Source organism: Triturus cristatus, chromosome 6, assembly GCF_964204655.1.
Source record: "Triturus cristatus chromosome 6, aTriCri1.1, whole genome shotgun sequence".
Taxonomy (NCBI): domain Eukaryota; kingdom Metazoa; phylum Chordata; class Amphibia; order Caudata; family Salamandridae; genus Triturus; species Triturus cristatus.
The window spans coordinates 568,011,324-568,155,502 of record NC_140589.1 but is presented as its reverse complement, the minus strand read 5'-3'; positions in this window follow the sequence as shown (position 1 = coordinate 568,155,502).

The following is a 144,179-nucleotide window of genomic DNA, read 5'->3' as shown; positions in this document are numbered from 1 at the left end:
TTAACAAAAAAGCAGGGATTTATAAAGTGTTCCAAGTGCAAAGCATGTAAGCACGGTGTAAACACAGAAAAGTATGTACCAGGCCTAAACAAACAAATGCAAACAATAAGAGGAAAATTCTCATGCAAAACTGAGTATGCTGTCTACGTGCTTCAATGCCCTTGTGGCTTGAGGTACGTTGGCAGCACCATTCTAGAAGTACACAAGAGAGTGCTGCAACACCTAAGAGCAATCAAAAATGACGACAGATCATATCCTGTCGCACGACACTTTGAGAAATTCCACAACAAGCGACCAGAGGGTCTCACATATTTTGTGATAGATGCTGTAGAAAAGAATCCCAGGGGAGGTAACAGGGAAAAACAGTTAAGGAGATTGGAGTCACGATATATTATCAAACTGAACTCTAAGCAACCAGATGGTTTAAATGTCGAAGAGGATATGTACACTCATCTTAATTAACTTTGAATTAACGTTCCTAGCCAGAAATTTCAGTTATGTAAAGTTTTCCATGTGCAATATCCACGAAAGTTGTATCAAGGCATCACATAGGCATAATAGCTCGTGCGAGCGAAAGCCTTTTAACAGGCTACTTGAAAATACTATCTAATAGAGATATGGTTATAGGCCCACTGGGGCACTATAGATGTGGTTAAGTTAAATTGATTTGATCTATTGATTTGATTGATTGACTAATGCAATGGATTTTGGAGAAATTGATTTCCAACATTATTATCGTCGATACTATTTTAGTTTAACATCAATGAAATTAAATTGTGATGAATTGGCCAGCCTCGTGGGAAATATATGTAACAACTAAACAAAGCCCACTTGGGCAACAAATGATATCTTTAAAGGTATTATTAATTATTCATCGTTATTTGAAATGGATGACAGAGTATTTATTTGTTTTTCAGTACCAATTGCTGCTGATTTTCTATTTAAGTGTAATAGTAGTAATCCGTAGTAAAAACTACGAGTCTGTCTTCCAATACACTTGCATTGTAGTTGTATAGACACGTGGAAAGCACTCAGTTAAAATGGCTGTAAAAACTTTACTCAGCGTCAGTGAACAAGGGTGCTGCGCACTCGAAACGCGTTTGACGGATGGCTGACTGAGGAATAAAGTAATTTTCAACCACACACGGCTTCGTTTTTCTTCCGTATCCAGAGGAGAAAAATGTCTTCAATATATATATATATATATATATATATATATATATATATATATATATATATATATATATATACATTAATATATATGTTTTTTAATGTTGGAAAATAATCATAATTTTTATGTATTTTTTACAAATGTATTGAATATATTTAATTTTTGTTATAATAGTAATAATATTTAATTTAATTAATGTTTATTATTTAAATGTATATATATTTAAATATCAATATTTTGGACAACTTTATTAGTGCAATCGATATATTTTTCTCAATACTTTTTTACTTTTAATTATAAGGACATGGAGTCGATATTTTTAACATCCATATTTTTCACTTTATATTCTTGTAACTCGATATTTAGCACTCATAATATTTTGTCAGTGAACCCAGCACCTGCACTGTTCCATCTTTGAGTCCTACCCAGCCATCCTAGTCCTAGTCCTTTGCAAGTGGACCTACAAACCACAGCACCTTCACAATGCCAGTTCTCTTTCCGACTGCCTCCTTGATGATGACATAGGACCTTGCATTGCAACCTCGCCGATCCTCGGAACCGATGCTGCTTGATACATCTCCGAACAGGACCTCACCTTGCCTCAGCTGCACAAGGAATGTTTGAATTGGGAAGCTATCCTGCGCTGCATTTTGGTCGGCCGAAAATTATGACTTTGTCCCAGTCTAGCACGACTAGATATCCACAGTTGGTTCTTTGTGGTTTTGGTGCTATTTTCACTTACATCTTTCAAACTGCACATCTCCGGTTCTGTTGATGGGATTTATATCATGTTGGTCTTAGATTATTTTTTTAATGTACCTATTTTTCTAAACTGGTATTGGGTTATTCATGTGTGATGTGCTGCATAAATATTTTATACATTGCCTCCAAGTTAAACATGACTGCTATGTGCCAAGCTACCAGAGGGCTGAGTACAGGTTAATTTGGTGGTTTGCTTGTGACTTCATCCGGACAATGATTGTGGTTGCTACCTTAGTAGGATTTCACACCCCTCAACTAGTCACCCAACTTTGTATACCGGCTGTTAGAACTGGGGGTCTCTAGTTGGCAAAGGTAGGTACCTTTGGCCAAATAGGGGCCCTTGCTTCTAAGTCATGGAAAGGGGATTACACTACTGGGTAACCCCTTTTCACACACCCTTGGTAGCTTGGCACGAGCAGACAGGCTTATCTCAGAGGCAGTGTGTTAAGCATTTGAGAACACATACAGTAATACAGTGAAAACACTACAGATGGACACCACACAGGTTTTATAAAAATAGGTATTCTTTATATAGACCACAAATGACAAAAATCCACAATACTGTACTCAAAATTGACTTAAAGATGGTAGAGTTAACTTAGTTCAAGTGGTTGGTAAATGCGACACAGTTCTCACAAAAGTACCTGGATGCGAAACGCAAAATAAACAAAAGGCTTGCAGCGTTGGAGATGCATTGGTTCCTTGCTTCGGGGGAGACGATGCCTTGTGCCTCAATGCTTGCGCAGAGTAGGGGATGCGTCTTGATCCTTACCGGAGAGGAGGTGATGCGTAGATTCTCAGGCTGCAGCCCAGTTGCAATGCGGCAAGATGGCACCTCACTGCGATGCGACAATCTGTTGCAATGCGATAAGATGGTGCCCTTGATGCGACGATGATGAGATAATGCGGGCACGCCCTGGCAGCCTTGTGGCGACTCTGTACTTTGGAGCCACGACAGGCCCTGCAACATTCTTCTCCGATGATGCGACGGCGACCCTCGCGGTTGTGATATGCTTCTCCAGTGAAGCGACAGCAGACAGCTGCGACGAAGGCGTGCTTCTGGGAGATGCGGCGGCGGCACCCTTCTCCGGCGATGCGATGACTACAGCTGCGGTGGCGACACGCTTCTTCTTGTTGGGTCACGCTTCCAGCTCCCAGTGACACGCAGACTTCTGCAGATATAATTCCCAGCAAGGAAATTCAGAGGGGAGCTGGTGGTGAAGTATGTTGTCCCTGAGACTTCAGCAGGAGGCAAGCACAAGTTCAAGCCCTTGGAGAAATATTCTGCAAGATGATGAAGTGCACACAAAAGTTCCTTCTTCTCTCCTTGGCACTGAAGACACCACTGTAGGCCAACCCAGCAACACAGCACACTGGCAGGGGGGCAGTCAACTCCTACAGCTTCCTCTGGTTCTTCTCCTTGGCAGAGGTTTCTTCTTGTTTTTCTAGAAGTGATCTAAAGTCTTGGGGTCTGGGTCCCCATATTTATACTACTTTTCTCTTTGTTCTATGAAGGCAGAGAGGCCTTTGCCTAGTCCAAACCAGTTCTGGTCAGTCCTGGAGCACTTTGTTGACAACACTCCTTCAGAGTGCAGGGCAGAGACATCAGACGCACCACAGGAGGTGGAGCCAGCATTGTGGAGGGAAGGCACAGCCCTATTCAGGTTCCAGGTGCAACTCCTCCCACCCATCTACATGCAGATCTTCCTATTCAGCCCTGTGCCGGCTCACCCTCTCTCCTGGAATCCCCCAGCCCCTATCACTCACAGAACCAGACACACAATACACAACCTAGCAGAGGCAGGCTTGGACAGTTAAGCAAGAAAATACCTACTTTCTAAAAGTGGTATTTTCAAACACAGAATGTTAAAAACAACTTCACTAAAAGATGTGTTTTATCATTCTGAGTTCAGGTATACTAAACTCGAAGTTCTACCTAGTTCCCTGAGTAAGTTAGGATTATAAAATGTAATAATCCAACTGCCCATTCTGGCCTATGGGGAATAGGTAGCCTTGCAATAGTGAAAAACGAAAATTGCTGTAATTCACTATTAGGACATGCCACACATACCAGGGCGTGTTAATCAATCAATCAATCAATCAATCAGAGCATTTGTAAAGTGCACTACTTACCCGTGAGGGTCTCAAGGTGCTGGAGGGGGGAATGCTGCTACTGCTCGAATAGCCAGGTCTTGAGGAGTCTTCTGAAAGGTAAGAAGGTCCTGGGTCTGCCGTAGGAGGATAGGGAGGGTGTTCCAGGTCTTGGCGGCGAGGCAGGAGAACGATCTGCCGCCGGAGGTCACTCTTCGGATGCAGGGGACTGTGGCGAGGGCAGTGGAGTGGAGCTGGCGGTTGGGGTATAGAAACTGAGTTGTCTGTTGAGGTATGCTGGTCCGGTGTTGTGGAGTGCCTTGTGTGCGTGGGTGAGGAGCTTGAAGGTGATCCCCTTGTTGACAGGAAGCCAGTGCAGGTCTCTCAGGTGGTGTGTGGTGTGGCTGCGGCTAGGGATGCCGAGGATCAGGCGTGCAGAGGTGTTTTGGAGGCGTTGAAGTCGTTTCAGGAGTTTGGCCGAGGCACCTGCGTAGAGGGCATGTCCGTAGTCCAACCTGCTGCTGACGAGGGCCTCGGTGACCGTTCTTCTTGTTTCGGTTGGGATCCACCTGTAGATCTTGCGGAGGGTGTTGAAGCAGGAGGACGAGACAGCGTTGACCTGCTTTGTCATGGAGAGAGTAGAGTCGAGGATGAACCCTAGGTTGCGTGCGTGGTCGTGGGAGTTGGAGCTGTTCCCAATGCAGTCGGCCACCAGAAGTCGACCCAGGTAGAGGGGGTGGAGCCGAGGATGAGGACTTCCGTCTTGTCTGAGTTTAGCTTCAGTCAAATAAACCAATCATGGAGTCTCTAATCAATAAATCAATTTAACATAGGGGGCACTTGCACTGTGTCACTGAATGGAAGTGGCACAGTGCCCAAATCATCTAAACCAGCAAAACATATCAAAAACAGAAGAGGCAATCAGAAAAAATGGAAGAGAGACTCACTCCAATGGTACCAGGTCTAACACCGGCAAATCACAAAAACAGTGGGGACAGGTAGCTAACAAACTGTGCTTACAGTGAATGGTATCACTAGACCAGCACTGCCAAAGGGCACTTTCTTCGCGCATCCATCTGTCTCACTGCTGAATGGGGAAAAATTCCTCTCAATACACCACTTACTCCTGAATCATCCATTTTTATCATGCATTTCAAGCCTGCTGGAAATACATTGGGTGTAATTAATGAAATGAGCCTACTTTGAAATATGATTGACCTCACGTGCCGCTGTTGAAAGCCTGGATTGGCAGCAGGAGGCATTTGAAAATGTGGAATAAAGAATTACTGTGCAATCATGCAGTCTCAGCCATGATCTAATAAGCAGGAAGACTCAATACACAATGATTGGCATAATTATTGAAAAATAATGATAAAAATGGATGATTCAGGAGTAAGTGGCGTATTGGGAGGAATGTATCCCTATTCAGCAGTGCGACAGATGGGTGCGCGAGGAAAGTGCCGTTTGGCAGTATTTGTTAATCGCTGTGATATGGGACATTTCACAGTATCTGTCTGCACGCATTATAAACACATAGCTTTTCATTGGTTAAAAGGATGAAATTATCTAAGGGAAGGAGTGCATTCTCACACATACCTGATTCTGATCACTAGACCAGTACCAACTATTTGTTTGGTGACTGGCCTTCTAATTCAGTATAGATCTCTTCTTGGAAGTCCCATCCATTTTAGGGAGGGGAGAATTCACAAGGGGTCAGCACCAGCAGACTGGAGCAGGCTGGCCTTTGCATCAAGGGTATTGCTTGAGAGCCCAGTTAAAATGTTTTGGGTTAGTAGAGGGTAGAGCTTTAAGAAGGGAAGAGGCAAGGAGACTAAGACACCTCCCCATGGCCGAACAATGGAAGTAACTGTTAATTGTTAGGGTGTCTACTTTGGGGAGAGGCTGGAGGAACGGCCCCAGTGCAGGGAGAAAGAACAGGAATGCCCATTTGTTTTGGGGTAGGACAGTGCAGCAAGATGCCTAGCTGTTCCGGCCTAGAGCAAAATCCCATAAATGAGGGCCCTAGAACATTTTGATTCTCCCTGCTCCATACTTTTTCACTGCCTCACTTTTTACAACTTACTTCCTACAAACACCAAACCGTCCTTCTTTCCCATGGCACACTCAGCTGGCTGCTCTTTCCTCTTCTTAGCCATTGCCTCTATGTTGTTCATGCTAAAATTCCTGCCCTCTCCTTCACCCCCTGCTGACCCTATAGGAACTGAAATTCCTGCCACTGTATATCATCCTTATCATCATCTAACATCCCATTCTTCACTTCTAGCTTGCAATGCCACCTTGGCTGCTATCAATAACCTATCATCTAGCACAGTGTCCTCATGCATTAGACTATTGGCTGGTAGATTCACACATGTATTTTACCAGCTTCTAGTTCAAATGAGAATTTGATTAGGCTGCACATGCAGAGACTGGCTCAGGTCTTATATTCCTAGATATAATTTCTAAAACATGTTCTACTTTAGTTTCAATAAAGGACTGGCATTCACCTATAAATGAAATTGTCCTTCGTATTCCTGATTCAATTGCAGTTAGAAATGGTAAATTGGAGATAGGAGATGGGTAGTTCTATCAGATATTCTCTGTTAGTTGGTAAATGAAATAAAGACTCCTTCAATTTGTGGTACCTGTTAGAACTGGGGGTCTCTAGTTGGCAATGATATACACCTTTGTCCAAATAGGGACCCTTGCTTCTAAGTCAGGATAAGGGGATTACACTCCTAGATAACCCCTGCTCACCCCCTTGGTTGCTTGGCACGAGCAGACAGGCTTATCTCAGAGGCGGTGTGTTAAGCATTTGTGAACACATACAGTTATACAGTGTAAACACTACAGATGGACACCACACAGGTTTTATAAAAATAAGTATTCTTTATATAGACATAACACAAGACCACAAACGACAAAAATCCACAATACTGTACTTTAAATTGGTTTCAAGATGGTAAAAGTTACTTAGTTCAAGTTGATGATAAATGCAACACAGTGCTCACAAAAGTACCTGGATGCGTAACGCAAAATAAACAAAAGGCTCGCAGAGGGAGATGCGTTGGTTCCATGCTCCGTGGGGAGATGATGCATCGCGCCTCAATGCTTGCGCAGAGTAGGGGATGCGTCGTGATCCTTACTGGTGCGGGGGTGATGCGTAGGTTCTCGGTCTACAGCCCTGTTGCAATGCGCAAGTTGGCGCCTCGATGCGATGCAACAATCCTGGTGCGATGCGAGAAGATGGCGCTCTTGATGCGACGATATGACGGTGATGTGTTCATGCCCTGGCAGCCTTGCGACGACTCCGGTGATGCGATGGCGACCCTCTCGATGGCGTCACGCTTCTCCGGTGATGTGACAGCAGGCAGCTTCGACGAAGACACGCTTCCTGGGAGTTGCGGCGGCGGCACGCTTCTCCGACGATGCGACGACTACAGCTGCGGCGGCGACACGCTTCTTCTCGTTGCGTCCCGCTTCCAGCTCCCAGTGACACGCATGCTTCTGCAGATATAATTCCCAGCAAGGAAATTCAGAGGGGAGCTGGTGGTGAAGTCTTTTGTCCCTGAGACTTCAGCAGGAGGCAAGCACAAGTTCAAGCCCTCTGAGAAATATCCTGTAAGATGATGAAAGTCCTTTGAAAAGTTTCTTCTCTTTTCCTTGGCAATGAAGACACCACTGCAGGCCAACCCAGCAGACAGCACACTGGTAGAGGGGCAGTCCAAACTCCTGCAGCTTCCTTGGTTCTTCTCCTTGGCAAAAGGTTTGTCTTGTTCCCAGAAGTGATCTAAAGTTCTTGGGTCTGGGTCCCAATATTTATACCCTAAAATCCTTTGTTCTCTGAAGGCAGAGAGGCCTCTGCCTAGTCCAAACCAGTTCTTGAGCACTTTGTTTACAGGACTCCTTCTTTCCTTTCACAGTGCAGGGCAGAAACATCAGACGCCCCACAGGAGGTGGAGCCAGCATTGTGGAGGGAAAGCACAGCCCTGGAGCACTTTGTTGACATGATTCCCTCTCTTCTTTCACAGTGCAGGGCAGAGACATCAGCCGCACCACAGGAGGTGGAGCCAGCATTGTGGAGGGAAGGCCCAGCCCTATTCAGGTCCCAGGTGCAACTCCTCCCTCCCATCTAGATGCAGAATTCCCCAGCCCTGTCACTCAAACTCCAGACAAGGAATACACAACCTAGCAGAGGCAGGCTTTGGATAGTTAGACAAGAAAATGCCTACTTTCTAAAAGTGGTATTTTCAAGCACAGAATGTTAAAACCAACTTTACTAAAAGATGTATTTTATCATTCTGAGTTCAGGCATACTAAATTCGAATTTCTACCATGTTCTCTGAGTCAGTTAGGATTATAAGATGTAATAATCTTACTGCCCATTCTGGCCTATGCAGAACAGGTAGCCTTGCAATAGTGAAAAACGAAAATGGCTGTAATTCACTATTAGGACATGCTACACACACCAGGGCATGTCCTACCTTATACTTACAATGCACCCTGCCCTTGGGTCTACCATAGGGGTGTCTGATATGAAGAAAAGGGAAGGTTTAGGGACTGGTAAGTGGGTTCACTTGGTCAGTCAGCATGGCAGTACCAGACTGCACATAGGTTCTGCAATGGCAGACCTGAGAAACACTTTATAAGCTGCTTCTTTGGGTGGCACAACCAGTGCTGCAAGCCCACCAGCATCATTTGATTTACAAGCCCTGGGCACACATGGTGCACTGTACTAGAGTCTGACAAGTAAATCAAATAACCCAATCATGGAGTCACTAATCAATACATCAATTTAACATAGGGAGCACTTGCACTGTGGCACTGAATAGCAGTGGCACAGTGCCCAAAGCATATAACCAGCAAAAACATTTCAAAAACAGAGGAGGCAATCCGACAGAATGGAATGGAGACTCACGCCAATGATGCGAGGTCTAACAGTACCCTAACAGAATATTGGAACTGATAGTAAGTCTTTGGCCCTGGAGCACCGAGAAAGACAAATCCTTGATTTTGTAGTGCATACAGAAAGTAAACAGGCAAGTATCGCCCTCGTCTCCCCACCCCGGGCATCATCTTTCTCTTCTAAACATGCCCTAGAATACCAACCAATGAAAACAGTAAATGAAGCTAAACCACACCTTAGTTGTGGTTTCAGACAAAAAGAAAAACACATTTTAAATGTTCCGGAGGATAAAATGTGATGCCTAAATTGTCCTTACAAGTTCATCTACTTGAGGGACCTCAGAGATTGGCAAACATATAACATTTACTTTGTTGAAATGACCTCATATCTGTTGAAGTAAAAACATTTTGAACTTGAGGATTTGAAGGATATTGTTCTTGACATGCAAATCCCAATAGTCAAATAATTTCTACAGCAGGATTGGTGATAGAGTAGTCTCCTCTACTTGGTTGTATAAAATCATAGTGGTATCCATTTCCAAATTTAACATGTGAGGAGAGCCAAAGAGTGATGTGAGTTTAAGTAGGTATAACTAATTCATAGATGTATTCCCCACTGGAGAACATATTTTATCCTTCAAAAAACTGGTTCTTACTGACATCTATGTTTCTCAGTCTTCTTGTTAGCTTTGATACGTGGGGTCCACAACCCAATTACAGTCATTTTTACTAACTCAAGTTCCATGGATGATTCACATAGGAGTTTCATTATAACCACTGTTCAGGGCTTTTACTTATTTAGGTTACTTATTTAGGTTTAACAAAGCTAAATGATTTCGGACCAGACGTACTATTACTCCATTCTTAAAATGTGGTTGCAAATTGCACCTTAACGTTTTGCTAATGGAATTGTATGTTGTGAACCAACCTATGTACTAATGGATCAATTTACGAAATCACAGTGGGTCACAGAACAACCTGCCCAATTAATATTCATTAGTCAGGACTGCAATTTGCGACCCTCTGTGATTGGCTGAATTCACATGGATGATGCCCTTAAAAGGGCAGCATCACACCAGTAATTGCATTCCAAACTTTAAAATGTTTTAAAAAGCATCCTATGTTCTTGAGGGAAACAGTGCTGCTTTAAAAAAACAATTTTGGAAAACTGCAGAGGAAAAGTCACTATTCTCCTGGACCACTGCCTTCTCCCGCTGCATATGCCACCCTGGTTCCCGAATGGAAGGCATCCAACAGGACTCCTTCCCCTTTGGATATTAGTTATTACCCCCTTTGAGGAGTCAGCGATTGGTTGATGGTTTGCAGATAGAAATGTGGTTGGCCACCACTGATACATGCAACACCAAATCGCAGTTTCCAATGGACGTCCTTCTCATGTACGTTGCAAATTTCAATTTGGTATGAGTCACAGAACCCATCTTAGAGTCCGAAAACATTTCTGAAAAATGAAAGGGTTAGAAATGCAATGTTGTGATCGCAAAAACAGAGCTTGTGTCCATATTAGGGCTTAGTACATCTGGCCCATGTTTATTTTATTCAGATGTTTACTTTTCGGATTCTCATATAGATGCAGTTTAGTACGATGTGTATTTCTGTTTGTGGGTGGTAGTAAACCTTTCCAACATTGCTTCATCCTCTATCCTTATAATGTATATTTTTGGGGATAGTTAGGAATCATTTCTATCTTCTTAGTATAGTAGATATGGAATGTAAGACTATTACTGTTTTTACTCTCCAGTGTTTAAGCACCAATAGCAGATTTCATATATGTAAAGTCAATTATGGCTATAATCATTCCAGAGTAATGACTGGATGATAAATTGCACTACTGACTCTATCCTATCTTCCATTCAATTCTTAAAATGTAACCCTTTGTAATATTTGCTTCAGTTTGTGTATCTTCAAGCTAATGTGTTACCACAGCAAATGCAATGTTTTAATACATTTTCCACCCACTACTTAGGTTTAAAATGGTCACCGTTTCACACAGGTATCCCGATGCGCATAAAAGCTAAGAAAAAAACTGAAGAAAATCATGTGACAACCATTGAAAGATATCTGAACTTTATTCGAAGAACTTAGACATATTAGTACAGTGATAAGCAGTCAACAAGTTAATAAAGATCATGCTTGCTACTTCAATCTTGTAACGCCAACCACCATCAATATGCGGGTGTCCTCAAAGATATCCTTTAAACTGAAAAACTCTTGTTTTAGGGCTGTGACAAACCAAGTCAATATTTGCCATGAACTTTCACAAAAGTGCTGTGAAAATTGTCATGAGATTTGATGTTATCTTGTCTGAAATTATCATGCAAGGACATACCTTACATAAAAATGTATGCGAGATATTGGCACATGACTGGTTCGAGCAGAGCATTGCCCAGCCTCCTTAATGTGAAATATTATGAATTTCATAAAACGTGAATAAAGCAAATTTCAGAAGCCTAACAAAAAGTTCTCCTGAACCTGGATTATTCTCAAATGAGTTTACCACTAGAGAGACCAAGAAGGAGTGCTATGAAAAGTATGAGTTTGTCAGTACCATGGTGACAATGGCACGAGAGGCGAAACTGCTGACTAAACCTGTATGGCTGACTTCTAGTATCAAATGCAGCATTTAAAGATGATTTCTTTACAAAGGCCATACATCACCTACCATGCCTGAGGCATGCTATTGGAACATGGTAACAATGTTCAATTTCACAAAGAAATACAGTATTTGAAAAACAAATTCTTACAGGAATCAAATTATTCAAATGCAAAGTAGTCTGTCAAGCACAGACCTCTTTGCTAATGACACAGATCTTGAGAGAGCAATATGCAACCATTCCCAGGAAACAAACAATATGAAAAGAATAACTTTGCTGTAGATTTTCAATGCGTTCCTTTTGACTCTCAATTTCACAGCCACTACCAGTGAAGGAGCTCCCAGGAGTTTCACTCACAAATCTGTGGTAGGCACCAGCCTGTGTAAGGTAAGCTCATATGACTTTCGACATCCTCATGTAATCAGCATACATAGAGGAGGCAATGAGCAACATGGTATAGTCTAGGTTGTAGAGGGCAATGGCACATTGTGTCTTGGCTCTTCAATGTCTAAGTAACAACTCCCATTTTCTTTACCTTCAGTTGACTCAGGTGTTTGAATGTCAAGAAATTATTAACAAAAAATAAATCACACTATTCCTCCCAAACCCATGGTTTCTATGGGCGTGATCAAACTTTTTCCTAGAACATTCAGGGGCAAATTGAGCTCTAGTGCCAAACATACCACTAATACATAAAAGAGCAGTATTTCCGGAAGTGAGCATCACCAATAGGCTTCTGTACAGCAAATCCCCAGTAAAGAAGAGGAAAACACCACATGAGAAAGTATACCTGTCTCCCACGGGAGAAAGGCTAAATTGGAGGTTTAGGAAATCATGGTGGTTCTAATTCTGAACAAACCCAGAAATTAAAAAAGTTTGAATAAGAAAAATAGCAGTAGAAGAATAAATGAAGACCTACACATTAAGGATTATAGAGTTCAGATAAAAAGTGTACTGTGCTTCTTACAAACTCCCATTTGCTGCTGTTGGTGTATGGAGCTGTGAAGCCTCAATCACAAGTTATGGTATTGCATAGTATGAGATTTCTAGCATCACAGCTTCATTTAGTTAGTCACAAAGGATATGTTAGAAATTCGGTCATTAGCTGGCAGAGGTTTGTACCCTGCCCAAGTAGGGGCCATAATCCTAGTCAAGGTCCAGGGAGGTACACACTTAAAATTAACCTGTGCTCACCCTCTGGTAGTTTGGCACAGAGCAGGCAGGCTTAACTTAGGATGCAATGTGTAAAGTATTTGTGCAATGCAAACACACAGTAATACAATGAAAACAAGACACAAATGACAAAAAATCCAATCAGTAGAAGACAAGATATACATTTTGAAAGAATAAACCAAAAATAGTACTTAGAATTCACTAGCAGTCAAAAGGTTAATTGAGGTCGGAGGGACTGGTACAAATCCAAAGCTCAAGCCAACCTTGATGGAGGGCATGCTGGCTACAGGACCCAGACAGATCCCACTGAAGAATTACTTTGGCTGGAGCAGTCGTCGACGTTGATAGCCTACTATGTCATCACCGACCCATGCAAAGGGGGATCCCGCATCGTCATTGAACTCCATTGAAGTGGATGTAGTGCGTCGTCATCGAACCATGCAGTGTCAACATTGAGCCGCACAGGCAGTGGATCCGCTGTCGTTGAGAAGCCTCTGCCTTGGCGTTGAAGGGCGATGCAGTTGAATTTCTCACACAGTCAGGCTGATGCATAGGTTTTTGCAGAAATCAGCTGCAGAACCCAATTCTGAGGCCCAGGAATGGAGAGGGCACCTCTGGCAAGGGTAGGACTCATTGGTGGCAGAGCCAGGCAGCACCAGCAGGATTGCAGGGAATATTTTGTGGCCCTGAGACTTCAGAAAGCAGGAGGAAAGCCAGCAAGATCTTGGAGTCACTCTAGGGTCAAGTGAGATGGGTCCAGTCCTTGTCCTCAGAATGGTAGAGATTAGCAAACAGCAGGGCAGCTCAGCATAACAGGGAAGCAATTCCTTAGAACAGTCAGTCAAGGGAAAGTGATAATCCTTACAGCACAGCAGTCTTTACTACAGCAGAATTATTTCCAGGTCCAGAAGTATACAGATTTGGGTAGGGTCAAAGCCCCAGTACCTATACCCAAATGTGCCTTTGATGTAGGAGGTGACTTCAAAGGAGCTCTCTGAAGTGCACACAGATCCCTTTCAACCCAGTCCGGTCTGCCAGGCTATCTGTGGGGGTTAAATCAGCGATTTTTGTGTGGACAGGACACTACCTATTGAAGTGTAGGTATCAGCCCCTCCCATTTTTCCCTGCCCAGGAAGACCCATCAGAATGCATATGAATGCAGATGAGTGCTCAGAATGCAGATGAACCTCACCATCCTGCGTTTGTGGCTATCTAGAGAGAATGTACAAAGTGTAGCTGTCACCCAGCCCAGACGTGTATTGGAGACAGGCTGCAAGCACACAGAGCATAGGTAAGAGCATAGGGGTCCACTTTCTAAAAGTGACATTTCTAAAATAGTGATTAATTCCAACTTTAAAACTAAAGAGGATGTATCAGTACCATTCCAAAATTATGAAACAGATTTAGCTACACCTTTCTAATAAGAAATTATAGTTGAAAAGTGTTTTAAGGAATTCCAAATGCTAGCCTATGAGAGAAGTAGGCCTCACAGTAGTGAAAAACGAATGTAGTTGTTTGTCACTACCAGGACATGTAAAACTTAAAAGTACATGTCCTACTTTTAGTTAAACATCACCCTGTCCTGTCCTTATGGCTACATAGGGCCTACCTTAGGGGTGACCTATCGGTAATAAAAGGGAAGTGTAAGGCTTGGCAAGTGGTATTAAATGCCAAGTCAATGTAGCAGTAAACTGCATGCACAAGCCTTGCAAAGGCAGGCCTTAGACATGTTTAAAAGGCTACTTGTGTGGGTGGCACAACCAGTGCGAAAGACCCAGTAGTAGCATTTAATTCACAGGCTCTGGGTATATGGTATACCCCTTGACAAGGGTCTTACAAGTAAATCAAATATGCCAAACAGGTTTAAACCAATTATACCATGTTTAGAGGCGGGAGCACATGCACTTTAGCACTGGTCGGCGGTGGTAAAGTGCTCAGAGTCCCAAAGCCAACAAAAAGGGTAAAACAAAGAGGAAGAGGAAGGCAAAAAGTTAAGGGGAACTCTGCAAAAAGGGCTATTTCCAACAGGACCCATATTTTTTTTTAGATTAATGTTATAAAATATGGATAAGTACCACTGGTAGTTTTTTTTCAGCTGCCACAATATAGCTTTAAAAATATTGATTACTTAATTACAGATTATGTTACTGCAGTGACAAGCAACTGCCTGCCTAAGGGTGATATCCGGGTTCACAGAAGCATTCAATTGAAAAAGTATTTGAAAGAACACATTTTACATATTTAAAGATGTCTTCAATATTTCCCCTTTTATGTCATTGTGAATTAGCTTTCAGTATACTACTGCAATATTCCAGGAAATACGACCCAAGACACATGTATGTGCTTGCATCAAGTTAAGTCAACTCACTATATTTTCAATGGTGAATTGGTTCTTCTTTCAAAGAGGTGGGTAAGTAAAGACCAGAAATTAAGCACTAAGGGCAATGGGTTCAGAACCTACCCATGTTAAATTATACCTAAATATATTTTCTTGATAAATCTGTACACTTAAAGACATTTGATATAAACCTGCTTTACAATAAGTGGATAAATATGAACTTCTTCATTTTGGTGGATCTTTATATATTTATTTTGTGAGTAACTATAGCACTTCACTTTTTTTTAACTTGGCTCAGCCTGAATGCAAATGTGCATGGGTTAATGGATAGAAAATAAGATGCTAAGCACACATATAGGAGTTCAAGATAGTGAAATACATTTCTTAATCAGCATTCCAGAAAAATCTAAGGGGCTCATTTAGAATCTTTTGATGTTGGTCAGCACCCCAAGCCTACCTGCTGCACTGCCCTATGTCAAAAGAAAAGGGTAGGAATATACTGTATCCATCAGATACAGCGCATTCCTGTCCTTTCCCTCTGTGCTGGTGCACAAACGGCTACCATGTGCAAGCGCAGGCATCTTTGTGCCATGGTGAAAGGGTGTCTGCATTTTTGGGGTGATTGTTTTTGTGCAGGTAGGGGCAGCTTCCTGCACAAAAACAATCAATGGGTGTGATTTCTTCTTTCTATGTGTGCTGCAAAATGCAGCACACATAGAAAGAGGAAAAAACTAGCAGAAACAATGTCATTTCTCTTTTTTGCACGTCCCCTATTATTCCATCTCTGGGGAGGCATAGGCTTTTGACACATTCCCAGGTTACGAAATCTCGTAAATCTGGGAATGTGTCAAATACCATGGGTGTCACACGGGAACAGGATAACGTCCATGTCACGCCTTCTTATCTCAGCATGAGGCAACGCAGCAACTTGCGCTGCATTGCCTCTGTCCATATCCACAAGGCCATAAAAAGACATGCAGGTTGACTTTATGTGGCCTTGGAGATATGGCCCTGCAGTGTGAGCCACCAAATCATCACTAAAAGTGACATTCAGGCAGCACAGGGGCCTTGTATATGAGGCCCTAAAGGACCCGATGCATTGACTCTCTTAATCTATATCTGTTTTTTTCCATATATATAGTTAATATCAATAGGGGAAATACTCTAGCAAAGATTTTTACAAAACAGAAATTTCAGATGCACGTCCATGACAACACTAACCACTTTCCCAAAGTAATTCAAATTTCAAAACATATCAATTAAAAAATAAACAAAGCAGTGATGTCCACAGGACCATCTTGAGAGCTTGCTACAAACCACATAGCCTGTCTCATAAACCAACACATTAATACACTAGCTACTGCCACATCAGCCTTTTAAGTTCATTGCTTGCAGTTAAAGCAGTATTCTGTTTCCCAGAACCACAAAAGCAAATGCTAACATAAAGGAACATGATTTCCACCCAATTTATCTAAAGTGATTTACACCTTCTTCAATTCTAATACCTTTAAGGGGTACTTAATATGTAATATTTTGCCAGGAGAGGACACCAAAACTCCAAATGGGAGAGTGTAATGCAAGAAAAACCTTTGTCTCTAAATCTCCCTGCCTCCAAACTAACATCCCTGCTTTCTCAAGCTCCTGGGTGCCATCTGTAAGACGCAATAATTCTAAGGCCCTGATTCTGAATTGATCAGAGTTATCTAACCCCTGCACATGGCCCTGTTTATGCAGGGGTCAGAATTCCGTGTTTGGTGGTATGTACCACACTTAATAGTAACTAGGTATGATAAATACCTCACCATTTGTTAAATTTCAGCAGGTCAAACCTGCCAAATTTAACAGGGGAGAACGTTAGTGTGTTAAGCACTAAAATCCATGTCTTTCCTCAAAAGAATTATTGGAATAGATGCTATTTATCAGACCCAATAAACTGCAAACACCAGTTTTGGTTTTATTAGTGTGTGATAAATAACACCTACACTTCTGACTTACTCATAATCAGGGCATAAGTAGTGCAAAATTATAAATATGCAGTTGCTACCCTGCTCCACCTCTAAATAGAAAATGATAATCATTCTGCTTGTACAGCCACTTAGACATTTAGCAACAGATTCCTTGACTTGGAATTCTCCCCAGGCATCAGACTGGATGTGAAAAATGTATTCAGCAGTGCCTCTGCACATCGGTAGAGGGCGTTGTGCGATTCTGTTGTTACGTCGACCACCATTTGTGCCATCGACAGAGTACATATATGCCCCTTCCCGACATGCTGACGTCAGTTTCTTCTGTGACTACATTCTATACCAAAAATGCCGACCCGCTTACAGAAACTGGCCAAGGAAACAGTGTGCCAATAAATCTCTGTCTCTTTCAATACAGATACATCTGCTGCATGGAGTATCCCAACACCAAGCTGTAGGACTATTGCAGTATCAAACAGGATATGAAAGATAGGAATAAATAAGTTCGCAGAGCATGGACGATGGGAGGTTTGGTAAGGAATCTGGGGCTAGATCTTGTCTCTACCAGATAAGACGTTGCCAAAGTCAAGTAACTTGTTCATCACTTCCAGCACCTTAATAAACACTAATTCTGCTTACGTGTTCCATCTACCTTGGCCAGGGGTCCTCATCAGTAACAAAGGTCTGTCACTTTATGATAATATTCGACTCACCTTAACTTACTGAAACTTGTCAACATTGATCAAGATAATTTTTTACATACCACTTCCAATCTTACTCTTCGTCTCTCAACTTCTTGCTTTGACATATATTTGGATCCTGTTGAATAACATGGCAAGTGAGAATGCACAACATGAATCCATTCTCCTGGCAAGTTTGTTTGTGTGGAAACCACTAAATATTATTTTCAAATTCTTGAGCCAATTCTATTCACAGCACTGGTCCCAGAAACGTACACCCATCAGCAATCAATGAGCAAAATGAGTCACCGCAGAAATGTAATCTAGTGCCGCCCTTGACTGGTTAAGAAGAGCCTAGGAAGGGCAGGAGTACTTAGCAAATAATATAATGAAAAACAGACTTGTAGAGTGCAGCAAATTAGAAATGGAATTCTAAACTGAGAGCTCCTAGTTATTTATATATGACCAATATTAGGCACTGATATTCAAACAATATATCTTAGCAAACAATACATTATGGCATGCATTTTACATTTCATTCAACAAGCCTTTAATGCCAAAAATGCATAGCTAAAAGCAGACAACCCGTTTGGCAATGAGACAAGAATTAGTGTCCCAGAAAATGAAACAGGACACTGCTTTAAAAACATAGGGGCATATCAACAAGAAGGCGATAAAAAATTATCGCCGCTTTTGCGGCCTTTTTCGGCCGAAAAGCGGCGATAATTTTATCGCCTAATCAGCAAGGTCACGCTAACACGTGAAACCTTGCTTTAGCGTCAGGTTTCCTAACGCCCAGCTTTGCATCTCTAATGAGATGCAAAGTGGGCGTTCCTGACCTGGCATGACAGGAGAAATGTCGCTAAGCGACATTTCTCCTATCAGCAAGCCTAACGCTATGAAGCATAGCGTCAGGAAAAGTAGCGATAACCCCTGTTATCGCTACTTTCCTTACGCCTGCTTCAGGACTGACTTAGCCATGATATCCTATGGAAGGTGGATATCATGGCTAAGTTTGTGAGTCCCTTTCAACTAGCTAACGTGAGATTATCGCTGGGTTTCCAGCGATAATCTCATGTTAGCCAGTTAGCACCAGGATTTTTATCGCTGATGAGATAAGCGTTGCTAATAGCACGCTATCTCAGCAATAAAAATCGGCGCTAGCCGGCGATAATTATCCTGGCGCTAAGTGCGCCCAGCGATAATTATCGCCGGTTGTTGTTGATATGCCCCATAGTACGCACGCGCTACCATTGATCATGGACACGTTTTAAACCTATTTTGAGATGCCTTTGATGGCTATAACCGAGGAAATATATCAGCATAGCAAATAGTTTTTGTCGTGTGCAAGGACTTGGGGTTGCAAGCATGTTTATGAGAGATTGGCATTGTGAGATTTGAAGGCAAATCTGGTGAAAATTAATTTCCACAGAACAGTTTTGTCTTCCCAGATTTGTAAAACTCTTTTTTATTGCTTTCTAAAGATTTTTCGATTTTGGACCATTAATGTCTAATTGAGTGCACAACTTGTGTTGTTACTTTGGTATCCAACAGGTTAGTTTACTCTGTGCCGCTTGGGTGGTTTGAGTGAGAGCTTGATGTGATTCTTCCCAGGTTTTACAACAGCTCTTGTAAAGAGTTCCATCACCATACACAGGTTCTTCATTGATAACCATCAGTTTAGTTGCCTTGTGTGCTGTTGGAGTGGTTTTGAGTAAAGGATTAACATTATAATTGTTCTTCTGTGGTGTGCGTTCCATCGATCTACCGTTTATTGTGTGACTATTTTTATTGTATTCTTTTCTTGCCTGCTAAAGTTTCTTAGTAAAGTGACGCTGTGTCGCAGTCAGTGATACAATTTGCAATCAAAGAAGGCGAAATGAAGGCAGGGTGGTATTCTTGGACGCGTGCTAAAGGGGCCTTTTCAGGAAGGACAGAAGGTATCTCACTAACATAACAAATGTTTTTAGCTGTTGCATTTTGGTGCCACCACCTTCCATGCAGGTCATTAACGACACTTCTTCTAGTACTGTATTTTTGTGTTATAGTCTTATACGTCTGGGTGTGGTAGTCTTGTTTTGCTACTATGTAGGCAATTAGGCTAAAAAAACTGCAATCCATGATTTGTAGGTCATAAGGTCAGGCCTGGAGTCATCGCCCTTTATAATTTAAATGGAGAAGGTCACCCTAGTGCTTTGATGTCTTTGGTAACAGCCACAGAGTGGTAAATTATACTGCTCTGAATAGCTGGTCACCTTAGAGGTTTGAAAATCAATTATTGGAAGCAATGTTGGCCATGGCATTTTTATCAGACTCAGTTCTTTCCTACTTCAAGCACAGATCAGCCTTAAAGATAACGGGAACTAGAAGCAGTATCAGGAAAACCCTTGCTTCAGTAGGCAATGGTGAATCTGATTCTAGGAACTATGCCCTGACAAAGACTACTACCCTTCCAACAAAATGAAATTATGCACCATTAGATGGCAACACATATAGAATTGTTAGAGATTGAGGAAGATGCTGCAGAAAACTCAGCACAAGTAGGCAATGAAAATGGCAGGGGAAAACAGTGTTACTTGTATACTGTGATGATATTACCATCATCAGCACACTTACCATTGTTAAACTAATAGCAGCATGATTATGATGGGTTGATTCTCATGTAGCAACTATGAATGACACCTTAACTCACCCCATTAAAGCTACATGAACTGTAAGTGTGTCATATCATTGGATGCCACCTCCGACTTCAATCATGGTTATTGTGGCACAGTTCCAGTTCGATCCCCAGGTGTAAACATTAGCCTCTCTTCTTCACTTGTACATTTTAGAACTCACTAATATACACGAGTGCAATTAAATCTCACATTATGTGCATTAACCGCACATGGACTGGGTGGACATTGCCCCCACAGGACTGATTGATTCGAGGCGCAAAGGAAAGTGGCAAAAACACAGTTTTTTTCCTAAGGAGTAATTTGTGCTTGATGATGATGCACATACACAGTCACCGAATAATTCTGTTTCATGGATTCACGAAGGCAGTCACTGGAGTGCGCATGTCTGTAACAGAGTGACAAACAAAAAGAGGAATCCACAACTGCTAAATTTGGGGACAAAAGCAGATTTAGCCCACACCTATGCGCGATTCGACACAGACTTATTTGGCATAGATCCCCACAGATCAAAATGCTACCAACAAAATAAAACTCACACAAAACTGCTCAATGAGACAGCCACATTCTAGAGAAAGTGCACCAACACTCTCTTTAAGAGTTACACAGTATGCTTGTGTGATAATTCCGCACCTAAAGATACTATTACTCCATGGTAAATCTGACCACAGACGTCATGATTACAAGTTTATTCTGTGTCCCACAGTATGGATCTAACCTGTATGACACTGCATGCAAACTAATTGCATGTAAATATGAGGATTTACATGCATGTAAAACTGCAGCGTGTGACAGCAGGAAGTGGCTTAGAAAGACAGTAAATACATAATTTACTTGAGGCATCTGCATTGGCAGTGCATTGTTGAAGCTTTGTTGTATTTTGGGAATCCGTCTACATATTATATTTCAGCAGCAAGAATCAACCTCCTCAAAAAGAACCAGCAGCCATTTTGGTTTTTACAATCCATCTCAATACTTCATCATCATGTGCCATCTGGACTTAAATTTACTACAAATCAGCAACATGGCCTCCATCCATATAAGAAAAACTAAATTTAGCGAAAGGGACTTCATAGTTCTTTATCTTTGCATAAAGCAAGTGGCCAAAAAAAGGGCAAAGATTTGTCAGCACATTGCAAATATGGTCAGTGTGGTTTCTTGTTACCCAAGAATAGTGGACTGTAAAAGGCATCCTCAAGACCATAGGCATCATGGTAGGGACCAAATATATAAGCATATATAAGCATACACAAGACTCATGAGCTATTGGTGCTTGAACAACTTCAGAGTTGCAGCAGCAACCCTGTGAGGAAATATTATGACCGGTCCTCCAACCAGAACGTGTTGTTGGCACTGAAGGAGTCCCTGAGGTGGAAGAAGTGAAAGAATACGGTGAGCCACATTTTTCAAATTGTTTTATCAAACCTATAATGTAATGCACCATTTTTGTTTTATATATAGAAACTAAATATAAGTATATTTGTATCTACCATACTTACATATTACTATTAGAAAAGTACAAGGAGAACCAATGTATTAGAAATCTCTGTAACACAATATTGATGTGGCATCTATAACACCTCATACTTATTAAAGAGATTACTCATGGTAGACCTTTAAGTTAGTGATGAGGACATATTTAAGTGTGCTGTGCTTAACTTTGCTCCTTATTAGAGACACATGGGAATGTTGTATTATTATGAAACATTGCCATTATTGTGACACTTTAAAACAAATAATAATGGCAAGTAAACAATTCAGTTTCCTGAACTGACTGTGTGCCAACTTTACATGGCCAAATAATATTGATGTTATGTGTAAGAAAGTGGTTTATTAGTTGATGTGGATTGAGATCTCCCATAAGTAATAAAGGCATTATTTTGCTAGGTCCTGTTAAAGGTTTCACTTATTTAAACTTGATCTCAACCCATGATAGCTATAGTATAGAGCAGATACACTGTTTACGTATACCATCTTGAGACAACACTTTTTCATACCATTATGTCTCAATCAAACATGCTATTATACATTTCATATTACACATGCACTTCCCTTTCACTCATAATCTATCTCTTGTATCTCTAAACACTGAAGTAAAATCAATAAAATAGTATTCACAAGCCTGTATTAATACAGATCAACACCTTAAAATGTCCGTACATCATGTCACAATCCACTCCCAGTAACATTTATCCTCATCCCCTACTGTTTTTAGCATTCTCCTTTTATGGAGTGGTAACCTCCACGTGCAAAACCTCCACCCTGCATGCGGATGTTTCTTCCGGGCAGAGACTTCCATACCCAAGATGGAGACCATCATTTTCAGGGTGGAGATCATCTCCTACAGCCACAAAAAGGTATTTACATACAATAACAGGAAGTCAAATCATTTCTGATCATTCAAAGCCATCCTCTCACCACAGCAGCATCCTCCTCCACCATGCTGATTTTTTAAGTAATCTTAACCTCAACATGGCCGAAGGACAAGATGAGACAGTCCCCAGCTACACTGATGAAGAATTAGCTATTAATTGGAAGGAGTGCTCCAAAACTACTGTAAATGCTATGGGATTACAAAGACCAAACTGAGCATTGCAGCACAGGTCCTGACTTGAAGAGACATTTTTACACATTGCAGTGCAGTAGGTGCCCACACCTAAATGGGAAAAGAGTGTCCAAGGGGTGGGAGGACCTTTGGATATGGGACCAGATCAAGGTCCCATACATGCTCAGCCTGATCTCCCAATCACATTTGCAGCCCTCAGGATGAAACTGCTTCAGGAAGGGTCCTGAGATCCATCTGGCAGACACTACATGCTTAGCTCTAAGCTTTTGAGCAGCAGAGTAGCAGTAAGTGTAATATGTGTTTTATAATATAACAATGAACATGTTTTAAAAGTGTTGTGCTGTCATGTCTCTAGAGTAATATTTTCTTATAATGTCCTTGGGCCTGATTCATAAAGGGCCTCGGCACTTGTGTCGGAGGCCCCGCATTGATAGTGGGAGTCTCTGCACTCTGGGTGGAATAATGGTAATCATTGCGGAGATTCTAACACGACTACGGGGCCTCGGTCACTGTTGTGAAGCTCCTTTGTTAATCAGGCCCCTTGTGTGTAAAAAGTCTTGTTATATAAAATTGCATTGAATATTGGTTCCTTTTGTATATGCTTTCACAAGTTTAAAACCTTTATGGTAAAATAATCAAATTAAGTTGGCATAACATCATTCACCACAGTTTAAAGCATGACTTATGTTATATTTCTTTTTTCCAATGTATTTGTAGGCAAGGCTGATGCTGTTTAACTTCAACTCATAATCTGGCATGCAATGGCATATTTTTTCAAAGTCCTTCCACCTTATCTGTAGGTAAATTCCTTTTTAAACAATGCCATGAAGACAACAGAAAAATATGACCCCTGTCTCATGATATGGCTGCACTCATCCCATCCTCATCCACACTCTAGAGTCTTTAATGGTATTCACTAGCAGTGTCCTTCACAGGTTCTCCTCCTACCTTTCAACCAACACCAATTTGTTCACATGGGCACCTTCGGGTCCCAAAAGGTCTCTATCACCTGGGGAGCTGCTCAGGGTTCCACACTGGCATGCCCGAGCTCTACGTGGAGTCCCTTGAAGAGGTACTGACAGACAGCAGCATCAAAACTCACCTATATATGATATACAAACACCACTTAAAAGTCATATCTGCTCCAGACACCCACTGCCTTAAACACAGCCTGCATTTCATCCATACCTGGATGTTGAGCACCTACATGAATCACAGCCCCACTAAGACAGAAGTCTCAATATTTGCCAAGAACAATAAGCAACAAACAGTTAAATTCTGGCTCAATGACATGAACATTGGCAAATTTAGACACTGACTTTCACTGAATGCCAAGCCATTTGGGTTCCCCCTGGACACCACCCTCACCCTCAAGGAACCCATTGTCCAAAAACACAAAGACATCCTGGTACAAGCTTACTCTTCTAAGGAAAGTGAAACTGTTTTTTCTAGAAAGCTATTTCGGAACTACTGATCCAAGCACCTGGGATCTGAAACAACAGCTCTGTATGAATTAGGACCAACCAATGCTGCTCCAATGTAGGAAAGAGGGTAGATGCACCTCTTTAAAGGACTTAACATCACAGTTCAGTAACAGTACACCTCTGCTCCTCTAACCCAGCTACCTCTATGGGGATGCTAGATTAGCTACATGGCTAGCAGAATTATATACTTGTGGGTGTTGTATTTAGAGACAGGCCCTGTGTGTTGTTCTGCAAGAGGTACTCCTGCCCCAACTGCAGCAGTCAATATACTTGTAATTGTGTCTATAGGAGATGAAAGAAAGGTAAAAATGTGAGTGTTTTAGAGTCTGCGTTGAGGGATATGAAAACTCTTCAATGCAGTGTAGGCTTCATTGAAGCACAAAGGTGCAAGAGTGATTGTAGAATAACATTTAGGAACAGAGAGGGGTTTAGGTACTATCTGCCATTACATTCAGGTTTATCTGCTTGTGTTCCAGTTCAGAGAAGGCCTGTCTTGACAGTTTGAATGGGACTGTGACTATTGGAGCAGAACAAAGGCTGATTTGCATATGGGTCGGTCTAATATGAGGTGGCAAAGTGGGCAAAATAGTGATGGGTTGGAAGGCTACTGGTAGTGATTGCCAGTGGTTAGACTAGTTGCAAGCATTCCACCCATTGCTGTTTGTGTGTTTTATGTAACACCCTAAGTGTGCAAGGAAATGCCCATGCAAGGATCCTGTGGGTAGTCTGCCACTGGAATCAAGCTGCACCAGACTGAAGAGACCAATCAAGCCAAAACCAGTCTTGGGTTGATTCTGTTCCGGTTCAGAGAGGACTTGATCTAGCAGTTTGGGTTGGACTCTTCCTGTTGGATCTAATTTTCATATGTCTGGGTCTAATCTGAGGTGGCATAGTGGGCAAAACAATGATGAGTTGGAATGCTATCCTGAGTGATTGCCAGTGGTTAGACTATTTGCAAGTATTCCTCCCACCTCCTTTTCTGCGTTTGAACTTCTCTTTCCCCTTCATCCTTTTCTCATCCTGAAAGTTCTTCTTAATGTCTCCCATGGTGTGTGCTTTGGCAAAGTCTGTGAACACCTGCCAGAAATTGGGCAAATCCTCAGTAAAGTTCCATATCCTCTTTGGTGTCTGCATTCCAGATGCTGAATGTAGTTCCTTGTGTCTTCATGGTCACATCATCCAAACGCAAAAAAGGCAGAACCTCTGATGTGGGCTGTATTTATGTTTCATTGTGAATGGGTGTCTATCTCCGTGGCGGAGGTCTCCACTCCAGTGGCGGACATGTAGGTAGTGCATAAAATATTGTTTAAAGTTACTTGTATTAAATGTATTGGTGTAAATTCATTCACCATCTGAGGCTTGTCCGCCTCATTGGAGGCTTTCCAGACATCTAAGTCTGCACCTGTTATGTTATGGTATGTATATTTGTATAGCATTTTAATCACCTGTGGGGGTATCTAGATGCTTTACAGGTGGGTAGGAGGTGGGCTCCCAAGGAGAATTTATTCTGAATGATTACACTACATGCAATTAAGTGAGTTACGCCAAAGTTAACTCTGATGTGCTACAGGAGGTCATTCCATGCTTTGGGGGAGACGAATAAGAAGTACCAATCTTCTACTCTTTTTGTGTATGCAGGGTGCATGTGCTAGTGAGAGACTGGCTAGGTGGAGGTGCCTCGAAAGCTGGTGGAAGTGTATGCGGCTGTTGAGTTAGGCTTGGCCTATGCTGTGTAGTGTTTTATATGTGTCTGTGAGGTATTTCAACTGAGCGTGTTTGTGTATGTAGAGCCAGTGAAGCTTCTTGAGGTGTGGATTCATGTGATTGGTTGAGGACGAGCCTTGCTTTAGCATTTTAGATAGTTTGTAGCCTGTTCAGGGGCTGTTTGGCAATTTACGCGTAGTGTGTTGACATAAACAAGTCTGCTGGTTATAAGGACCTGTGTGACGGTTTTCCTGGTGTCTCTGGTTGCCACTTGAAAATTATTTGTATCATCCTCAGGATGTGGAAACAGTTGGAGGTCAGCACGTTGACGTGGGCTGTTATGTCAGGCTTGACGTGTAGGATGATTCCATTGTTGATGTGGGCAGTAGGGGTTGGTGTAGAACCGAGGTCTTCCGGCCACCAGGTGGACTCCCAAAGTGGAGGTCTTCCTTCCAAAAATCACAACTTCGAGTTATCTGAGTTGCGCTTGAGGCAGTTGGATCTCATTCAGGTAGCTACCATGGTAATACAGGTGGCAAAGTTGTTTTTTGTCACTGGAGTCTTGTCTGTCAAGGAGAGTATAAGTTGGGTGTTCTCTGCATAGGCAAGCATGCTGATGCCATACAATCTGATGATGTTGGCCAGTGAGGTCATGTAGATGTTAAATAAAGTCGGGCTGAGAGATGATGCTTGGGGGACGCTATTGATTAGGTTCCTGGCTTCGGAGGTGCGGCATGCTGACTTCTTGTATTTTCCCGTTGGGAAGGAGCAGATCCAGTTAAGAGTTGTTCCTTAAATGCCTGTTTTATGTAATCTTCTGATAAGGGTGGAGTGGGAGATTGTGTTGATGGAGCGGGTAGTAAAAAATGTTGTATACCCCCCCTATGCTGCATGAATATACTAATTAAATAATCTATTAATTGTAATATTATTAAATACGTTTGCTTGTTTCTAATCAACATTACTAATATATGAAATATACATGGGATTTGCATTTCGCATGGCTAATTAACTTTTATGACTAAAATATGTACGCATACTAACAATAGTATATGTAGTAAATATAATACTGCATGATATATGTTGCTTTTGTAACGTTTTCGTTATGTTGCTCCAGACGACATCATATGGGTGAATATGAACGCTTTAAATGTCGCTATACGCTAGATAATTACAAGCACATAGAGGGATTAGTAAGGGGTTAACATTTTATTCATTATTTCTATGTATTAATTACTTCTTTGTGTTTGCTTCGCTTAAGTTGTCCTTTGGGCCTAAAAAACAAAATGGCCTCCAACGTGACACGACGTGATGGCCACCATTCCACGAGGTTTCGGGCGAAGTACGACTGCGCAACAGTTCGTTCCTGTGGCCTCGTCATGACTCTTGTCATACTGTGCCCGGACAAGGCCACGGTGGAAAGTCAGCCAAGTACCAACACAATGAACATTTACAAGAAACCGGAAAAAAAAAAACCATGACATAACCCCTTGAACTGTGCTAAAGCCGGACGATCCCAACCGACCAATCAGAAAAGCCCAAACTTTGAAAATTGTTACATTTTGACTTTACTTTTATTATTAAAAAGGTGGCAGAATAGAGAGAGATTGCGCGCATACTTTCCCTTTTTCCTTTGCTGACGCAGATGATGGTGACTGTACGCAACGCTACTATCTAGGGCAGGGGTCTTCAAACTGTGGGGCGCGACCCCCAGGGGGGCCGTGGAGTGATGCAAAGGGGGTCGCGCCTTCCCAGTCAGCCCGGGCTGCTGCAGTGAAACTTGAGCTGCTGGGGGCTCAGCTGGGCAGTGTCTGGATTCCTATCTCCGGCACCCCCGTGTTTTTTCACAGGTCTTTAAAGACCATTTAACATGCCTTTGTAAACTGCTTACAGAGGCTTAGGTTTTTTTGCTGGTTCCAGTACCCCCTGGGTCCCCACTGTGCCTATTCCTTACATTTGGATTTTACATTCACTGCCGTAGTGTGAGAATGCATTTCATGGAAAAGAATTCAAAGTTGGCTTCCTGGGGGCGCTGTGAGTGAAAGTTTATTGTGCCTTTGAAGCACCTGCTGCAGCCTTTCTTTCCCCGGCAATTACCAGGCCTCACATAAATGTCAAGATAACTTGTGTGATTAATTATCTTCCTGGAGAGAGATCAGAATGTTGTATAGTTGAGGTTTTGACTTAGGTGAAGTTAGTGCAGAGGGTTAATATGCCTGCTGCAAAGAACGTGTACCAAGTAGATTACAGAGTGCGTATGATGTGAAGAGATCAGCAGGTTACTGCTTTCAAAAGAGACATCCTTTTGTTACTTGCAATTTATAACTTAAAGTCCTAATAGAGAATAGTGAGCTATTAACTTTCATCCTAGAACAGCATGCACACTACAAAGAATACATTATTAGACCATTGATTAATGTTGCAAAAAGGGTTAATTTGGCTAGAAATCAATTCTTATTATTAAAGGAAACTCCCAACTATGCTGTTTCTTTTTCGACTCTGAGTTTGTGCTTCTCCACACCAAGCACTCTTGAACTATACTGCCTACCAGTATGGATGACATGTGACTCCTATACTTTTAGTCCTTTGGCTTATGTAACATTTCCTATACACTGATTTACACACTTATGATTGATTGTCTCTGTGTAATGTGTGTGTGATGCAAAGTGCTCGGACACCCTACACTGGTATGAGTGGCACTATATAACTAATTCAATGCATCTGAGAGTGTGGGGTTATGGAGACTTGGTCACTGTTAAAGGGTGCTAGTGAGAGAATCCATGGTGGGGGTGGTCATTGTGGGGGGCACCAACAAACATTGTCGCACAGGGCACCACCAGCACTAAAGCCGGCCCTGGGAAGTATGCACAGATAAGCGCTGAAAATACCGCTTTAGGTGACTGCTTTTTTTTGTACCGACTGGGCCACCAAAATAATCTGCTGGCAACCCTAACCATAGGACTGGAAGTTTGTTGCAGGATCAGCACATTATTTATTTCCTTCACCCTCGATCCCCGATTAATGCCGCAATAGTTTAACTTAGATATTAAAGTCTACGCCCCCGTCAATAACATGCTGAGTTACTTCATGGGTCTGGGAATGCACCCTGCATTCAGACAACTCATTCCTCATTCTCGCCCTTCATTGTCACGCTCACCCTGCACTCACAGTGATCACAATGCACTCACACTGATCACCATGCACTTGCACCATTCACCCGCTCACCCTGCACTCACAGCGATCACAATGCACTCACACTGATCACCATGCACTTGCACCATTCACCCGCTCACCTTGCACTCACAGTGATCACAATGCACTCACACTGATCACCATGCACTTGCACCATTCACCCGCTCACCTTGCACTCACAGTGATCACTCTGCACTCACAATGCACTTGTCCTGCTCACACTATACCTCAACCTGCAGTCACACGAGTACACTACTCATCCTGCACTCATGTGACACTTCACTCACCTGTCCCCCTCACTACTCAAAATGCAACTCACTCAAACAAGCCCATCAGTAATCATACATTCATTCATCCCATTCTTAACTTGCATCCGCACCCAAAATGAGAGAGGACAGCAAGGGAGTGAGAGAATTTGATTGAAGAGGTCAGGGATGAGGAGAAATGTGAATTGCCGAAGAGAAGTGTGGACACGCAAGAAGTGAGTGTGATCCAAAGGTGAGGGCTTCTGTTAGAACAAAGGGGAGATGTGAAAGAGGAATGGGGGGACTGGAGAGGTGTAAGATACAAATAGACAAAAATTTGAATGAAGAGACGAGGTGAATGAGAAGTGCTGAGGGGCACGGGAGGTGACAGGGCCAGAGAGGCCATGAGATAAATGTGAGAGACTGTTAGAGATGAGGGCAGTGAAAGGACAGAATGGCAAGAGGTGATTAAAGGTGAAGTGAGAGGTTGAATGGGGAGAGTTCAGAAGTTGTAAAAAGGGGTGAAAGAAAATGACCTGCAAAGTGAGAGAGGGATCCGGGGTTAGGAGAGGAGAGAGGGATGGAAGGGAGGGGGTGAGAGGAAAGCTGCATGGGTAAAAGGCTTAACTCTACACAAAACCGCCAGGGTTTTAAGGGACCCCTGCTTCTTCCGGTCAGGGCCAGGTGAGCTTCTAATGTGGCAGCACGTATTGCTGCAGAGTGGAAGGCCCTTCACAAAGGTTGACTTGAAATCTTTCTGATGATAATTGCTGTATTTTGGTTATAAATGGGTACTGATTGGGTGAAATCTTTCCTCAGCGTTACTGTGTGTAACAAATATCAAAATAATGAAGCAATGCTATCCCAAAATACGCGGCATCACATAACCTTATTTACATTTTCATCCCACGCAATTTAGTCAACAGGTTTAGACATTTTGTCAAGAGGGGGTCCTTACGCCTCAAAATGTTGACAGGGGGGTCTCGGCATCCAAAAGTTTGAAGACCTCTGATCTAGGGTGAATGCTGCGTTCCTGAATCTTTGACAGTCTGAATGCTGCCCATTTTCCTGATGAACTGCAAACTGTATAAAATGTATGGGTACTGATAGATGCTTGCACGTCTCTGGTCCTTGCCCATTCTTGGGACTGTAGCGTGCTGCATGAAGAACTTTTGAATAAGGACTGATTGACAGCTAATTTGATGACTTAGAGGACGCCCAATAGCCAGATTAGGTAAATATGGTGTTCTGTGGTTTACATAAAAATTAAGAAACTTACTAGATGTAAACTTAACTTTTTGTGATAAATAGATAAACAAATATTGATTAACAAGCAAATGCTTAAAATGTGTTTTAGCTGGTTCTAAATCACCATCAACTAATCCAACTAAATGATCCATTGATCACGTGGGAGGAGTACCTTGATGTTTAGGATTGAGATCTGTAGGTGTAAGGATATTAATGTATAGATATGTAATATAACTTTTCTTCCTATAGGTTGTAAGGTATTCCTTTCATGTCAGCGCTTGAACCACTCATCTCTCCTGTAAGTGCAGACCAGTGTAAAGTGACGTGTGAATGTTGGTGTTATGGGCCCCACTAATGACTGCATGTGTGAAAGTGTTAATGTGATATCTGGTCTGTGATGAAGGGAAGACATTTGGTACGGGTCTTGTCCTTTTCCCCGTTACCCAGGTTTCCGCGCTGCAACAGTGTCAAATGACGCTGAGAGGTCAGACAGGATGAAGGCATCTGTTTTTCCTCAATTAAAGATCTTCCTGATGTTGTTGGTTGCTGTGATTAGGGCAGTCTTGGTGCTGTGATTGTTTGCAAAGGCTGATCGAGTGGCGTCCAGGAGTTGGTCTACGTCAAGGTTGTGGGTGAGTTGATTGTTGGGTAAAGTAGTAGGGAGATCAGGTGATAGTTACCTTACTGGATGGGGTCTGCTGATGGCTTCTTTAGTAGCATGTTTCTGGGCCTTTAGGAAGCTTGCATAGTGATGGAGCTGTTTAGGTTGTGGGTGAGTACTTCACTGATGGGGAGGCACTCATTATGTAGATGTGGTGGGGGAAAGGATCTGTTGGGTTCCAGAGTGGATGGTTTCCATGATGTTGATTGTCTCTTCCATGATGATTGTTTTCCATGCAGGTAGGCTGCTCTAGGATTTGTTTTGGGTAGGCTGATGTGAGGCTGGTGCGGTTTAGTTAAAGGGTTGAGGAAGGTACAAATAGTATCGATTTTGTTGCTGAAGAATTACGATAGGTTGTGGCATAGCTTTTGGGAGAGGGGGATGTGTTGGTGGTGGAAGCTAGTGTGATAAAGTTTCTGATGATTGCAAAGATCTCGTTATAGCTATTGTAGCAGTTACCTAAATGCTCGGCTAGGGCTTTCTTCTTGGTTACTCTAAATTGCTGGAGTAGCATTTTGATGCCCTTTGATGGTGTCCTTGTCCGCCTACTTGTGATTCATTTTACATCTTCTTTCCAGTTGTATGTAGTACTGTTCAGTTAAATGGCGTTTATTTGTGTCCCAACTTGCCTGCTGGTGTTAGCGTGGTCCCAGGGAGTCAGTGCAGTCTGTGATTCATTTTTGATGCCACTGTTTAGGTTGCCGGTGGGGTGGGGTGGTTGGTTCATGCACAGGGTGTGGGACCAGTATAACTCTCAGAAGCTGTTCTTGCTGTAGCTAGTCAGGGTAGTGGTGGCGGATTTCGTTTGGTGAGGAATATTGACCTGGAAGTAGATGATGGTATGATCGGTCCAGGAGAGAGGTGTTGTTTCAGTGACTTTGATGCCATTGAAAATAGCGAAGACAGGGTCAAGAGTGTGTCCGGTGGAGTGTGTGGATCTGGTGATGTGTTGTATCAGTCTGTAGTTTCTTGGGCTGTCAAGGAGTGTGGTTGAGCTGGGGTCGCTCTGGTCTTTCAGGTGGAAGTTGAGATCTCATAGAGAATGTAGGCTTTGGAGTAGCTTGTGAGAGGGGTGAGGAAATCTGCATTGTTGCCAGTGAAACCTGCTTGTGTTCCAGACAGATGGGAGATGAGGGTTCATTTCAGGGTGAGACTCACAGTATAAATTGTAGGTACTCCATTAAGGTGGTCGCATTCTCTGTGGTTGTGGTGTAGCTGACGGGTTTACCAAAGAGCAATCTAGGGGCCAAATTATCTACACTTGACTAACCTTAATTGGCATTCTTAATACAGAGGCTCCACTGGAGAGACTGTTGATGGCTTATGTTGTAGAGGGCAAGTGCGAATGTGACAAAGGATTCTGAACAGAACTAAAGAAATGTGGATGTAAGAAAACCAGGCAACAGTGAATGTACCGCTCTGAGGGCCGCAAAGCATTAGCCACTGAACTGAAAAATAGATCACTATTGTGAACTTTCGGATACTGAGGCTGAAACGTCACTAAAGTCTAAAACAGATGTCCTATTAAAAGGCCCAGTTAGTGAAATACACCACACCTTATAACTTCCTGCACGAAATGTGGACATCGGAGAAGCTTTTGACCAAGAAAAACGTTTCTGAATTATTGGACAAAATTCATAAATTCTCATCAATATCCACATTCAAAACATAATGTAGTTTGTCAGTTCTGGGGCCGTCTCGCGAGTCCAATGGAAGAATCATTGTTCACAGAAGTCAATAAACATGTTCTCTACTACAGAACTATAGCAAGTTTCAAGTTAAATAAGGGGCAGTATTTTAAAAATATTGCCGGGATGTCTAATTTCTGAAAAATGTATCCGCTCTCTTTCCTCCTTTACAGGGAGTGCATGTTACAACAGAACTGTGCTGATGAAAACCATGCCAAATAGATATCAGCATACTAAATAAATTAACTTAAATACTTGGAAGACGCAGGCTGAATATACCCTGCGCTCTGCTTGGAAAAAAAGCAAAATTACGAAAAGGTATGCACAGCTAGATACTTGACAGACTGAACTGAAGAGAAACAGATCTCACCGCACTGAATATTCCCAGTTCCTATTTCTTTTTATTGAAAAACTGCCACGACATGAATATATTCTCTACCTCTTCTGCTTCGAGGATCTCGAGCTGTCAAACCTTAATATGCTTATCTTTCCATGGAAGGCACACCTTAGCTTTCATCTTGATATTTCATATTGCTCCGTTATTATCTTAAATATATTCATCAAATTATTTTAAAAGCTTAGTATTAAAAAATGCAGCTCAACAATTTAGTTCCTGACACGTCTTTAAACCGACGAAGAAAGTAATAAGAAGGTAACTGGCGGCTCGACACAGTGAGCTAACTGCACAGTTACTTGAAGACAGCACTGCCTGTTGAATGCAACACGGCAGGTCTTTAAGATATCGCCTTCGCTCCCTGCATATCTGCGATTGAATTGGGGCGTGCTGAGCCGACGTCCTGAGTAGCGATCAATTTGATAAATATGAAGTGCTGGTGTCTAATGTCTTTTTCAGAATCCGCAGCTGGTGCTGAACAATGTCAGTGTGCCGAAAAACAAGGCTATCCAGTCTTGATTCCACCTCATGCCTCTTTCTTATCTACAACGCCCTCCTTAACCTTCTATTTCAATTTCACTCCCACAGGTCTTTGCATGCCTACTTTCTCACTTTGCCACTACTTTTCTGTCTTGCTCTTCCTCCTCCTTTCCTTTATTTGTGTTTTTCTTTCATTTTCCGGGTCAGTGTCCGATGAGGAACATTAGGTGCCGGTCCCCAAAAATGAGTGAAAGCAGGTGCCACCTGCAACCACTGGCTCAAATTAAGCACTGATTCTAAGTCCTTAGCAAGGTGGGCAATTGCCCAGGGAACCTAGCCTTCCAGGGGGGCACATTGACAAAGTTCTTACTGTGCACATAAAAACTGATTTTATTTTAATTGGACAGCTGGGTATGCTGGGCCTGCCCAAACATTAAATTAAAAAAATACTATTTCTCCACCACTTCTGCCTGAGGCCTCTTGTTACCTCTCTCACTCCTTTCTTCTTCCTGTTGATATACTACACCCTGTCTTTCTCTTGCTCTCAGTTCTCTCTATTGTGCCTCTCTTCATGCACCGCTCTCTATCTCTCTATCATGTCAACATTCTTGCCTCTCTATGCGTACCTGTATTGACTCTCTTCACTTCAGATTCTCCCCATCTCGTGCCCTTACTGTACCACACTGTTCTGTTTCCATCTCACTTCTTTATAACGTTCCTCCATCTACTTTCCCTCTCTCAAACTCAGCTCTTTATACTTCACCTCTTCTCTTGCTTCTTGCTTAAATGCCTTACCTCTCTCCAACTCTCTTTCACCCCTTTTCTACATCACCACTGTCTGCCTTAGCTCTTTCTTTGCCTTACATCTCTCACTGCCTCATCTCCCTCCACCCCACCTCTCTCTTTCTCTGGTTCACTGACAAATATCGACCCTCAAAATATCCCCTTTCCAAAATGTCGATATCGAAAATATCATCATCCTATACTTATAAAGGTAAGTGCAAAAATCTTGAAAAGAAAATATGGATGTAATAAATATTCTTATATTAAATATCGTTTATTAACTATGTATACATTACAATCGTAAATATTAAATATATTAAATAGTAATATTAATTTCAAAAATAAAATAGACTGTATATATATTTTAACCAATATACCAAATAAACTTTATTAAAAAAGTTAAACACACATATATAATAATTGATATATATATATATGTACATAAATCTACTTAAAAACAATTATTAAACTAATAAGTTCAATTTATTTTATGATTTCTAAATGTTTAACTAATAGAAAAATATAACAAATATATATATATATACATGTATACCAATAACATAAAGGGCCCAATTCCGATCTTGGTTGGAAGGGCTCCGAATCGGATTTGGAATGACCTAAACCGATCCGGAGACCTTGTTTCCGACCGAATCGTTCACAGTTCCGAACGACCAAGTACGATGCCTGGAAAGCCTTACAGCCGAATCGGTTCTGGAAGGAATCCAGAGCGATAGAGAGCCTTCCGGAGCCGATTCGTACAGCTCTATGGATTAGGTCTTCCAAGCGAACAAGTTTGATGTACAATTCAGACAGCCTTTCCAATTCGGCTTGCCCAGATCAAAAAGGCTTCCAGAATCTGTCTTTGAGGGCCCGCAGCTGCCCCCCCCCCCTTTACCCGGGTCCCTCCGAATCGGGTCCATGGAGGTACCCATGGGTCCCCTTTTCCCAACCATGCACAGTGTGGCAGGCATCAAGGGGTGTCGGCCACAGGGTGCACGATTATCCCCCACCCTTTTTGTCAATGCGAGCCTGTGTTTGCGTTCGGAAAACAGGCTACTATGCAAGTCAATGGGAGCCCGACCAAATCGTACCTAAATACTTTCAAATGCATCGTACTCTCCCTATTCGATTAGTCTGGAAAGCATTCCGGACAGAGTCGTTCCGTATGCTTTCCGAACGAGATCAGAATCAGGCGCAAAATCTTTGAAAAACAAACTTATCCGAATTTAATTAATAAAAAAGTACACAACTTAAAATGTAGTTAAAATATTTTACATATGAAAAATATTAATAATTATAAATATTCTAATTTAAAATAAACAAACCATATTTTTATAAATTACAATATATAATATAAAATGTAATATATATACTATTGTCATAACACAAGACTTCTCGGGTCTGTCATGAAGTGTGACTTATGTTTTAATAAGAAAAGAGGTTGCAATTGTGTCTCTCAGTAAAGTCTCAAAGGGGAGCAATCCCTTTCAGGACGAATGCCCTCACCCACTATAGGTGGCATGCTTCATCATATGGGCGTCTCCTCCCAGTGGGAAAGCCTAGTCCCACTGAGGGCCACAATTCCCTTACTGTGAGGTGGGAACTCTGGGATGTTTTTAGAATGTCCTAAGCTGTTGAGGATGCTAAAATCCCATATGTGAGTGCAAGGTGTTGTGAGGGTGCAGCGCTGGATGTGAGTGGAAAGATAAATGTGATTCTAAAACTACCTAGTAGGGCCAAAAAACTTTGTATTGGCTTGTCCAAACTGGCAGGGTTAAAAAGCAGTGCAAAGCAGTGTAGATTAGACTGCTAAGATGTAAAGGTCGGTCGACATGTTTCAGCCTATCTAGTCTTTAAGAGTGTCCAGGCTTTCATCAGGACCATAGGAAATGAACAAAGCTGCTGCTTGTGTGAAAGAATTCGAAAAAAAATAATAATAAATATAGTGATACAAGACCAGTAATCCAATAATATGTTCGGTATTACTGGAACTTATCTATGAACGAGAGACACAAAAACAAAGTGCAACAAGTCAAAAACATTGCAATGCATTTTTCTCTTATTGTCAACATTAATGGACACGGATTGCTATCATGTCTAGTGAGTACAAATGTGGTACCCAATTCAACTCTACTCATCCAAATCAATGGATAAGTAGACCCACTCTACCTGGTGACAACTCAGGGAAGGGGGCCCCGCTCTGCAAGAAACAAGATCATGTTTCAAGTAATAACCATTTGTAGTGTGAACACTTGTCTATAAAAAAGAAGGGAGTGTTGGTGGTGAACCTTTCTGGTACAGACACTGTGACAGAAGGACTCTTACTATAAAGGAGTATGCCTCACCGTGTTTATTAGCGGCCAGGAATACATTAAAGGGCATGGTAGTATTACATTGGCATTATTATACTACCTGACTCATACTGGGGCTCTGGTAAAACCAGAGCAGTTAAAAAGTGGCATATAAATGGATTTTTACGGTAAGGTTCGTGTTAGTTAAACGCACTGTTGAGAAAGGTAATGAACTAAGATGAACTGAGTACGCTGGTGTCTCATTCTCGGGTATGGAAGTTTATCTGAGACAGAAGATTATCTTAGGTAAACTAGGATTAGCCGTGCAACAAAAACTGGGCACGCCAGCGCAGTGTTAGTTAATAAGACATAGCGGTTTGTTACGTGCTATAAAAAGACCATAGAACTCATGCCACAGACATTGAAATGTGGGGTGCTTTGTCATTCATATAGTCTAGAGTGAAATGCTCTTTTATCGTGTACTAACGCATGATACCGATAATCAGGACGTAGTGGTATTTTCGTGCTCTCTTAAATAAGCTCAGGTCAGTGAACTGTTATGGGCATTTGTCATATATGTGCGATCTTTCCTAGGCTATAAAAGCGCGCCTTAGAATTGTTAACTTCTCGAGTGTAATATTACAGCGGGGTATATTTTAAAATAACTCCCCTTGTAAGTGAAATACTTTACAAATGTGGACTGGTTTGTTGTACACACATTTGGTAAAAACGAGAGTAACTAAACGAGTTGTTAGTTAAGTTGCTGATATTAGTATACCTCAATAAATCCCAGCCACCATAAAACTGTCAGTTTTATGCCCAACTCACCTCTCTGTCGGTACCCCGTTGTGGTACATGAGCTGCAACAGGAGGCACCGACGGGAGGATTTTGTGGTACTTAAATACAAGCGAAAAAACTGTGTCATGCTGTACTAGGTCCCAAAACGTGTCTTAAACAATCGCCCGATGTCAGGCGCTGTCCTGAGCGCGCATGTGCGAGAGCTAGTGTCTCTATCCCACGCATGTGCAGATGTATTTGTCTTCTATTCACTGTGTCTAAAGCACAGAGCATGTGCAAAACTATGGGCCATATGTAGGTAAATATAATTTACCGATTCTTAAATACCGAACTTTAACGAATCGGTATTTAAGAATCGGAAAGTTATATGTAGGTAATCATTCGGTAATAATTACCGATTCGGTAACATTCGGTATACAAGAATCGGAATTTACCGAATCGGTAAATACCGCGGTGGTAGTTACCGAATCGGTAAAATCCGAGGTGGTATTTACCGAATCGGTAAATACCGATTCGGTATTTACCGAATCGGAAAAACGAAATCACATGACTGGATGAAACAGCCAATCCTGTGCAACCAAACCCCACTCAACCAGGAAGTGGCCACACCCAGGCAGGTGCAAACAATCAACAGACTCTGGAGAGGCTGGGAGTGCAGAGGAGAGGCAGGGAGCCAGTGCCTGATTGTGCAGCTCAAAATCACAATGTCCAGCCAGGAGACACAGTGAGATGGAGGGGAAAGGAGGAGAAAGCAAAAATTTAGCCCCAAGGAACTCCAGGAGGTGGTGAAGCAGCACCAGAAGCTGTTTGGGAGGCAGTCCCTGCAAGTGCCAGAGTCGGAGAAGCGGACCATATGGCTTGGAATCCAGGCGCAGGTCAATGCTGTTGGAGTGACCCCCAGGGACATTGAGGTACTTAAAAAGCGCTGGTACGACCTGAGGATCGTCACAAAGAGGAAGATGGGGGAACTGCAGAAGGAGGCCAGCCGGACAGGAGGTGGGAGTAACAGGGCACCTGCCCTTACCGAACTGGAGGAGCTGGTGCAGTCCACAATAGAGCACGAGAGTGTCGTGGGGCTTGGGGATGCCGACAGCTCTGCCAGAGCCGCCACCCAACAAGGTAAGACGAATGCACAGCAATGTAGCCCCCCCTACCCCTATCCCACATCCCCCATTGTGAAATGAGTATCCCACTCCAGTCCATGTGTTAGTGCAGACTGGCAATGCATTATGGGAGATGTAGTCAGGGAAACCCCAACCATGAACTGAATAGCACAGAACAACAAGGCATGGTACACACATTAGCCAAAAGCAGGCAGAGGACAATGTGAGAGTGTGACAGAAATGTATTGTGATGCTTGCAATGCAGGCCTTCAGGTACACTGAGCTGATGTTGCATTTCTGTCCACAGATGTAACATCGCGCAGGACTGCAACAGGAGAGAGGGCACACCGGCAAGACAGTACAGGGCTGGCCAGCACAAGTTCTGCCCAGATATCATTGCCACAGCCAGCATCACCACTACCACAGCCAGCATCACCACTACCACAGCCAGCATCACCACTACCACAGCCAGCATCACCACTCATGCTTGAGTCACCGGCCACATCACCGCCTGCATTTGTGAGGTCGAGGAGGCGTGCAGCTGCCAGGTTGCGAGTGTTGGAGACCTCATCTGATGACAGCAGGGGCCCGGATCCAAACACCATGCCCCAGGATGGGAGCCATGCCACTGTGCCCTCCACCTCAGAGGGAGCACACACGGGTGCCAGACGGCGCCGCAGGTCGCGGGTGCAGAGTCCACCAGCACACGTTGACAGCCATTGGGTGTTCTCGGGGCTCGAGGGCAACATGCTGAAAATACAGCTCCTACAAACAAAGGCAGTGATGTCAGTTCAGCGGCAAATGCGGGGACTGAAAGCCACTTTTGACAACATGGACAGGGGCATCAGCGCTATGCCGGTGGGGATGAGTGACATGGCAGCGGGCATTCGGGACATGTCCCAGTCCATAAAGCTGTTGTGCAGCAAATATGATGCAGACAGAGCTGCACGGCGCCGGGAACGGCAGAGGAGAGACAGTCACACCAGGGCACTCAACCGGCTGGCAACTGCCACGTCACTACTCTGCAGGCGCTCTGTGGCTATGCAGGAGGGCCTGACACACTGCAGCAGCAAAGTTTCTAGGGGGATGGTGCAGGTCACCAGTGCACTGGAAGTGCTATTGACAAGCCAGGCGGCCACAACTGGTGCTGGGGATGCTGCGGAAAGCATCGAAACCAGCAGCAGGAGCAGCATAACCCCCCCGGTCCCAGATACACGCAGGAGCAGCAGGCGGCATGGGGCTGCCACTAGTGAGGAGGCACAATCTGTGGCATCCCACATTGTAGCGCGTGGCCGCAAACAGTAATGCTGCACGGCATAGCCTAAGACAATTGGGTGACGTAACCCTGGACTTGCTAGCAGTCATTACGCAATGTTGCCAGAATGGCATTTTCTTGGTGTTGTGGCGTAGTGCCGCATTATTAAACTACGTCATGACATCCAACAACTGGCTGTGTCCCCTTACTTACTCAGAAATAGTTGCATGTGATCTCTGCCCGTCTCTCTCTCCCATCTGTTGCTGTTGGCACTCCAGCTGCGTTGGCCTCTGGCTGACCTGACTCATCCTCATTGTCCTCAAAATCTGTTAGTTCCACCTCTGTACCTCTCTTCGTGGCAAGGTTGTGCAGCATTGCATAAGTGGCAATGATCTTGCAACAGATGATGGGTGTGTACTGGCGTGCGCCTCCGCTCTTGTGGAGGCAGCGGAACCTGCTTTTCAATAGTCAAAACGTGCGCTCCACCACGTTGCGTGTAGATTTGTGTGCCACGTTATATCGTCTCTCACTCTGGGTTGATGGGTGTAGGTAGGGAGTGAGGATGAATGACCTCACGGCATATGCACTGTCGCCTAGGTGAGTAAAAGGGAACCATCAGTCACATGCCTCAATACACTATGATTTGCAAGTATCATGGGGCGTCACTGTTACTTACCTAGCAGGTATCCTTCTCCAAATTCTCCGGCAAGCAGTCATGTGTAGATCCCACTGTTCTGGAAGATGTAGGAGTCGTGGGTGCTCCCAGGAAACTTCGCAACAAAATCAGTGATGATGTTCCCTGCATCGCAGATTACCTGCACATTGATGGAGTGGGTGGACTTTCTGTTCCTGTAGATGTGCTCAGTGGCAGCTGGTGGGCAGATTGGGATGTGTGTGCCATCAATACAGCCAATGACACGGGGGAACTGTGCCATGTGATAAAAGTCAGTTTTAGTTTTCTGCAGTTCAGCCTGTGTGTTTGGGAAGCTGATGTAGTGGTGCATTCTCTGCATCATGGCATCCAGGAACTTCCTGAAGAAACGGGACAGGCAACTCTGGGATACACCGCCCACCGCAGCTATCACCCCCTGGTAACTGCCAGATGCGAGTAGATGTAGGCTGCAGAGCACCTGCACATGTGGTGGTATGGCATGTGCCCTTCTTGTTGGCTGGTCCAGGAGTGGGTGCAGGTCCCTTATCAGGTCCATGATGGTTTGTGGGTGTAGCCTGTACCTTTCATGTATCTCTGCGTCAGTCTGTTGAAAGAGTGTGATGCGCTGTCTGTAGATGCGTTCCTCCCGTCTCCAAATCCTCAGACCTGCTGCCTGTAGACGTAGGCACCTTGCAATGACATACAGAGCGGCCATGTTGTCCACGCTGTTGCATTTTGGGATTGCTTATATGCACTGTTGATGCTTACCACCTGCTTTCAATCTGTGTTAATTACCGACTTTTAATTACCGAATTTTATGGATTTCTTAATTACCGAATTTACCTACATGTCTTTTTCCGTTTTACCACTTCATATTTACCACTTCATATTTACCACTTCATATTTACCACTTCATATTTACCGAATTGGAAAATATGTATTCGGTAAATATGAATCGGTATTTTAGAAATCGGTAAATATGAATCAGTATTTACCGCTTCATATTTACCGAAAATTGGTTTTTGGCCTCCTACATCTCACTTGACTAAATACCGGTCGGTAACGGGATATTTACCGAATTTCGGCCGTTACCGACCGGTATTTAGCTACCTACATATGGCCATATGTGACTAAGCGCATGTGCAAATGAGTATGTTTACTGACACAAGGCATGCTCAATCCCAAACGCGCTAACTATTTTGTCCCGCATATATTGATATTGATAGTCATGTATTAGTCAAGAAGTACCTGTGTTATTTGGAGATGTGCAAATGTCATTGCATGGTTTCCACTATAACGTGCATGCGAGGTACACTTATCTAGTGACATTCAAAGTGATAAAACTCTGTTAATACTGGATAAACACCTAATAGACAGTTGTCTCTACCGCCGACTGACATGATTTCGTTTTGTGTTCGTTGCCAATTTGGCTATTGTGTTCATTGCCAATTTGGCTAGTATGTTCTTTTATCGCTAGTAATGACATTCATTTGTACATCTAGTGGATGATGTTAGACATGTTATCTCAGTTATCATTGTGACTAGGCTACACTTATCAAGGTGTGTGTTATATCGTGATTGTGGATTAACAGCAGATCTGGCATATGATGCTAAACATTGGGTAGCTCCGGTAAAACTGTTGTATCTACTGTGGATCTCCTCATATGTTTACAGTAATGGTCAGGGAATCTCTTCGTTCAGTCCTGCGGTATCGGTTTTAATGCTGTAAACCCAGCGTTGTTCCTTGCGAAACAAGAATTTGGATATATCCGTGACATGTGGTGGGATATAGGGTTGCTCTAAGATTGTCCAACACAAATTGTTTGCTTGGTGATTCATATCCAGGAAATGATTAGTCATCTTTGTTGATCTCTTCTTGCAACAAATCGTGCTCTTGTGCTCAAGTATTCTTATTTTTATCTTGCGTGTGGTCATCCCCACGTAGCACAAACAGCACGGGCAAATTATCAAATAGATCACCTTGTCACTGTTACAGTTGGTGTGTTTTGACAACGTCCAGGGTTTACCCCAGCCTATATCTACCTCTGCCATGTGAGATGTTTGGGGACAGGCTGCAAAAGACCCACACAGGAAATGCCCTTTGACTCAAGGTAACCCCCACAGAGATTCCTGGTCCATGAGTTTGGCTTTGATCTAGTATGTACAACTTGGTCCTTGATGTTTATGTTCCTTTTGAAGGCAAACAAGGGAGGGGGTATAGGTTCTCTTCCAATGTTCAAGATCTTCCAGTGTTTTAGAGTACTTTTTTTGATCTGGTTAGAATGACTACAGAACGTGTTGACACAGGTCAACCTGGATTCAGCATCCTTGGGGGGAATCACTTCAATCAGTGATTCTCTGTTATTTGCAGCTCTTTTTCATGATCTACGGATTGTGTTCTGTGGATATTTCTTCTCCTTCAGGTGGGCGCTTAGTGTACCAGCATGCTCTTTGTATTTTTCTATGGTCGAGCAATTCCTCCGTATCCTGAGAAATTGCCCAAAGGGCAAATTCTCTCGAAGGGCCTTCGATGGTAGCTATCATATGATGGGAGTGAATTACAAGCCATCAGTTTTTTGTAGAGTTCTGTGCTGAGTCCCTCACCTTCAGGGTAAACCCAGATGTACAGAAATGGCAGTCTAGTGTTTGAAAATTCAAATGTGAATTTCAAAAAGTAGCTCCTGGTATTTACCCACTAGTGGAAAGATATGATGGTGTCAAGGGTAACCCTCCAGATTACAAACACATCGTCGATGTAACGGTTCCAGACCCTTATATGTTTATCAAAGGGGTTACTCTCTTGTAAGATGATGGTTGGCTCAAAGTGGTGCACATAAAGATTTGCCAGGCTGGGGGCAAAAATACTGCCCATTGAAGTCCCGGACGTTTGTAGATAAAGGTCATCTTCAAACTTGAAAAAGATTTCCTTCATCGCTAAGCGAGCGCATGTCATGATTCAATGTACCGGAGTTATGCTGTCCATGGTTTCTGAGTTCAATATCGACTCTATGGTGGCCAGTGTCTCATCGTGGGGTATAGAGGTATACAAGGATTCGACGTCAAAAGAGACCAGATAATCCTGTTCTAAATCAAAAGTAGTCTGGTCTAAGAGGAGCAGAAGATTCTTCGTATCTTGTATGTAGGTTGGCATTTTTAGTACAAACGGTTGCAGAAAGTAGTCCAAAAAGGTAGATAGAGGTTCAAGTAGAGACCGCATCCCTGAGATAATGGGTCTCCCTGGCGGTGGTCCCTTCCCTTTGTGTACTTTTGGCAGTACATAGAAATAAGGTGTAATGGGATGGGATGAGACCAGAAAAGCAGCTTCGTGATCAGTGATCCAACCTTCTTCTTTCGCTTCATCTACCATGTTCTTGATTTCTATAGAGAGTCGTTTGATGAGGTCCATCTTGAGAGATTGATAGGCTTCTCTATTTCCTAGTTGGCGTAAGCATTCAGCTCTATAGGTAGAAGTGTCTAGGATTACTATCGCACCCCCCTTGTCCGCAGGTTTTATGACGACACACTCGCGTCTGTGGACAGTTGTTGGAGTGCTAGTCGCTCTAGTTTTGGAAGGTTTTGGTACTGTCTTGTCTCTTTTTCAAATAGATTGTTCACATCATGTAACACAGCCTTCTCAAACGTGGACACTTGCGCTGGAATCAAATGGGCAGGAGGATTAAAAGTGGACTTAGGTCTTAGGCCCGTGTTCCTCATGTCTTCTTCATGTTCGTCCATTGGTTTATCCTCAAAAAATGAGCGTAAACTTATTTTGCGGAAAAAGGTGGCCAGCTCTTGTCTGATCTGAAAAGAGTCTCCTCCGTTCGTAGGGACAAAGCCTAAGCATTTCTCTAAGACTGCCGTCTCGGCCTCTGTCAAGACTTGTGCGCTCAAGTTCATAATCAATCCGCTTCGCGGCTGCTCCCTGGTTGCACAGGCAGCTTGGTCATGCTGCGTGTTGTCCTGGATGTCACTGGTGAGTCCCAATGCACAGCGGCTTGTTGGTTTCTTCTGCGGCCTCCTGACCGGCCTGGGCCAAACCCTAAAAAAGGCTGCGCAGGTATCATATTATTGTATGGTGGGAAAGGGTACATCAGTGGCTGAAAAGGAAGTTGTGAGTATCTAAAGGGACCGGGGGGGCCACCATTGTGCAGGTCCTTGATCGTACTGGCCTTCTCTTCTGTGGCCTCTACCTCGTTTATTGGAACCTCTCCAGCCTCTATCTCTATGTGTCAAAGAGTCTGAATCATTTGATTCATCCTCACTCGCTGATGTCGAGTAGTTGGACCCATATCTCCTCCCTCTTTGATTAGTTTGAGGAGGTACATAGGTATCACTGGTGTAAGGGTACACCTTGTCAACTGAAAATTTTGCAAGATCTTTTTTGAATTTTGTTATTTTGGTTGCCAATAGAGTCTTTAAACTCCTTGTTGTTTACGTTTGTTTCATCTGCCTGTTTCTTGTACACAGAGGTCACCAACACTGATTTGATCTGAGTCTCAAGTGTTTGTATCTCTATTAGGATGGTGTCTGCTATGCGTTTGGCAGTGTTTATAATCAGTTTAAGCCAGTCCCTCGTACATTGCCAGTTGATGAGGGACTAGTCTTTCAAAAACAATTTATCCTCTAGGAATAAACGTGGTGGATTGGTAATGATCAGACCAGTGGGTGCACAATTTGCTCTCAAATAATCGGTCATTATCGCACCATGTATGTATGTGCGAGAATGAGAGCGTTTGAGTATCAGTAATTTTGCCCAGTCATCATTTGGAGCAGAACTAGTGCTGGGGTTACTGTCTAATATACTGGGTGTCAGAAGTATGTCTCGAGCGGTAGCTTTGTCAAATGCTAGTCCTAGTAGTTCAGCCATTGTTTGAGGGTTAAGTCCAACTGGTTCACTGTATCGAAAAGAGAGGGAAAGCAACACACAACATTAGTGTTATCGAGCGGAAAGTCCATTTATTTCTGGGACTCACAAAAAAGGACCCGCGGCCGTGGCCGCACAGTAATCAAAACACAAAGAGGGTAAGGAGAGGGTCCAAGGGAGACAGTTCAAAGACCTGCGAGAAGTGATTCCCTGTTTACTATAGTCATAACACAAGACTTCTCAGGTCTGTCATGAAGTATGACTTATGTTTTAATAAGAAAAGCGGTTGAAATTGTGTCTCTCAGTAAAGCCCCAAAGGGGAACAAATACTATTGCCACTACTATTTATTAAGGGTGGGCGTAGTGGGCGTAGTGGGGCTACGTGAAGCAGCACGTAGTGTGCCCAAATCTACGCACACTACGCGCTTCGCGTAGCCCCACTACGTGCCACCCACCTCCCGCCCGCCCTTCTTTTAAATAATATAAGCAATGAAAAATAAATTAAAGTAAGTCGACTTACCCGTAAGCGCGGCGTCTCCGGGGCTCCCTCTTTCTGTTTCTAATTTCTTCTGGCAAATGCGCATGCGCGGACGCCCGCGCATGCGCATTTCTCGCGAGAAATGCGCATGCGCGGGTGTCCGCGCATGCGCATTTGCCAGAAGAAATTAGAAACAGAAAGAGGGAGCCCCGGAGACGCCGCGCTTACGGGTAAGTCGACTTACTTTAATTTATTTTTCAATGCTTATATTATTAAAAGGAGGGCAGGCGGGAGGTGGGTGGCGGGTGGCAAGCAGCTACGCTTCGCCCTCGGCGTGTGCGTAGCGCTGCCCTGCTTCGCCTACTTCGGAAAGTGCGAAGCAGGCAGCGCTACGTACACTACGTGGGCGAAGCGTAGTGCTACGCCCGGGGTTACTATTTATACAAAACTATGCAAACTATTATAGTATATATATAAAAAATGTACTACTGTCACTTACCGCAATGCAAAAATAAGAAAACTGGGAAAAATTTACAAATCTCCCTCCAGTAAATGCAACAGAAGTGAAAGTGTTGATTTGTGGATAGGTGAAAGTTACTATTCCCACTCCAGCAAGTACCACAGTAGGGACATTTTTGGAGTGCAAAGGGTTAAAATGCATTAATCCCACTCCAGTCAGTACAACAGTAGGGAAAATGTTGAATAGCGTAGGGTTACAATTTATAAGTCCCACTCCAATAAGTGCAACAGTAGGGAAAGAGTTGGCAGGTAGAGGGGTAACATTTACTATTTCCACTACAACGAGTGCAATAGTAGGGAAAGTGTTGGATTGCAGAGGGGTCAAATTTACTATTTCCACTCCAGTCAGTACAGCAGTAAGGAAAGTGTTGGACTGTGGAGGGGTAAAATGTACTATTCTCATTCCAGTCAGTACAACAGTAAGGACAGTTTGGATTGTGGAGGGGTAACATTTACTATTTCCTCTCTAGCCTGTACAACAGTATGGAAAGTGTTGGATTGCGGAGCAGTAAAATTAACTATTCCCACTCATGTCAGTGCAGCAGCAGGGAAAGTGTTGGATTACAGAGGGTAACATTTACTATTCACACTCCAGTTAGAGCAGCATTATAAACAAAATAGCTTCAACAAAATAAAATTATTTAAAAAACAAAGTAAATAAAAAAAAGAAAAAATAGGTACAAAAGAAATTAGAAACACATTTAATATAAAAATTTAAAAACTAAAAACATATTCCAATTTTAAGTACATATCACAAATAACAACAAATATTATTATAAATAAAATACAAAAATTATTTTCATTCAAATAAATATGTTTATTTAAAATTATTTATTTACAAAAAAAATGTATGACATAAATTCAATTTAGTGACTTTCCACCGTATAACCCACAAAACTCACAACCTGCACCTAAAACCTAACTTTAAAAAGCTAAATATTTACACTATTAATATAAATATTTATAAAAAAATGAATTATCATTGTTATCAATTTACTATGCACAGTATACCCCCACAAAACACACAATACACTCATAAAATTTAACAAACAATTATTTACACATTTGACATAATTATCAATGTAATAATTCATATTAATTTAAAACTTAACTATTAAGGGGCCGATTCCGATCTCGGTCGGAAGGGCACTGAATCGGGTTCGGCCAGAAAAACTACGAGCTGTACGCCTGTTTTCCGGCTGACTCGTACAGCTGTACGAGCGAGCAACATGAAATTCACCGACTGAGTCGTTTCCGGGTCTGAACCGCTCCGTTCGTCCTGGTCGGAAGCTAACCATGGCGTGCAATGGATGCGATTTACAACCGAGCCAGTACGATGCACGCGTCGGACAGCCTGTGCGAGCCGGAGTGTCCGGCTCGCAAATGCACCCGGAGTCGGACTTTGGGGGTCCGCGTCGGACCCCCTGACACCCGCAGCCCTATGACCCGGACACAGGGGGAGACCTATTGGTATCCCCAACACAGGCATGTATGGTGCGGGTGGCACCGACGCGTACCCACTGTAGGGGGCGCACTTGTTCGAGATGTATCCATTCAGTCAATGGGAGCCCATGTACGTGTCGTACGACCGGCTCCCATTGACTTCTATGGGAGTCCGACCGAACCGAGTCCGACAGCATATGTACGCATCGTACTCGCTTGGTCGGACTGTAGGGGTCCGGCTCGGTTGGAAAACACTCCAGATCCGACTCGGTCGGAGTGCTTTCCGACCTGGATCGGAATCGACCCCTAAGTAACTTAATTCACTTCCCAAAACCCACAACATACATCTAAAAACTTTTTTTTTTAAATGTAATTGCGCAATTAATATAATTAATTATCAATAAAACAAATACTAGTAATTGAAAACTAAATATTAATTCATCAAAATGATCTACTTTCCAACCTTTACCCTTGTGAACCCCAAATCCCACATCTAAAATGAAACTTAAACTTAAAAAATTAATTAAACAAAACTAATTATTTATTAATTTAAAATAATTTAGGGACTCATTATGGTAGCGGGAGGGCCCCCACCACCGGGCCACCGGTGGCGATCCTCCCGCCATCAGAATGAGATTTACCCGCTGCAAAATTAGGATGGCGGTGGGAATCACAATTGTCCCGTGGTGGACAAAAAGCCCGTCCGCAATGGTTCCGCAAGGCGGTCCTTTTCTGCCCACCTTGCAGAACCCGCAACCAGGGCAATATTGCGGCGGTGCCGTGCAGGCACCACCGTAGTGATTATGATATGCCCTTCTGCCTGTCTTTTTGCGGTGGATATCCCGCCGTAAAAAGACAGGCGGAGACTGGCTTTGGGGACCCATTGTGGCCCCCTCTGTGAGGGGTGCTGGGGGGTGCACTGGGGGGTACCCATGGTACCCCCTGCAGTTCCATGCACCAAGTGGCAGGCACCGCGTGGTGCCTGCCATGTGGTGCAGGGAAATGCTGTGCATGCTCTTTTAACATTGTGGACGGTGCTGTAGCCAGCAGCACTGTCCGCAATGTTAAAAAGCCAGGATGTGCCCGCCAGGATGTGCATCCTAATTGCACTGGTGGGACCGCCGCATGTCAGGCGGTCGGTCCCATCACCGTTATGATGCGGGCAGACTGATGTCCCCCCGCCATCATAATGAGCCCCTTAATCCCCAACCTTTACCCCAATAAAAGTACACAACCCGCAACAAAAAAATACACAATTAACATAATTAATTATCAATTCATTATTATTAATAAACAATGAATAATTAATTAATTAAAAATACCACCCTTTACCCCTATAAACCCTCAAAAAGTAGATAATTATCATATTTAGGTGCCGATTCCGATCCGGTAAAACCCGGGTACAAATGGTCGTACGGAGCGTTTTCTCCGTCCGACTCGTACCCGGGAAAAACACCTTACAAACTCGCAAGTACGATTCGCACAGAAATACCATTTCCGTACGAGTCGTAAAAAACACCGACCGGCAAAAAAATACATACAAATCTGATTCTGGACGGCGCATACGCGACGCCCGGACGGAGTCAGGCAGCGTTTTACGGACCAGCAAGTACGATTCGTGCCTACGTCACTCCGCACGTAGCATTTTTTTACAGGAGCCAAAAACTGCTGGGAAATTGAGGACCGGTACGCGACGGACAGCGATGGACCCAACCTACGCGTCATCCCGGCCCTCATAGCCTACGACCTCGTGTTCAGAAACCGACGCAGATGCCGCAGAAGGTCAGAACAACCCCCAGGGGCAAAGGGGGGGGGGTGCAAGGGGCAGGAAACATAACCCACACCCCGCAAAATACAAATACAACCTGCACATTAATTACCTCCATGGTCTGGTCACTTCAGGGGGCGTGCCCACCAATCCCACGTCCCGCCACAACGGAAATGGACGTGGACGCGTACCCGTCAGCACCATAATGGTGGTACGGGACGTACCCACGCCCCTCAGAGTGTGGGTAAGGTCTGTACCACCATTGTAGTGGTGATGTAGGGGTACGCGTGTACGGTCCGTACCCACGCCCCCAGAGCATGGGTACGGTCCGTACACGCGTACCCCTACATCACCACTACAATGGTGGTACGGACCGTACCCACGCCCCCAGAGCGTGGGTACGGTCCATACACACGTACTCCTACACCACCACTACAATGGTGGTACGGACTGTACCCACGCCCCCAGAGTGTGGGTACGGTCCGTACACGCGTACCCCTACATCACCACTACAATGGTGGTACAGACTGTACCCATGCCCCCAGAGCGTGGGTACGGTCCGTTCACGCATACACCTACATCACCACTACAATGGTGGTACGGACTGTACCCACGCCCCCAGAGCGTGGGTACGGTCCGTACACGCATACCCCTACATCACCACTACAACGGTGGTACGGACCGTACCCACGCCCCCAGAGCGTGGGTATGGTCCGTACACGCGTACCCCTACATCACCACTACAATGGTGGTACGGACCGTACACACGCCCCCCAGAGCGTGGGTACGGTCCGTACCACCATTGTAGTGGTGATGTAGGGGTACACGTGTACAGGCCGTTCCCACGCCCCCAGAGCGTGGGTACGGGCCGTACCACGCATACCCCTACAGCCCCATTACATGATGGATACAAGGCGTACACATGCCACTGATGCAGGTGTACGGCTTGGTGCAGCACATCAACTGTAAATTGGGGGTGGTATATGGCCAGGACAGCAGTGTACCACAGCAAGGGCGCAAGTGGGTGGGTGGGTGCAGAGGAATACCAGCAGTGCCCAGACATATGAGGGGTGGGTGCCCATCACTCCCAGCAGTGCCCAGACATATGAGGGGTGGGTGCCTATCACTCCCAGCAGTGCCCAGACATATGAGGGGTGGGTGCAGAGAACCCCCAGCAGTGCCCAGACATATGAGGGGTGGGTGCCTTTCACTCCCAGCAGTGCCCAGACATATGAGGGGTGGGTGCCTATCACTCCCAGCAGTGCCCAGACATATGAGGGGTGGGTGCAGAGGACCCCCAGCAGTGCCCAGCCATATGAGGGGTGGGTGCCTATCACTCCCAGCAGTGCACAGACATATGAGGGGTGGGTGCCTATCACTCCCAGCAGTGCCCAGACATATGAGGGGTGGGTGCCTATCACTCCCAGCAGTGCCCAGACATATGAGGGGTGGGTGCAGAGGACTCCCAGCAGTGCCCAGACATATGAGGGGTGGGTGCCTATCACTCCCAGCAGTGCCCAGACATATGAGGGGTGGGTGCCTATCACTCCCAGCAGTGCCCATATATATGAGGGGTGGGTTCAGAGGACTCCCAGCAGTGCCCAGACATATGAGGGGTGGGTGCCTATCACTCCCAGCAGTGCCCAGACATATGAGGGGTGGGTGCAGAGGACCCCCAGCAGTGCCTAGACATATGAGGGGTGGGTGCCTATCACCCCCAGCAGTGCCCAGACATATGAAGGGTGGGTGCCTATCACTCCCAGCAGTGCCCAGACATATGAGGGGTGGGTGCAGAGGACCCCCAGCAGTGCCCAGACATATGAGGGGTGGGTGCCCATCACTCCCGGCAGTGGCCAGACATATGAGGGGTGGGTGCCTATCACTCCCAGCAGTGCCCAGACATATGAGGGGTGGGTGCAGAGGACTCCCAGCAGTGGACAGAGCCATGGGGGTGGGCGCAGAGGAATACCACCAGTGGACAGGGACATGTGAGGGGTGGGTGCCCATCACTCCCAGCAGTGGACAGAGACATGGGGGTGGGTGCAGAGGACTCCCAGCAGTGGACAGAGATATGGGGGTGGGTGCAGAGGACTCCCAGCAGTGGACAGAGATATGGGGGGTGTACATCATTATCAGATGACCACAGCTCCATGGGTGAATGTACGGATCCCTAACTTAGGACAATGATGATAGTGCCATAACAACACATCACTGACAGCAGTGTCCCACTCCCAGGAGGATGGATGTCTTTCCCCCACTGCATGACACACCACATGTGGGTGTGAGGACAAATAACACATGCATAACCACCCCTGGCAGATGCAGCACAATACACACACTGAGATCATGCCACAAGACTGTATAGTCATGCCACTGCCTAATAAACTAAGAGAGCCAAAGAGAACACACACTGACACGCACATCCCAGGACTGATAGGAATGTTCATGTGCTGGGCTAGCCACCAAGATGTTGTCTGTCACGGAAGGAATCGGGTGGAGTTCCCACAGATACAAAGGCCACAATTGTGATTCAGGTGTACCCAGCAGGACAAGTACCATATGTGTACTAGGCTGGGATTACACACATGCATTGTGCGGAAAAGGGACAATGTCTCCATGAAGGCATGGCAAAACACTCTATACACAAGTACAGTGAGTACCAAGGATGACACAGACTATGCAGCCGGACGCATTGCTGAGCAGGCATGGCCAGAGTTGAAGGGATCCATCACCAGCAAAGGAAATGTAGACACAGGGCAACACAACAATTGTGCAACTCTCTGCAGGGGAGATGTCAGGTGACACAGAGGAAAGAACACTCCTTGGGACAATGTCTCCAAACACAAAGAGCATACACGACAAATAATCTATGCAGAGACCTTGTGATGGCACGCAGATATCAGGTTCCACCCCATGAGCAGCAGAGTACAACATGTCCCTGAAACATAACACATGCCCACAACCCCAACTCCTGTAGCATCAGCATCAACATCAATACCTGAAATGCAAGACTTTACAAACGAAAAAGAAAATGCTTTATTCAGCATGAAAATAAGAATGTGTAAACGAGACTATTCACAAAGGCCAATGGCCAGTCCATATCATCAGTCCTTGTGGGGGGGACACATGGCCATGCGTCTTCCCTAGCTTGCCTGCACATCACAAGGCTGTGTTGTCGACTGGGGGGAGACCATGTGGGGAAGGACCAGGCACCGCAGGGACAGGAGGGGGAAGGGAAGGTGTGGTGGGTGCAGGGACGGATGACTCCACCACAGGGGGTGGGGCAGCGCCAAAGGTGGAGGCGAGCTCGGCGCTGCACACTTCTGCCAGTTCTTCAAGCGTCTCCCCTGCACCCGGAGAAACAACAGGCCCCAAGGAGGGGGGGGGTCGGAGGGATGGGTTGCAGTGCTACTGGGGGAGGTGGTGGACGTGCTGGGGGACTTAACCCCCCTACCCGTGGAGTGCCTTGACCGTTTGCATCCAGATGAACTAGTGGGGCTGAGGCCCAGCCCAGCAAAGTGGGCCTCCTTCTCCAAATCTGGGGCAGGGGAGCCAAGGGGAGTGAGATCGGAGGGACTGGGGAGTGAGTCATGTGGACGAGGACTGTGGCTGCGTGCCTGCCTGTGTTCCCCAGACCCAGTGGGTGTGCCTGCTTCCCCCTGAGTGTGCGTGTCAGGAGGTGTGCGCTTGCCCTTATGTGGTGGTGTGCTGCTACTGTCTGGTGGGGTGCGTGTGTGTGGATGTCTTGGTGTGCCTGGGACACGCATGGTTGTGGGACTTGTGGATGGGGCAGGGGTAGGGGGGGACGCAGCGCTGCAGGTGATTCGCTACTGCTGTCAGTGTCGAGTCCAGGGACCTCAGCAACCTCCGTTTGTCAGACATCGCTGATGACATGCCCTCCATGTACGACGCCATCTGGGTCAGCAGTCTGGTGTGGCCATGGAGGACAGTCAGGATCGATGTCAGCCCAACTTGCAACTGCCGCTGAATGTCCACAGACTCGGCAGTGAGGGCAGCAGGGGGGACAGGGGCAGGGGGTGCGGTGCCTGGCACGAAGGAGACACGGTGTGGGCTAGCACGGACAGAAGGGACCCGAGCAAGGGGGAGGGCGATGATGGGAATGGAGGGGGCGGCGAGAGATGTACTGCTGCTCTGGGAGCTCAGCCTCAGACCCGTCTGCCTCGTAGTCAGTGTTGGTACTGGGCAGGTCATCCGCCACACTCCCCTCGCCCTCCGTGCCACTAGATTCCGCTGACTCCTCAGCAGTGGAGGCACCAGTACTCGATCCCTCCTCCACGTCCGTGCCGGTGTCTCCCTTGGTGTCCTCCGATGATGCTGTGGGCAAGGTGAAGAGACAGGAAAAAATCTGTCACCTGGATACATCTGACACATGAGTCCAAACAAAATAGGCAACAGTGCATAACAGGAAAGGCATCATGAGTAAAATCTAGAATCCCCCCCACATATGTAAGCCCTGCACTCCCCAGTTGGTTGACCCACCATGCCACTTGGAAAAAAAGAACATTAGGACACAACAGCAAAGAACTTGAAACACCAAGATCCTGAGAAGCTAGTGTCTGGGATCAGTTGAGCACTGCAAGATTATGAAGGCATGCCACCTCTTCTTCACTGTGAACCCAACAGTAATGTCGCACCCAAGGCCAAATACCACATGCCAAAGCAGAAGGTGTCCCCACACTCTGGGACCTGTGAGTACTTAGGAAACCCCAAAGGAATACATTGTGATTCCTGGAGAATCACAACCCTTTACACAATGGACATGTCACGAATGTGTGAATGTGCCACTTTGGGAACAGAACACCTGTGTCTGTATAACACAAGTCACACAAGCAGGTGCACACCAAACTACATGTACACAGTCATTGTCTGAGCTGCCAGACTCATTCAAATAAGCCACTGTTAGCCAGAAATAGGGTATCAGTAAGTACATATACATGGCACCACGGTGGTCTGGATGACTTGACACTCGTAAGTTGGTATCGGCAACAACCAAGGACTAACCCAAATGCAACCACACTGTGGGAATATGGATATGTATGAACTCCAAACAAGTTTTGTTCAAACTGTGCCTTACTCTAAAATGTGCCAGCGGCTCCCAGGAAAGTGTAAAGGTGGTGTCTTGTGCACTTCCTTGGGAGACATCTGTCATGCAGGCACATTATTGTCCTTCACAACACAACAACAAGGTCAAGCATATGAAACATTGAGAGATGTTGACAGGTGTAGTGATTGCCAAGGGACAATTTCTCTGAGTAACAACTTGAATAATGTCATTTGTCACATGGCTATCCGTCACCTGATTACACAGTTGGCTACACATATGACCTACTGACTGTCATCTGGAGTGGCACACATGTCCACACCCTGTCAGGCGCTGAGCAAGGCGCCTACCGAAATTACAGTTGGACCACAACTCCCAGACATCTCGGCGGGACGAAGGCGTGGTCACAACTGTTAAGTACGGGCACCGAGGACCAATCGGTGCGCGTAACACTGCCTGGTTGGATTTGTTTTGGTGGAGGCTGGAAGCGGCGAGGAAAGAAACGCCGGAGCTCGCACGAGCACGAGAGAAACAGCCGTGTGCCCCGCTAGACCGAGGATTCGTCGGGGGGTACGAGAGGCCCGAGTATCGGTCTCCACACAACTTGGTTTGCGGGACGCTGACGTAAGCGTCACCGCGTTTGAAGGTTCTGGGTGCGAACATATCCCTACTCGCGGAACGCTGGACGAGCGTGGCCGCGTTGTCTAAACCCTGGACCAAAGAAGAAGTAGGAGCGGACGCTCCCTACTCGGAATACGGACCGGTGAGGTGGGATCACCGGAGACACCGCCACCGCAACGTTCAGGTAGCTCAGCAGGAAGGAGGGGCTGCACTGTGCGGGACAATAGTCAGTGGTTGGAAGACACCACGAGTGTAGGGTTCAAGGGGAGAGCGTGACTGTATCCTTACTCCCCGCGCACTTCAATATCAGTTGGGGCCTACTCTCGAGGACCTTAGAATAGAGTAGGTTCAGGTTTCGTTTGGCGAGAGAGGTCCCTGGTTTTTCACCTTTTCTTTGAAGGGAACATAGGGGGCTGTCAAGTAGCACGGTCCTACCGGTTGTCAATTGCAGGAAGGGGAGCGATCTTCTGTTATGTCACATTGGTTTTGAAGGCATGGTTATCGTTGCCTGAGTATGTTTTGGAGAGACACACGGTTGAGGCATACCTAGTGAGACCGAATGAGAGTAGGTTGCCTTATGTGTACCGTAACGTGTGTTATGATTTATGTTATGTTACAGGTATCCCTATCCCTGCTGTTCCCATCCTAATTCCCTTTCCCTCACCTGATTGCCCTGGCACTCTGTTTCCCTATTCAGAGCCGGGGACGTTGGGAGGTGGACCCCTTGTGCTTCACTCGACTCAGCGGAACAAGAGAAAAACGTGACAGAATTACGCGCCCAAGAAATAGTTCTGTGTGGGTCGAGTCAAGCACAAGTATGGCCTCTCTAGATGAGGTGTTACAAGCCCTCATGTTGGTACAACAGGAATTGGCCGCATCTAAGATAGAAACCGCAGCCCTAAAAGACAGGGTAGAAAGGCAAAGGCGCAACCCATTTGACTCCTCGCAGTCATCGAATCCTATACATGTAAACGTTTCACCACCCATACCCCTGGCAAGCCCGGAGAGGTTCTCGGGTGACCCCCTCAAAATCCAAACCTTCCTCACACAAATAGCGTTACATTTTTCATGCAAACCCGCTTCGTTTCCGACTAACCATTCACGAGTGGGGTTTGCTATATCGTATATGACGGGGGACGTGGCCAATTGGGCAGTCCCCTTGGTCAAATACAATGATCCTCTGCTGTCAGATTGGAACGCCTTTAGAAGCGAGTTTGAGCGGGTGTTTGACAGGAGGGCCACCACCTTATCAGCGGATAGAGAATTATTAGCACTCCGACAGGGCAAACATGATCTGGTAACGTATTTGACCCAGTTCAACCGTCTCGTAGCGGAAACAGAGTGGCCTGAGGAAAAGCGTATGTCCCTCTATTACCAGGGCCTGAGGGAGGACATGAAGGATGTACTGGCGCAAATTGATCCGCAGCCCACTACGTACAAAAACTTGATGAACCTTACGCTTAGGTTAGACCATAGACTGGCAGAGCGGAAGGGAGAGAGGGTTTATGCTCACGTCGAGAAAGCCGAGAGAGGACCCGGACCCGCATGGGCATCCCCGGACTCTCATGCAGAACCTATGGAGGTGGGTGCAATCAGAGCCCCGTTATCACGGGTCGAGAGAGAGAACCGCAGACTAGCCGGTCTCTGTATGTATTGTGGCAAGAAAGGCCATTATGTTCGTGACTGTCCCGTCAAACCCAAAAGAGGGGGGTATGCAGGTACGAAGAAAGTGGCAGTAGCCACAGTACAGGCATCACCTTATGAAGAACGGGCCTCTGTCACTCCGGATGAAACACCCGCCTCTAGGGTCTTGCAGTTACCTTCTTTAGCCATTGTAGAGTCGGTTGCATCCGAATCACACGTTGTATTAAACATGCGAGTAACGGTGGGAACTAGAGAGCACGAGATAGGAGTGATGATTGACTCCGGTGCCACCGGAAATTTTGTCGATAGTGGGTTAGTACAGCGGCTTGGGTTAAGGCGCATCCCGAGAACAAACCCCGAGGTAGTCTGGGCGGTGGATGGAAAGCCTCTTAAATCAGGGCCCATCACCGAGGTTACGGAATCTCTAACCCTGACCAAACCAGGTCCCTTGTGGGATCATGTAGAACAGGTAGCTTTGAACATTATTGAGGCTCCACAATATGAAGTGATCCTCGGCATGCCTTGGTTGGCGACTCATAACCCCTCCATTAACTGGAAGCAGAAAACGGTGGAGTTTGACACGGAGTACTGTAAAGAGGCATGTGTCAACGCGCATCGGACTCACCTTCTGGCCCTCACTCAGGGGTATCACCTCAGTACCGCAGCAGAGAAAGAGACAGTCCTCCCAGCCTCCCAGCCGCCTACGAGGCTTACCGAGAGGTGTTCAGCGAAAGTAAGGCTGAACTCCTGCCACCGCATCGCAGTTATGACTGCCAAATAGACTTAATCCCAGGGGCAATCCTGCCGTCTTGTCGAGTCTATGCCTTGTCTGAGCCAGAAACGAACATCTGCGAAAATACCTAGAGCACTACGTTGAGATAGGGTTCATCAGGCCTTCCCGTTCTCTGGCTGCTTCGCCCCTTTTCTTCATCAAGAAAGCCAATGGCGACTTGAGAACGTGCATCGATTATAGGGCATTGAATAGAAACACCGTCCGCAACCGCTACCCTCTTCCTCTCATCCCTGTCTTGCTGGATCAGGTGAAGGAGGCGACCGTATACTCTCGATTGGATCTGAGAGGGGCATATCACCTGGTCCGGATAAGGGAGGGGGATGAGTGGAAGACGGCCTTTAAGACGCGGTACGGGCTGTTTGAGTATAGGGTAATGCCCTTTGGGCTGTGTAACGCCCCGGCCGCGTTCCAGTATTTTCTCGATGACGTCCTCAAAGAGCTCATTGATAGAACAGTAGTGGTGTATATCGATGACATACTGATATATTCCACAGATCCCACGGAACACGTCACGCACGTCTCACAAGTGTTACACAAGCTAGGAGCGAACAATTTGTTTTGCAAGTTGAGCAAGTGCGAATTCCACGTAGAAAGGGTAGAATTCCTGGGGGTGGTCCTGAGTCCTTCAGGGTTGAGCATGGCTGAACGAAAGGTGGCAGCAGTACAGGAGTGGCCCATACCTAAAACTGTGAGAGATGTGCAGTGTTTTCTGGGCTTTTCAAATTATTATAGGAGGTTCATCTCTCACTTTTCCCAGCTTGTCTCGCCTCTCACTCGTTTGCTACGCAAGGGTCATCCGTTTTCCTGGACTCCGGAGGCCATGCAGGCATTCCGCGAGTTACAACAGGCCTTTACCACCGCTCCCATTCTGCAACATCCACATTCTGAAGTACCTTTCGTTGTAGAGGCGGACGCTTCTGACATCACAGTGGGAGCCGTGCTATCGCAGAGAGAGGCTCTGACCGGACAATTACATCCAGTAGCCTTCCTGTCCCGGAAGTTAACAGCAGCCGAAGCAAACTACACGATTGCCGAAAAGGAACTACTGGCTGTTCACAAGGCGTTCCAGGAATGGAGACACTACCTGTGGGGGGCTAAGCACACCGTAACGGTTTATACCGATCACAGAAATTTGCAGTACTTGAAAACGGCTAGGCATCTCACGCAACGGCAAATGCGTTGGATGCTGTTTTTTGCAGGCTTTGACTTTGTCATTACGTATCGACCTGGGTCAGAGAACCGGAAAGCGGATTCGCTATCGCGACAAGAGGGGGGACAGGTACATCGGTCAGAGGTGATCAAGGCCCTCATTCTCCCGGAGAAAGTGGTATGTGTGGTTCGGGCTGACACATTTCTGAACTCCATAAGAGGGCACCGCACATTGGTGCAATGGCTTCAATGGGAGGAGCAGGAGGCGGACAGGCACATAAAAGAGGAGTTGCCCTTTTACCGAGATCGTCTGTTCGTGCCTTTGGAGGAGCTGCAACGCCAGGTCTTCGTTTGGTGCCATGAATCACTGGTAGCAGGGCATCCAGGACGTACCAAAACACTGCACCTTATGAGACGACACTTTTGGTGGGCTTCCATGGACAAGGACGTTCGGCAATGGATCCAGCAGTGCGAAGTCTGCGCTAGGGCGAAAGGAGACCATTCCAAGGCTAAAGGCAAGTTGGTCCCGCTACCGACTCCCGCAGGGCCCTGGCACAACATAAGCATGGACTTTGTGGTGGGTCTACCGCTGGACCAGGGATATGATGCCATCATGGTAATAGTGGACGGCCTCACCAAAATGGGTCATTTCGTCCCGTGCAAGAACTTACCCTCAGCCAGTCAAACCGCCCAGTTGTTGTTATCTCACGTGGTGCGACAGTATGGATTGCCAGGAGTGATAGTATCTGACAGGGGTCCGCAGTTTGTTGCCCGGTTTTGGAGGACTTGGTGTAAAGCCTTGCAAGTGGAAATGGCCACGTCCACCAGCTTCCACCCCCAGACGGATGGCCAGACCGAACGTCTTAATGAAACGCTCAAGACGTATCTCCGTTGCTACGCAAGAGAAGCCGGTACGTCGTGGGTGTCCCTCCTGTGGTTGGCCGAACTCTCCTACAACAACGCTTGGCACAGCTCCATCAAAGAAACCCCTTTTCGGGCTAACTACGGTTATCATGCCAAGACGCTCCCTTTATCATTCCCAGCGGAGACGCGCAACCAGCCTGCTCTTGCAGCTCAGTTGCAGGCCTTGGGGGACATACACCAATGTCTGAAAACAAACCTGGAGAGGGCCAAGATCTTGTACAAGACCTGGGCGGACCGCCATCGTCAGGACGGACCCGTGTATCAACCGGGCGACCGAGTGTGGTTGTCCACAAAGAATCTCCGTTTTAAGTTGCGCAGCATCTTCCATCCTCGTTTCATTGGTCCGTATCCCGTGGTGAGACGAGTGGGAGCAGTGGCGTACAGGTTGGCCTTACCGGCCTCGCTGCGGATTCATCCGGTGTTCCACTGCAACATCCTGAAGCCGGCGCGGGGGGCTCGGAGGGTGGCCGCTCCTCCGGTAATCAGGGAGGGCCGGGAGGAATACGAAGTCCGTAAGGTGGTGGATTCCCAGTTTCAGAGGGGTCGTTTGTGGTACCTCATTGCTTGGAAGGGGTACACGGCGGAGGAGGATTCTTGGGTTCCATCCTCGGATGTGCATGCTCCTGCTGCCGTGAGTTTATTTCACGCCCGTTTCCCGGCCAAGCCTGGTCCTAGGAGGCGCTTGGGCGGGGGGCATACTGTCAGGCGCTGAGCAAGGCGCCTACCGAAATTACAGTTGGACCACAACTCCCAAACATCTCGGCGGGACGAAGGCGTGGTCACAACTGTTAAGTACGGGCACCGAGGACCAATCGGTGCGCGTAATACTGCCTGGTTGGATTTGTTTTGGTGGAGGCTGGAAGCGGCGAGGAAAGAAACGCCGGAGCTCGCACGAGCACGAGAGAAACAGCCGTGTGCCCCGCTAGACCGAGGATTCGTCGGGGGGGTACGAGAGACCCGAGTATCGGTCTCCACACAACTTGGTTTGCGGGACGCTGACGTAAGCGTCACCGCGTTTGAAGGTTCTGGGTGCGAACATATCCCTACTCGCGGAACGCTGGACGAGCGTGGCCGCGTTGTCTAAACCCTGGACCAAAGAAGAAGTAGGAGCGGACGCTCCCTACTCGGAATACGGACCGGTGAGGTGGGATCACTGGAGACACCACCACCGCAACATTCAGGTAGCTCAGCAGGAAGGAGGGGCTGCACTGTGCGGGACAGTAGTCAGTGGTTGGAAGACACCACGAGTGTAGGGTTCAAGGGGAGAGCGTGACTGTATCCTTACTCCCCGCGCACTTCAATATCAGTTGGGGCCTACTCTCGAGGACCTTAGAATAGAGTAGGTTCAGGTTTCGTTTGGCGAGAGAGGTCCCTGGTTTTTCACCTTTTCTTTGAAGGGAACATAGGGGGCTGTCAAGTAGCACGGTCCTACCGGTTGTCAATTGCAGGAAGGGGAGCGATCTTCTGTTATGTCACATTGGTTTTGAAGGCATGGTTATCGTTGCCTGAGTATGTTTTGGAGAGACACACGGTTGAGGCATACCTAGTGAGACCGAATGAGAGTAGGTTGCCTTATGTGTACCGTAACGTGTGTTATGATTTATGTTATGTTACAGGTATCCCTTTCCCTGCTGTTCCCATCCTAATTCCCTTTCCCTCGCCTGATTGCCCTGGCACTCTGTTTCCCTATTCAGAGCCGGGGACGTCGGGAGGTGGACCCCTTGTGCTTCACTCGACTCAGCGGAACAAGAGAAAAACGTGACACACCCAGGACAACGAATAAGCTAATGGGCCTGCAATTGTTTTGTAAAAAAGCCTAGCTGTACTGTGGGAACACCCTCATGGCAAGCCAGAATGTACCCACAGATGTCAGCACACAAAGTCACAACTGTGTAGCATCTGAACCACACACAGGTGCAAAAAATGTACAAGCAGGAAACATGATTGTCAAAAACTGACACAGGCTACGAAGCACGAACATTAAGCATTGTCCAACATCACAGGGGCACTGCACGATGACTTTCTGTACTGCGAATCATCACACACAAGTCAGAACTTGCAATGAAACATCAGGGTTGAACATGTACGCCCCTCTCGCACACACCCACCCATACCTGAGTCAATGTGACTGATACCGATCAAGAAGTTAAACCTCTTATTCAGGGTTACAATAACTGTGCTTGAAAACTAGCTTCATTAACACAACATCACCTTGTAGGGCTGGAAAACATATCGGTCACAAACAAACATCAACAGATTATTGTCAATAGCCACACAGGCACTGCCCAGTGTGAGTATGCACAAGCAAACTGGTGTATCCTTGTCCAGTGGGCAAATGTATCACACATGTGAAAACTGCTACCTTGGCCAGGGAACAATGCCACAGAGGCAGAGGCAGAGCCATGATGTACCCACAGTGAATGTGCACAGTGTTGGATGACACACATGAGTAGGAGGGCAGGCTGTGTCAGGGGACTGTAGTGTGCACACTGCTCCATGGTCCTGGAATGAGCTGACTGTTACAGGAGCAACCGTCCCGGCACTAAGCATATGTCCCACTCGTGCACATCATGTCTGAGGCCACAACATTGGTAATGCATGCTGCAAGTCTGTTCATTTGAACCCTCACACTCCTATGTTGAGACTCAGCATCAGTGCCAACAATTATGCACCCCCAAATGACCGAACAGGACAGGGCACAGGCAGACTACCCCCACACATGATGCTGAAAGCAGTGTGCACCTTGATAAACTGGCAGCCTAGATGACCATGTGCAATAGTGATGGCACACAGACCAGGTAACACATGTCAAGGAGGGGAAGGGAGGAAGAACAGCACAGGTTGACTTTGGGGAACAGGATATGCACTGCACATATATAGCCTGGCAGTGTATCCAGGCGACTGAGCAGATCCAAAAGCTGGCGACACACAACAAACACGCATGTACCTACCCCCTTCCTGCTGCTGTAACTCCTGTATCCGCCCATCCAGGTCAGGGAAGACCACCGCCAGGACACGCCGCATCTGGTGGGTCAGGCGCCTGTGCCCGCCATGCTTGCGAGGCTCCTCCTCCTTCAGCCTGACCCGGGCGATTCTCCGGGTCCAGCACCGGATGTCCTGCCATCTCTTCCTCACTTGTGGCAGGCGCCGCCTGCGACCCTCCACCGATTGCACGGCCTTGACGGCATCCTTCCTGATCTTCCCCTTGTGGTAGGGGGATACCTGTGTGTATGACAAAGTGGGACAACATCACTACACCTGCACCATGTCACAGAGACACACATTTGAACATCTTTGATTTGTTGAACAGGGCATAGTATGCTGGCAAGGAATAGCACCTTAGTCATAGGGACTTTTTCCACTGTGGGCGCACGAATGTACAACATGGCATAGTAAGTGCACAGGTGGCATGAGGGGTGCGAAACAATCCCTGATCATGGCACACACTGTGCATCCCAAGCAACACAAGGCTGATGGACAGCACCGAAAATCAGTCACATGCCTCAGGCCACTGACAAAACCTCAGCAGGGTACACAGACACACACTGGCACACATCAATCACCTGCCATTGCCAACTGCGGATGCACACCTCACTCTGCACATGTGCTACTTGCCAGGGGGGGTCACAGGTGTGGGGCTAGCTCAGCAAGTCAGACACACAGCACGGCTTACTTCACACATCAGATGGATTGAGCAGTTGCCTCCTCCATGCAGCTGTGGTGCAACACTCCACATAGACACTCACCCACATGACAAGAAACATTCACACACATCAATGTCCAGGGGGCGTACACATCATTTGGACACTCTCACCACTCTCACCACAGCTCCACTCAACTCTCACACACATCTGTCACCTGTCACACCGGGGTGACCACTGAATCACCACAGGACAATAGAACAAGAATGCCCAAGAGGATTAGGCTGGCGAAATGTGCCATGCACTATGCAGTGAATGTCACAGTAAGCACAATGCAAGTGAGGAGTGCACACATGAACTACATCAAGCCCTGCATGAGAGACATAAGCCATCCCCCCCTTGGGACCCACTCCAACCAACATTGCATGTCTGTCACACCTGGCCACAATGCCAGAAGTGACAGACACAAGAAAGGTGCACAGGCAAAGGTAGTGGAGTCAGCACTCACCTGCTCCCCTGGTCGACCATACAGCATGGGGTACTGTGGGAGGATCACATCCAGCAGGGCCTGGTTCTCCTCCTGGGTGAAAGGCTGTGCCCTCTCCACAGTCCTTGACATGGTGCCAGAGGGAGACAATATAGCAGCAGTGGTATCGACTGACATGTTGTGCAGGCAAGTGCCCTCTCATTGGTTCTAAGCGGTACAAAAGGGGGTGGTGATGGACGGAGCATCAGAACCAATCAAACACTCACACCCAGTCAACAGATCTGGGTTTGATCCATCACCGTTCTTTAGCCCACTCTAACACCCCAGTTCAGACATGGCCATATGCAAATCAGTCTGACGCTGTGCCTCATGGGAACAGTCCAGCCCGAATTGCCAAGCCATGCCTTCCCTGGACCGGAAACAAGCTTCCTAGGACCGGTTTCTGGCATTTCAGCCGTCTTCAGCCAGGCTTGCTTGAATCCAGTGGCAAAGTGAGCAAGGGACTCACGTCTGAGCATACCCTGCCAACTTATGGCAAACAAAGCGGTACAAAAGGGGGTGGTGATGGACGGAGCATCAGAACCAATCAAACACTCACACCCAGTCAACAGATCTGGGTTTGATCCATCACCGTTCTTTAGCCCACTCTGCCACCCCAGTTCAGACATGGCCATATGCAAATCAGTCTGACCCTGTGCCTCATGGGAACAGTCCAGCCCGAACTGCCAAGCCATGCCTTCCCTGGACCGGAAACAAGCTTCCTAGGACCGGTTTCTGGCATTTCAGCCGTCTTCAGCCAGGCTTGCTTGAATCCAGTGGCAAAGTGAGCAAGGGACTCACGTCTGAGCATACCCTGCCAACTTATGGCGAACAATGCGGTACAAAAGGGGGTGGTGATGGACGGAGCATCAGAACCAATCAAACACTCAGACCCAGTCAACAGATCTGGGTTTGATCCATCACCGTTCTTTTGCCCACTCTGCCACCCCAGTTCAGAAATGGCCATATGCAAATCAGTCTGACCCTGTGCCTCATGGGAACAGTCCAGCCCGAACTGCCAAGCCATGCCTTCCCTGGACCGGAAACAAGCTTCTTAGGACCGGTTTCTGGCATTTCAGCCGTCTTCAGCCAGGCTTGCTTGAATCCGGTGGCAAAATGAGCAAGGGACTCACGTCTGAGCATACCCTGCCAACTTATGGCAAACAAAGCGGTACAAAAGGGGGTGGTGATGGACGGAGCATCAGAACCAATCAAACACTCACACCCAGTCAACAGATCTGGGTTTGATCCATCACCGTCCTTTAGCCCACTCTGCCACCCCAGTTCAGACATGGCCATATGCAAATCAGTCTGACCCTGTGCCTCATGGGAACAGTCCAGCCCGAACTGCCAAGCCATGCCTTCCCTGGACCGGAAACAAGCTTCCTAGGACCGGTTTCTGGCATTTCAGCCGTCTTCAGCCAGGCTTGCTTGAATCCAGTGGCAAAGTGAGCAAGGGACTCAGGTCTGAGCATACCCTGCCAACTTATGGCGAACAAAGCGGTACAAAAGGGGGTGGTGATGGACTGAGCATCAGAACCAATCAAACAATCACACCCAGTCAACAGATCTGGGTTTGATCCATCACCGTTCTTTAGCCCACTCTGCCACCCCAGTTCAGACATGGCCATATGCAAATCAGTCTGACCCTGTGCCTCATGGGAACAGCCCAGCCTGAACTGCCAAGCCATGCCTTCCCTGGACCGGAAACAAGCTTCCTAGGACCGGTTTCTGGCATTTCAGCCGTCTTCAGCCAGGCTTGCTTGAATCCAGTGGCAAAGTGAGCAAGGGACTCAGGTCTGAGCATACCCTGCCAACTTATGGCGAACAAAGCGGCACAAAAGGGGGTGGTGATGGACGGAGCATCAGAACCAATCAAACACTCACACCCAGTCAACAGATCTGGGTTTGATCCATCACCGTTCTTTAGCCCACTCTGCCACCCCAGTTCAGACATGGTGTTACAAGGTAGAACCCGCGCTGGGGACTGTGGTTAGTTAGATGCACTACATTTCCTAGAAGACAGTGGGAAAGGGTAGGAGGGGGTGTGTGCTTGCTATGATCACCTGACGTAAGAGGCAGAGATATAAGCGTCTCTCTCCCACACCTCGAAGCTTGACAATCCCTCCATTTGGATGGACCACGCCTCCTCGCAGCTGTGCATCGAACCTTTTGCCTGCCGTGGAACTCTTCGTTAAGCAGCGCGTTTGCTGCCATCCCGCTCGGACCTGTACAGCCCGTATCCAGTTGACCCTGAATCCTTTCATGCCTATTGTTCTCCCCGCTATACAAGCGAACTATCGAACCAACGGATTGGCGTTCCGTGCAGCTGAGAACGCCTTCATCGACTCCCGTATACACGATCTCCCTCTGATTCCGGTCCGTGTTTTTCCTCTTTCCCGTTGGCCGCCCCTTCCGACAAAGCCAGTATATCCTACCCCTGCCTTCGGCATCACCTCTGAGAGAGTCGGACTCATTTCGCTTCCCTACCCGTCACAGCAGGACCGGACTTTCCCGTCACAGCAGGACCGGACTTTCCCGTCACAGCAGGACCGGACTTTTCTCTTTGTGTGTTACTGTGACAATCCTTACCTCGCGGCTGGAATTCATCGAGTGTTTGGTTTTATGGTCTCTCCAGGTGAACAGTGGAGACCCCCGAACATTGGAACCACCGGTCACTACATCTAAAACGTGTTTTCCTCTACTAAAAAGGACTGCTTTTCCAATCTACTGCTACATTACTAAGACGCCGCTTCCAGTGTACCAAACTGGTGAGTCCGTAAGAGCACACCTCCTGGGAAGGGGAGTGGATATAGAAGTAATAGATTGGCGGGTGGGAAGGGATAGAAAGGGGTGCATTACATATCATGTCCCTTACCCTCTCTCTCTCTCTGTAGGGAATCACGCTCCTGACAGCTCTGCAGGGAACACGCTTACCTGACAAACACTACATCCCAGCCATCCCTCCTTGAAGTCTGGTGGTCCTACGCTGTCTCCTACCTCCCAGTGGGGCAGCAGATCACAGGTCGAGACTGTTTTCGAATCTGGTCGTGCCCTGGGGGGAGAGAGGAGAAATATCTTCGCTCCCGAGGTTTGGTATCCTTTTGCTGGAATTCGTGTCCTGACACATGGCCATATGCAAATCAGTCTGACCCTGTGCCTCATGGGAACAGTCCAGCCCGAACTGCCAAGCCATGCCTTCCCTGGACCGGAAACAATCTTCCTAGGACCGGTTTCTGGCATTTCAGCCGTCTTCAGCGAGGCTTGCTTGAATCCAGTGGCAAAGTGAGCAAGGGACTCACGTCTGAGCATACCCTGCCAACTTATGGCAAACAAAGCGGTACAAAAGGGGGTGGTGATGGACGGAGCATCAGAACCAATCAAACACTCACACCCAGTCAACAGATCTGGGTTTGATCCATCACCGTTCTTTAGCCCACTCTGCCACCCCAGTTCAGACATGGCCATATGCAAATCAGTCTGACCCTGTGCCTCATGGGAACAGTCCAGCCCGAACTGCCAAGCCATGCCTTCCCTGGACCGGAAACAAGCTTCCTAGGACCGGTTTCTGGCATTTCAGCCGTCTTCAGCCAGGCTTGCTTGAATCCAGTGGCAAAGTGAGCAAGGGACTCAGGTCTGAGCATACCCTGCCAACTTATGGCGAACAAAGCGGTACAAAAGGGGGTGGTGATGGACGGAGCATCAGAACCAATCAAACAATCACACCCAGTCAACAGATCTGGGTTTGATCCATCACCGTTCTTTAGCCCACTCTGCCACCCCAGTTCAGACATGGCCATATGCAAATCAGTCTGACCCTGTGCCTCATGGGAACAGCCCAGCCTGAACTGCCAAGCCATGCCTTCCCTGGACCGGAAACAAGCTTCCTAGGACCGGTTTCTGGCATTTCAGCCGTCTTCAGCCAGGCTTGCTTGAATCCAGTGGCAAAGTGAGCAAGGGACTCAGGTCTGAGCATACCCTGCCAACTTATGGCGAACAAAGCGGCACAAAAGGGGGTGGTGATGGACGGAGCATCAGAACCAATCAAACACTCACACCCAGTCAACAGATCTGGGTTTGATCCATCACCGTTCTTTAGCCCACTCTGCCACCCCAGTTCAGACATGGTGTTACAAGGTAGAACCCGCGCTGGGGACTGTGGTTAGTTAGATGCACTACATTTCCTAGAAGACAGTGGGAAAGGGTAGGAGGGGGTGTGTGCTTGCTATGATCACCTGACGTAAGAGGCAGAGATATAAGCGTCTCTCTCCCACACCTCGAAGCTTGACAATCCCTCCATTTGGATGGACCACGCCTCCTCGCAGCTGTGCATCGAACCTTTTGCCTGCCGTGGAACTCTTCGTTAAGCAGCGCGTTTGCTGCCATCCCGCTCGGACCTGTACAGCCCGTATCCAGTTGACCCTGAATCCTTTCATGCCTATTGTTCTCCCCGCTATACAAGCGAACTATCGAACCAACGGATTGGCGTTCCGTGCAGCTGAGAACGCCTTCATCGACTCCCGTATACACGATCTCCCTCTGATTCCGGTCCGTGTTTTTCCTCTTTCCCGTTGGCCGCCCCTTCCGACAAAGCCAGTATATCCTACCCCTGCCTTCGGCATCACCTCTGAGAGAGTCGGACTCATTTCGCTTCCCTACCCGTCACAGCAGGACCGGACTTTCCCGTCACAGCAGGACCGGACTTTCCCGTCACAGCAGGACCGGACTTTTCTCTTTGTGTGTTACTGTGACAATCCTTACCTCGCGGCTGGAATTCATCGAGTGTTTGGTTTTATGGTCTCTCCAGGTGAACAGTGGAGACCCCCGAACATTGGAACCACCGGTCACTACATCTAAAACGTGTTTTCCTCTACTAAAAAGGACTGCTTTTCCAATCTACTGCTACATTACTAAGACGCCGCTTTCAGTGTACCAAACTGGTGAGTCCGTAAGAGCACACCTCCTGGGAAGGGGAGTGGATATAGAAGTAATAGATTGGCGGGTGGGAAGGGATAGAAAGGGGTGCATTACATATCATGTCCCTTACCCTCTCTCTCTCTCTGTAGGGAATCACGCTCCTGACAGCTCTGCAGGGAACACGCTTACCTGACAAACACTACATCCCAGCCATCCCTCCTTGAAGTCTGGTGGTCCTACGCTGTCTCCTACCTCCCAGTGGGGCAGCAGATCAGAGGTCGAGACTGTTTTCGAATCTGGTCGTGCCCTGGGGGGAGAGAGGAGAAATATCTTCGCTCCCGAGGTTTGGTATCCTTTTGCTGGAATTCGTGTCCTGACACATGGCCATATGCAAATCAGTCTGACCCTGTGCCTCATGGGAACAGTCCAGCCCGAACTGCCAAGCCATGCCTTCCCTGGACCGGAAACAATCTTCCTAGGACCGGTTTCTGGCATTTCAGCCGTCTTCAGCGAGGCTTGCTTGAATCCAGTGGCAAAGTGAGCAAGGGACTCACGTCTGAGCATACCCTGCCAACTTATGGCGAACAAAGCGGTACAAAAGGGGGTGGTGATGGACGAATCATCAGAACCAATCAAACAATCACACCCAGTTAACAGATCTGGGTTTGATCCATCACCGTTCTTTAGCCCACTCTGCCACCCCAGTTCAGACATGGCCATATGCAAATCAGTCTGACCCTGTGCCTCATGGGAACAGTCCAGCCCGAACTGCCAAGCCATGCCTTCCCTGGATCGGAAACAAGCTTCCTAGGACCGGTTTCTGGCATTTCAGCCGTCTTCAGCCAGGCTTGCTTGAATCCAGTCGCAAAGTGAGCAAGGGACTCACGTCTGAGCATACCCTGCCAACTTATGGCGAACAAAGCGGTACAAAAGGGGGTGGTGATGGACGGAGCATCAGAACCAATCAAACAATCACACACATTCAACAGATCTGGGTTTGATCCATCACCGTTCTTTAGCCCACACTGCCACCCCAGTTCAGACATGGCCATATGCAAATCAGTCTGACCCTGTGCCTCATGGAAACAGCCCAGCCTGAACTGCCAAGCCATGCCTTCCCTGGACCGGAAACAAGCTTCCTAGGACCGGTTTCTGGCATTTCAGCCGTCTTCAGCCAGGCTTGCTTGAATCCAGTGGCAAAGTGAGCAAGGGACTCAGGTCTGAGCATACCCTGCCAACTTATGGCGAACAAAGCGGTACAAAAGGGGGTGGTGATGGACGGAGCATCAGAACCAATCAAACAATCACACCCAGTCAACAGATCTGGGTTTGATCCATCACCGTTCTTTAGCCCACTCTGCCACCCCAGTTCAGACATGGCCATATGCAAATCAGTCTGACCCTGTGCCTCATGGGAACAGCCCAGCCTGAACTGCCAAGCCATGCCTTCCCTGGACCGGAAACAAGCTTCCTAGGACCGGTTTCTGGCATTTCAGCCGTCTTCAGCCAGGCTTGCTTGAATCCAGTGGCAAAGTGAGCAAGGGACTCAGGTCTGAGCATACCCTGCCAACTTATGGCGAACAAAGCGGTACAAAAGGGGGTGGTGATGGACGGAGCATCAGAACCAATCAAACACTCACACCCCGTCAACAGATCTGGGTTTGATCCATCACCGTTCTTTAGCCCACTCTGCCACCCCAGTTCAGACATGGTGTTACAAGGTAGAACCCGCGCTGGGGACTGTGGTTAGTTAGATGCACTACATTTCCTAGAAGACAGTGGGAAAGGGTAGGAGGGGGTGTGTGCTTGCTATGATCACCTGACGTAAGAGGCGGAGATATAAGCGTCTCTCTCCCACACCTCGAAGCTTGACAATCCCTCCGTTTGGATGGACCACGCCTCCTCGCAGCTGTGCATCAAACCTTTTGCCTGCCGTGGAACTCTTCGTTAAGCAGCGCGTTTGCTGCCATCCCGCTCGGACCTGTACAGCCCGTATCCAGTTGACCCTGAATCCTTTCATGCCTATTGTTCTCCCCGCTATACAAGCGAACTATCGAACCAACGGATTGGCGTTCCGTGCAGCTGAGAACGCCTTCATCGACTCCCGTATACACGATCTCCCTCTGATTCCGGTCCGTGTTTTTCCTCTTTCCCGTTGGCCGCCCCCTTCCGACAAAGCCAGTATATCCTACCCCTGCCTTCGGCATCACCTCTGAGAGAGTCGGACTCATTTCGCTTCCCTACCCGTCACAGCAGGACCGGACTTTCCCGTCACAGCAGGACCGGACTTTCCCGTCACAGCAGGACCGGACTTTTCTCTTTGTGTGTTACTGTGACAATCCTTACCTCGCGGCTGGAATTCATCGAGTGTTTGGTTTTATGGTCTCTCCAGGTGAACAGTGGAGACCCCCGAACATTGGAACCACCGGTCACTACATCTAAAACGTGTTTTCCTCTACTAAAAAGGACTGCTTTTCCAATCTACTGCTACATTACTAAGACGCCGCTTCCAGTGTACCAAACTGGTGAGTCCGTAAGAGCACACCTCCTGGGAAGGGGAGTGGATATAGAAGTAATAGATTGGCGGGTGGGAAGGGATAGAAAGGGGTGCATTACATATCATGTCCCTTACCCTCTCTCTCTCTCTGTAGGGAATCACGCTCCTGACAGCTCTGCAGGGAACACGCTTACCTGACAAACACTACATCCCAGCCGTCCCTCCTTGAAGTCTGGTGGTCCTACGCTGTCTCCTACCTCCCAGTGGGGCAGCAGATCAGAGGTCGAGACTGTTTTCGAATCTGGTCGTGCCCTGGGGGGAGAGAGGAGAAATATCTTCGCTCCCGAGGTTTGGTATCCTTTTGCTGGAATTCGTGTCCTGACACATGGCCATATGAAAATCAGTCTGACCCTGTGCCTCATGGGAACAGTCCAGCCCGAACTGCCAAGCCATGCCTTCCCTGGACCGGAAACAATCTTCCTAGGACCGGTTTCTGGCATTTCAGCCGTCTTCAGCGAGGCTTGCTTGAATCCAGTGGCAAAGTGAGCAAGGGACTCACGTCTGAGCATACCCTGCCAACTTATGGCGAACAAAGCGGTACAAAAGGGGGTGGTGATGGACGGATCATCAGAACCAATCAAACACTCACACCCAGTCAACAGATCTGGGTTTGATCCATCACAGTTCTTTAGCCCACTCTGCCACCCCAGTTCAGACATGGCCATATGCAAATCAGTCTGACCCTGTGCCTCATGGGAACAGCCCAGCCTGAACTGCCAAGCCATGCCTTCCCTGGACCGGAAACAAGCTTCCTAGGACCGGTTTCTGGCATTTCAGCCGTCTTCAGCCAGGCTTGCTTGAATCCAGTCGCAAAGTGAGCAAGGGACTCACGTCTGAGCATACCCTGCCAACTTATGGCGAACAAAGCGGTACAAAAGGGGGTGGTGATGGACGGAGCATCAGAACCAGAAGCTTGCAATGTTCAACACTCCTTCCATCATTTCCTTTGGTTTTTGCTTTGTTCGCCATAAGTTGGCAGGGTATGCTCAGACGTGAGTCCCTTGCTCACTTTGCCGGGGCATATGGGAGGGCGCCGCCGGTATTGTGGAGGCACCGGAATCTGCTCTTCAGGAGTCCAAACGTCCTCTCAATCACGCGCCTCGTCTGCCGATGGGTGTCATTGTACCAGTGTTCTGCGGCTGTTCTGGGGTTGCGGAGAGGCGTCATCAGCCATGGCATGTTGGGATAGCCAGAGTCCCCTACATGCAAACATCATGTGAAGAAGTGGGTCAGGAGATGCCGTAAGATACAAAGATAGCGCTGAACAAAGGACCAACAGAGTATACCCACCAACAAGACATGCTCGTTCCCCGTGCAGCTGCAGCATCATTTCTGGCACCCTGCTATGCCTCATGATGTATGCATCGTGTGCGGACACTGGAAAACGGGCACAGACATGGGAAATCAGCATGTTAGCAAGACACACCACAAGGGCATTAATGGAGTGGTAATGTTTTCTGTTTCTATAGGCTACCTCCTGTGCCTGTGGTGGTACCAAAGTCACATGTGTCCCATCAATGGCCCCAATTACATGAGGCATCCCTCCCAGAGCATAGAACTCACCCTTGACACCTGTCAACTGCTCACGAGTGGGGAAATGGATGAAGTCATCCAGGTGCACCAACATGGCTTCTGTAACATCATGCAGGACACGGCTGAACATTGTCTGGGACATGCCACCGACATCAGCTATGGTCAATTGAAACGTGCCGGTGGCAAAAAAATGTAGGGCTGCCATCACCTTCATCTTGGGGGTCAGAGCTGTAGGATACCTGTGTTGTGGTTGGAGGTGTGGTGCAAGCCGGCGGGTCAAGTCCTCTATCAACTCTTGGGAGAAGCGGTATCTGCGTATGCAGTCATGTTCACGCATGGCATCCAGGTCTGGCATTCGTCTGGGGAGAGGCGGTGCCCTGCAGAGATTTGGAAGGAATAACGAAGAGTGAGTACATTACCACACCAATTTCACTGAGGTGAGCACATGTTCAACAGCTAATACACATCTGCTTAATACAGAGTCTGTGCTGTGCAATACATCCAGGACACGTAGGCCAGCCAGGTGATACTCCTACGAAGAGCCAGCCACAATACTTGCATGGCAATGTTGACGTGACATGCCATTAAAATAGCTGTGGGCCAGTGTAAGTGAAAAGCCAGACACATTACATGAGTGACAGACAGCCACATATCAGCATTTGAAGGATGTCATCTCATACAGACAGCTGGCGGGAGTCTAGACGCAAAGGTCACATGTAATCTTGAAAAGGACAGATAACACACATTTCCATGAAGGGGTACATGTCAAAAACTGATGACACAGACATTGAGAGAATGCAGATATTGCCTCATGTCAGGAAGTCATCTTCGAACCATCATGACACATGTAACGTGTGAGTCCACATGTGGCATGGTGTGCGTATATGTGTGTAATGCACATATGCACACAGACACATGTTGGATGCTGCAACAGCAGATGGATTTGACGGAACACCAACGGAAAGCTCATGGGAACACATGACACACACTTGACATAGTCACATCTTGGCACGCTGGGAGTCACATGTCAGGTGTAATTATCCGTGTACCTGGCATCAGGGGACAGTTGCGGGTGTTGCTGACTGTGCCATACCAGTGATGCAGTGCTTGACACGTGTGTCGTACATGCACACATGTGCAAAGTGTGAATGGGAAGTGTGCCACGTAGTGCCCCATCACACATGACATGTGTGAACAGCTCATCACACATCTTTTGTGCCACAACATGAGGAGACATGTGCCACATCACTGCCTGACACACCTAGGCCCTGCACATGAAGGACTGCACTGACAATGACTTGATGTACAGCCTTGTGCGAGTCTGACGCCTCCATTTGTTTCGTGTGTGCCTCCTATCACCAGTGTAAGCTGTGAAAGGCAGTACACACGCTCTGAGGGCAGCCCTCCATATGCCCCGGTGAAGGTCTGCAAAATCTTCATTGTGTGCTGCATGCTGGACAACATGGCAGGGTAGAAGGCAGTGCCACTCATCCTTGATCCGGATGAGCAGGATCATCCACCCGTGGAGGATGAAGGGCTCGGGCACGGGGCAAGTGAGGATGAGGATGAGGACATCCGGAGTCAGCTTATCCGCAACTTCTTCTCATGATGGTGAGTCCCTGTGTCTGAGTGTGCACTTGTGTGGCATGTGTTGCAATGTGTGTGTCGAGCTGACTGTGTGCTAAGTGACTTGGAGGTGTGTTCTGATGTGTCATTCAAGTGATGATGTCAGTTCACACATTTTAGCTGGGACACTAAATTTATTAAGGGCATGGTGACAACAACATTCCTGTAGAGTACATGTACATGTCTGCGGATTATTAGCTCTTCGCTGACTTGTTGTGTGTCTGGCCTCCCCAGGTTCTTGCGGCTGTCGTCTGCTCATGTCATCATTGCCCTCCTGCTATTCCTCATGAGTATTGCAACGTGTGCTGGATCGGAGTTACATGCACAGACATGGTGAAAAGTCATTTGGGGTAAGGAGTGCAGCAAGGCATTTTGTGGGTGGTACGTGTTTGTGATATGTGGGAACTGCTCCTGTGCATGTAGTGTTACCATGCATACATGTCGACTCGCCATGGTCCACATGACGTGTTGCATGGCTCCCATGAATTGATAGTCACCCTTCCTGACAGTCATCTGTCATGGTTTGTGGATTCTGATGAAGGCATCAATGTGTGTATAACGTCCCTCAGGCACATACGGGATGCTAATGGTGGACATAGTGCGGGACATCCCCATATGAGGCTCAATGGGGAATTTCAGACTCTCCGTGTGCAGCAAGGGGTGTTAGGCTCAATCCCTTCACTTGTATGCCAGCTCAGTAGGATTTACCACATCTGTGTGTTGAAGGGGGTGTCCAGTGTAGGTCACACATGGTCACCCAAATGACCTGTGAGTCTGTTCCAATGGATGCATTGCATTAGTGTGAGGCTGTGTAATAAAGGTGTTAGTCACACTCCAAGGTGCCTCATCTCTGTCAATGCAGGTATCTTGCCACTTTGCATGCGGCATATCTGGCATAGTTGTGGAAGATTATGCATAGGAGTCCATGTGTAGTTTAGCAACATGCATGCAATAGCTCATGGATTAGGCTCCCTATTGGGCATGAAGTACATGGTCGTGTATGTATTTTGGCCCGTTGGTCCACACAATGGGCCATCAACAGCTGCTGAGGGTGTGTCTCCTGTGCGCAGGTCGGCCTTCAGTTTCCTGATCCGGTGTCATGCTTCTTTGATGATTGTGCATGCATTGTCTCTGGGTGTGCCATGTGACAATGGACACTCCTTACTTTCCACACGCGCCTGTTGCAGTTGTCCTTCTGACATCCTAGTCTTTGTGTGCAAATTCTGTCATTTTGCAAGGAGATGCCGCCTGCTGCTGCGGCCCCTGCAGCAAGGGCCCACGGAGTATCCAGATTTGGCAACAGACACGCCTCCAAGATGCTTCTCACTTCCTCCCTCCACCCATTCATTTGGCTGTCCTCAGCTTGTCTATGCCACTGTTGCCGCCACGCGGTGCCAAAGGCTGAACTATCAGCACATGCAAGGTGCACATTGCACCACCATCCTGTCCTTGCATAACCCACATCACACTACAGTCTGATGTATCAGCCACACTCCGAGCTATGTCCATCCGCACATCTAACGCCTGCTGTCAGACATACCCTGGGCACACACACGACACCTTTGCATGCTGAGTGTGCAACTCCAACTGCCTACACCGCGCTGCCCCGCCTTCCAGGCCCTGTCACACCAACCAGGTCACGTCCCTAATACTCCCCACAGGCTCTGTACGCCAGCAAGGGCATGGGAGTGGGACTCAATGGAGAAGTGTGGCTCAATGGTTAGAGTGGCAGACCCTGATGCGGAGGTCTGGCCCGGGACCAGGGTTCAATTCCCGCCTCAGCGGCTCTTGGATTCAATTTCCCCAGACCTGATAATTCTAATCATGGGTCCCACTGTGCAACTCTGGGCAATAGCTTGCTTAATCTCCACAACGGCCCCCACAGCGCTAGGATGCCTGTCTTCACCTTGGGGGTGCCCAGGAGTGGACATCTCACAGGAAAACCAGGAAGGGTTCCACAGCGGTATGAATACAGCGCTACGAGACCCCTGGGTAGAAGTGCGCTATATAAGTACAAATACATTTACATTTACATTAATTTACTCAAGGCTTCAGCATGTAGTATGGTGTCATCGTCTGGGACATGGCACAGGTATCATCTCTCAGCATGTCAATCTACAGAGTGTCCAGGACCCCCCTCTCCACCTCAGCACCTCATCATCAGCTTGTATGCCATTGACAGCCAGGTGCTCCTCACCCTCAACAAAGACCCAGACATTGGCAGTTCCATCATTCAAGTATGCATGAGATCCATTGATGAATGGCTGAACACGAGCCACCTGAGGCTGGACTTGGACAGGGCTGAGGTGAGCATCTGAGGATTGTCCCCTTCCAGCTGGGTCAAGTGCCAGTGTCCCACCCGCAAGAGCCCTGCACAAGCACTCAGTGGCCACACACACAAGATGGTGTGCATCATGTTTGGCTCGCTCACATAGGCCATGGTAGTCCACAGCATCTGTACCTTATGCTGCAACGCCCTCTGCATTATGCACATGATCCACAGATAGATCCACTCCAAGTAAAGACAGACCATCCCCCAGGTCCATGACAACATCCGTCTCAAATACTGCCCTGCCCACTACGGAGCAAGTACATGCAAACTCCCAGGAAACTGGTCCACTTCCAAGGGGCATCTGCACACCTCAGCTTCAACACCCTGCGCCCCAGCCACCTCACCGTCCACCATAGATAGCTGCAATGGATCACTGTCTGCTGCAGGATGACATCCACACTCCCCACCCACACTCAGGAGGCAGTCCACAAACCCGACCCCACACCAACCTTGTACGTCTGTCATCCTAGATCCCGTTGGGCCATCTCCGTGCATCCAACCTTGCCCTGGCCACCGTTCTTCACATCCACCGTACTCCAGCATACAGGACATTGTTCTCCCACCTGGCCACACATACCTGGGACTCCCTCCCCAGGTACCTCCACATGAGCCATGACCTCTACGCCTTGATGATTATCTCCCAAATAGGTCTCTCCGCACAGTTTAGCAAGCATCCCCTCAGCAGCCAGAGGCCATCACAGGTAAATGTTGTGCTCCATGCCTACATTGTATGATACCTTGTGACCCATGTGTGTCCTGTACCAGACTCTGATCCCAGGGTTTGGATGGCTGGAGTTAGTTCAACACTCAGGCATAGTTAGACATTTCCACACACATATGTCGTTGAATAATGCCAAATGACAGCAACATCTCATGAGAAGAAAAAAAATATTTTATTTTTGGTGGAGTGAGTCTTTTGGTAGATGTGCTAAGGTGCTCTACCGGGTGCATAGAATCCAAAGTTCACAGGGGGAGATGGCATCCTTGTCAGTTGGAGTCATCAGAGTCCAGAGCACAGTGTTGGTCATCATTGTTCATACTGTGAACAGCAAGTCCATGTGGAAGAGAATGTCATTGGATGAGGTGCTGCTGTTGTGCTAGAGGGCCAGGTGCCAGGCCAGGTGACCTGGGAGATGTGGATGGTCCGCTGACTCTCCCGGTCTTTTCCGTGGACGACCCACCTTCCTCCGGGGACCCTCAGATGCAGGCCTTGACGATGCTTGGGATGCTCCGTCAGACGAATCCTCCTCCTCCTCCTCCTCCTCCTCCTCCCTCCCTGTGTCTGGTGCTGGTCTACCCCTGGTGGCAAAGGGAGGGTTGCCCATGCTTTGGGCGATCTGATGGAGTGATTGGCTCACGTCCCTGTGCACCGCCAGGTGCTCAGCCAGTCTTGCCTCCATCCGTCCTTGGTGTTGTTGATGACTGGCATGATGCTCGACCTGCAGGTTCTTAATCTCATCGAGGGTCCCCTGCATCTCGGAGAATCTTGAAACGACCTGGTTGATGCCTCTGGTGTCACGCCGGTATGAGTCCAGGATTTTGCGTATGTGTGACATATCGGTGTCCTGAGCTGGCTGGTCAGGTTTGCGCCTCCGCCTGCCTCCACTCCCACCACCCCTGCCCACTTGAGGCTGGCCTGCCCTTGTGGGCACATCGGGTCTACGGGACCCCTGAGGGACGGCATTTGCAGGGTTGCCTTTCCTCCTCCTGGGTGCCCAGAGAACCTTGTCCCTCCTGGTCAGACTGGCTCTGTTGTTCAGTGTGAGCAGGGGTCCTGGGTGTGTCCTGGGATGTGGCAGGAATGGGGGTGGTGGTTGGCACAGATGTACCTGATGCAGGTGCTGCAGGGGCTCGGGCACCAGAGGGTCCAGGTTGGTCGGGGTCATCCACGGAGTGGTGAGAGTCGTCGCTGCTGGTGGGATCGTCTTCACGCGGAGCCTGGGACTGTGATTCTTCCCCCCAGTGTTGGGGGGAGATCGACGACGTTGCCCTGTGTGTGAGAGAGAGACAATGTTAATGGTGTTTCATGCCATATCTATGTTTCATACATATTCAAGTTGACACAGTTCCTCCAGGTAGTTGGATGTCCCTAGCATTACTCTCAATGTCCACTTGGGGATGGGTATGTTGCGGGGGACAGATTGGGGTGTTTTCCTGAGTGTTTGACCTGTAGATTGTTGGCTCTGATGCTTATTTGGCTCTGGATTGGTCTTGTTGTGTCACATGTCCATTGTGGGAGTGTGTAAATCCGTTGCCTGCCCCGGGGGTGTGTGCTTGTGTTGGGGGGGGGGGGTGTGACTGGGCGTGCTGTTGTGTGTAGTGTGAGTTGTCATTGGGTCTCCCAGGTGATGTGTCTGTCCCCTCATGGTGCATGCTGGCATGACAGTGAGTGTGAGTTCCTGTCCTAGATACCTGTGCTTGTGGAGTTGGTGTTTGAGTGTACAGTGGTCCCAGGAGGGCCTAGTGCTGCATACAGCAGGGCCCAGTGTCAGCTACCTTGTCAGTAGTTTGCCAGTCCCTGTGCATTGTGCATGGGTATGTACCTATGCCATATGGGCTGAGGGCATTGTTTTCTGCGTCTCATTTCCACAATGTGTTGTGTGGGGACCACCCTCCCAGCCTCCCGGACATCCAGTCTTGTGTTTGTGGTTGTAGTAGCCTTGGACATGGCCTTGCCTTGATTTGTGAAGGGTGCATGGAGACGTTAGTGGCATGAGCGTGGTTTTTGAGTGTGGTTGTGTGTGGTGAGTGCTTGGGGGAAGTTGCGTGCATTTGGTGTATATGTGGTGTGGACCTCATTGCCCCCATGTTACGTAAGTTGTTTGTGTACTCACCAGGCTCTGCGACTCCTTCAACTCCATGTACTCCCACCGGCGGTAGCAGGGTCATCACCTTCTCCTCCCAGGGATGGTAGTGTACGGGTCTGCGGGGCGGCCCACCTCCAGTGACGTTACTCTGGACATATTCTTCATTCATTTTCCTCTTGACCGCCCGCCGCAGATCATACCACCTGGCTTGGCATTCATGCCTGGTCCTTCGGATGGGCGCAACAGCATTCACCTTATCGACAATCCTCTGCCACATAGCAGATTTTTCAGATATGCTGGTCTGTCTGACCAATGTTCCAAACAGCTGTGGCTCGACTCTGATGACTTTGTTGACAAGGAGGTCCAGCTCCGCCATTATGAACTTTGGATTCTTGTCTGTGGGCATGGTGTGGGGTGTCGGTGTGGGTGTAGATGGTTGTGGGTGTGTGGGTGTGAATGTGAGTGTGTGTGTAAATGTGAAGAGGGGGATATTTGTGGAGGAGGTTGTGTGAAGGTGTGTGAGTCAAGGTGTAGTGAAGCTATGAGTAATGTGGAGTTGTTTCTCTGTGGGGTCTGGCAGCAGTGGGTCTGTTGCAAAGGCTCATGGGTTGTGTGTGTGGGCCCTTTTTATTGGTCAATTTTTGGGTGTGGCTGTGTTTGAATTTTGGTGGGTGTGTTATAAGAGGTGGTTGTGATTTGGGGCCTCTGTTTGCCTGTTTGGATGTGCCAGGTCAGTCATTGAGATGTATTTTGTCTTGTAGTCGTGTTTTGTGGTGTTGTGCGAGTTGAATTGACCCTCCTTGTGCTGTTTTACAGTGTCCTGGTTCTGTATGAGTCTTTTTCACGTAGGTACGATCCGTACATACGCGATGCTGGGTGAGGGTGCTGGGGTACGGTGTTGGAGTGCGGCGTGTACATGCAGTGGGGGTACGGTGCATACACGTGTGGCCCTGGGGTACGGCGCGTACATGCGGAGGTACGGCGCGTACAGGGGGGACGGCGCGTACATGGGGGGGTGCGGTGCATACAAGCGGTGGGGGGCAGGGGGTTTGGTGCGTACTTGCGGTGCTGGGGTACGGTGTGTACATGCGGTGCTGGGGTACAGTGCGTACATGCGGTGGGGGCAGGGGGTATGGTGCGTACATGCGGTGCTGGGGTACGGTGCGTACATGCGGTGCTGGGGTACGGTGCGTACATGCGGTGGGGGGGCTGGGGGTACAGTGCGTACATGCGGTGGGGGTACGGTACGTACACGTGCGGCCCTGGGGGACGGCGCATACATGCGGAGTTACGGCGCGTACATGCGGGGGTGATGCGCGTACATGGGGGGGAAGGCGCGTACAGTTGCGGGGCAGGGGTACAGTGCGGACAGGGTGGTGTACGGTGCTGACATATTTGGGGGTGGGGGGGCTGTACGGCTTGTACATGGGAATGGGTTTACCCGTGTACATGTGTGCTACTGCGTTAGCTCCGTACGGGCCATTTTCCGTGCGATTGTGTATTCGGACGGACGGTCGGGATCGTACTTGCGCGCTCGGACTTGTGTTTTACGATTTGCACGTAAAAATGTCCGGCTCACTCTCGTACACTTTTCCCAGCGATATTCGGACGTAAAAACTTTCCGACGCACTCTCGTAGACTTTTCCTGATGCTACTCGTAGATGTTTTTCACGTACGAATCGTACTTGGCCGTTTGTACGGTACTTGTGCGACTCGTACGTAAAAATATACGGATACGAGTCGTACGGTAATTTTTTTTACCGGATCGGAATCGGCACCTTAATGATCAATTAATTAATATTAATTAATCACTATTTATTAATTAATTAATTTAAAATAAATTACTTTCCAACCCTTCACCCCTTTAAAACCTACACCCCGCACATAAAATTTACATAAAATAAATGATTAGCACTATTAACATAATTAAATATCAATTAAATAAATATTATTAATTAAAAAGTAATCATTAATGTATTATAATGAAATTACTTTACATCCTACACCCCTATAAACTACAGCACTAAAAATCACAAACATTATTTAAATTAAATGTAATAACTACAAAATATTTAACAAATATATTAAGAAACATAAACAATAATTATACAATAAATTTACATCATATACATTTAAAATATATACTAAAATGTATAACAATAATAAATGCCTGCCACGTAGTGCATTGCCCATGTGCACCCCCAACACCCTGGGGGCTCGCAATGGGCCCCCAACATCGAGGACCGCATGCTTTTCCATGGTGGCATCGCCACCATGGAAAGGACATTTTCCGCTCACATCATAATATGGATGGCGGTGTTTTGCAGACACCACCACCATATTGTGTCCCTTTTCCGCCCGGTCGACAATTCAACTGGCAGAAAAGCGGCGGACGGTCTCCCCTGGCGGGGGGAGAACCAGGGACATTTGGCGGGTGGATCGCCACCGCCAGGCTGGCAGTAGACACCGCCTCCCCAGCTGTGGCGATCCGCCCACCATGGTAATAGGCCCCAATATTTCAAACAATAATATTTTTGCAAACAATATTAATGATGTCCATATTTTAAAAATGATATTCTTATTGACGATATTTTTGTCTGCATACCTCTCTCTCTGCCTTCCCTCTCAATTAACCTCACCATTTGTTTGCAACCTTTCCTCTCCTCTCTCTCTTTTTCTACTTGTTTCCTCTACCTTACCTCCCTCACTACTTTAGTCCTTTTTTGCTACTATTACTTCTTTAGTTCGTCCATCTGTTTTTCTGTATTATTAACATCTCTCTCACTTATTTCTCTCTGAACCTTCTGTATTCCAACCCACTCAAATATAATCCAATACAGTCTTCGAGTTAAGCATCACACATGACCATCCACTGGCACTCTAATCCTCACCTCTCCCCCTTCCCCTTTCTTTACCGACCTCCTTCTCTATTTAGCTCTCTGTATCTTTCTTTCTAGCAAGCTCACCTTTCTCTAATTCTGTGCATATCCCTTTATCTCACCTTCCCCTTTATCAGATCTCAGCCTATACCTTCCTTCTCCTACCACCTCTCCCTCTCACTATACAATCTCTTGCTCATTCTTCTGCCTCTGCTTCACTCTCATATCTTCTTCAGCAGTTTGAGAGGTCTCTTGAGAAGTGTAGGCAGAGGAAGAAGAGAGGAGGGAAAAGGTGGGGGAATAGAATTAGGGAGAAAATTATCATGAAATGGCAAAAATCCTCAGACCAGTGCTTTGTTTTTCTTTGTTGGAGCAAGAATGCCAGTTTTCCAGGGGAAGGGCTATTATGTTTAATTATGAATATCCAGTAACTAAAGCAACAATTTAAAGTGCTATATGCATATGTCTTATTTTTATTTTATGCACCAACTCACCCATACTGTTTTTTTCCTACCATCAGAACAGAAGGCTTGATTAGACACTGACTTCCACATACAATATTGCATTACAAAAAATCTAGTTCTGGCAGTAAAATGAAATGGCATTATCACTGCTGGTTAAAGCTTTCTTTTACTAGCAACATGTACCTTCAGCTGTTTTTGCTTGTGCCCAAGTTTCTGAAAGTTTTATCTTTAATTCATCCAAAGGAATCACAAGGACTTGGATTAACTGAAATGTGTAAAAAAAAATCTAACTTTTTCTGTATGCACCCCCTCCCAATTAATACCCCAAATAATGGCACGCCTTCTGGGGCAGGGAACCCTGTCTCATCTTCTGTGTATTCTAAGGATATGAGGAAGCAATGTTTGAAAAATATGCTTATAAGACATCAAACACACCAACCAAGATGCCATTGAAATTTGTGATAAACGTGAAATCAAATTAAGCATGTGGGTCTATTTTGTGGTTTATTTAACTGAGTGAAAAAAATGGAGTAATGGGTGGACGTTTGCTTAAGTGCAAACATAGAGTCTGGTGTCTAATGTTGATACTGGTGTCTTGTTAAAACTGTGAGAATGCTATATAAATGTGGCTGCTTGTAATGTATTTAAGATGAGATCGATTACATTTAGGTCTACAACAATTTGTTCTAGTACCGGATTTACCACTCAGTGACTACTTTTCTCTTGAGGCTCTCTAAGATGCATTTTTCGAGTGTGTGGCTTCTTAAAAGTTGTGTGCATAATTATGTCTCATGTATGTTGTTATTGCTTTCTGATTTGATGACTGTAATAATCTTATTGTCTAAAAAAGCAAACAGCTACTTTTTAAAAACATTCAACAACCAAACTCACGAATCGATTAATCTTATGTACCTCTCTCATTCATAGTCTAAGGGGCTCATTACGATGCCGGTCAGAATTGCCTCTGACCGACATCGTTCAGACTCGGCACCGAACGACCTCCAGTCAGCGGCTCCGACCGCCTGATTATGATGCGACCAACAGGAATACTCCAAGAGCTTGTCGGAACCGAGTCAGGATGACCTGCCTGTTTCCCTTCTAATCGTGAACATTGTAATCGGGCAGACCGAGCGCAAACCAAACAAGTCGGTTCAAAAGCCTCCGACGTGGTCAGAAAGGCTCCGACTGGTGATTGGAGGCTTTCAGATCGACATCGTAATCGGCCCCTAAGTTTTAAATACACAACAGAAATTGGAATATACGGTACAGTATGAATGAGCAATTAAATATGTGGGAATTGGCCCAGTCTCACTTTCTAACTAACTGATGGTAAATAACAGTGCTATAAGACTACCCAGAATCTCGCCTACTCTTGCATGAGAAGAGGAATGTGCCTCATTTTAACCAGTGCATGAAGCAGGAACACAATTCGGATCCTTTGTGGTAATATTGAAGCAGGTGTTACCTACTGTAACCTTGTCAGTCGAAAAGAGTATTAACCATTGGTAATTAGACGGAAAAATCACCCAAACCACTAAGCCAGCTATTGTTACTTCCTCGAGAATTTCAGACTACTGCCAAAACATCTTTCAAACTGTATGCCATTGAAACATGCCAGTGTTTTCAGGAAATATTGATTTATTGTGGATTTAAAATGTTTTTAGCAGAGCTTTTTAAGGCTTGGTCAAAGTGGGCAATTGCCCAAGGCCTCAAACTTTAAGAGGCCCCTCATAAAGTGATTAGGACAATGAAAAGACTCTCTGTATGTGTATGGAGGACAGGGATATGAAAATCAACCTAAGAAAATATTCACCATGATGTGCGGGAAAGGTAGGCCCTAAAAGAAATACCATCATATCAAGGGAGAAGCACTTGCTGTAACAGAAAGTTTTACATACCTCAGTCTGAATTTTCTAACAATGGCCAATGGGGGACATGTGGAAGCAGCAAAATTGAAATGTATTAGATCCTCAAAAGCCCTTTATAGGCTTGCAGCTAGAATTGGGAACAAGCCCATTAGAGAGCTGTCGGCCATGTTTAAAAGTAAATGTATAACAATGGGACCGGTTACGATGTCGTGCGGAAAATTTGCGCTTGACACTGTCTCGGAATCGGGTCTGACCGGCTCCTGGTCAGCGGTTCCGCACGCCCGATTACGATGCGACCGAACACTGTTCGGTCAGATTCTCATTGTTTCTTACGGGAGCCTGTGTTCCGTCCGACAACACAGGCAGCTATGGAGAAATGGGGTGTGTGTGTAAAACCCTGCACCCTGTCCCGGGCACCCCACAGTGCCTGCCACACAGTGCAGGGTTTTACTGGGGGGTCCCTTAGATACCCCCTCAGCCCCCAACTGGAGGCCGCAGGATGAAGGGGGTCCTACTAGGGGCCTTCCAAATCTTTTTCTGACAGCCTTTCCGTGTCAGATAGGCCAACTCGAAAAGGCTGTTGGAAATTGGCATCGTAATCGTTAGGTCAGAAACCCTGTCCATAGAGGTATACGATGCAGTTCCGACCAACAGGAATTCTCCGAGAGCCAGTGGGAACCGTTTCGAAATGACAGCACGGTTTACATTCCGACCGTAAACAGGTCGGTGGATTGTAAACCGACCGAGTCGGTTGGAAGGGTTCTGACACGGTAGAGGAGATTCTGACTGTCCAGAGGAGGCTCTCCTCGTAATTGCCCCCCTAGTGCCAATTACAGAGCCTCTCTGTGGGGCCTGATGAACTGTAAACTGTTGCAGACCTAGGAAAACCTATTCTTAGGTAGATTATTAGAAGGTGTCTTGTTGAACCTCCTCCTATATAGCTCACAAGGAATTAGTAGTCCCTTATTTAGAGGACTGCCTGCAGACAAGTCCCATCACCCTTTGGCATAAGATATGGAGTAAATATGGCACTAAATTCACCAAAGAGGACACAAGACTTCTGAGCCGGCTCCAGTCGGAGATCAAGCAACTGTCGCTGGACGCGGCCAAACTCCTTTGGCGCTCCTCAGTGGCCAGGGTAGATGGATGGGGTGACAAGAACGGCTCGCTCCTCCACCGCCTGGCCACATACCCGAGAGCGAACCGTATAATCCCAGAAATAGCGGCACCAGACGGGTCAACGTGTCGTGCCCCATTGGAAATAGCACAAGCCTTCGCCGTCTACTACCATAAACTGTACGAGGCCCGAGCTCCTACCCTGTCCCTTGCGGATCTGATGGACGTGGAAGGTGGCCGCCTTCCATGCGTGGACGCCACCGCTCAAGTCGATCTGGACCGCCCCATTTCCCACAAGGAAATTGGTGACGCAATTGCTCTTGTGTCAGCCAGCAAGACACCGGGCCCAGATGGTCTTCCACAGGAATATTATGCCCAGTACCGGGATGTTCTCATCCCCCACCTGGACGTGCTATTTCGCGAGGCAGTGGAGAAAGGCTCCTTCCCTCAGGAAACGGACATAGCCACCATTGTAGTCCTTCCGAAATCCCAGCCTCCCTCACCACAGTGCACCGATTACCACCCCATCTCCCTCATCAACACTGAGGTCAAACTGCTCGCCACCCTCCTTGCCCAGCACCTCAAACCCCATCTACCCGCATTGGTCCACTCTGACCAGTGCGGGTTTATGCCGTCTCGCGGCATCCGACACTGTCTTCGCAGATTGCACTCTGCCTTGGCACATCGCCACCTCCTCACCCCATACCTAGCACTTCTCCTGGTAGACTTTGAGAAGGTCTTCGACTCGGTAGACTGGGGCTTCCTTCATGAAGTTCTTGGCATGATGGGGTTTGGTCCCCACTTTCAAGCCATGGTCAAAGTTCTGTACGCCCTCCAGAGGGCTTGTGTTCTAGTAAATGGAGTCCAGTCGGAACCCTTCTCGGTCTGTAGGGGGACGAGGCAGGGCTGTCCCCTCTCTCCCCTGCTTTTTGCTTTAGTGATGGAGCCCTTGGCGACCTTGATGCGGTCTTGAGAGCGGGTGCGGGGATGGGAATGGACTGGCGCTAAACCGAATAAAATCGCCCTCTACACAGACGACGTCCTCATCTATTTGGCGCATCCACTGTTTACGTATCCTGCAGTCCTGCGAACAGGCATCAGGCCTTCGGTTGAATCCCAACAAATCGGTCCTGGTTCCCCTTCACCTCTCATGGGAATGCTTTGACTGGCAGTTTGGAATACCTTTACGTAGTCAATCATTCAAGTACCTGGGGATCTGGGTAACCACGCTACCTGAGCTCAGCTGGGCCCTCAACGTCACTCCACTGGTGAAGCGGGCCAAGGTGGACCTCCAGCGGTGGCAGTCGCTGCCCCTCAACCCCATGGGGAGGGTGGCCCTTTTTAAGATGCTGGTGCTTCCCCGCTTTCTTTACATGCTTCACAACACCCCCTTGTGCTTTCCCAGGGCCTGGTTCCGTGAACTTGATGGCTTCATCACCAAATTCCTATGGGGAAGGGGTAGGTCCAGGCTAGCGCTCAGTACTTGCAGGATCCCCTCGTTCAAAGGGGGTTTGGGGATGACTCACCTTTACCTATACTACCTGGCCACACGGCTTCTTACCATACATGACTGGTTCAATGGGGGGTGGTCCGATCCGACCTATAGGCTCAAACTGGGGGAGCTGGGCCTCTCCAGAATCCAATCCTTACTATTTGGGACCCAGATTCCCTCCCGTCTCCTGGAGGTGTTACTGGCCTGGCGAGCAGCACTGCGACACACCAACTGGACATGCACACTGACCCACTGTACGCCCCTGTGGCACGGGACCTGGCTTAGGGAGGTGACTGGGCTTCGGGGCTTTGAAGCTTGGGACCTTATAGGCATTACGCAGCTTGGGGATGTCTGGGTCGGGGATCATATGCGCTCCTTCGAGGATCTCCAAACCAGATACTCATTGCACCACCCACAATTTTTTTGCTACCTCCAGCTGCGACACGCCGTTCGCTCGCACCTCACAACAGGCATGCGGTTGCCAGCTCACAGCCCGCCCAAAGCCCAGATCATGTTTGGGGACCTGGGGAAAGGTGGCATATCCCGCATTTATCGTACACCGATTAACAATACCTCAACTTCCTTGGACCGACTGTGGGCGCAATGGGTGGACTGGGTGGGCCCCTTGGAGGAAGAGGACTGGCGTGATGCCCTTACGGCCCCTAGAACGGTCACCGCCTCCTCCAGGCTGCGCATGGTGCTGCTCTACTACTTGCATGCTGCATATCTCACTCCTGTACACCTTCATCGCGCAGGGCTTAGTCCGTCCCCAGCCTGTACCAGGTGTGAATGTGACCCTGCTGACTTCTTCCACATGGTCTGGACCTGTCCCCTCTTGGCGGGATTTTGGCAGGGCATCAAAGACAAACTCTCCGAGGTTCTGGGGTGGGAGGTTCCTCACGACCCTAAACACACGTTTCTGGGCATCACTGATGGGCTGGATGGGTCACGCAACGAAAAACTGTTCTTTAACACAGCTATGGTGGTAGCTAAGAGAGACATGGCGGCCTCTTGGAAATGCCCCGAACCCCCAGGTGTGGGGCATTGGCGAAATGGGGTGGACTAGTGCACCACGCAGGAGAAGGTTATGTATGCAGCACGGGGTTGCCCCAAGAAATACTGCAGAATTTGGGGAAAATGGTTGGGAGGGGGGGTCTGATTGTGGGGGGTTCGTCTAAATACATTCCACCTTTGCCTATTGACGTTTGTACGTTGGATATTGGGAAACTGTGACTATGATTCTCAATCATTGCAATACGGTGCAGATTGGCTGGTGTACTATTTCTGTAAAACGAATAAAACTTGTTTATAGAAAAAAAAATTCACCAAAGAGATGACTGATTGCCTAACCTTACAATATAGGGCAAGAATGACATGGCTGGCTTATGTAAACAGTCTGCTAAAGGACGTGCATGGGAATTTAAACATTGAATATCCGGTTGGAGTGTTACGATTTTGCAAAAAAGATTTAAAAATGATTGTGGTTGGTAAAACGATTGCTGATAGGGAAAATAGAGAGTGTTTTAAACTGACTGTGTCAATGTACCTCTCATACCCAATGCAACCAAGTTCCCAGAGCTACGTTATCCTGGTATCAAACATCCAGCATAAATTCTACTAAACTAGACTGTCAATAGACACACAACACTTTATGGTTGCTTTTCCTAAGATGGGATGTTGATCCCAAAAGTTACCCAAATGCCCATGCAATAAGTCCAATCAGTACACAATGCATTTGTTTCTTTTTTACAACTTTTATAGGAAACAACTATATTGTGCCGATTGTTTTCAAAAGAAAAAGCATTTATTATAAAAATGCTTTTAACTTTATCTGTAACCTTAACATTGTGAATTCATGCTATAGAGTATCTGTGTACGTTTCTTATGCCATCCATAGAAGAAAACAGGTTCTATATCTAGATATTTTAAGATATGAAAATGAGTAGCCAAGGATATTTTACTCTTGTTAATTCACAAATACCTATTACGAGTCTAGATTTTTATTTCTTCCTATGTTGGTCAGTGATAATATATGTCAAGTAATTCTCCCCTATCTGATGTTTTTGATAATGTGTTCTCCTTCATTGGCCATTGAGTTTATTCCTAGCTCCGTGTTTGATGTACTGTGTTTTGTATATTTAATTAGCCCATGTCCTGAGATTATTTTATATGAATTTTAATCATCTCTTTTTTAATATGAATGTTTTATTAAGATATATGTATGATTTTGTTCTGTGTGACTCTTTTATGGATATTTTTATTCGAATAAGGATTTGTTGATGATAATGATGATGATAATAACTCTATCTCCATGTCTATCTCTCTCTCTCTCTCTGTCTCTTTCCTACATCAAACTTTCTCCCTTTTTCTGCTTACTTTTACCTTTACTGATACCTCTATCGCTATCCATTAATATCTCTCCACTCATTAATTGTATTCACTACTTCCTCTACCTCACCTATCACTCTGCTTTTTGTCTCTCTTTCATTACCTTTCTCACTCTTTACTTCTCTATAAATTGCTCTTTCAACTTTTCTTTAACATACTCTTAAATGCCTATGTCTCACTATCTCAGCCTCCCCCTCTATCTACCTCTGCTTTCTCTACGTCATCTCCTGTTTGCGACCTATCTAGTCCATTCACTCCCTACCTGCTGACGTACCCTCATTGCTTTTAACTCTGTTTCCTTTACATCAAATCTATCACCAACGTACTCCTTTCTCACTTCCTCTCTTTCTCTTTTCTGCCTCTTTTATCTGTACATCTCCTCTGTCTCTCTAAATCACTCTCATCTCTCTCTCTCTGTATCATCTTATTTTTGCCCTCTACCACACCCACCTTTCTGTCATTGAATTGCCATATGCTTAGCTATCTCACTTTTTCCTCTCTATATATCTCTCACTCTCCCACCGCTTTCGGTCTACCACTGTATCAATCTAACCTCAACTTTGTCTTTCAATTTCAACTCTCTCTCTCTGTCTCTCTCTCTCTCTCACTCGGTCACACTGGCTTTCTGCACCTCATCTCTCTTTCTACCAATACCCCCTCTCTCACTTTGCCTTACAAACCCCCCATATAACCTCTTCATATCTGTCTCTAGCTCCCTTTTCTGCCTACTTCACTTTTCTCAGTATACCATTCTATTTATTGGTCCGTCTTTCTCCTGCCCCCTGACCACTGTGACTATTCTTAATAGGCAGACATAGAGGGTACAGTGTAGCCACATAATTCTGCACTGAGAAAGAGGGAACAAGGTACAAGGCAGCGGAGGACAATTACGTGGAAAATGATCAGATTTCTCACAATGGAATGGTTAAAATCATCAGAACAATGATTTTATTGCTCCTGTTGAAGCAAGCATGGCAGTTATGAATGGGTTTTCATTTGTGATTACAAATGTGCATCAACAAAAGGACTATGTGCCGAAGACTTATTTTGATATCCAGTAATTAAGACACAGAATGCCATACAAAGTATTAAGTTGCAAGAAAGGAAAATCTAAGACCATGCACAAAAAATTTAATTTAGCGATGCTTATTCAAATTGTTGTTTGGTACTATTTGGCTGTGGGTGTAAGGCAGTTTGATCTTTAGGCTGTCTTTGCATTTTCTCATTTCTGAAGTTTTATTTATAATTCAATAGTGCTTGGTATCTTGATGGCTTGAATTTGCTTAAGTGGATTATAAGTTAACATTGCTCTGAACAAGGAGCCCTATTATATCTTGCCATGGGCCCCATAAAATCCTTAAGATAAATATAGCATGCCATGTACATCATGTTTAAGTCACTGAAAAAGCAAATTCTAGTTTTCCAGAGACCCGGCAGTCACTGAGACTGGGACAGTCGTAGAATCCCCCATAGAAGCTTGCGCATCTCCAGGAGATATTGAGACTACTGTCTCATCTCCTGTGCAGACCCCCACGTCTGTAGCGGTAAGCACACTGCCTTGGTCATGTACCATGATCACTTCCCCAGTTGAGGCACTTGGTAATAATCTACCTTTCCCAAATGTATCACAGAACCCTGCACCAAGACTTGGAGTAATAGCTCTAGGACCTCCACAAGAAGAAGGTTTGGCTAGCCCTATGACAGGAATTCAAATGATTATTGCAGCACCACCAGTAAATCCTCAAAGCACAGGACACATCCCACTGCAACTTAATGCTGCTCAGCTGAAAGCCGAATTTGAAAGAATTGTTACGGTAGCCTGGGAATAGACTTTTTAGGACATTACAATGAGAGCAAGATTGGAGAGAGTGGAGAACACAAGGATAGGAAAGGTAGTGAATGAGGGTGGAAATGACATAGCCCCCCAAGAAAAAATGTGCGTAAGAATGATGATGGATGAGAAGGAATTCAAAGTGTTGAAGTTCAGAGGGTTAAGAATTGATTGAAAACATTAGGGAGTGGAGCTCGAAAGAAAAATTGAGAGAGATGTGGTTAAGGAAGGAGAGGGTCAAAGTGAAATGAAAGAAAGAGAGTGCTAAGGAAGATGAGGAAGCAGCCACAGGAGGGACGGTGAAGGAGAATCCTTTAAGAGAAGTATAGGGAGGACCATACGTACACCTCCCGTAGTCATGATCAGATCTTTTCCATTTTACCTCCATTTTTCTGACCTTTTTTTGCCAGTGTTAGGACTCTGTGAACTCTGCCACTACTAATTAGCATATTTCATTTACTTCTAGGCCCCAAGTAAAATGCACTACATGTGCCTAAGGGCTATAAATTAAATGCTACTAGTGGGAATGTATGACATTACAACACAAACATTTACATCACAACATCCATTACAACGCATGATTTTACATCGCATGCCATCACAACGCATTTTTACAAACTACATTTACAAAGCATTCCATTACAACGCATACCATTACAATGCATATTACTTTTAGGGCAAAAGTAGTGTAAGTGTTGGATAGTGTAGGGGTAAAAATTACTATTCCCACTCCAGTGAGTGCCCCGTAGGGTAAGTGTTGGATAGTGTAGGGGTAAGAATTACTATTCCCACTCCAGTGAGTGCAACAGTAGGGTATGTGTTGGATAGTGTAGGGGTAAAATGTACTATTACCACTCCAGTGAGTGCAACAGTAGGGTAAGTTTTGGATAGTGTAGGGGTAAAAATTACTATTCCCCATTACTTACCTTATATTGCGTTGTAATGGCATGCGTTGTAGTGATATGCGTTGTAATGACATACGTTGTTGTGACATGTGATGTAATGGCTGCGTTGTAATGGCATGCGATTGCACATCTACGTCACCCTTAAGATAGGCCCCGTATGACCAACATGCCAGGGTGCAATACATTTAATAGGCAGGGCATGTAGCTTTAAGTTTTACCTGTCTTGGTAGTGAAAACTCCCAGTTTGTTTTTTCACTACTGCAAGGCCTATCTCTCCCATATGATAACATTGGGATTACCTTATTTAAGTGTAATTCATAATTGGGAGAGATAGACTTTTAAAGTTTGGTGTCTCTGGATTCACAATATAAAATCACAACTCATGGTGACATTGTATTTTGAATTACAGTTTAGCAAATGCCACTTGGCATTTACTTTAGCCATTTGGTGCATGCTGCCTGTCTCTGTTCAGTATGGGCTGAGTGGCAGCTGGGCTTTGTATATTCCCTCTAGACAGCCACACACAAAGGGAGCTGAGGTGGGCCTTGATGGGCCTTTCTAGAAGATGAGAGGGAGAAGCTAGGCACAGTCTCACACTTACACTTACGCTTGAATAGGCTGACCTGTTCACACACAAAGGTCTGCATAGCCCCCTGCAGTGAGTCTGGAGTCAGGGCAGGAACGGAGGACCTCGGTGCACTTCAAAACGTTCTTTGAAGTCTCACCCACTTTAAAGACACAACTGGGTACAAGTACAGGACCTCTGACACCATAACTTCAGTACATTTCTGGATCTGTGACTACTCTGCCAAGAAGAAGAGCTGCTGTGCTGCTGAAATGGACTGGCACTCTGCTAGAAAGCTGCTTTGCTGGACTTCTGCATTGCTGTGCTCTTGCTGAGCTGCCCTGCTGCCTGCTGTTCTCCTGTCTGGGTGGGAAGGACTGGAACCCAGAGCGACACCACTGACTTGCTGGCTTGCCATCTGTTCTAAATCTCAGGGATATGAAAGACTTCAACTCTCCCCATCTAAATCTGGACTCCACAAGCTGTGAGTCTGCCCTGCCAAGTAGTGCCACCCATTCTTGAACCCTTGGAAATCAGGCCTAAGGTGCTTCTACAATCCAGAACCCATGCATCCTCATTGGAACCTTTGCATGAATAGGAACCTGTGCATCTTCGTTGTTGCGTGGAGTGGACCCAGCACATCACCTTTGGAACCAGCGCATCACCTTCAGAATTGAAGCATCACCTACTGTGGGAGCACCAGCCACGCTATCCCATACGGAACCAGCGCTTCACACTCAGAACCGATGCATCACCACAGTTGTGCAGAGAAAAATGACGCAGATCATCCACGGCGTGGCTCGACACCGACGCATTGCTTTAGCTGCACTTCGCTTCTTTGCACGGACCACGCTCCATCGCGGTCGACCTGAACTTTTGACACAGCAGCCAGCAAACCCTCTTATGCACTTATTGCTTCTAAGCGCTATTTTCCATTTATTCTTTAAAAACTCATATCATGCCTTCTACTTAATGGATTTTTGTCATTTTGGTCCTGTTTTATTTATAAAATTATTTGTTATGTTTCTAACATGGTGTGGAGACTTTTTTGGGTGTTTTCACTGTGTTACTGTTTGAAGTGTTGCACAAATACTTTGCACATTGACACTTAGTTAAACCTGACTGCTCTGTGCCAAGCTATCAGAGGATGAGCACAGGATAATTTAGACTAAACTGTTACCAAGTCAACCTAGAATTTAAGTTAGGCATACAAATTAATTAGAGACCTCTACAGAAGTGCACAAATTATAGCCTTCTCGTACTGTCCAACCAAACAAAAACAACTCACATCTAACAATACAAAATGTGGTTCCAGAGCTAGATGGTGGTATGATAGGTGTGGTGCTAGGGCACTCTATCCATTTTATGCTGCCTTTTGTGGCCAATGTTATCCTATACTTTGAGGTTTGAAAGGATTTGTAAGACTTCATATGGTCTCAGGATATGTAAATCCTAGATCTTCATGAAGGTATACCTAATTAAGTGACTCAAATTGCCTCCGGGCAATTTTACCATCTATTAATCTGACCATGTCCGAAACACTTAGGGGCCCATTAGCATGTTGGGCAGATCATCACCGAAAGCATGGCGGTGGCGATCCGCCTGACATTTGTGCCAGCCCGCATGCCAATTCCCCCCACCATATTACTATTGTGCGGGGGGAGCCCGGCGGACGGAAAGACCGTCCGCCGTTTTTCCGCCGGTAGGCAATCCACCCGATTGCCTACCAGGCGGAAAAGCAGTTAATATGGTGGCGATGTCTGCTAGACACCACCATTCATAATATGATGCATGCGGGGTGTTGCTGTTGGGGGCCTTTAGCGGGCCCCCAGGGATTCTGGGGGGTGGGCGGTGCACATGAGGGGTACCTATGGTAACCCCCTGCAGTTCCATGCACAACATGGCAGGCACCGCGCGGTGCCTGCCACGTTGTGCATGGAACTGCACGACATGCCTTTTTGGCATTGCGGCGGGTGGTGCTGAGAGCACCGCCTGCCGCAATGTTAAGACTGCAGGATGCGCCCACCACTGTGGCGGGCGCATCCTAATGTCACCCACGGGACCCCCGCACCTATGGTGGGCGGTCTCATTCTACGAAAGGATGGCGGGCGGATAAAGCCCGCCCGCCATCCAAATTATGTCCTTAGTTTCTAATCCCTTTCCGGGGGCACAAACAGTTATGTAAACATCTGTCCCTGTACTGACTGCTGGCACATGTACTATAATTGTTGACTATCTGCAGAACACTGATCACCTCTTCATCACTCACATCAATTAGCACTGTGTTTTACTGAGAATTTGGCCTTTTGCATTACATTAAGACAGAACACACATTTAGTACACTACTTGTTATTCCTGGATTTTGAGTACTCCTTGTTGCTGTGGCTGTCATCATTATCATCATCATCATCATCACCATCATCATCATCATCATCACAGGTTGTATCTGAAAATCTTTAAATTGCATGCCTTCATGTCACATATACATGTGGTGGCTCTTCAGGCAAGTAAGTCTCCTGATGTGCCTGAATGCCATCTTGATCTTCTCTTATTTACAAGTTTTTAGATAGGCAACAAATGACATCATTCATGTTTGTGTGCACAGCAATCGAGTTCCACAAGTGTGAGTGTTGTCGCTCTGATCTATAGTGCTGTAATCAGAGGCATAATTTTTGTATTGGCCCTGCATTGGAATGCCAAAGATCCCATGCACAGTACCATGATGCCACTGTGTGGCCAGAGATTTTGATAGCATTGGAGGTGGCACCTGTGTGTGTGATGGGCCCGGTAGAAAATATAAGAATGAAATTCCTGGCACTGTGGAGGCAGTTGATGACTCTCTCTGTTTTTTACACTCTGTCTCAGGCAAAGGCAGTTCTACTTCCTAAATATGTATTGTGTACAATTACGTATCAGATAATGACTGTTAGTGCAGTTGCACTTTCTCTTCTTTCTCCACAATAAAAATATTTTCCTCCATGGAGAACCCCTTTCTCAACGTACCCACAGACTTTAGTTTGGGGCATGCTCCTCTACTATTCCCACCTTGTAAATGGATTTTCCTTTGACGTTGAGAGTGGTAAATCTCTGTTTCTAAGATGGGAATGGCCAACGAGGGGTCGGTGAATAGCCCGAAAAGTATGGTGGTTCGTACAAACGTTTCAGAGACTCCCCACGCTGGAAATCCCACTCCACATACAGGGATAATAATTCACCCATGCGTACCCCTTGATGGGGAAGAATCACACACAGGCAGAACCAAATTGTATACATTTTAAAAGTGAAATTGCACTTGTGAGTAAAGAAATATGCCCTAGTAAGTTGAATTAGAAGCGGAAACTAACTTTGTGAATTAGGTGCGGAAGTTAGTGATGTATTGATCCCCTTGCTGGCAGTGTCTCGCAAGTTTCTTTCTCTGTCCTTCGTGGCAGATAAAGAGATAAGCCTCCATCACCTCTTCCCTGATATTGTTGTCAGTCTACTGCTAAAGAATGTAGGAAAAGATAGAAACTAAATTACAATAAATGAAAATCTAATAAACAAATTGTATAACAGTTGAAAAATACAGAGATCAATAAAAAGGAAATATGAATTTTAAAACATTATAGTCACACCTAATAGTGTGGTGTAAAACAGGAAACTGTGAAATTAGAATAACAGTGTGTAAAATATGTTGAAAAGAAAGTCAAAAGGAACTGAAAGAGTTGAAACCACTCACATGGTTATTCTGCTCTCCTGTTTTTAGACCTGGATGATGCTGTCAAACAGACCATGGGCCCTATTACGTATTGGCATTGTTTGCTCCATGCGCACCTTGGAGAAGTGCGCCGGTCACAAACAGTGCCAATGCGCCTCATTATTATTAATGCTCTGCCCCAGGACAGCCTCAGGCAGCTCATTCATGTGATAACACAGACTCCGCGTTTTTACAGAGCAGGTGGCACCCACCTGCACTTTCAAAGGGGTTTAGAGATCCCCTTGCAGGCGAGTGTAGTCAGTGACTGCACCTGCCTGCAAGGGGATGTCTGGGGGGGTCAATGGGACCCCCTTTTCCCCCTGCACAGGGCTGCTGTCAGGAGGCGCACTGACAGTGCGCCACCTTTTAAATGGCGCACTGTTAGTGAGCCTCCTGAGGGCCTCTTCGACTCAGCGCCCACGTCTGTAGTATGGCACGGGCACAGAGTAAAAGGAATTCCCTCATTTGCATAGGGCACGCCCCTATGCAAATGAGGGAACACCCTCTGTTGATAGCGCTGGCGCTTTAAGTGCGCTATCATTATCGGTATTATAAAAGGGGACGCTCAAGAGTCTGCGCCCCCTTATATAATACCAAAGTCCCCAGGGAGCGCCCAAAAGCGGGCGCAAACGCCTGTTGCGCCCGAGGGGCACCTTATGTAATATGTCCCCTGATGTTTCTATCGAACCTGATTCCAAGTTTGTCAGATTGAAGTTGCAATTATCGCACCCGATACCCTGGAGTTCAGGATTTATCTGGTGCAATAAATAGCACCTATTTCGAGTTTTGGGCAAATGACATTAGATTGTTGTGCTTTTTGCACCAAAATCCATGTCTCAGTGAATTGATGATTGTTTTCCCCTGTTAAATTGCAGAAGGTCTGACTTGCTGAAATGTAACGATGGGTGATGTATTTAATGCACCCAGTAAGTACTAAGTGCAGTAAATATGACAAACAGAAGTTTGCTCCGGTGTCCAAAAACTGTGCCCAACTCGGAACCAGAGGATTCGAGTAGCATTTGGAGTGGCCCCTTTCAATTATTGGCTTTTTTTGAGCAACGTCTTTCAGCCATTTGCATGAGACTCACATTTGACTTAGCCCAGAGGGTGTATTCTCTCTCACCTAATGTTGTACAATTTAACACTATAAGGTCTCGGTTGGCGCCTTAAAATTTGTTCCCGTCCCTGCCATTTTTCCTCTGGTGCTTGCTCGAGGTTGATTCCGCCCACTTGTCCTTTTTTCCCCCTGGGTCTCTGCCTAGACTTCCCTTTCACTCCTCCCTACTATCCCTCATTATTCTTGCCATTGCCACCCTCCGAGTCATCCCTCATGACTCTCCCTCTTTCCCCATGTACGCCGCTTCTCATTCCTCCTGCTGCCCATCCATCTTCTGACATCTTCTCTTTAGTACTGCTGAAATTAAAGCCGGTATAGAATAAAGGCTCACTTGCCTTCTTAGCAGTCTTGTTTTTCTTTCTATGTGAAATAAATGTTGGTTGTCTGGGGAAGCTTCATTATACTAATTCTTTTGTATCCATGGCATAGAAATGAAAAAAAGAACTATAATGAAGGCTCGCTGAGGAATTAAGGTCGGTTGCTCAGGGAACGTTCATTATAGTACTTCTTTTGTATCTATGGCATATAAATAAAAAAGGACTATTATTAAGGCTCCCTGGCTAACTAGCCTTCATTTAATACAGAAAAAAACATGGCTATAGTGAAGAAATTGTAACTTTCAAAATAGTTTGGGTTTAATGTGCTGACACAGTGTTTCCATTCATTACTACATTAAACCAAGACCTCCTAACTTTGCCAGTGTTTGTTTATATCACTTTTATCCTCTGCCATTCTCTAGTGCTTTTCTGGCAATCTAGTAGTGTCTTTTGGTTACTATCAATCAATCAATCAGGATTTATAAAACGCGACTAATCACCCGCTGAGGTATCCTGGTACTTTCGTTCCGAGAGGCTCATTCAAACAGCCAGGTCTTGAGGGCTCTTTGGAATTGTGGAAGTGAGGTGATGGCCCAGGGTTGCTTGGGTAGGCTGTTCTAGGTCTTTGCTGTGATGTGGAAGAAGGAGCATCCTCCACTTTTGCTTAGGTAGATGCGGGGAGTATGGGCAAGTGATAGGGAAGTGGAGCGCAATCTTCTTGACTGTTGTTGGAAGTTCAGGCCGTGGTTAATGTAGGCAGATCTTTAGTTGTGTAGAGCCTTGTGTGCATGGGTCAGCAGCTTGAATTGGCATCTTTTCTGTATGTGGAGCCAGTGGAGTTGCCTAAGGTGTGATGTGGGTTCATTGGGGAAGGTCAAAGATGTGTCTGGCCTTGCATTCTGTATGGCCTAAAGTCTGTATGAGGTGTGTGGCGATTCCTATGTAGAGAGCATTGCCGTAGTCCAGTTCTTATGGCCACCAGGAGTCATTCCATGTGTTGCTGCTATTGCAAAAGATCAGTACTTCCATCTTGTCTGTGTTCAGCTGCAAGCAGTTTTTCTTCAACCAGTCGGCGACGCTTGTCATGCACCTGTGGAATCTAGTTCTGGTGGTGGTGGTGTTGTCATGAGTAAGAGGATGAGTTGGGTGTCATCCTTATAGGAAATTATTTTGAGAACGTGGAATCTAACAGTGTTGGCCAGTGGGTCGTATATGTGATGAATAGTGTGGGGCTGAGGTATGAGCCCTGGGGGACAGCGCAGGTGATATACTTGGGTTTTGAGGTGAAAGGTGGGCGGTGGATCCTCTGGGTTCTTCTGGTGGGGAGCAAGGTGATTCATCTGAGCGTGTCCCCTTGGAGGCCGATGCGATTGAGCCTCTCGCTCAGTGTGTGGTGGGATATGGTGTTGAAGCCTACCAAGAGGTTAAGGAGGTTCAGAGCTGCTGTTTCCCCTTGGTCGAAAAGGTTTTGGATGTCGTCATTGGCTGCAATGAGGGCTTTCTCTGTGCTGTGATTGCTGTGGAAGCCGGATTGGGAGGAGTCGAGTAGCTGGTTCTGCTCCAGGTGTGTAATGAGTTGCTAATTGATTATCTTTTCCAGTACCTTCCCTGGGAAAGAGAGCAGGGATATTGGTCGGTAATTTATGAGTTCACTGGTGTCGTCAGAAGGTTTTTTGAGTAATGGTCTGATTTTGGTATGTTTTCAGGCATCAGGAAATGTTGAGGTGGTGATGGAGGTGTTCAGCAGGGTGGTGAGTTCCTGATCATTCTTTTGGCTTCTGAGATAGAAAATGTGGTGCGCACGTGGGTCTGATGGAGCTCCTGAGTGGATAGAGTTCATGGTGGAAATGGTGGCCTGGGTGGAGAGGGGGTTCCAGGAGGTCAGTATGTAGTTCATGTCAGTTGGGTATGGCCCACCTGTCAAAGAAGTCCATAGGTGTGATTATGGGATAGAAGTTTCTGTATATGGTTGTGATCTTGTTGTAGTAAAAGTAAGCATGGTTTTCACACAGCTCCTGTGAGGATATGATGTTGTTTTTACTGGCAGCCTGGTTGGAGAATTCCTTAGCGATGTTAGAAAGCTCCTTAGTGTTGTTGGGGATGGGTTTGATGTGTGCAGCTAGGGGTGTCTTCTTTGTTGCTCTCAGCAGACAGCGGTAGAGATTGTGGGAGGTCTTGAAGGATTCCCTGTCAGATGTGTTTTTGTCTATCTCCTCTCCAGCTGTTTGCTGTTTTGTTTCATTGTTCTAAGTTCTTGGGTGTAGCAGCTGGCCTTTTTGGCGGGTTTTCTCTGGATGTTGCTCTTGATGGGGACGATGCTGTAAGTGCAATTGATGATCCAGGCATTAAAACTCCTAACTTCCTGCTTGCGGTTGGTGGCGGTAGTGTGGTTGCAGGTGTTGTAGGCATATGTCCAACTGGTCTCTGACATTTTTTCTTGGAGAAGGAGTACCTCAGCACTGGTTCGTTTTGGAAACAATTCAGGCAGAAGGAGTGGGGGTAATGATGAGGAACAAAGAAAACTCAGGGAGCCATGGTTCATGACAAAATTTGGCACCAAAAGAAAATACATGAATAACAGGGAATATTGGGCTAAATTTATGATCCAATCCTCTAATATCTGTATGAATGTTAAATTCTGCCAGTAGTTTAATCAAGCGGGACATATAGACATGCTTGTGTAGTAAGACCTGATGATACCCCACAAGCAATGTGTTAATTCTGCCAGTAGGTCTAGGGAGGGTGACATACAGACATACCTGCACAGTAAGACTTGACTGTACCCCACAAGCAGCCTTACCCCATTGCTGTAGATGAGTTATGCCATGACAGCATCCTAATGCTAGATTCATGGTCTGGTGAAAATGTTTTGAAATGCTTCAAAACATGTTGTTTCACGCAGGCTCGACCTAAGATGGCGTGAGCTTTTGATGAGAGAAAACACACTAATAGTCTAGCAGGCAAAGCAACCTTTACTCCACAGCTCCAACAATGATCTGCCTTTACAACAAAGTCACTACCCCACCTGCAACGTTACCACATGTTACTTTACCACGTTAGTCGTTACAGTGACTTTCTATGGGGTCACGTTGTTGGACTGGTGTTGGATTTGTGAGTCCAACACCTTCCCTACTGTTGAATAAAATTGAGTTTGGAATAGTAATTTATACTATTCGAAAGTCCAGTGCCCTCTAAAGCAAGTTGTTGTAGTGACCTGTGTGGTAAAGTAACAGGTGGTAACGTCACAGGCGGGGTAGTGACTGCGTTGTAAAGGCAATGCAGGGTAAATGCATGCAGGGTTCGTCATGCAACCTTCATAGGACCACTTGATCTTTATAGAGCATTTTGGGGCAGTATAAAAATGGGGAGATTTCAAGAAAAGGTGTTTGAGAAAAAAATGCATACCGACATCTACACGATATACATCACTATGGTACTAAGATCAATATTTTCCTGGGTTAGGAGGCACAGAATGGGTGCAGAGTGTTATAACTATGTATTTCATTAAAGTGGAATTAATCACCTAGGATCGGAATGGACAGTAGTTAAAAACCATGCAGGGTTTACTTTATTTTAGCAAAATGAGGAGAGCATTCTCCAGGTGCAATGTGTAAATAATACGCATGAGCAACCTGCCCGGGACCGCAAGGACTGATTCCTTTAGATACATCTTTAATAGTCCAGGGGATTCAACTCAAGTAATTACAATTAGACAAGAGGTTTATAAGACAACATGGAGGTTAAATAAACTTAACCGGTCTAATTTTTGGCTCTGTAAACTAACACGCATTCCTTACATAAGGAAAATGCATTTGGCATCTTTGCGCTGGGGAGAACGCTGATGTGTGTTTCCCTACTTAACAGGGAAGAAAAGTGGGCCTAACGCGAAGGAAGTTTCTGGACCCCTCCTCAGCGTACGGAGGAAAAATGTATACATTTCACCTCGTTTTTAGGTCTTGCCTAGGCATCGAATGCGCTGTCTCTCCGAGACATAAAGTAATCTATATGTTGAGTGAAACTCCGCCTATTGGCGGCTAATATGTCCTGCTGCTCACCATTTGTTTAACGTTGGCATACCTTTTGTTATCTGGGTTTTTACTGGCTGTTGATTGGATACTGACTTTCGTTTAGTCTGGAAGCAGCCGCGCCTAAGTGTTTTCATCCGCTTTTCTGTTTGATGTGTGTTTCAGTGTAACTTTGTTTTTAGTTTTTGGCAGCCTGGCATGCTGAGTTGCAGTTAAGGGTTTCTCTTTCTGGTCGCTTCGTTCAAGGTTTATTTAATTCGTGAAGTGGGCTCAGTGTTCATAAAAGTAAGGCACAACCTTCCTTAGACCTCAAAACCACTTTATCAGTTTGGACATGTGTTTTCCGCTGGCTGCACTTTGTTTAGTTAAGCTGTGGAGCTTAAGCCTTGTGTCTAAAAGTTCGGCAACTTCTTTGGACCTTAAAATCACTTTGTTAGTACATCCGGGTGCTATACAGCAGCTGCGCTTTATGTTTAACTAAGATGAAGGAAGCCGGCGAGTGCCTTAATTTTATTAACATGGAGCCCGATTTATAGCTAAATTAAACATAAAGCATTAGTACGGCTGTGCGTTTTCTGGCCACTACGCTTAACGTTTATTTTATTTGTGAAGTGGTCTCAGTGTTAATAAAAGTAATGCACAAGCCTTCCTCATCCCTTAAAAATGCTTTGTGAATACGGTTGGGCGCTTTCCCACGGCTGGACTTTATTTAATTAAGTTGTGGAGCGGGAGTCCTGTGTATAAAAGTGAGGCACTCGCCCGCTTCTTCCGACTTAAAAATTGCTTTTTCAGTACAGCCGGGTGCTTTTTGGCAGCTGCGCTTTATATTTAATTAAGATGGAGGAAGCGGGCGAGTGCCTTACTTTTATTAACATGGTGCCCGATTCACAGCCTAATTAAACAAAAAGCGCAGCTACTGTAAAGCGCCTGTCCGTACTGACAAAGCGATTTAGCTGGTAAGGGGTGCAGTGACTTCATTGTAATGTGGTGCACCAACAGCACAACATTACGCCCCAGCAGCTAAAATATGTGAGCTGCTTGTATTTCTCATTCAATATCTCTCAGTGGTCGTATATAAATGTAATTGTGGTTTGAGTAAATTTAATTGCACGTTTTACTCAAACCGTCTCTAAAGGATTATGTTTTTAAATCCCCTTCTTTTCACTTTGCCGTTTTCGTTCTTGTATCCTCCCTCCCAGTTACTTCTTTCTCGCTTATCTTATATCCTTCCTGTACACCCAGAACGTCCCTTTCCCCCCTTTCCCAAATCCATACATTCCTTCCGGGAATCTGCTATGCCACCACCGCCCATTCTATAATTTTGGATCTCCCCTATATTAAGCACTGTTAAACATGGATGTCAACAAATTTGTGGCTCTTTAATGCGTTATGTTTGACCATTTGGTGAACTGATCCAGGCAACATTTGAACTTCTGGGGGCGGCAGATTTACACAGGGATGTGTGATATTTTGGGAGCTCTTGTGAGATTAATTCTGCTCAGATGTTGCTGTAGTTCAGATGAAAACAAACTATCACAAGCTTTGCAATGCAATAGGTCTCACATTTACACGAGATTAGGCTATTGGCATTGTAAATGACAATGTGTTTTATTTATGTTTCAAAAACGAAAACATAAATAAAAGGCATTGTCATTTACAATGCCAATAGCTCAAACTTGCGTAAATGCGAGACTTGTTGCATTGCAAATGCTTGTTAACTCTTTCCACAGCTGCTGCATTCTGCAGCACACGAAGGGGCATATTCTCAAGGACTTATCGCCGAGTTAGCGGCACTTTATCTCAGCCAAAGTGGTGATAATTTTATCGCCCTATTCACAAGCTGGTGATAACAGCCCATATCACCAGTTTCCCTGCGATAACAGCTGCAAAAAACATTGCCACGAATGACACCGGCAACTAACGCTAATGATATGCAGAGTAGGCGTTTCCGTGCAAAAAGATGCGACAACACCACTTTGCAACATTTTCAATGACCAGCCAGATCGACGATAAGATCACAAAACATGCGATAAGGAGCGTTAGCAGCAGGGATTTAACGCCTGCTCCTACCTGGTGTTAAGTCAGACTACCTGCAGTATGAAAGGGAGCCCAGCCCAGAGCCACATCTGAAGAACAACAGATGCCATGGAGCTACTGATCATGCGGCTCGGACACCCAAGAGGGTCACAACACCCACCGCCACCACCCACAGGCTGCCCCCCTCGGGGCCCTACCCCAGGCACCCCCCCCACCCTGGACAAAAATACTGCACATCAACTTTATGAAATCCTGGGGAGGAGCCAAGATGGCGACCGGGACGGCAGCGTAGGCTCCCGGCTCCGTGAACCTCCGCACCCCGCACAGATATCCTGCACGAGATCCTTAGCCTGCGCCATCTACCCGTGTTGGTGAACGCGAGCGGCAACCGGCCGTGTGACCCCGAAGTTTCTGGCAGCGGTACCGCCGGAGAAATGTCCGTCTGAAGTTTGCGGCCTGTGCAGCCCCGGAGCCGGGACCTCGAGTGAACGCCGTGGCCGGGCGGCAGTGCAACAACAACGGCCTTTGGTGACTGGGTGTGGTCGGACTGCCGGAGTGATGCGAATGTCGGACTGCGCTTCGCCGTGGTCGCTCCTGCCACTAAGCGTAGCTGAACGAGTGCGTGCCCGTGGTGGCAACTCCAAGACTCTCCGGTGATTGCTTCAGCCTTCGCCGGTGAGCTGCCCGGACGCCGCCCGTAACTTGTCCCGATTCTTGCGGGCTGCTCCCGGATTTTCGCGGGCGCTGGTCCGTGGTGGGGACGACCGTGGCCCGTGACCACACACCGGACACATTGTTTGCCTGCCCTCGGAACCCAGTTACCAGTGCCAAGGAACCCGAGGCGCTTGTGTCTGAGCCCCGGCCCCGATCTGGGATGGACCTACCCAGCGGCCATTTTGGTATGCCTGAGTCCACCATCCTGTACACCGGGTTGCAGCAGGATTGGGAGGGTGCGACTCTGAGGAGCGTAGCGGAGCGAGCGCCGGGAGCTGTACTGGGGTACGGTGACCTTCTCGAGGCTCTCGGTGCCCTTCACTCCACCCTGATTCACAGAGCCTGGGTGTTGGGGAGTAAGCTCGATGGAGTGACATCAGCGTCGGAACAGTTGCCACCTGCCTATCCCCAGGTACACTGGGACTTCGCACGCCGCGCACGGGGGGACAGTGTCGTGGCCGCCCCTGTGAATAGTGCACGCCTGGACTCTCCGGACAGTATATTAACGTGCGATCAGCTGGCTGTGGATTTGGTCTGTCCCGGAGGTTTCGGACCTGAGTGGGGGGTGGTGGCCTTGTCCCGTGCGCAGTCTCCGACGACCCAGGCAACGTCCAAGCAACGGTCGCCCGCCCTGGCTGATTCCGCCTTCCTGGGCCTGGTGTGCAGTGTAAATCCTGGCTCGGCATCGGGAAAGACGATCCTCCCTAGAGCTGACTGTGTCGATCTTCAGAGCCCTCTACCCTACCTGTGTGTGTCGCTTCCTGAGTTTTATTGGACACTTCTCTTCCTGGTAACATTGGACATGGCACTGGGACGAGGGGTATGCATGGGTGGGTTTGCAAAGAGTGGCCAAGGATGATGCTGACCCTTCCGAGGTGGTCACCTACTAGGCGGGCGGGCTCGGGAGTTGTGTGCTCTCACGGCATAACTGTTAGTGTACCAAGTGCGTAATGCTCCTTACTCCTCTTTGACAGGGTCGATTTTGTGTTCTTTATTGTGTGCTTTATGGGAAACCATGTGGTGCGGGAGGGAGAAGCCGGGGGCGTGTTTTGCAGGCCCTCCTCCAGTTTATTAATACTCTCTCTACCCCCCCGTCTGGTGGGGGCTCTTTTCCCACTTCTTTTCTCTGTTTCTTCTATATTTCGGGTCTGGTTCCGGGGCGACAGGCACACTGCTGGGGGGGGGAGGCCGTACTCATCTGCAGAGGTGCAGGGTGGGGGGTTGGGGGGGGGGTCCTCTAGTCTTTCATCTCCTTTTTTCTATGGCCTCCTTTTCTTCTCTTATTCTTCTTTGTCTTTTTCTGGGATCAGCATGGTAGTACTCCTTTGTTGTTAATCACTGCTGTTTCCGGAGTGCCATAATTTCCGTGGAGTTTCCTGGGTCTTGGGGCAGGGGGTTGCAGGCGCAAATGGCCGTGTCATTCCTCTACATCCTGAACTTCCTGTTTCAGCGCCATTGCTTAGATAGACTGCTGTGTATTGTTTACGTTCATCGTTCTGCCTGCCATTTCTCGCTGCTGGGAAACTGTTTGGCACCTGATCCTTCCATCCTTTTCTATTATAAAATGTAAACCTTTATTATCCTGGTCTCCTACTTGGGCTGTTCAGAGACTGAGAGAATGCTAGCGTCGAGATTCTGCTCCCCGAGGTACTGACTGTGATAGACCTGCTTTCTGTTATTCTGATTGTTTAGCGGCCGGCCCCGGGAGTTGTAGGCCCATATGTGTAATTGATTGAAATGTCAATAAAGGTTTTCAAAAAAAAAAAAAACTTTATGAAATCCTGAACAAAACAATACGCCTGATGTTGCACAATTACAACAATTAACATTCATGTGTGGTCAGAAAATGGAGAATCATTCATTCATCATTGAAATTCCAAACAAAATATTTTACTCAAATTTAACTCAAATCAACTATTTGGAAGAGTCATGGCGGGTATTCACTCGACAATCTGTAAGTGACAGTCTGGAAGACAAAATTCAAGATAAAAAGGTGTGTCATGCGCTCATCAAAGGACAGAGAGAGAGAGAAAGAGAGAGAGAGAGAGGGAGTGAGAGAGAGAGAGAGAGAGAGAGGGGGGAGAGAGAGAGAGAGGGAGAGAGACTGTACAAGTAGCACAAGGCCCTTGACACTTACGTACACAACAACCCGTTCTTCCAAATGTTGAGGACACATACGACTCATTGCTCTGAGCTGTTGCATGTCATCCACATAACTGCTGCAGGTCAGAAGAGTGCCGGTTCTAGGAGAGACACCAATGCAATGGCGGGACATCCCGGGCATTGGCACAACCCCTGTCACATCGAACTGTACTGTGCAAGTATGCTGCATTTGTTGGGAGAACTGGCAGTGTTGCACATCAGTTACCGTCTGAGCTTCCGTCTTGCGTACGTCACCTGCGTCCAGCCCTGGTTCCACTGTCATGCACATTCAAGTGGCCCATGGATGTCTGCCTATCCAACACAACGGTAGCTGAACTGGAGTATGACTTGTGTGTACGCCCCCTGTTGGCCCACGACCAGGAGTGTAACTGTGATACCTGTGCATGGGATGCCTTGATGTTTGGCGTTTGTGCTGGCAGTTGGGCATGGGAGATTGCACAAGTCCTCGTGTGCAGTGACCACATCGAGGCGCTCCCCTATTGGGCTGTTTTGCGGATTTGTGAAACGGCGTGGATGGAGCATATCTGTCCGGACCAGTTAATGGATTTGGATGTCCCTCATGTTCGTTGAAGTCGACAACGACGTCCTCTTGGAACTGATTGCCCATGGAGCTGCGCTCGCATTCACGGACGAGTAACTACGTTCCTGCAGCCACAACTGATTGTGACCCAGAGCACAGGTCCCAATACCTTGTTGCATCTCAGAGGAATGGTCACATTTCCCACAAAAACAGTGGACATGTCTGCATCCGCCTGGACTCAGAATGCATGTGCGTGCACTTACGTGTGTTGACACACACCTGTGCAAAGTGAGGCAGTCCCATGGGTTGAGCTGCACAGCGTCGTTTGGCAACATTCCTAAATCTGACATACTGCTGGAGGGAGAGTACACACATGGTAATGTAGTACTACATGTGACCTTGTTGGACCCTTTCACCTGCTCACTGTCAACAGAGCAGTCAGTGCAGTCCGGTGGTACAGCACTATGCAGATCCCATGGGCTGTGAGTCGTGTCCCCTGACACGGGGCAATGGGCATACGACTAACATCACATGACTCGTCCAGCAAGGCAAGGAGGGCTGAGACCGTTGCCATTCGTAATGATTGGTATTCTATTTTTGCCTCCAAATTTCTTGCACCTCTACATGTTCCTATGCTGCCTGTTAGTGTCTGGAGCATTGGTCTACATGTTGTGGCCCTTGTCTTGCCCGTACTGACACGCACATGCTAATAAAGTCTTGGCAACTTCAGTAGTGTTCAACTGTGATGAGTGTTGATTAGAATGCCAAATCGTGTGCCTCAACGAGCATTGTCCATACACAGGAAGGGACTGACTGACACATTTCATTTGGGGGTGAGTCCCTATTGACAGCTCCACATCTATGAGCCAGACATTGTGGTTGGGATAGCTGCTGGTAGACCTGTGCTCTTACATGTCTTCAGCAATGAGAGTATGATGTCCAACTTCTTGACATGTGGATCAATGTGATCCATCAAAACAGGCTGTGTCCACACAGTTGAGTGTGAGTAGGTATGCGAAGAGATGTTCTGTTGTCACATGTGATGGGGGACACTACTTTGGGCCTGCTACCGAATTTGACATTTTTACACACATCTCAATTCAATACATGGACTTGGGGCAATGTTGGGTAGTTGTGAGATTGTTGTTCATGAGCAATGAGGCCACAGCTAGTTCACACCTTCACAGTCATCTAATTGGCCATGTGGGTCAGGCTTAAACATGCGTATTGATGTCATTTCCCAGGGTGTACCTGTTTGTGCAATCAATGTCCATACATTCATCCATATTTTTATACTTGATTGAACATAGACATGACACATCTGTGTGATTTGGATTTTTTCATTCACATTCTGTGGTGTATCAGAGCTGGAGCAGTACATGGGAGTGCAAACCACACAATAAATGGTTGCCCAGTGGAGAGTCCTTTGGGGAATGAATGCTACAACCTCCTTTCGCACATCCACATCTTAGTCCTCTGATATGTCTTCTGTGTCAAGTGTGTCTGGTGTGTGTGGTGGTGTTATGGCTGCCTCACTGGGTGCCACTGGCACATCAGGGGGCAGAGGTGGTATGGCTGCCTCACTGGGTCCCACTGGCACATCAGGTGGCAGAGGTGGTATGGCTGCCTCACTGGATGCCACTGGCACATCAGGGGGTGGAGGTGGTATGGCTGCCTCACTGTGTGCCACTGACACATCAGAGGGCAGAGGTGTGTGTGTCGAAGTTCCTGCAGCAGTCATCTGGGAGAGGCTCTGTGGCAGCAATGGCAAGATGAGGTTCTGCAGGGCATGGAAGATCCCAGCTACATCTTGCTGGTGTACATCCGTGGCACACACCCTTCCAGCCGGCATGCGCTCCATGTTCTCCATTGTCCTCTGCATGTGTCCCAATTCCCAGCTGACTTCGCTGGAGCCTGTCTGACTAGACAGTTCTTCTATCCGAGTAATGGCTCCAGCGAGGTCAGCCAAGGAGTGGTGTAGAGCTCCAGACTGTGGGTGCCCGTTAGGGACTGTAAGTGGTCCCTGATGGGACTCAAACACCCAAGTATGGCATCAAGTTTTGCTGCCATGAGGTCGAAACCCACCCACCCGCACTTGTTCAGCCAGCCCCCTCTGGCAGTCTAGCACATGGCGTTGAAATGCCATGTGTTTTTCCACGAGGTGGTGGGAGCCAGGCGAGGTGGTGGGTGCTTCCTGCTGTGTGGGCTGTGCATGGGGTGGGGTCACCTCGATGCAGCTGGGCTGCCCTGCTCCTGGAGGTGGGGTGCGGAGGCTGTCCACGAGCTGCTGGAGGGTGTCGGGGCAGATGGCCAGGGGGTCCTTATCATCATCACTGAAGAGATGTCTGGTCTGCTCTGCAGAAAGTGTTGATTGTCCCTCTGCAATGTAAATGGGAGATGCAGGTTACCAGTGTGTTCCATGTATGTTGACGCATTGTACATGTTTACATACAGACTGCATGACAATGTACATTGTGACTGTTTGGGAGGAGCTGGATATTTGATGGGAGACAGTGGACATTTCGATTACAGGATGGATGTGAGGTTGTACTCGTACATTATCATCTCACAGTTTCCTGCTATGGCAGATGTGATTGGCCAGTTTCTACGCACAAGTGCCACCAGTTGTGTCCTCTGTTCTGTAGAGATTGTGTTGCACTTTATACCACATTGCCGTCAATGTTGATGTGCTGTGATTACTATGTATGTGTGCTCCATTGTGGGAGAGTCACCCCTCCTGCTCTGATTTGGCAGCCGCTTATCCCTTTGAGGCGGTGTGCCTTTGACTTGTGTGCCTTTACAGTGCTGAGATGTTGGCGACTTGGGCCATTTGCGCTCTTGGACGGTTTTTGTACTCTTGTGCATGGTTTATCCGCAGATGTGTTGTTGACGTCATGGGTTGTACATGCACGTGGATGTGTCAGAGTGTGACCTGCTCCTTTGATGTTGTGATCCACACTGGGCCACCTCAGTGTCGTGTTGTGCACTATGTCATGTACATTGACTGCAGTGTCACTTGCATTGTCAGTGTGGCTCACAGAGCCGCAGCTTTGCTGGATTCAGCACATGTGCATGTGTAGGTTGTGAGATTGGCGATAGGGGCCCCTTTGTGGACATAGTGGACGGGGGCCTACTTGGTGTTTCTATGTGTGCTGCAGTGTGCCAAGGGTATCAGGGACATGTTCCACAATCATTGTGAGTGTGCAGTGTGCTACACTTAATTGGGCATGTGTGCCACTGTACCCATCTCCCCCCGTTCCCCCAGTCCCTGGTCGTTACTCACCCTGTTGCTTTGGGTCAGGTCATATCGAGCTGTGTCAAGACCCCCAACTCCTGCCACTGTCGCCACACTGATGACTGTGGCCACTATTTCCTCCAGCTCATCCAGCTCCTCCTGTGGCGCAGGACTCCCACCTCGGGTCGCCGTTGCTGCCTTCCGGTTGGCAGCGAGTTTCTTCTTGGTTTGGCCATTCACTTCATGCCAGCGCCTCTTGACCTCCTCCATTGACCTCCTTGACACTCCAACTGCATTCACATTGTTCACGATAGACTGCCATATTTACGTTTGTGTTGCCAATCACACAGCGGAAGTGACGAACAGTTGTTGGTAGTGTTCTATCACCTCCGTGACGATGATCCAGTTTTCCTGCAGACTGAAACCAGTCTTCCTCTTCCTCTTCTCCTTGTCCTTCCCCGGTCACAGGTTCCTGGCTGGTCCTCCGTGGGGCTTTTGAGGTTCGAGTTGTCCTCTGCAGTCGGTCCGGGTGCATCCATGGTGCTACGCAGTTTCTTTTGCTTTGGGTGTGGAATTTTTGTTGCTTTTATTGTGCATTTTTCTGCATGACGCGTGGGAATTGCAGGCCTGTCGCTGGTTATCGCTGATTTTTGTATCGCGATTTGGGCATCGCAACTTTTTTTGCGTTCATGTTTCGCATTTTCTCAGCCTGGCGTTAATTTAATCGCAGTCATTTGGCGCGTTATCGTGAGACTATCGCATGGTGCCGCAAGGTTGAGAATACAACGTTAATGCGGTGTGATTTTCCCGCGATAGACTGCTATATACAGAGTTGCGTTAAGCTGATTTTCCGATAATTATCACACGTTCTTGAGAATATCCCCCATAGAACGAGGAAAATGCCTCTAGTAATTGTTTTTGTGCAGGAAGTTGACCCTTCATGCTCAAAAACAATCATGCCAACAACGCAGACAACCCTTGCACCTGTGATGGCGCTCGACTGCAAATTGGGTGCTGGCATTGGCTAAAAGGACAGGAATGCACCCTTATCTTGTAAATACATTTCATTCCTGCTTTTTGAAATGGTGTAGGGCAGCATAGCAAATGACTTGCAGCACTGCCCTATGCCAATTCTTTGTAAATGAGGCCCTAAGAATTTTTTTAATGCTGTGTCCAGCATGTATTGGATGAAACAACAAATGTGCATATTTGATGTTGTCATCAGACTTCAGGCTAAGTGAGTCAAAACTTGGCCTGGATGAAATTAACACAATTTCCTTTGTGGAAAGACAACAAAATGTCCAAAGAATTATGCAGAATTACATGAAACTTATACAAAATACTGCTCCTGTATTTTGCTCTACTTTTTGTAGTGCTAAATGCGTCCTCTTGTCAATTTTGGAAATAAGGACACAATTTTGCGCTTCAAAAAAAGTGCAAAAATCATATGTGGCACGAACAAGAGCCGCTCTCATTCTGTCAATTCTCCTTGTTCCAGTGGTCTTGTTGTAGGATTTTTACCCAGACATCGCAATTGCGCAATGTAGCATAATGAGCATTAACTATTGCTATCAGTGTATTACCCCTTATGTGCTCTACTGTAGCAGGTGAACGTCTATGCGAAGTGTAAAAGGGAAAACAACTAGCAATGCCGTCGTGGGTTTCTTTTTGATGATGCACTTGTTCCAACTATTGTCGCAATTATGAATTATAGATTTTATGGATTGCCGGTGAGTGAGTCATGCCATGATGCTTTGATAACATGCCTTGATGCTTTGACCTCGAGATAACACGAGGTAAGGACAATGAGGCAAAAATAACTTCTGTCCCACAAGCAATCAGCTATTGGCATCTCAAGAGAGGCTGACAGCGAAAGTTTGCCACTTTCCGTTTGATGGGTGTGGTGATTTTTCGTTTGGTGTTGGACATCTGTCTGCTCATCATTACCTAGAGTAAGACCTACAACCTAACTTCACCTAGTCCATCAGTCGCCAGATGGTGGCACTGTTCAATTACTTCTGACATGGAGCCACCCGCTATGTACAAGAGCACTGCAGGCTTTACGGATGCATACAGATAAACAGTTTTAAAAGTACATATAGTAACACATTCAGGGGCAGATTTACAAGCCCCTTGCAACACTTTTACGCCCCTGTTGCGTCACTTTTGTGACGCAGCGGCGGCGTAAACCATGCGCCACATTGCGATTTATTTACAATGTGACGCATCTAGGCAGATGCGTCACGTTGTAAAGCCCTGCGCCACATGAAACCTGCGTCAGGTTTCATGTGGGCGTTCTGTCGCAGGTTGGGCGTTCTCTCGCAGGAAAGCCCCGTAAAACCGACGCAGTGAAATCTACAAGATTTCACTGAGTCAGTTTTACGACGCTGCTGCGTCAAATCCTACGCCTGCTTCAAGCAGGCGTAATGAGTGACGCACCACGTTAAGTATGGGCGGCCCCTGTGGATTGAAGGAGTTGTGTCGCCCTTGTGACGCGACTCCAGCAATGCGCCGCCCGTACGCCACAACATGCGTCATGCATCTTCCTCTCCTTGTACCATGGTGCGCCGCATTGTAAATGCGACGCATCTGTGATGGCCCAAGGGGGGATTACGTGACGCATCTGTTCTGGCGCATCCCTGCTGATTTGCAGAGATGCGCCAGAAGTTGTAAATCTGCCCCTTATTTCGTCAAAACTTCTAATGCTGCAGGTCCTTTTTTGACAGATAGTTTCGGAGCGTGAAACATTAGGCACCCCAACATTTCTGAACGTGGATACCCCAACCTTAAGAATAATTCATGTGCAAAAATAAAGAATAAACGAGAAAAGGGAAATACTGAATAGGTGGACTTTCCGCTTTGTATCGATTGACAGTTTACTATATCTGCCGTTTTGCTTTAGATACTCAAAAATCTACCATTTTTGACGGAGGGGGAATAAAGCATTTTATTGAACAATTAAACTGGTTTGACAAGACACGGGGTCTAGATGAAGGATATCCAGCAGCACTAAAGGAAGTGGAAAAAGAAATACGAGAAGCCTCAGGATACTTTTTCATATATGCACTTATTTGGAGGTATCCCAGCGTAATGGATAGCAGAATGGAATGGCCGGCTTTAATGAGAGCCCCGGGACATACTCGGAAGGCACACAATGGCTGGTTTCATGTCATCTCTGACGAGCGTCAGGAGCTCCACACGGCCAACTGGAGAAACACTTGAAGGAGCACAGCTTGACTGAGAATAACAGCAAGAGAAGTACAGCAGAGGAAGACCATGCCTCATTAGCGTGCTGGAATTCTGCAGCCAGGATAGTCAAGTGATGCAGAACACATCACAAACAGCCTTTTTTCAGGGTAAGCTTGGAAGGAACTCATCCAGACATGTGCCTGTCTCCTTTATTTTACTAGCACTTAGCAGTTGAACCAGGTAATTGCTGGTCATGGCTGTGATAGATTTCACTCTTGCGAATAACAATGTTTTGACGTTCTTGGAAGGACATTAAAAGATTGTTGCTTGTTTTTGCCTTTCGGACCACCCTAAAATGTTACTGTTGAATGTAGCTGCAGCCGAGTTACAACATCGTTGTGAGTGAGTAGTGTTTAGCGGGTATTTTATGATTTTTTTGTGGCAATTTGAATGAGAAATGCAACTTTAGACGTGTAATCCTCACTTCCACTCTCACCTCCATCTGCACACGCCTTTACAGATCAAATTTACAGAGATAAATGAAACGTTTTTTCGATACATTTCAAACTTGTAAAGCTGTATCCCTTACTTGCAACATGGCATTTTAGTGAGAGGTTTGTGCCTGTAGTGGTCCCGGGACGCACACAGACTTGAGCTGCACCAGGTTTACTTGCACCAGCTCAGTTTCTCTTTTGCCATCCTAGGGAACACGCAATACCAACCTGGATGTGGGTACCAAACAAAGGGGCATATTCACGAGGAAGTGGCGGTGAGAGGCGTTAGCCTCCTTGGCTTAACGACTCTCACCGCCACTCTGGAAACGCCAGGCTGCACACTAGTCTCAAGAATGTGGTCTTACGCCTTAACTTCAACGCAGGCACCCTTGCACCAGAGTGCAAGGGTGTCTGCGAGTAGGGAGGTTGGTTTATCTGCAGGAAAGTGTCTTTCCTGCACATAAACAAACCTAAAATACATATGTGCTGCTTCATGCAGCACACATGTAAGTTACAAAACGGCATTTTAGAAAAAGATTTGTTTATGTACAGGAAGGGACACCCGAGGAGACCGGAATAGGTGGCAATGTGGGCGAGCGCCTTGATGAATGTTTGACAATAGGGGCTCACCCCTCCCGGGACCAGATCAAAACTGTATTTCCGTAAATAACGTAAATACAATGTAGTGGACCCAAATTACGTTTAGTCTACTAAGCATATATAGCACACCTTAGCGCGCATGCTAGAAAATGCGCAAACACGTGGTTTAACTTTTTACCACTCTCTTTTGACACTTTTTTAACTTTTACCATTTAATTCTTTGTGAGAGAGGTCCTGAAGAAAGCCCCATTAACTTTGACCAAGGGCTGAAACATGTAGACTGGCAGATAACTAAGACACAATTACTAGTGTTCATATGTTATCCACTCATATTTTTTCACATACTCTGGACCACTGGGAATAAAGTAATTATCAGTTAGAGTCCCAGAGGTATTTTTAAACCACCACTTCATCACACTCACACACAAAAAAAACCAGCTCCATTGTAACCAGGTGTCGCAGCACAGCTGAGTAGCATTCGGCTACTCGGCTGGGAACCCGGTGATGAAGCATGACACCAAGTAGGTTGGTGTGTGAGGGTTCTTTTAACAAACCTCTGTGGTGCCAGGCACTACAGTGTTGGACAACCTGCTAGTCTGGTCCGTCCAAGTTGTTTTTCAATACTTACAAAGGGACAAGGACGGCCCGTTCATGGTCCTAGCTCTCCCATTTGTTTTTCTCTGACACTGTGCTAGTTAGACTTGGCATTTAACACCCCTTTGCTAAAGCTGAAACTCTCATATGCCCATTATACACCCAGTCTCTCAACCATACACCCAGTCTCTCACCCATACTCATACCCAGTCACACATCCAGCCACACACCCACAAAACCACTCACATACCCGCTCACAGACCCATACAGCCACTCACATATACAACCACCTAAACATTCAGCTAAACACTGATACAGCCTCTCAAACACCCCTACACATACTGCTACAGCCACTGATACACCCAGCCACACACTAATACAGACACTAGCACACCCAGGCACACATTGTTACAGACACGCAGATATCCAGGCACACACCAATGTAGCCACTGATACACACTGGCCCACACCGATATAGCCACTGACACACTCAGGCACACCCCGATACACTGTCAGACACACCCAGGTACACAATGTTAGACACTGACCCACCTAGGCACACACTGATACAACTACTGACACAGCCAGCCACACTCCGATACAGATACTTACACGCCCAGGCACATACTCATACTGCCAAAAACACACCCTCTCACATATCATTACAGCCACTTCAAAATTCAGCCAAACAATGGAACAGCCTCTTAAACACCCAAACAGGCACAGATACAGCCACTGAAATACACAGGCACAATAAAACAGACACTAACACACCCAAGCACACATTGTTACAGACACTGACAAACTCAGGCACACACCGATATAGCCACTGACACACTCAGGCACACACTAATACAGCGACTGACACACCCAGGTACATACTCATACACCCAATAACACACCCACTCACACATCAACAGAGCCACTGACACACCCAGGCACACACTAATACAGCAACTGACACACCCAGTCTCACACTGATACAGTCATTGACACATTTAAAACACAGAGTTAGCTTTTTGTTTGACCAGATAGTGATTCTAAATCGAACCATTTTTTTCAGCAGGTATTTTTAACAGTTTTTAATTTTTTCTTGTTTTATTCCAAGGTAAAGAAAACAGGGTAGTGAAAGGGCAAGTATAGGGAAATGCAAAGAAGCGGCTTGCTTCAGTCTTCAAACAACATTATGTGGTAACTTGAAACAAAAAAAGAAAACTATTAGCAATGCTTCTCCACTGTATCTGAGAATGAACCCATATAAGGCCTTTTTACTTTGACAAGCATGTGGCTTTTCTCACAGTGAATAACCATCTCCCTTTATTCTTCACAGGCAGCTGGTAAATGAACGACTGCAGCTGACGGTCGTTCTCCCAAGGCTGCAGTAGAGGTGGACTGCCTTGCTGCACCTGCTTTCTCCCGCATCATCTAGTTGTAGACCTTTTCATGAATTGTTTTTAGGTGCTTCCAAATGGAACTTGTCCTATGTGAATTCTTCTTTTTAGTGCCCCTAAATACCTGCTTGCCGCAAATATTGCACTGCAAATATTTAGCAGTAACCTACTTTTCCCCTGAAGGTATTGTAAAATGCTCCCAGACATCACTTTGTTTTCTTGCAGGTGGTATATCTTCCTCCTCATCCTCAATAGGTTATGAATGTTTACCCTGGAAAGAATATGAAGCTGAAGCCATTCTATCAAATTATTCACAAAAGTGAACAAAAAACACAGCACCACTGATTCTGAATCTCCTTTTTACAGAGTACCCTCGAGAAATAACTATTTTTGGGTGTAGTTTTACATGTACATGGGTGGGATCCTAAAGTGCCCAAAAAATAGGCAAGGTTTGGGTGTGTCATTCAGAGAATTCGTGATTCCAGTCTGCAGATTTGTGAAGTCACAAAACTCGTAAACCGAGTATCATTACTGAAAAACAGATATAGGGTCCTATATATATATATATATATATATATATATATATATATATATATATATATATATATATATATATATATATATATATATATATATATATATATATATTCACAAAAAAAAACAAAGGTTTCACACACGTTATAGTTAGGAATTAGCATTTAAAAAACCTTGCAAATTCACTGAAAAAACCATAGGTTTCACACACGTTATAGTTAGCTGGACATTTTACTCGTAAAAAATGTTATTTACGTACGCATACATACGTTTTACTGCGCGCTAGGAGCGCGCACCTAGTACGCATGCGTACGTACGCATGCTTACGTGCGTCGTACGTACTCCACGCGGTACACTTCTGTATACGCGTAGAGTACGCGCGCTGACGTTTACGCATACGCGCGTGCTGCGTATGCGCGTTACGTACGCGCATAGTACGTAAGTGCATGCGCGCATACGCGTTCGCGCATGCGTAATTGTACCGTGCACGCAGTGAGCTTGCTCGGTGCGCGCACCTCGGGGTATGTGATGAATAAAACAACACTTCTAATTGGTTTTCATTACTTTCAGTTTCAGATTGTTTCAACACCACACCCAATCCCCTCATGGCAAGTCATGTGATCCAGAAACATCACTTTTCATTGGTTCAAAGTACTTTCAGTTCCAGATTCTTCCAAAATCACACCCATCCCCCTCATTGTTAGTTCTGATTCCCTAGGAGAAGGAGCTAATCTGTGTGTTGAGATACAACGGCAGAGCAGCAGCCATCTTCTGAGAGTGAGCAGGACACTCTTGAGAGACAGAGGCAGAGGAAGCAGAAAGACTCCTTTATATGGCAGTTTTTCACTTTTCCAGAGGGACAAAAGAAGGTGAATGCACCAAAGGTCACCTGCAAACTGTGTCAGCGCGTCTTGTCACGTGGGAATCCTAACAAGAAGTATTCTTTTAGTATTCATACTATGACGAGGCACGTTGAGGTAATGCATCCAGTGACTTTTCGGCGAGCTTCTGGAGCAAACCCTCCACCTGCTCAGCCGACGACATCTGCAGAAGCTCAGCCGAGCACATCTTCGGCAGCTCAGGCAAGCACTTCTTCTGCAGTGGTGCCTTCACCTTCTACCACACCTCTGGATATTCGTCCTTGTTTTTTGAGGATGAGTACACATTGCATGAATTGTGGTCGTCTTATTACTTTGGGTGAGAGCAGTATTGATCTCATTCAAAGAAAATATGAGGAGCATCCTTGCGAGAGGCCATAATTTTCTTATTTTTTTTTCGTTTTTCTCTTCCTCTGTCCCTACATTAACTCAAGGGCTCTTTTTAGAGCCACCTAAAATCCAAACACCACAACTTGTTTTTTACAATCTATTTCTTTTTTTTTTTTTTAGAGTGCGCGCACCCAGCGCGCACCCAATGGGTTTTTTTTTTTAAAAAAACAACATTTTTTTCACCTTTAGTAAACCTTCAGGAACTCCCTGAGAAAGAGAGGGGAGTGGCAAAGTAATTAAAAAAGAGATGGTGTACATTTCACAAATGAACGGAAGACAGTCTTCCTATTAAACTTTAAACTCTGCATCAGTATTTATGTATGGGTACTCAAAAAACATAATAGCTCATTTTAGTGCTGCATTTGAATTGGCTGTATTTACAAGGAGAGGAAAAGACACACAGAGAGGCTTATCCTCTCCTTGTAAATATGGAGGAGCACCCTTCGCCACTAGTTCATCAAGAAAATTGACGTAGTGGTGGCGCAGGTGGCTTGTAAATGTGCCCCAGAGATGTTAAGGAAATTAAGGGTGAAACAGACAAACCGAGAGTGACAGATACAGATACAGAGAGCAAACAACTGAGAAGGAGTAAGGCAGTTAAAAAGACTAAGACATGTGGATACAGAAAAAGAAACATGGATGACAAATTAGTGATGGAGGTAGTAAAGGTAGGGGAGTAGTATAGAAGGAGTGAGGGAGTTACAAAAGAGTAGTAAAGCAGGAAGAGAGAGTGAGAAGAGAAATGAGAAAAGTAGAGTAAGGAGAGGTGAAGAAAAGGAAGCAATGAAATGAAACAAGTGACATATACAGATATGTTAAACTTACCTGACCATCAAAATAAATAATTTAGAATTAAATGTTTTTATTTAATTGCAAACATAACTGAATAACATCTTCTAAATTTTCTTTCTAGTTCTGAAAAAAAGAAAAAAAGTATTAATATTCAACAATACACTTTATTAAACAGTACATGTTTTTTCATAATTAGCAAAGCAATTTGTTACCCTTTTTTTGCTGTTTTCAGAATGTTTTGATTTTCACTGAAAATAGTGAAATCAATTGTATTCATCATTTAACAGCGGGCAAAAAAAAAAACACTCTGAAAGATTGTTTAAAAAAGCCCCAAATGTATCCTCACTAAAACATACCTTAATAGAAATGTTAAAAATACCTTTTAAGAAGAATAACAATTTCCATAAAACAACGTCTGTAAACCTTGTTGCAAAAGAACATTTTCCAAAATAATATCTGTCAAAGAAGTCCACAATTGTTTTTTTACCTTTCCTTACGGCCAAATGATAAGTTTAAAATCTCTTTTGAGCGAAATATCCAATTTAAATCCTTTTAAATTTTAATAATGCTTTCTTCCAATGATGATGTTAGTATTTAAAATTTGGGTTTCAGAAAAATTAGGTAACAATTGGGTAAATCACAAGGCAAACGTTTCTTGAAAATCAATTGAGAATCATTACACAGAGTCCATCCTTTTTCATATTTAAGATACTCTGTGTAATGACCAGAAGTTATAGAAGGTCCATCATGAAAAATTATTGCAACTGCAACAAAAGTTTTTCCAGATATTGATAATTGTTGTCCTGTAAACTTCTTTATTAAAGTGTCCAATTTTGAACAATCAGCTCTACAACGTTGCATCATTAAAATTACATACTGTCCATATTTCTTTAAAAATAACATTGATAACATGTCTGATTTACATTGAGAACATTCCATGTTGTGATTAGCATCTTTAACTAATTTACTAAAAGTCACTGTTTTACTCTCGGGTAATGGTAAATATATGAACCTTTCAGAATCAACATTACTACTGCTTGTGTTCATACAGTTATCACAAGAATGTTCCCATTTATAAGAGACACCAAATACATTTTCTACTTCTACCCCTTCATCTTCCAGTACCATCAGGATATACATCAAGATTTCCTGTGCATCTTGCTGGATATTTTGTGTAAACTGTGTACGTCCAGAACATACATCTAAGAGATTTCTAACATCAGAAGCACTTTCTATTTTAGTTTTATCATTACTCAGCTTCTCATAGAGGAGACTCAGCAAAGAACAGAATCTTTTTTCATGATTTAAAGTTATCTGCTCTTGGAAAAATTCAAGATAAAATACAACATTCAGCACTACATTTGCGTAGCAGTTGACACCAGAGCTATTTTCAAAATGACAACCAACAACCTCTTCCACACTGTCCTTTTTCTTTTTGCTTGCAGTCACATCACTATCTTTTTGTATTCTCTTCTGTACACCCTCATTACAGATATCCTCAAATCTCCTTTTCCGACAAACAACACGTTTTTCAAACACAGGATACTGACCTAAATGAGGAGCATAGCGTCTTCTTAATCTATTATACTCCTTTACACAGTTTGCATCAGCACTTACTTTTGAGTCATCAAAGTCTATCATGAACAAACCAGATAATTTTTTCACGCGTGACAAAGCAACATATGCCATACCTTCTTTAAACACACTAGATCCAATGTTTACAAAAGCACTATCAACAGTTAATCCTTGAGACTTGTGAATAGTTACAGCATATGCTAGAGAAAACGGAAACTGCTTCCTACGCACATATAAATCTTTCACAAGCAAGAAACGAACTGAACAACAGCAAATGTCTTTAACCTCTTGTATCTGATCAAATTTTATTTTTAAACATTCAATTCCAACTTTTTTCTGGTAATTAATAAAACCCACAACTCTTCCCATAGCTCCATTCACTAAACCTTTCTTTACATCCAAATTCCGTCTTAAAATTACTCTACAGTTCATACACACATAAAGATTCTTTTCCAAACCAGCTGTTTTTGAAATGTTTTTCTCCAGAGAATCCAATTTAGTACCTAATTTGCCTCTCAATATAACAGTTATTCGTGCATGTTCTATTTTATCTACAGCTTCCAGTTTTATGATCTCTTCATTTTCCAATTTCAAAAGTTCTTGATTGAATACAGAGCATTCATGGAGTGTTGGCATTAAGCAGATTACAGTATTTTTTTCTGCAATTTCCTTGTATATTTTCTCTGGAACTATTCTGTTGGAAACAAATTACTCAGCAATCGGCTCTGTAATGCTTTTCTGCCATGTTCTGTGAGTAGTCCAATTCTTATATCTTTTAGAATACTTGCATAGTCCTCATCATTGGCTTGCCTCATATTGGTAATGAGTTCCTTATACTCAAAATATGTCCAAATATTTACATTGCCTATACTTCCTAATGACTTTTTTGTGTCTTCATGTGTTAGTGTATGGAATACCGGTTGTCCTTTAACTGGAGTAAGTTGCAAAAGATCTCTAAAAACTATGACGTGTTTTCCTCCAAATAGGACGTCAAAGTCTGTCTTCAGAATTTGCTGCATTCTTAAATGCACAAAGGCAAGCATTAAGTTTGATACCATGCTTACCTCATCAATAATCAGTACTTTCATTTTCTTCAATACTCTTGAAACTTCCAAGCATGCTTCTCCTGCTAGTTTGTGGTACTGTATTTTGTTCTCATGCTCTACTGGTAACATTAGCAAACGATGTAAGGTAACTCCTTTGATGTTATACGCTGCTAACCCAGTTGGAGCAGTAACAACACAAGATAAAATGGAATCCATTTTCTTCTGTAGGTAGCTTCTAATTACATTAATTAAGAAACTTTTTCCAGTTCCTGCTTGTCCACTTACATACATTCTCATTGGTTCAAAAGATGTGCATGAGCACTCTTTATTTTCATGTAGTAATCCGTGATCAATTTTTTCTCTGACTTCTTCATAAATTTGTTTTTGTTCTTCATTCAGTTGCTCCTCCAAATATGTTAAGTCTACTAAATCTTCCTGAGCTTGATTCATAGCTGTTTCCACTTCGTTCATAGCTATTGCTGCTTCATTTTTGATGATCGGTTGTCCTAGAGGATCTTGACTGATTGTCCCAGAACTTTGACTGTCTTGAGAACTGTCTCTAGCTACTTCAGCTGCAATTGTTGCTTCTTGTTCAATTTCTTCATTTAACATTTGAACATAAGTTGTGAAAGTACTGCATTCGACACTGTCTTTGCTAGCATTGAAGGAATCTTCATAGCTCTGAAATTCTCCAAGTAGTTCCTCCTCTGAACGCCATGGTTTAAACAGCTGTAAAAGTGCCAAGTAGTAAAATTCCTTTTTATCAGGAGTGTCGCAACTCAGCTTCCGGTGATTTATCAAACTTCCTTTTGTTTGCTTCACCAAACATCCTTCCTCACCAATGACTTTATATTTTCCATTGTTGATATCTTCTGTGACATTCCGTTTAAAAATAAAGTTCTGCAGCACTTCATAGAGACACATGTTCTCAAGGTGATGACTTCTTTGTGGGTAATATGTGTCCAACATGTTTGTTCTTAAAATGTCTGTACTTTCTGGTTCGAACTCTGCTAAATATTCAATTTCTCGAATAGATTTCAGTACCTGATTTCGCATTCCTGCAAGGCCTAAACTTGCCCAAATTATTCTTCTGGATTTTGAGTACAGACTTGCAGATGATAACCTATCTGAGCATTCGTAGGATCCAATTTCTCGATGCGATAACATCTTTAAACTGAAACTGTATAGCTTCTTACTGACAGTCTTCTCGTGAGAAATCTCTTCCCACATTTCCTTCAATTCCGTTTTCTCAGATTTAGTGATGTAAGATGTGACATACCGAGCAACAGCAATAGAATTGTCAGCTACATACTGAATATCCATGTTAGCATTCCACATGGATAAAATGACTGGGTTGTAGTCATTTATATATTTTGACTCTTCTTTTCTTCTTAGGTAGTAGGTGTTCTTGGGGAACACATACTATACTTTGTATAAATACAAGCCCCCACCTTTTTGCTGATTGTTGTCAAAATAACCTGTTGATAGAGGACATCCCGCACATTTGGGTTAGATCTCCGCCTCTGACTTCCGTCAAATTGTAGCGACATGGGGTGGTTGGTACAAACACGTCACTGGCATTTGCCAGGTATTTCAACACTATGCCTCATTAGTACTTACTTTCTATATATTTTTATTTGGTTTTGTGGTCAATGTGATTGCCTATGGCCGACCTGGACAACTTATATATGATAACTTTCATGTTTGAGATGGTTATTCAACCACTCCAAGATGGCTGCTGCATTGGGCTGGTTTTCTGCCACCATGATTGTTTGGTCCATTGTTTGTTTTCACAGCTCTCAAAACTTTATTTAGTTTGTTTTCACTGTAGCACTGTTATTCACGTGAGCAAGGCTTTTCAAGTCGAAACGCGTTGTGAATAAACATCCGTTTGCTCTGCCATCTGTGTTGGATCATTTGTTCCTGAGAGCGCACGACATCTGTATATTTGGAACAATATATATATATATATATATATATATATATATATATATATATATATATATATATATATATATATATATATATATATATATCATACAAAAACGACCAAAAAGCGAAGATGCACACAAGCACAGGCGAAAACCCACCGTTTCCAGCAGGATTCTTTATTCAGTTACAGCTGGCAGCATATTCCAGAAACATCCATAGCCCTACGCGTTTCAGAGCTTCAGCACTCCTTATTCATGGGCAAATATGTAAATCAGCAGTTCGAGCAAACACCAGCCACTTAGTTCGTAATTTTGAACCTTTCCGGTATAATCATCCCGGTGGCCTTCTGGTACTTGTAGTGCTGGCCCTGTCATCCCTGATGGGTTCTGCCTCAAAACAAACATTTGTTGCAAAATAAAAAAGCCCAAATGAGCCTCCAGTTATGTAGCCAGTAAATTAATGCAGAACCTCCGCTTATGATTGATTTCATTGGATGTGAAATCACAGTCCACTTCAATTGTTGTTACGGTGCCATCTTCCCGACCTGGACAGGCCGGAGATAATTCATACAAAAACGATCAAAAAGCGAAGATGCACACAAGCACAGGCGAAAACCCCCCCGTTTCCAGCAGGATTCTTTATTCAGTTACAGCTGGCAGCATATTCCAGAAACATCCATAGCCCTACGCGTTTCAGAGCTTCAGCGCTCCTTGTTCACGGGCAAATATGTAAATTAGCAGTTCGGCAAACACCAGCCACTTAGTTCGTAATTTTGAACCTTTTCCGGTATAATCATCCCGGTGGCCTTCTGGTATTTGTAGTGCTGGCTCTGTATTCCCTGATGGGTTCTGCCTCAAAACAAACATTCGTTCCAAAATAAAAAATCTCAAATCAGCCTCCAGTTATGTATCCAGTAAATTAATGCAGAACCTGCGCTTCTGATTGATTTCATTGGATATGAATTCACAGTCCACTTCAATTGTTGTGGCGGTGCCATCTTCCCGACCTGGACGGGCCGGAAATAATTCATACAAAAACTACCAAAAAGCGAAGATGCACACAAGCACAGGCGAAAACCAACCGTTTTCAGCAGGGTTCTTTATTCAGTTACAGCTGACAGCATATTCCAGAAACATCCATAGCCCTACGCGTTTCCGAGCTTCAGCGCTCCTTGTTCACGGGCAAATATGTAAATCAGCAGTTCGAGCAAACACCAGCCACTTAGTTCGTAATTTTGAACCTTTTCCAGTATAATCATCCCGGTGGCCTTCTGGTACTTGTAGTGCTGGCCCTTAATCCCTGATGGGTTCTGCCTCAAAACAAACATTCGTTCCAAAATCCAAAATGAAAAAAACCAAGTGAAACTCTAGTTATGTAGCCAGTATATATATATATATATATATATATATATATATATATATTACCTACTGGCGGTCGCCAGTAGGTAGTTATAGTTAGGACCACGTTTCCATAGGAAATCCGCAACATTCTATTTTGAATAACTTTGGCGCCGGTCGACGAATCCTCGCAAATTTTTCAAAATAGGTGGGGCGCTACGCTACGCTCCTACCCTGAAAGTCTCGGGGGGATTCGTCAAGCGGGGGCTGAGATAAAAGGGGGGTCCCAAAACGCGTTTTTCCCATGCATTTTTCCATAGGACCTTTAGACAGGGCTACAGCCTGAAAGGCTGAACAGAATTTAATGAAATTTGGCAGAGAGGTAGTCCCCAGGTCAAGGAAGTGCCTTTTGTAGGTTTGGTGTAAATCTGTTCAGTAGATTCTGAGAAAATAGCCTTTAAATCAACATATATATCTGTGGCAGCTTACGGTGCGCTTACCGTAAGCTTACCGTAAGCTTACCGTACGCGTATGGTGGCGTGCGCGAGCGCGATTCTGATTGGCTCTTAGATCTTAGTAAACAATCGAATCGGTCGAAACCAGGAAGCGGCGGCCGCCATTTTCTCTCTCGCTTCCTGAGTTGGGCAGCAAAAACGAACCCCAAAAATGTGTAAAGAGGCAGTTTCATGAGATCCTAACCACCCAGCATTGATACAGGGGTCCCCAAACCACCCCCAAGCCAAAAAAAAAATTTTTTTTTTCGGAAAATCGCCGATTACGCGTACGGTAAAAAATTGTAAAAAAAAAAAAATTATCCACATTCTCCCCACCCCGTGTGCAAATGGTGCCCGAAGGGCACCATTTGTGTATGGCATAAAACATGTAAGAAGTTAACAAAGAATACATTTCACAAAGATGCGCAAAATATGTCCCCCATGTGCGCACGGTGCGTGAAGCGCATCGTTCGTACATGGTCCACCCCGCTTAACGTGGGCACGCGGTGCGCGCAGCGCACCGCGTGACCACTGTGCGTGCACGGCACTAACTGCGTAAAGTGTGCGAGCGGTGCGCGAAGCGCACCGCGTGCTCACTGTGCGCGCACGGTGTGCGAAGCGCTCCGTGCGCGCACGGAACGAACTGCGTTAACTGGGCGCGCACGCCACGAATGGTGTAAAGTAACTTAGCATTTAAAAAACCTTGCAAATTCACTGAAAAAACCATAGGTTTCACACATGTTATAGTTAGCTGGACATTTTACTGATAAAAAACCAATGAAATTCCCCCGTTATAGTTACTGCAGGCAACTATAACTCACGCGACCGCAATCTTCTGCTGATGACATATGTGTCTTTATGAAAAAAAAATATTTGTAATATATGTAAAGCTAAAATTTAATGGAAGAAGACATGGGCAAATAAGTGTCTAAATACAGTATTAGCATCAGCAGAGGATTGCGGTCGCGTGAATTATAGTTGCCTGCAGTAACTATAACGGGGGAATTTCATTGGATTTTTATCAGTAAAATGTCCAGCTAACTATAACATGTGTGAAACCTATGGTTTTTTCAGTGAATATATATATATATATATATATATATATATATATATATATATATATATATACTGAAAAAACCATGGGTTTAACACACGCTATAGTTAGGAATTAGCATTTAAAAAACCTTGCAAATTCACTGAAATAACCATAGGTTTCACACACGTTATAGTTAGGAATTGGCATTTAAAAAACCTTGCAAATTCACTGAAAAAACCTTAGGTTTCACACATGTTATAGTTAGCTGGACATTTCACTCGTACAAAACCATTGAAATTCCCCCGTTATAGTTAGTTCAGCTTACTATAACTCGCGCGACCGCAATCCACTGCTGATGACGTCACATATTACATCACTCATGACATGGTCAGTGACATCACTCATGACATTACTGATGACATCTCAAATGACATCACTGATGACATCACTGATGACATCATCCAGTGAATATGTCTTTCTGAACAATAAATATTTTTTATATATGTATATCTAAAGGTTAATGGAAGAATAAATGGGTAAATAAGTGTCTAAATGGATGGTTTTTTTTTGTAAAATTAATTGTATAACTGACTTATTAACAGTATCTTAGTGAATACAAGTATTAGGGAGTAATGTTTAAATATTTAAATATCTGTATCAGTGTCTCACTTTGTGTATAAGTGGCTGCATGGGTTGGTGAGTAGCTACATGAGTCTGTATATGGGTTATTAGTATGTTTTTAGAGTATCAGTATGAGTGTCTGTATGGTTCAGTGGAGGATGTTACTTAGTGTATAGATGCATGAATGAGTGACTCACTGTTTGTATGTGTTTTGAAGACAGTATGTGAGCCGGACAGTATGGGTGGATGAGTGTGTGTATGGGTGAGTAAGAGAGTGAATGACTGTCTCAATAGTGTCGTTATGAGTAAGTCCATATGTTTTAAACTAGTATATGTGAATATTGATGTATATAAGTGAGGATATATGAGAGTGAGAGATTGGAAGACTTCCTGTATAAATAAGTATGTGTTTCTATAAGTGATTGTTTAAGAGAGTAAGTATGTGTACGTTTCTGTAGAAGTAAGTGTAGTGGTGTGTGTATAGCTGTATATGCAAGTAAATGGAAGTTTATTTGCATGTGTGAGTATGTGTGTGAGTAACTCTATGTATGAGTGTAGGTGTGTAACAGGTTGTATAGGTGTATGAGTACATATGATGACTGAGTACAGATATGAGTGACTATATAGAAGTGTTGATGAATGAGTGGATGCGCATGTAGATTTTGGAATTACTGAATAGGTTGTTCTAACTGGTATTGGTATCTCTTTAGTTTTCAAAACTTTAGTTTGTATTTTTCAATGTGTGTATCAAAGTTTATATGAGGATAAGAGGAGGTCTGCCACTCTTACACAAGGATGATGTCAACAGTGATGTCATCAGTGATGTCATTTGAGATGTCATCAGTGATGTCATGAGTGATGTCACTGACCATGTCATGAGTGATGTAATATGTGACGTCATCAGCAGTGGATTGCAGTCGCGCGAGTTAAAGTTAGCTGAACTAACTATAACGGGGGAATTTCAATGGTTTTGTACGAGTGAAATGTCCAGCTAACTATAACATGTGTGAAACCTATGGTTTTTTCAGTGAATTTGCAAGGTTTTTTAAATGCTAATTCCTAACTATAACGTGTGTGAAACCTATGGTTTTTTCAGTGAATTTGCAAGGTTTTTTAAATGCTAATTCCTAACTATAATGTGTGTGAAACCTATGGTTTTTTCAGTGAATTTGCAAGGTTTTTTAAATGCTAATTCCTAACTATAATGTGTGTGAAACCTATGGTTTTTTAAGTGAATTTGTAAGGTTTTTTAAATGCTAATTTCTAACTACAACGTGTGTGAAACCTATGTTTTTTTTTGTGAATTTGTAAGGTTTTTTAAATGCTAATTTATGTATGTATTATTATATTTTTTATATATTTATTTTACAATAAACTACCTATGTATATAGTTATAGATTGACTGTATCCTTTAATATGGAATGGCTCAGCTCTTTTTTTTTAAATTTGGATACAGTTAAACAGCATAGTTAATATCTTCTATAAACCTATAAACAGTTTAAAATGTTTTTTTTTTTAAGGGTTTTTCACGGTGCGCGCATCGTGCGCGCACCGTGCGCGCACCGACAATTTTTTTTATTAAAGGAAATGTTTTTTTTTTATTTACAAGGTCCTTTAGGGACCCCCTGAGAAGGTCTAGGGGGTCAGGGAGCATCTTCCCTGCCTCCTTTTCATGTTTTAGAAATCGGGTTAAAAGTAATTAATTTCTGATGCGTGCGTGCACCGTGCGCGCATGCGTGCGAGCACCGTGCGAGCACCGTGCGCGCACCGGCAATTCTTTTTTATTAAAGGAAATGGGTTTTTTTTATTTACGAGGTCCTTTAGGGACCCCCTGAGAAGGTCTAGGGGGTCAGGGAGTGTCTTCCCTGCCTCCTTTTCATGTTTTAAAAATCGGGTTAAAAGTAATTCATTTCTGATCCTTGCGTGCACTGTGCGCGCATGCGTGCGAACACCGTGCGCGCATGCGTGCGAGCACCGTGTGCGCACGGTGTTCGCATGCGTGCAAGCACCGTGCACGCACGGCAAGTTATGTGATTACGAAAAAACACTTTTCATTGGTTCATAGTAGTTTCTGTTCCAGAATCTTCAAACACCACACCCATTCCCCTCACTATTTCTTCCTATTTCCTGGGAGAAGGAGCTGAACAGCTACTCTAGTAAAATCTTACTGGAAAATGGCAGAACAGCAGTCAACTTCAGGGAGTGAGGAGGAGACCTTTGTGGTACCACCAAGGAAGAACAAACAAAAAGACTCATTCATCTGGAAATTCTTCACCTTTCCAGAGGGCCAAAAGAAGGTCAACCCCCCGAAGGTGACATGCACTCTTTGTGGATCTATCTTAACCAGAGGAGATCCCAGCAAGAAATACTCCTTTAGTATTTATTCAATGCTGAGACACTTCAAGACAGTGCATCCTGTACCTTATGCTCTGGAGACAACTAGAGCCCTAAGGGACAACCCTCCACCTGCTCAGCCGAGCACATCATCTGCGGCCGCAGATTCTCCGTGCACCAGGCCACTGGACATCCGCCCACTTTTCCAGAAGGTGCACATACATTGTAACGTGTGCAATGCTGTTCTTTGCTACGGTGAGAGCAGTATCAACTTGATTGAAAACAGCAGCACACATGCTCCAGCCCATAATTTGTTTCATTTATTGTTTTTGTTCCTGTTGAAAAGTTTTTCATTACCAGTTTTTTTTGGTGCTCTAAAAAAATTAAAAATTGTTAAAAAACTAAAAAAAAATACAAAACAAAAAAGACAAAAAAACAGTTCTTTTCAGAACTCACTTCACTTCTCCAAGAAGAGCTATATTACTAATATACTGTGTTGTAATTTTATTGAATGAATGTGTAGTGTATACATGAATGATTGAAATGATTGAAATGACTGAGTGAAGAGGAGGAAAGGACAGACAGAATGAGTGAGAAAAGAAAAGTATGATCAGTCATGAAAGGGAAGTGAAAGACTGACTGCAACAAAAGGACTAAGGGTAGAGGATACAGGTTAGAAGAGTGAATGAGTAAGGGAATGGCAGTGAGTAATGGAGAGTGATGGAGGGGGAGTGAGAAAAGGGGAGTAAGGGACAGAGATAGGAAAAGGGAGTAACAGATGAAGCGGATGAAGTACAGCAGGGTAAATGGATTGAAAGTAAGAGAAGTGGAGTGATGGTGAGATAAGGGGTATGAGGATTAGAAAAGGGGGTAAGGGAAAGTGAGAGATGGGGAGTGAGGGGATGGAGGGATTTAGGAAACTGGAGTCAGAGAAAGGGAGTCAGGATTTCAATGAGCAAAGGAGAGTGAGGGAGAGTGAAGGAAAGAATGCGAAAAGGTGAAGGGGTGTGAGATACAGACAGGAGGAAGTGAAGTAGGAGAATAGGAGGGACTATGAGTAAAGGATAGTGACAGTTAGGGAAGGTGAGGGAAGGAGAATGACGGAGAAGGTTAAAAAATTAACATAGTTGGAAACAAATTAGATAGCAATCGACTCTGTAACGCTTTTCTGCCATGTTCTGTGAGTAGTCAAATTCTGATATCTTTGAGAATACTTGCATACTCATCATCATTTGCTTGCCGCATATTGGTAATGAGTTCTTTGTACTCAAAGTATGACCAAATATTCACATTACCTATACTTCCTAATGACTTTTTCGTGTCTTCATGTGCAAGAGTATTAAATACTGGTTGTCCGTTAACTGGAGTGAGCTGCAGTAGATCCCCAAAAACTATAACATGTTTTCCTCCAAATAACACGTCATAGTCTGTCTTTAGAATTTGCTGCATTCTTAAAAGCACAAAGGCAAGTATTAAGTTTGATACCATGCTTACCTCATCAATAATGAGAACTTTCATTTTTTTCAACACCCTTGAAACTTCAAAACATGCTTCTCCTGTTAGCTTGTGGTATTCTATTTTGTTCTCATGCTCTACTGGTAACATTAGCAAATGATGTAAGGTAATTCCTTTTATGTTATATGCTGCTAACCCAGTTGGAGCAGTAACAACACAAGACAAAGTTGAATCAGTTTTTTTCTGTAGGTAGTTTCTAACTACTTTAATTAAGAAACTTTTTCCAGTTCCAGCTTGTCCACTCACATACATTCTGATTGGTTCAAATGATGTGCATGAGCACTCTTTATTTTCATGTAGTAATCCATGATCAATTTGTTTTGTGACTTCTTTATAAATTTGTTGTTGTACATGATTCAGTTCTTGTTCCAAATTTGGTAAGTCTATTAAATCTTCCTGAGCTTGATTCATAGCTGTTTCCACTTCAGTCATGGCTATTGCAGCTTCATTTTCTACGATTGGCTGTCCTAGGGGACCTTGACTGAGCGTACCAGAACTTTGACTGTCTTGAGAACTGTCTCTAGGTACTTCAGCTGCAATTGTAGCTTCTTGTTCAATTTCTTCATTTAACATTTGTACATAATTTGTGAAAGTACTGCATTCTATGCTATCTTTACATGCATTAAAGGAATCTTCATAGCTCTGAAAATCTCCAAGTAATTCATCCTCTGAATGCCATGGTTTAAACTGCTGTAAAAGTGCTAAGTAGTAAAATTCCTTTTTGTCAGTAGTGTCGCAACTCAGCTTCCGGTGATTTATCAAACTTCCTTTTGTTTGCTTCACCAAACATCCTTCCTCACCAATGACTTTATATTTTCCATTGTTGATATCTTCTGTGACATTCCGTTTAAAAATAAAGTTCTGCAGCACTTCATAGAGACACATGTTCTCAAGGTGATGACTTCTTTGTGGGTAATATGTGTCCAACATGTTTGTTCTTAAAATGTCTGTACTTTCTGGTTCGAACTCTGCTAAATATTCAATTTCTCGAATAGATTTCAGTACCTGATTTCGCATTCCTGCAAGGCCTAAACTTGCCCAAATTATTCTTCTGGATTTTGAGTACAGACTTGCAGATGATAACCTATCTGAGCATTCGTAGGATCCAATTTCTCGATGCGATAACATCTTTAAACTGAAACTGTATAGCTTCTTACTGACAGTCTTCTCGTGAGAAATCTCTTCCCACATTTCCTTCAATTCCGTTTTCTCAGATTTAGTGATGTAAGATGTGACATACCGAGCAACAGCAATAGAATTGTCAGCTACATACTGAATATCCATGTTAGCATTCCACATGGATAAAATGACTGGGTTGTAGTCATTTATATATTTTGACTCTTCTTTTCTTCTTAGGTAGTAGGTGTTCTTGGGGAACACATACTATACTTTGTATAAATACAAGCCCCCACCTTTTTGCTGATTGTTGTCAAAATAACCTGTTGATAGAGGACATCCCGCACATTTGGGTTAGATCTCCGCCTCTGACTTCCGTCAAATTGTAGCGACATGGGGTGGTTGGTACAAACACGTCACTGGCATTTGCCAGGTATTTCAACACTATGCCTCATTAGTACTTACTTTCTATATATTTTTATTTGGTTTTGTGGTCAATGTGATTGCCTATGGCCGACCTGGACAACTTATATATGATAACTTTCATGTTTGAGATGGTTATTCAACCACTCCAAGATGGCTGCTGCATTGGGCTGGTTTTCTGCCACCATGATTGTTTGGTCCATTGTTTGTTTTCACAGCTCTCAAAACTTTATTTAGTTTGTTTTCACTGTAGCACTGTTATTCACGTGAGCAAGGCTTTTCAAGTCGAAACGCGTTGTGAATAAACATCCGTTTGCTCTGCCATCTGTGTTGGATCATTTGTTCCTGAGAGCGCACGACATCTGTATATTTGGAACAATATATATATATATATATATATATATATATATATATATATATATATATATATATATATATATATATATCATACAAAAACGACCAAAAAGCGAAGATGCACACAAGCATAGGCGAAAACCCACCGTTTCCAGCAGGATTCTTTATTCAGTTACAGCTGGCAGCATATTCCAGAAACATCCATAGCCCTACGCGTTTCAGAGCTTCAGCACTCCTTATTCATGGGCAAATATGTAAATCAGCAGTTCGAGCAAACACCAGCCACTTAGTTCGTAATTTTGAACCTTTTCCGGTATAATCATCCCGGTGGCCTTCTGGTACTTGTAGTGCTGGCCCTGTCATCCCTGATGGGTTCTGCCTCAAAACAAACATTTGTTGCAAAATAAAAAAGCCCAAATGAGCCTCCAGTTATGTAGCCAGTAAATTAATGCAGAACCTCCGCTTATGATTGATTTCATTGGATGTGAAATCACAGTCCACTTCAATTGTTGTTACGGTGCCATCTTCCCGACCTGGACAGGCCGGAGATAATTCATACAAAAACGATCAAAAAGCGAAGATGCACACAAGCACAGGCGAAAACCCCCCCGTTTCCAGCAGGATTCTTTATTCAGTTACAGCTGGCAGCATATTCCAGAAACATCCATAGCCCTACGCGTTTCAGAGCTTCAGCGCTCCTTGTTCACGGGCAAATATGTAAATTAGCAGTTCGGCAAACACCAGCCACTTAGTTCGTAATTTTGAACCTTTTCCGGTATAATCATCCCGGTGGCCTTCTGGTATTTGTAGTGCTGGCTCTGTATTCCCTGATGGGTTCTGCCTCAAAACAAACATTCGTTCCAAAATAAAAAATCTCAAATCAGCCTCCAGTTATGTATCCAGTAAATTAATGCAGAACCTGCGCTTCTGATTGATTTCATTGGATATGAATTCACAGTCCACTTCAATTGTTGTGGCGGTGCCATCTTCCCGACCTGGACAGGCCGGAAATAATTCATACAAAAACTACCAAAAAGCGAAGATGCACACAAGCACAGGCGAAAACCAACCGTTTTCAGCAGGGTTCTTTATTCAGTTACAGCTGACAGCATATTCCAGAAACATCCATAGCCCTACGCGTTTCCGAGCTTCAGCGCTCCTTGTTCACGGGCAAATATGTAAATCAGCAGTTCGAGCAAACACCAGCCACTTAGTTCGTAATTTTGAACCTTTTCCAGTATAATCATCCCGGTGGCCTTCTGGTACTTGTAGTGCTGGCCCTTAATCCCTGATGGGTTCTGCCTCAAAACAAACATTCGTTCCAAAATCCAAAATGAAAAAAACCAAGTGAAACTCTAGTTATGTAGCCAGTATATATATATATATATATATATATATATATATATATATTACCTACTGGCGGTCGCCAGTAGGTAGTTATAGTTAGGACCACGTTTCCATAGGAAATCCGCAACATTCTATTTTGAATAACTTTGGCGCCGGTCGACGAATCCTCGCAAATTTTTCAAAATAGGTGGGGCGCTACGCTACGCTCCTACCCTGAAAGTCTCGGGGGGATTCGTCAAGCGGGGGCTGAGATAAAAGGGGGGTCCCAAAACGCGTTTTTCCCATGCATTTTTCCATAGGACCTTTAGACAGGGCTACAGCCTGAACGGCTGAACAGAATTTAATGAAATTTGGCAGAGAGGTAGTCCCCAGGTCAAGGAAGTGCCTTTTGTAGGTTTGGTGTAAATCTGTTCAGTAGATTCTGAGAAAATAGCCTTTAAATCAACATATATATCTGTGGCAGCTTACGGTGCGCTTACCGTAAGCTTACCGTAAGCTTACCGTACGCGTATGGTGGCGTGCGCGAGCGCGATTCTGATTGGCTCTTAGATCTTAGTAAACAATCGAATCGGTCGAAACCAGGAAGCGGCGGCCGCCATTTTCTCTCTCGCTTCCTGAGTTGGGCAGCAAAAACGAACCCCAAAAATGTGTAAAGAGGCAGTTTCATGAGATCCTAACCACCCAGCATTGATACAGGGGTCCCCAAACCACCCCCAAGCCAAAAAAAAAATTTTTTTTTTCGGAAAATCGCCGATTACGCGTACGGTAAAAAATTGTAAAAAAAAAAAAATTATCCACATTCTCCCCACCCCGTGTGCAAATGGTGCCCGAAGGGCACCATTTGTGTATGGCATAAAACATGTAAGAAGTTAACAAAGAATACATTTCACAAAGATGCGCAAAATATGTCCCCCATGTGCGCACGGTGCGTGAAGCGCATCGTTCGTACATGGTCCACCCCGCTTAACGTGGGCACGCGGTGCGCGCAGCGCACCGCGTGACCACTGTGCGTGCACGGCACTAACTGCGTAAAGTGTGCGAGCGGTGCGCAAAGCGCACCGCGTGCTCACTGTGCGCGCACGGTGTGCGAAGCGCTCCGTGCGCGCACGGAACGAACTGAGTTAACTGGGCGCGCACGCCACGAATGGTGTAAAGTAACTTAGCATTTAAAAAACCTTGCAAATTCACTGAAAAAACCATAGGTTTCACACATGTTATAGTTAGCTGGACATTTTACTGATAAAAAACCAATGAAATTCCCCCGTTATAGTTACTGCAGGCAACTATAACTCACGCGACCGCAATCTTCTGCTGATGACATATGTGTCTTTATGAAAAAAAAATATTTGTAATATATGTAAAGCTAAAATTTAATGGAAGAAGACATGGGCAAATAAGTGTCTAAATACAGTATTAGCATCAGCAGAGGATTGCGGTCGCGTGAATTATAGTTGCCTGCAGTAACTATAACGGGGGAATTTCATTGGATTTTTATCAGTAAAATGTCCAGCTAACTATAACATGTGTGAAACCTATGGTTTTTTCAGTGAATATATATATATATATATATATATATATATATATATATATATATATATATATATACTGAAAAAACCATGGGTTTAACACACGCTATAGTTAGGAATTAGCATTTAAAAAACCTTGCAAATTCACTGAAATAACCATAGGTTTCACACACGTTATAGTTAGGAATTGGCATTTAAAAAACCTTGCAAATTCACTGAAAAAACCATAGGTTTCACACATGTTATAGTTAGCTGGACATTTCACTCGTACAAAACCATTGAAATTCCCCCGTTATAGTTAGTTCAGCTTACTATAACTCGCGCGACCGCAATCCACTGCTGATGACGTCACATATTACATCACTCATGACATGGTCAGTGACATCACTCATGACATTACTGATGACATCTCAAATGACATCACTGATGACATCACTGATGACATCATCCAGTGAATATGTCTTTCTGAACAATAAATATTTTTTATATATGTATATCTAAAGGTTAATGGAAGAATAAATGGGTAAATAAGTGTCTAAATGGATGGGGTTTTTTTGTAAAATTAATTGTATAACTGACTTATTAACAGTATCTTAGTGAATACAAGTATTAGGGAGTAATGTTTAAATATTTAAATATCTGTATCAGTGTCTCACTTTGTGTATAAGTGGCTGCATGGGTTGGTGAGTAGCTACATGAGTCTGTATATGGGTTATTAGTATGTTTTTAGAGTATCAGTATGAGTGTCTGTATGGTTCAGTGGGGGATGTTACTTAGTGTATAGATGCATGAATGAGTGACTCACTGTTTGTATGTGTTTTGAAGACAGTATGTGAGCCGGACAGTATGGGTGGATGAGTGTGTGTATGGGTGAGTAAGAGAGTGAATGACTGTCTCAATAGTGTCGTTATGAGTAAGTCCATATGTTTTAAACTAGTATATGTGAATATTGATGTATATAAGTGAGGATATATGAGAGTGAGAGATTGGAAGACTTCCTGTATAAATAAGTATGTGTTTCTATAAGTGATTGTTTAAGAGAGTAAGTATGTGTACGTTTCTGTAGAAGTAAGTGTAGTGGTGTGTGTATAGCTGTATATGCAAGTAAATGGATGTTTATTTGCATGTGTGAGTATGTGTGTGAGTAACTCTATGTATGAGTGTAGGTGTGTAACAGGTTGTATAGGTGTATGAGTACATATGATGACTGAGTACAGATATGAGTGACTATATAGAAGTGTTGATGAATGAGTGGATGCGCATGTAGATTTTGGAATTACTGAATAGGTTGTTCTAACTGGTATTGGTATCTCTTTAGTTTTCAAAACTTTAGTTTGTATTTTTCAATGTGTGTATCAAAGTTTATATTAGGATAAGAGGAGGTCTGCCACTCTTACACAAGGATGATGTCAACAGTGATGTCATCAGTGATGTCATTTGAGATGTCATCAGTGATGTCATGAGTGATGTCACTGACCATGTCATGAGTGATGTAATATGTGACGTCATCAGCAGTGGATTGCAGTCGCGCGAGTTAAAGTTAGCTGAACTAACTATAACGGGGGAATTTCAATGGTTTTGTACGAGTAAAATGTCCAGCTAACTATAACATGTGTGAAACCTATGGTTTTTTCAGTGAATTTGCAAGGTTTTTTAAATGCTAATTCCTAACTATAACGTGTGTGAAACCTATGGTTTTTTCAGTGAATTTGCAAGGTTTTTTAAATGCTAATTCCTAACTATAATGTGTGTGAAACCTATGGTTTTTTCAGTGAATTTGCAAGGTTTTTTAAATGCTAATTCCTAACTATAATGTGTGTGAAACCTATGGTTTTTTAAGTGAATTTGTAAGGTTTTTTAAATGCTAATTTCTAACTACAACGTGTGTGAAACCTATGTTTTTTTTTGTGAATTTGTAAGGTTTTTTAAATGCTAATTTATGTATGTATTATTATATTTTTTATATATTTATTTTACAATAAACTACCTATGTATATAGTTATAGATTGACTGTATCCTGTAATATGGAATGGCTCAGCTCTTTTTTTTTTAAATTTGGATACAGTTAAACAGCATAGTTAATATCTTCTATAAACCTATAAACAGTTTAAAATGTTTTTTTTTTTAAGGGTTTTTCACGGTGCGCGCATCGTGCGCGCACCGTGCGCGCACCGACAATTTTTTTTATTAAAGGAAATGTTTTTTTTTTATTTACAAGGTCCTTTAGGGACCCCCTGAGAAGGTCTAGGGGGTCAGGGAGCATCTTCCCTGCCTCCTTTTCATGTTTTAGAAATCGGGTTAAAAGTAATTAATTTCTGATGCGTGCGTGCACCGTGCGCGCATGCGTGCGAGCACCGTGCGAGCACCGTGCGCGCACCGGCAATTCTTTTTTATTAAAGGAAATGGGTTTTTTTTATTTACGAGGTCCTTTAGGGACCCCCTGAGAAGGTCTAGGGGGTCAGGGAGTGTCTTCCCTGCCTCCTTTTCATGTTTTAAAAATCGGGTTAAAAGTAATTCATTTCTGATCCTTGCGTGCACTGTGCGCGCATGCGTGCGAACACCGTGCGCGCATGCGTGCGAGCACCGTGTGCGCACGGTGTTCGCATGCGTGCAAGCACCGTGCACGCACGGCAAGTTATGTGATTACGAAAAAACACTTTTCATTGGTTCATAGTAGTTTCTGTTCCAGAATCTTCAAACACCACACCCATTCCCCTCACTATTTCTTCCTATTTCCTGGGAGAAGGAGCTGAACAGCTACTCTAGTAAAATCTTACTGGAAAATGGCAGAACAGCAGTCAACTTCAGGGAGTGAGGAGGAGACCTTTGTGGTACCACCAAGGAAGAACAAACAAAAAGACTCATTCATCTGGAAATTCTTCACCTTTCCAGAGGGCCAAAAGAAGGTCAACCCCCCGAAGGTGACATGCACTCTTTGTGGAACTATCTTAACCAGAGGAGATCCCAGCAAGAAATACTCCTTTAGTATTTATTCAATGCTGAGACACTTCAAGACAGTGCATCCTGTACCTTATGCTCTGGAGACAACTAGAGCCCTAAGGGACAACCCTCCACCTGCTCAGCCGAGCACATCATCTGCGGCCGCAGATTCTCCGTGCACCAGGCCACTGGACATCCGCCCACTTTTCCAGAAGGTGCACATACATTGTAACGTGTGCAATGCTGTTCTTTGCTACGGTGAGAGCAGTATCAACTTGATTGAAAACAGCAGCACACATGCTCCAGCCCATAATTTGTTTCATTTATTGTTTTTGTTCCTGTTGAAAAGTTTTTCATTACCAGTTTTTTTTGGTGCTCTAAAAAAATTAAAAATTGTTAAAAAACTAAAAAAAAATACAAAACAAAAAAGACAAAAAAACAGTTCTTTTCAGAACTCACTTCACTTCTCCAAGAAGAGCTATATTACTAATATACTGTGTTGTAATTTTATTGAATGAATGTGTAGTGTATACATGAATGATTGAAATGATTGAAATGACTGAGTGAAGAGGAGGAAAGGACAGACAGAATGAGTGAGAAAAGGAAAGTATGATCAGTCATGAAAGGGAAGTGAAAGACTGACTGCAACAAAAGGACTAAGGGTAGAGGATACAGGTTAGAAGAGTGAATGAGTAAGGGAATGGCAGTGAGTAATGGAGAGTGATGGAGGGGGAGTGAGAAAAGGGGAGTAAGGGACAGAGATAGGAAAAGGGAGTAACAGATGAAGCGGATGAAGTACAGCAGGGTAAATGGATTGAAAGTAAGAGAAGTGGAGTGATGGTGAGATAAGGGGTATGAGGATTAGAAAAGGGGGTAAGGGAAAGTGAGAGATGGGGAGTGAGGGGATGGAGGGATTTAGGAAACTGGAGTCAGAGAAAGGGAGTCAGGATTTCAATGAGCAAAGGAGAGTGAGGGAGAGTGAAGGAAAGAATGCGAAAAGGTGAAGGGGTGTGAGATACAGACAGGAGGAAGTGAAGTAGGAGAATAGGAGGGACTATGAGTAAAGGATAGTGACAGTTAGGGAAGGTGAGGGAAGGAGAATGACGGAGAAGGTTAAAAAATTAACATAGTTGTAAACAAATTAGATAGCAATCGACTCTGTAACGCTTTTCTGCCATGTTCTGTGAGTAGTCAAATTCTGATATCTTTGAGAATACTTGCATACTCATCATCATTTGCTTGCCGCATATTGGTAATGAGTTCTTTGTACTCAAAGTATGACCAAATATTCACATTACCTATACTTCCTAATGACTTTTTCGTGTCTTCATGTGCAAGAGTATTAAATACTGGTTGTCCGTTAACTGGAGTGAGCTGCAGTAGATCCCCAAAAACTATAACATGTTTTCCTCCAAATAACACGTCATAGTCTGTCTTTAGAATTTGCTGCATTCTTAAAAGCACAAAGGCAAGTATTAAGTTTGATACCATGCTTACCTCATCAATAATGAGAACTTTCATTTTTTTCAACACCCTTGAAACTTCAAAACATGCTTCTCCTGTTAGCTTGTGGTATTCTATTTTGTTCTCATGCTCTACTGGTAACATTAGCAAATGATGTAAGGTAATTCCTTTTATGTTATATGCTGCTAACCCAGTTGGAGCAGTGACAACACAAGACAAAGTTGAATCAGTTTTTTTCTGTAGGTAGTTTCTAACTACTTTAATTAAGAAACTTTTTCCAGTTCCAGCTTGTCCACTCACATACATTCTGATTGGTTCAAATGATGTGCATGAGCACTCTTTATTTTCATGTAGTAATCCATGATCAATTTGTTTTGTGACTTCTTTATAAATTTGTTGTTGTACATGATTCAGTTCTTGTTCCAAATTTGGTAAGTCTATTAAATCTTCCTGAGCTTGATTCATAGCTGTTTCCACTTCAGTCATGGCTATTGCAGCTTCATTTTCTACGATTGGCTGTCCTAGGGGACCTTGACTGAGCGTACCAGAACTTTGACTGTCTTGAGAACTGTCTCTAGGTACTTCAGCTGCAATTGTAGCTTCTTGTTCAATTTCTTCATTTAACATTTGTACATAATTTGTGAAAGTACTGCATTCTATGCTATCTTTACATGCATTAAAGGAATCTTCATAGCTCTGAAAATCTCCAAGTAATTCATCCTCTGAATGCCATGGTTTAAACTGCTGTAAAAGTGCTAAGTAGTAAAATTCCTTTTTGTCAGTAGTGTCGCAACTCAGCTTCCTGTGATTAATCAAACTTCCTTTTGTTTGTTTCACCAAACATCCTTCCTCACCAATGACTTTATATTTTCCATTGTTGATGTCTTCTGTGGCATTCCGTGTAAAAATGTAGTTCTGCAGCACTTCATAGAGACACATGTTCTCAAGATGATGACTTCTGTTTGGGTAATATGTGTCCAACATATTTGTTTTCAAAATGTCTGTACTTTCTGGTTCGTTCTCTTCTAAATATTCAATTTCTCGAATAGATTTCAGTACCCGATTTCGCATTCCTGCAAGGCCTAAACTTACCCAAATTATTCTTCTGTATTTGGAGTACAGACTTGCAGATGATAACCTATCTGAGCATTCGTATGACCCATTTTCTCGATGCAATAACATCTTTAAACTGAAACTGTATAGCTTTTTACTGACAGTCTTCTCGTGAGAAATCTCTTCCCACATTTCTTTCAATTCCGTTTTCTCAGATTTAGTGATGTAAGATGTGACATACCGAGCAACAGCAATAGAATTGTCAGCTACATACTGAATATCCATGTTAGCATTCCACATGGATAAAATGACTGGATTGTAGTCATTTATATATTTTGACTCTTCTTTTCTTCTTAGGTTATAGGTATTTTTCAGAGATTTTCTTGTAATGGTATGTCGCACAGCTGACATAAAACTGTTTACTCTTCCTTTTGAAAGAACAGGTCGTGGAAATCCAAATCAACATTTTGTGTAGAATTTATCTTTACTCTTGTACTTTCGTCGACGGTATTTTCCACACCGATGACTTTGGAAACGTAAAACTTGCTCTTTTAAGTTTTTTTCTTCTGTGCCTTTAGGTATAGCACATGTTGTATATTCTTCAATGAAAGATAAAACTGCATCATCAGAATCTGTTCCAAATTTTGGGGCATCCTTGTTCCACAACAGCATATGAATATGAGGAGCACCTCTTGCTTGGTACTCGTTTCTCCAAAAGAAATCCACAACTTCTCCAAGAGGTGGATTTTTTTTACTGCAGAGGAAAGACATCATAGCCTCAAATCTATGATTGAAATATCTGCAAACATTAACCGGGACCAATGAGCACAATTCTCCTGCTGTCTTGTATTGGATGTTTTCAATATTTGAATTTGCCTCTCGAAGAAAATCCAGTAAATCATCCCAAGCGTACTCAGCACAGCTTAGGGTAAGGAACCATGTAGGAGTTCCTAAATTCCGTAACATACATTTCAATTCTCCATGGCGTCGGTACCAATATACATTAGTTCCAGGTTGACAAGCCATCAGATTAATCTATTGAGATTCCAAATGATCATCTCGCTGTTGCACTTTGTTCATAAAATCCTTTGCAGACACATTATGTAGATGTACTCCAGTTTTTAAAATGTGATTTACTGCATAAGATAGTGCAGACAAGTCACTTTCAAATAAAAGATGGAACAAATAAGGAATACTTTGACGAAATCTTGGATCTTCTGCATATAATCTTGTAGTCCGATACTCAGAAGCAGGAATCTGTACTGGACGTTCATCATATCGTCCGGATGTGTGACGTTACAACGCATGCTGTTACAACGCATGCTGTTACAATGAAAGTTTTACAACCCGAGTGCATTGACAACGCAGGACATTACAACGCAAGTCTTTACATCGACTTGCACTAGATGGCGTGCTAACATTAAAAAAGTGTAATTTACTATTCCAACTCCAGTCCACGTAACAGTAGGGAAGGTGTTGGGATAGTAAACTACACTATTTTTAATGTTAGCACGCCACCTAGTGCAAGTCGATGTAAAGACTTGCGTTGTAATGTCCTGCGTTGTCAATGCACTTGCGTTGTAACAGTTTCGTTGTAATGGTAGTGCGTTGTAAAAGTTGCGTTGTAAAGGTTGTTCCCCTATCGTCCACCTTTTCCTGTAGGAAACAGCTGGGGAAAACAACGAGCTTCCAAGCTCTCCTCCCATACACTC